This window comes from Ovis canadensis, chromosome 16, assembly GCF_042477335.2.
Source record: "Ovis canadensis isolate MfBH-ARS-UI-01 breed Bighorn chromosome 16, ARS-UI_OviCan_v2, whole genome shotgun sequence".
Taxonomy (NCBI): Eukaryota; Metazoa; Chordata; class Mammalia; order Artiodactyla; family Bovidae; genus Ovis; species Ovis canadensis.
The window spans coordinates 16,312,870-16,457,048 of record NC_091260.1 but is presented as its reverse complement, the minus strand read 5'-3'; the positions used below and the strand labels follow the sequence as shown (position 1 = coordinate 16,457,048).

The following is a 144,179-nucleotide window of genomic DNA, read 5'->3' as shown; positions in this document are numbered from 1 at the left end:
TTGGCCATCTGTTCTCCCAGCTATGATCTGGCAAAGCCAGAAACCTCTGCTTTCTGAGTTACCACTTTCCATCAGTTGCAAACAAAAGCCGAGGGGTGGGGAGAGGGTGGAGGCTACCCCCCACCCCCCTGGCCCCAGTCCCTGCGGCCCGGCTGACCCCCTGCCGGCCGGGCCCCTGCCCCTGCCCACCGTGTGCCCTGGGCCTCAGACAGCGAGACCCGAGCGTGAGCTGGGAGGACGCCCTGTGCCCTCAGCTGACCCAGCCAGCCTCCCTGAGCCTCGGTGCTCCCGAACATCAGGCGAGGGTGGAAAGGGCCCGCAGAGCTCCCCACATCCTCTGGCTCTGATGTGGGAAGCAGAGATGTCCCTGAAGTGTGGGGAGGGGAGGCCTTCAGACAGGAGGGCAGCTGCTGGGCGGGATGACTGTGGGTCGGCCCTTCCTGGGCATTGCCCATCAGAACTCCTGACCCCTCCTTGTTGGAGTCTCTCCTGAGAAAGGGCTCAGAGCAGGGATTCTCAAACCGAGGGCTGACTTTCTGGGGGGAATGGGGTTCATTCCCCAAGCAGGAATCTCCCTGCTCTGAGGAGGCACTGAGGCTCTGAGGGCACTAGGGAGCCCCTGATGGGGTGGGAAGAGCTTTGTGGGAGTATCTTTCCCAGCAGCAGGGAGCAGAGTTCTCATCTGATTCTCAGGGATCCTGTGATCTTAAACAGGTTCAGAATGAGTGGCCTGGAACCTGGGAGGCAAATTGGCCCCATCTGTAGCGATATCCCCAGGTTGAGGGGACAGGAAGGACATTGTGCTTCTCACACCCTAAATGGAGGTGTCCCTGAGATGGGAGCCAGCAAGCAGCTCAGCTGTGTCCCGTCAGACGCTGGGTGTCGGGGGCGGCAGCTGCCCACAGTCAGGGCAGGACAGGCCTGGGTGGGCGTGTGGCCACATGGGGCGGAAAGCAGCTCTGGGTGGAGTAGGGGTGAGGGGCTGCACCTGAGGACTCACATGCCCCCTGCTCTCTCAGTGCTACCTGCAGACGCAGGGGACAGCCGGGAATTGCAGACAGCGTGCCCTCCTGTTCAGGCCTGAGTGATACTGAGCTGATGGCCTCGCAGTCTCCACACTGGGGACCCTGTTTCCTGTCCCTTCCCCACTCCCGCAAAGGGCAAGGGAACTCGTGCCAGCAGACCGGCTGTCTGTGCTTTGCCCTCTGTCAGCTTGTTTTATTTACGCTTCACAGTCAGAATATGCATCGAGGCCCCATTTATTAGATGAGTCCACTGAGGCCCAGAGAGGTCAAAAAATACAGCTAAGTTCGCTCAACCAGCTAGGACCAGAGCCAGGATGTGAGTCCAGGTTGCAGCTGGAGCTCCAGAGCTAACATCCCAGTGCCCCTGCCCCTCAGAGGGTCTGCAGACAGCGGGAGGTAACAAAACCCCCGAGTGAGTCCCACCCCCACTGCGCCCCACCCCCAGCCCACGTGCGTCTGCTGTGCCCCATCCAAACAGATTATAGCCCAGAACACGGAGGCTGGGGGAGGGATGGAAGCAAGCAGGCCCTGAGAAGACATGAAAGAAAATTTGAAACACACGTGTGTTGCCTCGGCTCTGGTAACCCCGAGCCCTCAGCCCGTGTGGCCCAGCGGTGCCCCTCCCCCCTCCCCACCCAACCTGGGTTTCTCAGACGGGCCTGCTTTGCACGCTCAGCCCCTGCCCACCGGCTGGCAGAAGCCGCCTGAACCTCCAGGACCTGAAGAGCTGAGGGCTGGGAGACACCCCCACCTGCAGAGGAGGGGCTGAGGGTCGCGGACTGAGCCTCACTGGCTGGGGCTGACCGGCCAAGTGGGAGCTTGACCCTAGACTCTGCAGGCCGTGGGAGGGGGTCAAGGCCAGCTGCAGAACAGCCTTCCCCCCGCTGGCTCTCCTCCCAGCCACCCACCGCAAGGCCTAGGAGAACCTGTCTTTTCTCAGCCCTTGCACCTGCCGCCTTCTGCTGAACCCCTTCCCAGCCAGCCAGAGCTTAGTGACCCTCAGCTCTTGGGGTGGGGGAAGCTTGGAGAGGGGTTGGCAGTCGCAGGCTCTGGAGGGCTGGAGCATGGGTCAGAGATAAAAGGTGAGGCCAAGTGACAGGTCCTTCTTTGCTGTTTATTTGGGACATCCGTCTAGCAATCAGCTTACGGCCTCCAAACATGTGGCTTCAATTTCTCTTGAAGTATGGTGGCCGGGGGGAAAAGGGGGCTGCTGCCAACACCCACTGGATGCCTCTTGGTGAGCTCAGCTGAGCTCCGAGGCCTGTGCCTCCTGCCAATGGCTGAACACTTGCTTTGCAAATTAGTTTCATATTTGGGAGGGTGGGGTCTGGGAACTGGGCTGAAGGGCTGGAGAGGTGAACGGGCAAGATGGAGAAGGTGTGGGGCTTGAAAGGCAAGCAGAAGGGGGTTCACGTCCCAACTCAGTCACTTTCGAGCTTGTAGAGCCCGGGCAAGTGACCGTCTCCCTCTTCTCCCCTCTGAGGCTTTGTCTGCGCGTCTGTGAAATGGACGCACCTGGCGGGGCAGGTGTGCCGCATGCTCAGAGCACGTGGACACCCCTCCAGGCCCTCACCTTGTCTGCTCACCCCTCCTGAGGCCCCTCGTCTGCTCCTTGTTGGGCTGACTTCTGCCTGTGGAGGCTTCCTGTTCTGGGAGTTGGTAGGGGGGCTGGATTTAAAGCAAGTTTTGTCAGGGATGGCCATGTGTTGTGGGGTAAGAACCCTCACTCTTAGGGCCCCGGTGGGGAAAGATGGGGATGGGGGCTGAATGAGATGCCTCCTGAACAACTTCTGGATCTAGAATTCAGGGCCATCAGAAGGCCCCAGAAGGCAGAAGGCTGGGGGCCTGGAGTGCTGAGGTGGGATCAGGGTAGAGCTGAGATGAGCGGGATCCTGTGAGACGGGAGACAGCAGGCCTGCGTGTCCCTGGCCACCCCCCACTGCCACCCCAACCTACCTTCCCACCCCATCCATGTCTCTCCCTCCTTGTGACCAAACGACCCAACTCACAGACCCCTGAGGAGGAACGTGGTGAGAAGTGACATTTCCCTAATATGGCTGCTTGAGAAGTCCCACGAAAGTGAAAGTGTTAGTCGCTCAGTCATGTCTGACTCTTCGCGACCCCATGGACTGCAGCCTGCCAGGCTCCTCTGTCCATGAGATTCTCCAGGCAAGAAGACTGGAGTGGATGGCCACTCACTTCTCCAGGGGATTTTCTGAACCCAGGGATCGAACAAGGTTGACATTGAAAGGCAGATTCTTTACTGTCTGAGCCACTAGAGAAGACCATGGATGCTATTAAATGCAGCACATGGGGCCCCAGCCCAGACCAACCACACTGCAATCTTCAGAGTGAGGTCCTGGAACCAATATTTCAGTCAGCTTCCCTGGCAACTCTGGTGCACATCTGGGTTCACAGATCTGTGAGTGGTGGGGAGCAGGAGGTAGAGGCCACTCTGATCTAGTGTGACCTCATCTTAACTTGATTATGTCTGCAGACTATTTCCAAATAAAATCACCCTCACAGGCACCAGGGTTTAGGACTCTTTTGGCGGGGGGACATAACCCAGTACATCATCCATAAAGTGCCTGGCCATGGAAAGCACTCCATGCTAATGGGTGGGTAGAGAGATAGTGGGTGAGACAAGGGAGGAAGACGGTTGTGTGCCTTCAGAGAGATGCATGCCTGCTCTGTGCATTAGCCATCTCACTTCCCTGGGGTGTTCTGAGGATTATCTGAGCTGATGTCTGCAAAGGATCTGGTTTGCAGAGATACTCAACAAGTGTCAGTCCCCTCACCATGAAGAAACAGTGATGTTCTGGGAAATCCTTGATGGCTAATGTCCATGGCGGTTTTCTCCTGTGACCGGGAGGGAGGAGGAATGGTGAACGCTGATGGTCAGGAGAGGGTGTTGTGCATAGGCTGGTGTGTTTTAAACCCCCCAAGGCCACTGAGGGAGAGGGGGTGGTGAGCAATTGCCCTTGGGGTTCACATGCAGCCATCCCCGCAGGTCTGAGCTCAGGCCAGGCGCTGGTATTCAAGGGCAGGGAGAGGCCGCTGAGATGGATCTGGCGGAATGCTTTGTATTGGAGTGATTGGAGGTGACGGGTGGGGCTGGGCCGGGAATGAGCAGGGCAGAGGAGCCAGGAGGCTCAGGCGGTCTGCAAGCTAAAGCTGCAACGTATTAGTCCCCAGTCGGCTGGGGGCGGGGGCCGGGGGCGGGTCAGGCTTCCAAAGGGAACCAAGACAGTGGGGATTCTGGTGTAGCACCCTGGAAGGCAGTAGGTGGGCAGACAGAGAGGTAAGGGGAGAACGTGGCTGAGCACCCAGATGGCACAACTCTATAGGGTCCTCCCAACCCCTGGGAGTACAGGCTGTGGTTATCCCCATCTCACAGAGCAGCAAACCAGGGCCCCGAGAGGGAAAGAATCGGCTTGAGATCCTCCTCCAGCCCCTCTCCTCTCCTTTCATCTCCACCATCACATCGTCCTATAACTTCTATCCACCCCCATCTTCCTCTTCTTCCTTCAGTCACACTGTAAGCCCCAGAATCGGTGAAGATTTCTTTATATGGCAGATAGGATTAAGTGCACCTCCTAGAGATGGGTTGATTATCCCGTGTTATCTGGGTGGGCCTGATATGAGCACAAGGTTCCTTGTAAGAGGGCAGCAGAAGGCTGGAGAGTTGGAGTCAGGGAAGGTCACATGAGGCTGGAAACAGACCAGAGCTTTGAAAATGGGGGTAGGGGGCTACAAGCCAAGAATACTGGCACCCCTAGAGGCTGGGAAAATCAGGGAAGCAGAGCTCCCCAGGGAGCCCCCAGAAGGGACCAGCTCTGCGGCCACCTTCACTCTTACGTCAGACTTCTGACTCCACCACTGTAAGAGAATGCATTTGTCTTGGTTTAATCACTGAGTTTGTGGTGGCTTGTTGCAGCAGCAAGACGGATGCACACCCGTCCCTGGCTCTGCTCCCCTTTTCTTCCATCTCAGCTGCTCTCTCTCCTGCCTTCTCTTCCTGCTCCAGCATCCCCTCCTCCCATAGTGTCCTCTCCTCTCCTCCAGCCCCACCTCAGCGTCCTCTTCCTTTTGCTCTCACTTGCCCTCTTCCTGTTTCTCCACCTTCCGTCCCTCTTCCTTCTCCACTCCCGTCTGCAAAACAGCACAGGTCTTTAGCGTCTCCAAGTTGGGTTCAAATCCTAGCTTCACCACTTGCTGGCTATGTGTCTCCAAACAAGCCTCTTTGCTTCTCTGAATCACAATTTTCTCATCTGGAGGCAAGGCCAGCTTCTTGGCTTGATGTGAGGAGTTAGATGAAATAATGTCGAAATGGACACGGTGTATGGTGGCCACTTAACAGATGTGTGTTTCTCTGCCTGTCCCTTTACTGCCCTGTAATCCAAGGCTTTGCCTGGGCTGGGGCCATGGAAACGATCCCCACCTGGTGGGATGCTGACCTGCCCTGAACACTAGACACAGACCTTCAAGCAACCAGAAATTGGGACATTGGCAAATAGACAAGATGATGTCCCTGCTCCAATTCTGTCTCTTCCTCCGGGATCCTGTGTGGGGCCAGGCCAAGTGTGAGTGACAGTTTTCCAGGAGTGCTTGCTAAAGATACCCTCTCACTTGGGAAAATGACAGTTGGTCTTGGAGTTGCCAGGGCTCTCAGACCCCAGGTGGGCAGGCCCACAGCAGCAATCCGCTCTAAAAGAAGATGAAACATAATTACCCTCTCTTCTCCATGTCCAAGGGAGACCTCCCTCACCATCCCGCCCTGGGAAATCAAGCCTTGTCTTCCTGCAGCTGCTATTCCCCAACAGCATTCCAGGAAATTAGCCAACAGGAGGCAAGTCTCCCGCGGATTCATCAAAAGTTTGCCCATCTCCTGGACAAAATTCAGGAAGAATATGTCTCCACTGCTCTTCTTCCGATCACAGTCTAACAGCTGAATTAGAAAACCGATAGGCTTGTTCTTTTGCTCTCCAGTGACGTGCTAACACTGTTCAGAATGAACATCATGTCTCCCACATTTCAGCTGAGAAAGCCGAGGCTCAGAAAGGGGAAGAGGAGCACAGGGTTTCAAAGCTCGTGCCATTAAAATGGAATCAACCGCCGTTGTTTCACTGCAGGAACGCACTTGAATGTCGCGCCTCGTGTCCAGGCTTTGTAAGAAATGATCTAATGGAATCAATCAGTCATTGAGTAGACAGAAGGGATGTGGTCTAAAGGTATGCATGTGAGCTAAGTCACCTCAGTTGTGTCCAACTCTTTGCGACCCTGTAGTCTATAGCCCGCCAGGCTCCTCTGTCCATGGGGTTCTCGAGGCAAGAATACTGGAGTGGGTTGCCATGCCCTCCTCCAGGGGATCTTTCCGATGCAGGGACTGAACCCAGGTCTCTTTATGTCTCCTGCACTGGCAGGCGGGTTCTTTACCAGTAGCGCCACCTGGGAAGCCCTGGTTTGAAGGTATCGTCCACTTTTATTCCTCAGTGGTTTTGTCACCTGCTCCAGGTGACAAATTTTCATAAGAATTCTGCACCAGGAAAAGTTTTGATTCTCTTGACAGAAAAGGGATGCTTTTTCTTCATTGGTCATGGAGAATTACATAAATATTTGAGTTTCCCTTTTTGCTCTAGCTGCTAGGAAGTTCAAGAACACATTTACAGTTACATTGCTGTAGGTGGCTTTTCAGAATTCATGTCCCAAATATGAATACCTTTCACTTTCTCCCACATTAGCCTCCTGTTTCAATGGAGCTTTTTCTAATCCTGAGAGTTAGCTCATGATTTTTCTACTGTGAGTACTGGTCTATCACAACTACTTTCCAGAATAAGAGGAAATAAAAACAAACAATTGTTCACTGGCCATTGCTATTATCATTGTTTAATTTCCATACCTTCAATGAGCTTGGAGTACTCTGATCAGAATTAGTCTGGTGGTCAAGTTCCTCAGGGAAAAATTCACCCAAGGCTGTTAAAGCATCCAAAAGCAACAGTTGTCAACAAATATCTCCTGAGCATCAGCTGTATGTTAGACATTGCTATAGGTGCTAGAGACACAGGTGAGTAAGACGCAAAATGTATCTTTGCTCACTGAAAGACAGTAAACAAATGCTCACATAATAGTATTATTTTAGATGGTGATGAATGCAAAAAGTAATAAAAAGAGGGTCTGAAATGGATGTACTTAGGGCAAGCTGGAGTTTCCCTTGAAGAGTTGACACGGAAGGTAAGACAGCAATGACAGGAATAAAACACAAAGACAAGCGCACAGGCCCTGAGGCCAGGGGGAATCCAACTGATATGTTAGCGGTAAGCACATCCCTTCTGCACAGAAGGCATGTTAGGAGATTAATCGGAGAAGAGGGCAGGGGCATCATCAGTAGGTTCTGAAGGGCCGTAATGGAGAGCTAGGCTTTCTCTTAATGCAATGGGGCAACATTAGACAGTTTAAGGCATGGGCCATGATATGAACTTTTCACTTAACCACGCACTTCCACTAAGAGCTTAGTTCAGATTTAAGAAGCCAGCTGTCTCTCAGAAATGATGAAAGTTCTTGAGTTCTTCAATTTCCACAACTGCTTTGTGACACTAACCAAGACCACTCTCAATAAGGCTTTTTCTGAATGAGCTTTTTAGTATCTCTTCACAGTGGGGTGTCTAGAACATTACTAGAGTGTTTATTTTCTCCAAAATAGTGAATTGTCCACTGACCAAAGCTTGTGAACCTGTAACCCTAGATATTTATTAGTGATCATATTTTCAAAGACACTTAATTTTATGCTTATTGTCTTTTATTACTTACTTTCTCAAGTTACGTTTCAGAGACAGCTTTGCAGCAGAATGAAGCTTATTGGGAATTCCTGAGTAATAACAATCATCATCACCATTTATTAAGCACTTACACAACACTGGCCACACTGGCAAGCATTTTACAAATATGATCTATGTGATTCTCACCATTCTGTAGGTATAGAAACTAAGGCTTAAAGAATCACTTTGATAAGCATTGCATCATTATGTGCATTAATGACATGGATTTATCTTTTCAAAACAGACGTATTCAACCTTCTCATGTGTCAAACACTAGGCTAGGATCTAGAGGCCCAGAAGTGAACAAGAAAGACATGGTCTCTGCCGCAAGAAATTTTCCAGCCTAGTGTGGGAATAGACTGGAAAATAGGCAGCGACTCTACAGGAGAAGGGAAACAAAAAGCACAAGCGGAGCCCTTAGACTGGGACTCGGGCGTTAGGGAAGGCTTCTTGATTGACAAGACATGCAAGATGAAAAATCCTGGAAAATGAGAAGGAGCCCTTTTGGGAAAGAGAATGAGGAGCATAGTCTCTCTCCAACAGTCCTGGAGCAGGACCTCAAATTCTGTCCCTATTACAGATAAATGACAGCTGAGCAGGTTCTTGACATGAGTTGGAATTTTCTAGTTAAGGCAGCAGTTAGGAAAGTGTTGAGGCAGGAAAATTTGAGGAAGCCTGATGGGATTGAAGACCTTCCAGCCAAGTGTGACTGGAGTGTGACAGGCTGGGCTTGGGGAGGAGGGTTGACTGAAGGTGTGGCTTCGTGCTAATTATCCCCACTTCCCAGGAGACTGCTAGGAGACTCACAGTATGATCACCCTGTCTAGATTGAGCTGTTTCGTAGTGAAGTGATTATATCACACATGATACTTTATTACCAGTCAAACACATCAACTGGAACATGATAACTTGTTAAAATCTGCTCATACAAGAGCTGAGCATTCCTTTCATTTTGTTATGTGAGTGATTGATACCTTTCAAGTGTACAAAATCAGAGAATTTATAAATAAATTATAAAACTGAATTTAAGAAAAAAATAACTTGGAGGCATTATGTAATCTACAGTCAAGGAATGTTCATGCCAAATAGTTAATTGAGTTGCCTGATAACACGGAAGAGAAATGATAAAGGCAAGTGCAGATAGAGAAAGGGAGCATATTCTGTCATTGCCGTTCACTTGCTCCGTCTGCGACCCCATGAACTGCAGCACACCAGGCTTTCCTGTCCTTCACTATCACCCTGAGTTTACTCAAACTCACGTTCGTTGAATTAGTGATGCCATCCAACCATTTCGTCCTCTGTTGTCCCCTCCTCCTCCTGCCCTCAATCTTTCCCAGCATCAGGGTCTTTTCCAATGAGTTGGCTCTTTGCATCAGGTGGCCAAAGTATTGGAGCTTCAGCTTTAGCAACCATCTTGACTGGTTTGATCTCCTTGCAGTCTGAGGGACTCTCAAGAGTCTTCTCCAGCACCATTTTTGGCTCTCAAACTTCTTTATGGTCCAGCTCTCATATCGGTAGATGACTGCCGAGAAAAATCATATCTTTGACTATATGGGCCTTTGTCAGCAAAGTGATGTCTCTACTTTTTCATATGCTGTCTAGGTTTGTCATAGCTTTTCTTCCAAGGAGCAAGCATATTTTTTGTTGTTTTTTTTTAACTTTTAAAGAAAATTTTAATTGAAGGATAATTAATTTACAATATTGTGGTGCTTTTTGTCATACATCAGCCTGAATCAGCCATGGGTATACATGTGTCCCACTCACCCTGAACCCCCTGCCACCTCCCTCCCCCACCCCACCCCCCTCCCCCACCCCACCCCTCTAGGTTGTCGCAGAGCATGGGCCCTGGGTACCCTCCTCCACGCATCAGGCTCACACTGGTCATCCATTCTACACATGGTAAGGCACATGTTTCACCCCTATTCTCTCAGATCATCCCTTTCCTTCTCCCACTGCAGCCATGAAATGAAAAGACTCTTTATGCACAGCAAAGGAGATACAGATGTAAAGTGTCTTTTAATTTCATGGCTGCAAGTCACCAGCCTCAATGATTTTTTGCCCAAGAAAATGAAATCTGTCATTGCTTCCTCTTTTTCCCCTTCTACTTGCCATGAAGGGGTAGGACTGGATGCCATGATCTTAGCTTTTTGAATGTTGAGTTTCAAGCCAGCTTTTCAGTCTCTTCTTTGACCCTCATCTAGAGGCTCATTAGTTCCTGTTCACTTTCCGCTATTAGAGTGATGTGTGTGTGTGTGTGTGTGTGTGTGTGTGTGTGTGTTAGTCGCTCAGTCATGTCTGACTTTGCAACCCCATGGAATGCAGCATGCCAGGCTTCCCTGTCCATCACCAGCTCCCAGAGCTTCCTCAAACTCATGTCCATCAAGTCAGTGATGCCATCCAACCATGTCATCCTCTGATGTTCCCTTCTCCTCCTTCCTTCAGTCTTTTCCAGCATCAGGATCTTTTCCAGTGAGTCATTTCTTTGCATCAGGTGGCCAAATTATTGGAATTTTAGCTTCAGCACCAGTCCATCTAATGAATATTCAGAACTGATTTCCTTTAGGATGGACTGGTTAGATCTCCTTGCAGTCCAAGGGACTCTCAAGAGTCTTCTCCAACACCACAGTTCAAAAGCATCAATTCTTCTGCGCTCAACTTTCTTTATGATCTAACTCTCACATCCATACATGACCACAGGAAAAACCATAGCCTTGACTAGACAGACCTTTGTCAGCAAAGTTATGTCTCTGCTTTTCAATATGCTGTCTAGGTTGGTCATAACTTTTCTTCCAAGGAACAAGTGTCTTTTAATTTCAGGGTTGCAGTCACAATCTGCAGGGATTTTGGAGGCCAAAAAAGTTAAGTCTGTCACTGTTTCCATTGTTTCCCCATCTATTTGCATGAAGTGATAGGACTGGATGCCATGATCTTTGTTTTTTAATTGTTGAGTTTTAAGCCAGCTTTTTCACTCTCCTCTTTCACTGTCATCAAGAGGCTCTTTAGTTCCTCTTCACTTTCTGCCATAAGGGTGATGTCATCTGCATATCTGAGGTTATTGATATTTCTCCCGACAATCTTGATTCCAGCTTGTACTTCATCCAGTCTGGCATTCCGCATGACGTACTCTGCATATAAGTTAAATAAGCAGGGTGACAATATACAGCCTTGACGTACTCCTTTCTCAATTTGGAACCAGTCCATTGTTCCATTTCAGGTTCTAACTGTTGGTTCTTGACCTGAATACAGATTTCTCAGGAGGCAGGTTAGGCAGTCTGGTATTTCCATCTCTTGAAGAATTTTCCACAGTTTGTTGTGATCCACACAGTCAAAGGCTTTAGCATAGTCATTAAGCAGAAGTAGATAAATTGCTGCAATTCTCTGGCTTTTCCATGATCCAGCAGATGTTGGCAATTTGACCTCTGGTTCCTCTGCCTTTTCTAAACCCAGCTTGAACACTGGAAATTTCTTGGTTCACATACTGTTGAAGCCTCACTTAGAGAATTTTGAGCATTACTTTGCTAGCATGTGAGATGAGTGCAATTGTGTGGTAGTTGGAACATTCTTTGGCATTGCCTTTCTTTGGGATTGGAATGAAAACTGACCTTTTCCAGTCCTGTGGTCACTGTGGGTTTTCCAAATTAATTAGCAATTTCAAATAAATTTGAAAAAGAATAGATACCTGTATGTGTATTGCTGAATTACTTTTTTGTACCCCTGAAACTAACACAACATTGTTAATCAATTGCACTCCATTATAAAATAAGAACCAGGGGGGAAAAGAAAATGAAGAAAAGAGAGAATGAGACCAGCATCACCAGTAATAAGATGACTCCAAAATCATCCCTGGGCGTTCTTGCCAAAAATGCAAGCCTAAGTACAATCTTGAGAAAATATCAAACAAACCCAAACTGAGGGACATTTGACCCAGAGAATCTGGTCAGTTCTCTTGGGAAGTGTAAAGGTCGTGGTACAAGGCCCCTAGTGCTGGGACTGTGTGGAAACTCAGAGTTTTGGCTGAGGCAGCAGCAGACCAAAAATGATTCAGGGACATCTAGTAGGATGCAGAAAATAAGGGGGTCCATTTTCTCTAGGGAATTGAAAAGCAGTAATAAAATTGACAAGTCAATCTGCTTTTTATTATCACCACACGTGGGCAATTCTCAACAGTGTCCCTGATAAAACACTGCTCCCTCAAAAACAGAAAATTTTGTTTGTGTTAGTTCAAAACAATTGTTTCAGTCACTGTGGAGTTTTAACAATAAGTAAACATGAGGTAAGCATCATACTAGCACATTTTTAACCCTGATCCTTTCATTTGCACTCTGTTCTCCATGGGCTTCTCAGGTGGTAAAGAAACTGCCTGCCAATGCAGGTAGAAGACATGGGTTCTATCCTTGGGTCGGGAAGATCCCCTGGAGGAGGGCATGGCAACCCACTCCAGTATTCTTGCCTGGAGAATCCCTTGGACAGAGGAGCCTGGTGGGCTGCAGTCCACGGGGTCTCAGAGAGTCAGACACGACTGAAGTGACTTAACGTGTACTAAAGGGACGTTGGTTTGGAAAACACCCCTGATGTAGCTGTTAATATACATGGGTTCATTTTGAAACTAAGACCTAAATTTTCAGAATCATTCAGACTCCTTTCAGGAACAGCCCATGTCTCCATCCCCCATGACACTGTATATTCCTGTGTTTAAATAGTGAGAGCAGAGATGAATTATAAAGGGGAAAAAACAGAATATGAGCTGCTCCAACTCTATCATCCTGCGTGACCGGTTAGCACCCGAAATTAATACATGAGTCATCTATTCTATATACAGTATCAATAGTGTAAATGTGTGTACACGGTGCATATGTAGAGCTCAGTCTCCCAATTCCTTTCACCCCCACTTTCCCCTTGGTATCCATACATTTGCCCTTTACACCATAAAACAGATAACTAATGGGAATCTACTGTGTAGCCCAGGGAACTCTAGATGATGCTCCGAAGTGACCTAGATGGGAAGGAATCCCAAAAAACAGGCATGCGTGCACGATTAGTCATGTCAGTCTTGTCCAATTCCATGTGACCCCGTGGACTACAGCCTGCCAGGCTCCTCTGTCCATGGGTTCCTCCAGGACTGGAGAGGGTTGCCATGCCCTTCTCTGGGGATCTTCCCAACCCAGGGATCGAACCTGCATCTCTGAGGTCTTTTGCATTGGCAGGCAGTTCTTTACTAATAGTGCCACCAATATTTGTAAACATGGGCTTTGCTGGCAGCTCAGTCAGTAAAGAATATGTCCTCAAAGCAAGAGACCGCCTGCCACGCTGCAGACTGCGGTTTGTTGTTCCCTGGGTGGGGAAGATCCCCTGGAGAAGAAAACAGCGACTCACTCCAGTATTCTTGCCTGGGAAGTCCCATGGACAGAGGGGACTAGCGGGCTACAGTTCATGGTGTTGCAAGAGTTGGACATGACTTACTGACTAAATCACCAGCATGTGCAAATATATAGCTGATTCACTTTGCTGTACAGCAGAAATGAACACAACATTATAAAGCAGCTGTATTCCAATAAAAATTAATTTAACAGTGAAAACATGAAACTGAGGGAAAATGGTGAGATGTAAATTTTTTTTATCTAAGTGGAAATTTTAATTCACACAAGAATTTGTTACTGAATTCATATACTGCTTTTAAAAGCAAAATTTATTTTTGCTAGTGATCAAAACAGAACTAAAACAACAGCTTGGAAAGAAAGTTATGACCAACCTAGATAGCATATTGAAAAGCAGAGACATTACTTTGCCGACTAAGATCCGTCTAGTCAAGGCTATGGTTTTTCCTGTGGTCATGTATGGATGGCAGAGTTGGACTGTGAAGACGGCTGAGTGCTGAAGAATTGATGCTTTTGAACTGTGGTGTTGGAGAAGACTCTTGAGAGTCCCTTGGACTGCAAGGAGATCCAACCAGTCCATCCTAAAGGAGATCAGCCCTGGGATTTCTTTGGAAGGACTGATGCTAAAGCTGAAACTCCAGTACTTTGGCCACCTCATGCGAAGAGTTGACTCATTGGAAAAGACTCTGATGCTGGGAGGGATTGGGGGCAGGAGGAGAAGGGGACGACAGAGGATGAGATGGCTGGATGGCATCACGGATTCCTTGGACGTGAGTCTGAGTGAACTCCGGGAGTTGGTGATGGACAGGGAGGCCTGGTGTGCTGCGATTCATGGGGTCACAAAGTCGGACATGACTGAGCGACTGAACTGAACTGAACTGATTATTATATAATCATTACTGAAGATAATTTTGAAGTGCAGAGGAAAGGAGTATTTAAAATTGATTCTCATGGAGTGCTACTGATGGACCAGACACCAGGACTCAGTGGGGAGGTGGAAGAGTGAGGGTGGGCCCTGATCAAAGTCCTCAGAGGGAGGCACAACTGCTGAGTCCCTTACCTTGCTCCCTCTCTTCAACCTCAACTACGTCTTGCTCTCTTCAACTTGAAGGTAAGCCATTCTTAGCTCCCTCCTCCCGCATCCTTGAGATCTAGCCCACCCCATTCCATAGGATGGATTCTCTTGGAAAACACTACATCCCCTAGCACCGGTGCTATCCCCTGCTGGCTCCAGCAGGAAGACAGGTCACCAGGAAATGGTAGACCCAGTGGAGATGGGGTGGAGGTCAGCACAGAGCCTCTGCAAGAACGGGGAAGAGGGGCCTCGAAGCCACTCAACAAGGCCTGGGTGGCTCCCTGGAGGAGGCCTAGAAATGGACTTGACAAGCAGGTCAGAGATGGGTGGTCATGGGGTGATGTTCTCCAGCCCCCTCCACATGGCATGGCATGGCTGTGCGTCGGGCACCACATTCGGCCCCTATGTCTTGTCAGTGTGTGATCTCGAGTAAGTCACCTTGTGTGCTGAGTTCCACAGCTGAAGAGAGGGAGTAGCAACGTTTCCTATAACGAATGCAGTGCTGTTGAGAGGACAAACAGAGCTCTGCCGATGGCTGGCATAAAAAAATCTACCAATAATTAGTAACTACAGCAAGTGTTTTTCAAAAACACAAAAATAGAGACTCAGAGAGGGAAGAAGACCTCTTCTAGGTCACACAGCAAGTTGATGGCAACACTGGGACCAGAATCCAGGTCTCTGGACATGCCGTTTATACTGCAGCCTCTGAGGAAAGACGTGTTTAGAGTCTCCCAGCCTCAGAAGCCGATGGAGCAAGTCCTCCGAGCCACCCTCATCCCACTTCTCCAGTGCCTGATTTCCATACTATCCCCTCCCCTCTTCAGACAATGTTCTGCCCTCAAGTCAAGAGGGAACTTTTTGTGGAAAGGGAGAGAGGTGGGTAGATGGAGGGGTCAGGTGTGTGTATGGGAGGGGTGGTGACTATTGTATGTCTGACTTTAGAAGTTCAGGAGCACCCCAAAGCTGCATTCATGGAGAGCCCGTCCATTGATCTACAGAGTGATGTAGGCCAGTTGACTAGGGGCCCAAGTGTGGGGCATTCACCCAGGGGGCAGTCTGGACTCAGACAATGGGCCAGCCTATAAGTTGAAGCTGAACATTATAGCTAAGCTGGATTTCTGGCCTGGAGCAGGCAGTCAGAGCCAGAAAGTCCAATCAACAGAAGGAACCAGTGTTCAAGCCCTGACATCCCATCTTCTGTCCATAAGCTGCAACAAGCTTTCAGGTCCTGAGCCGACAGGAGACCACTGAGCATCTGCCAACCCCCATTCAAGGCAGCAAGGGACTTCTCCAGTGAGAAATGTGAGCACCTGCTGTGTGCTGAGCATGGGTGATAAAGCAAGATTCCTGCCCCCGTAGAGTCGGCACGTGGTAATACAGGCATCTGCAAGAGCCTGGCCTGGCCTGTGTGGAACAGTCAGCCTGGGGTGGGCTCAGCGCTTAGTCCCTCAGTCGTGTCCGACTCTTTGCAATCCCATGGACTGTAGCCCGCCAGGCTCCTCTGTCCGTGGGATTCTCCAGACAAGGATACTGGAGTGGGTTGCCATGCCCTCCTCCAGGGGATCTTGCCAACTCAGGGATCAAACCCAGGTCTTCCGCATTGCAGGCGGATTCTTTACTGTCTGAGCCACCAGGGAAGCCCAGGGGTGGGTGAGCTCAGGGGCACAGAAACATAGAAAATGACTCCAGAGGGTGATGCTCCCAGCCAAGCATGAGACGTTCCCCTGGGGGCCTGGGAAAGAGCCCCATGGCTGTGCCCAGGAGTCAGGCTTTAGAAGGGAGGTCTTATGTTTGAGACTGTGGGACAGTGTGCACAAGGAGGAGGAAAGAAACAGGCTGCCCGGGAGCTCCCTGTGGTGGGGCAGGAAGAGCGAGGCCGCGAGGGGGCCTTTCATCCAGGGGGCTGGCAAGGCCCCCAGAGGAATCCACCAAGAGGCCGGGGCAGTGCTCCGGGAGAGACAGGCGGCTGATGGCTGCCCCGGAGCTGATGCTGCCGGAGCCCGTGGGTGTCTCCCACCCACCCTGGAGCCTCCGAGAGCCCGCATTGGGCCCCCTGCCCTGTCCCCGCCCCCTCGGGCTGTCCCCAGCCCGGGGCCTCTCCCTGCTGCACCAACATTTTCCTCTTGTGATGGATGGAAATTTCCCTGCTTGGGTCAAGTCAAATTTCTCCTGATTTGTTGTTTCACACACACTGAGGCCGGAGGCGGATCCTGCATGATTCATAAAGAAAAACGCGCTGTCTGTGAAGGAGAATAATTTATAGGCAGCGCTGCCCCGGCCTCCAGAGATGAAACTCTCTGGGGAGGCAGAGGAAGAGGACGAGTGAGCTTTGCCCACCATGAGCCGCCGGGCGGCTGCGGACGCCCTTGTCGGCCCCTCCAGCCGTGGCGCGGGTCTGTAGGCGGGTTTTGCCGGTCCTGTGGTTCTCTCTGGTCACTGGGCCCAGAGCCAGACCGGAGCCAGGAGAGGGGCCCGGGGCTCCCAATACCCCCCTCTGCTCTCCCAGCACCCCCACCCTCTCCTCTCTCTCTCTTTGTCTCCTATGTATGAAAATAAATGAAGTCAGTTTTCCCAGCCCTTCTCATCCGGAAGGGAATGGGGCAGGCCGCCAACTTGACACCCACCTGACCCAAACCATACATCACGAGGGTCACAAGGCTGCTATGGACACACTCGCTGGGGACAGGCCTGCTTCATGGCCACCGAGACGCCAGGGTTGGACAGACTTTTGCCGGGGATGGGGATGGGCTCGCGGGGGAGGGGACGGACTTCACAGACAGAGGAGGAAAAGACCAGACAGAGTCTATAGAAGGAAGGTTTCTTAACCGAACGTGTCCTCTGCCTGGCGCCCTGCCAAGTGCTCCCTATGAAACCTCATTTTTGACCCAGTTGAGGCAGAGATAGCAATCTTCCCTTCAGAGATGAGACGACTGAGGCTCGGCGGGGAAGAGGCAACGGCACCCAGAGCTGTGGGCTTGACCACACGCCCAGAAAGTGCTAGCAAGCAGAACACTGATCTCCTGGTGGGTGGGGAGGAGGGGTAGCGGACACTGGGAGGCAGAGGCAGGAGCCCTGAGTGGGTTGCAGTACATCTGAGAATGGGGCACGAGGTAAGAATGAGCGTAACAAGGCAGCCGCTGCTGGGTCTCATGTCCATGCCTGGATTTGAAATTAAGTAGCCTCAGGGGGGTGACTTTCAGTGGTCCCCACCCCATCTCAGCCATGCCTTTTTTCCCACCATAAAACGTACCTCCTGAACCTGGTCCCCAAAGTTACACGAGCCTCATCCCCAGCTCTGAGACACTGCTTGCTGCTCAGTCCGCCTTCCTGCAGGGCCCCCCTCTGTAGCCCCATTGTTCGCCACCCAGCTTGCTCTCTCACTCATCACTCACTAAGTGCTGTGCCCTGGGTCAGGCTTTCAGAGATATATTACCATGGTCTTTGCCTGTGAAGGGTCTCTGGCTAAACTAGGGCATACCAGGTGGCCTGTCCCAAGATGAATGGACACAGGGGCTCAGTGAGTTCCAAGAAGGTAGGGCCATCTCTGCCTAGACCCTTCAGGGAAGATTGGAGCTGGGCTTTGGAGAGTGAATAGGAGTTTGCTGGACTGGACAATAGAAGGGTACTCCAGGCAGCAGAGCAGCATGTGCAAAGCAGGAAGTGCAAGTGGCCACCTCCCCTCGCTGCTCTTTATGTGCCCCCAAGCCTTGACCCCGCTGTCTGTGAGCCTGAGCTCTTCTCGCTGTTTCAGTCTGGCTTTCGGTGCTGTAGGACCTGGCGCCTCTGCCAGGATACAGCCAGGGCCCCTCCAGGATTCCCCACGATGTCCCCTGGTAAATATGCTCAGGGACACATGGGTGAACCGTAAATTAAGCCTTCTGGGGATGGATTCTGCTGAATAAAAAGCACATTCAGTAGCAGGAATATTTGTTTTTGTTTTCCTTCTCCGAGTAGATGGAAACGCGCACTGACCTCACTTTTCTCACAAGTACAGTAGCTTTCCTGAGCGGCCGTCAGGCCTGGGGTGCCAGGAAAAAGTGGTGGAACATTCAGCTCAGGAACAAGGGCCTCAGTGGCAGCTGTGGCCGGCCAGTGGAACACAGCTGTCAGGCCGCTGACATGAGTTTCCGAGGGGTGGGGAGGATCCGGCCCGGGCCTCCCAGGGGGCCCTGAGCATCGCCAGGATGGGCCTCGGAGACCGCTCTCCTCCCAGCTCACTTTCTGACACTGCAGACACAGGGTCCCTGGCCGCAGGCTTGGAGGAGAGCCCACAGGGAAGCTCTGGCCTCGGCTGGAGCTGGGTCTCCACCCCGGCTGCCCCTTCCTGGCCACGTGATCTCAGCTAAACACTATAGCTTCCCGAGACTCGGTTTCTCCATCTTCAAAGTGGAGATGATTCTGCCAACCTCATGGAGCTATGTAAGCTTTAAATATGTGAAAGTGTCAAGAAAGACTAGTTCTTGGTTTTTCCCTGTGTACCCGATCCAACCCCCACCTTGTCTGTGGAGCGCTCCAGTGGTCTCTCCCACCCTCCTGGGCTCTGAAATTCTTTCTGCTTCCACGGCCTCGTAATGATGCGCATTCTCTACGAGAGAAATAGACCCATCTGTCCTCTCATCTGCCTATTCACCCATTTTCCCACCCACCCACCCGTCTATCCACTCACCCACCCATCCACCCACCCACCACCCAGCCAGCCATCCACCCATTCACACATTCCCCCATCTGTCCACCCCCTCATCCATCCATCCATCCATTTGTTTATTTACTCAGTGAATATTTTGAACAACTTAGTGCTCTCCCACTGTTGGGAAGGTGTGTTGTTTTCTGTCTGTGATCTGATCTTCTTCACATGTGGACACAGTGCTTACTGCCCCCTAGAGACTGGGCAGGACTCCATCCCTTTATCGCCAGCACAGGACTTGGCACAGACCTTCATTTAGTTGCAAGAAAACCCAGACGAACTAGCTTAAGGAAATGGGAATCGAATGACTCACGTAGCTGAAAGTTGGGTAGAGTTCTGGCTTCAAGTATAGCCTGATCTAGGCCAAGACCTAGTCTCTCCGCATCTATCAGTTCTCCCTTCCTCCACACTGCAGCGTTGCTGGCAGCAGCTAGAGCCCCAAGCCCACATTCAATCAGGTTCAAGTACAACAGGAACAATTTAAAGTCCTCATTAGAAACTCCACCCAGACCACGTGGGTTGAGAACTGGGGAAAGGTGGAACATCAAGTTAAATGAGAAAGGGGATTGAATACTAGGAAGGCAAACACCAAATGCCTACTTCAGCTCCTGCCTTCAGGAAATGAGGAGCCTGGTTGAAGAGGAAAAATGGAGGAGTTTAAACCCAAGTGGAGGCAGACTGACAAAGCACAAATAAATACATGAATGAGACCACACAGGATGATGATAACTGCTAGGGTAACAGTTGTAAAAGACGATGTCATGAGTCATTAGGGGTGAACAATTTTAAAGAAGTGGTCAGGGATGGCCTCTCTGGGACAGTGACATTAAGCTGAGAGGCTGGAGATGCAGCAGGTAGTTGGTGTTAAGGTTTTAATCACAGAAGGAGGTGATCTGATTTGCTTTCATTCTTTTTAGGATCCTTTAAAACAAACAAACAACCTTTTCGTTGAGGGATTACCTATACAAGGTAAAGTAGAAAAGCATAATCATCCCAGGAATACAGCTTAGGATCTTTTCCTAAAGAAGACACCAACTGATCTCCACCCAGATCAAGAGACAGGAACTTGCCAGCACCCAGCCACTCCCTCATGCCCCTGCTAAGTCAATGCCCCCGCCAAGAGGTAGCCATGATTCTGACTTTGATCACCATAGACGACTTCTATTTTTGAATTTTATGCCAGTGGAATCATGTGGTATATGTTCTTTTGTGTCTGGTTTCCTTCGATCAACATTATGTGTGGATGATTCACCCGTGTGGCCGTAATGCATCCCTTCTTATTGTGTATAGTCATTGCTTCCATTCTCCCTAGGCTGGAAGGTGACCATTTTCTTCTTGGGATCTGATCTTCATCAGACGTGGGTACAGAACGCACTGCGACTAGATGAGGCGGGATGGTTCTCGGTTCCCTCTTCAGCCAGCCCTGGGCTTGTGCCTGGATGGAACAAGTCAAGGCCTGCCCGTGTTTCAGGCCAAGTGGGGCTGAGCTGAGAATTCCCTGGGGACAGTTCAGGTGGTCTAGGTCTGAAGCTGCTAAACCCCTCTGCTCCAGACCTGACACCTCCCCCGGGCTCCAGCCACCCCTCCACCCACCTCCCTGCTAACCAAGTTCAGGTGCTTCCATTTGCCGAGCCCAGAGTCCCTGGTGGCCAGTGTGAGGGACGTCGCGGGAAATGCGAGGAGCAGCGGCGGGCCGCCAGGCAGTGACTCTACGAGCGAAAAATGTGCTCTTGGCCGGGCTCTCCTTCCTCTCTCCTCTCGGCCCTTCCAGGCGGCGAGGAGCTGGCAGGCCCGGGTGCAGATAACGGTGAGAGCCCCAGGCTCTCTTCTGTCATCGCCTCCCCAACGTGAAACCCAAGATCTTGTTTATTTATGAGGAAATTCTGTTCTGCTGCTCGACAAATGGTGTATGGGGGCCAGGGCACAAGGAGCGCGGAGCCAGCACCGCCAGGCCTCAGCACGCTGCCCCCTCTGCTGATGCAAGCTCAGAAGGATCACTGGCCGCCGCCGGGAGGCTGGCAGGACGCTCCCCAGATGGATGCTGGCAGGGCAGGGAGAGGGTCCTTCCTCCGTCCACTTCTTCCCCGCTGCCTCACAGCTGAATCCCCCTGCCTTCTCTGATGAAGCTGTTGATGGAATGATCAGGAAACCACAGACAATAACAGCCTGGAGGCCAGTCTGATGAACCTGTCTCAAGGCCAGCGTCAGCCCTTCTGGGGGACTCACTTCTTGCCTACCTTCCTGGGAGGGTGAAATGAGATCGTGTCAGCTCCCCAGAGATGGGAAAGAGAAAATACAATAAAAAATAAAGTCCACCACAGGCCCTCCACATGTCCGGGATGTAGATAAGCTACTTTTTTCAATTTGCCAACAGCTCTGGCAGGTAGATATGAGTGTCTCAGTTCTCTGAGGAGGGGCTGAAGTCCAGAGGGGTGAACTAACCCATCCAATGCTCGTAAGTATGAGAGAGGTGACTCAGACCCAGGATGAGCAGCTCTCAGTGTGCCATCTGGGTAGGGTTGAGTTGAGCACCCACTCAGCAGGAATGAGTGTCCAGCTATAGCAAACTATATATGGAATTGTTTTGTGTCTGTCTGGGAATCTGTGTTCTTTCCATCATGCCCCCTGCATCTTCCAGTGAAATGTCCTTTAGCAACATGTTTGATGATGAGATGATAAGCAGCGAGAAAGCATCCACTTGACAGTGAAGATTGTTCATTTTAAATGCCATTTAAATTTCATTTTAGATTGATCTGGTTGAAAAGCTTGGCATGCGCACAGCCTCCATCATCCAAACAAGGGTCACTTGCTGACCCCAAATCTGTTGACACTTCACGTGCATGGGTTTAGTTTGTGACTATGAAGTTGCGGAACAAATGTGTGTGAAATTGACCCATCCCTCATCTAACTGCCTCCGACAAGGGGGAACTTTTTTGATTACAGAAGCAAGACCAAGTACATCAGCTCTGAATGAAGAAAGTATAAATGGGTTAAATGCCTCTATCCAAAGACAAGACTTGATGGGACTTCCCCGGGGGTCCAGCGGTTAAGACTTTGCCTTTCAGTGCAGCAAGTCCAGGTTTGATCCCTGGTTAGGGAGCCCAAATCCCACATGTCTTGTGGCCAAAAAAAAAAAACCCAAAAACATAAAATAGAAGCAGTGTTGTGACAAATTCCATAAATATTCTTTAAAATCACCTTATATTGTCTTTTTTAAAAAAAGACAAAGATTTGAGCCTCAGAAACACAAACAAGGTCATTCTTTTTTCCTTACAACTTTTGAAAATGTACCTCCCACTGAACCCCAAATCTCTCAGGACTCATTCCCATCTTTCCCAATCTATGTGGACCACTGCATCTTTGATTTCTCTGAAATATCAGCTTGCTTTATTTTTATTATAGAATATTTCAGACATACTTAAAATTATCAAAAAAGATAATAGGATACCCAGTGACCTACCACTGAGATTTAATAGATGTTGACATTTGCCCTTGTTGTTTCCAGTCTTTTTCCAGGGCTTTGTCCCTTCCCTCCCAGAAGTAATGTGAAAATGGCATGTATAATAAGTTCCACGCAAGTTTAATACCTTTTTTACATGTGGATATGCACACAAATTATATTTGAAGTTGTTTTGTGTTTTTAGAGCTTATCCAAATAATAGCACGTAATGGATATCTTTCTGCAACTTGGTGTTTTTGAGACATGGAGAAGTCTCAAACTAATTTTAACTGTCATGTAGTCCTCACTGGATAAATAGCAGGTTGCTTATCTGTTTACCCATTGATGGACAACTGTTTCCACTTTTTTTAAAAATCACAAACAGCGCTTTTCCTGGTGCACTCAAGCTAGTATTTCTCTGGGAATAGAATTTCTTAGTTGGGCTGGTCTTAACACTTACCTGATGTTTGTTATCTGCCCTCTACTTTCCTCTCTAAGGATGCAGTTAAACAGGGCTTCGTGAATAGGATTCGAGCTGGGGCCTGAAAAAAGAAAAGTTGTGGTGCTGGCAAGGACTCAAGGCCACCGATCCTGGTCACGCGGCGGTGTGCCTTGCCACACTGTTCACCATTGATTAATCCCAAGGGCAGACGCATGCATCTGTTACTATATTAATAGCTGAGAATTTGAGGGAGCCATTCTTTTTTTTCTAATCACATCCTCAGGTATGTTCTGTTGGCAGTATTAATTCTTGTTCCAACTCCCATTTTAGAGCTGAAAACCAGTGGTTTCTAAGCATGCCTGTGCATTGTAAGCCCTCCAGGGAGACATTTAAAATACACATTTTATTGAGAAAGTGTATACCTGGAGATCCAGGTTCAGTGGGTCAGGAACAGGGCCTGGGAATCTGTGCTTTTTAAAAACCTCCCCAGGTGTATACCCTGAGGAAACCAAAATTGAAAAAGACACATGTACCCCAATGTTCACTGCAGCACTATTTCCAGAAGCTAGAACATGGGAACACCCTAGATGTCCATCAGCAGATGAATGGATAAAGAGGCTGTGGTACGTATATACAATGGAATATTACTCAGCCGTAAAAAGGGATTCATTTGACTCAGTTCTAATGAAGTGGATGAACCTAGAGCCTACTATACAGAGTGAAGTACATCAGGAAGAGAAAAACAAGTACGATATATTAATGCATACACATGGAATCTAGCATGATGGTACTGATGAGCCTGTTTGCAAGGCAGCAGTAGAGACAGAGACGTAGAGAGCAGACTTGTGGATGCAGTGGGGAAAGGAGAGGGTGGCGCGAGTGGAGAGAGTAGCTTTGAAACATACACACTGCCATGTACAAAGCAGACACCAGTGGGAATTTGCTGTGTGACTCAGGGAGCTCCAACCAGGGCTCTGTGACAACCTAGAGGGGTGGGAAGGGGTGGGAGGTGGGAGGGAGGTTCAAGAGGGAGGGGACATATGTGTACCTATGATTGATTCATGTTGGTGTATGGCAGAAACCAATCCAGTGTTGTAAAGCATTTATCCTTCAATTAAAAAATCGAAAACAGAAACAGCCTCCCTGGGTGATTCTGATGCAGCCAGCCTGTGGCAACTGGGGAAGCACTGATCTAAACCTTCAGTGATGCCGACAGATGAGGTGGTCATTGCCAAGGGGATGCGGCCTCCAGATGTGAGCTTGCGGCTCACCTTGTCCGCTCACCCCCGTCTGTCACGAGCACCTGAGAACACAGCGGGCACGGCTGCTCCGAGAAGCCAGCAACCCCTCACTGCGCCTTAAATGGACCTCCTCCCTGTATTGAAGAGCCTGGCAGAACCAGCAAGGGACCCAATCGATCTCTTTGACCAAATGTAGTGGACCCAAGTCTCCTTGTCCTTCCGACTGTCTCCACTGCACTGACTAGAGAACAGGGCTTGTTTGGACCACGCGAGAGCCAGTCTTTACATACTTCTGCCCACTGCTCTTGTTCAATCGCCAAGTCTTGTTCAGCTCTTCACGATCCCATCGACTGCAGTGTGCCAGGCTCCCCTGTCCCTCACCATCTCCTGGAGTTTGCCCAAGTTCATGTCCAGTGAGTCAGTGATGACATCCAACCTCTGTCACCCTCTTCTCCCCTGCCTTCAGTCTTTCCCAGCATCAGGGTCTTTTCCAACGAATTAGCTGTTCACCTCAGGTGGGCAAAGCACTGAAGCTTCAGCCTCAGCATCAGTCCTTCCAAAGAGTATTCAGGGTTGATTTCCTTTAAGATTGACTGGTCTGATCTCCTTGCTTTCCAAGAAACTCTCACGAGCCTTCCAGGGACTTCCCTGGTGGTCCAGTGGCTAATATTCCACTCTCCCAATGCAGGGGGCCCAAGTTTGATCCCTGGTCAGGGGACTAGATCCCACATGCCGCAACTAAGCCCTGGCACAGCCAAATAAATAAATAAATACTTTAAAGAAGGAAAAAAAAAAAAAAGGAGTCTTCCAGGACCACAGTTTGAAAGCATCAATTCTTTGGTGCTCTGCCTTCTTAACTGTCCAGCTCTCACGTCCGTACATGACTACTGACGAGACCACAGCCTTGACTATATGGACCTTTGTCAGCAAAGTGATGTCTGCTTTTTAACACACTGTCTAGGTTTGTCATAGCTTTCCTGCCAAGAAACAACTGTCTTCTGATTTCATGGCTGCAGTCGTCTGCATAAATCATCTGCAGTGACTTTAGAACCCAAGAAGAGGAAACCTGCCAGTGCTTCCACCTCTCCCCCTTTCATTTGCCGTGAAGTGACGGGACCGGATACCATGATCTTAGGTTTTTTTAATATCGAGTTTTAAGCTGGCTTTTTTGCTCTTCTCCTTCACCCTCATCAAGAAGCCCTTCAGTCCCCCTCCACTTTCTGTCATTAGAGTGGTGTCATCCTCGTATCTGAGGTTGTTGATATTTCTCCTGGCGATCTTGATTCCAGTTTGTAACGCATCCAGCCCAGTGTTTCACGTGATGTGCTCATAGAAGTTAAATAAACAGGGTGACAGCATGCCTTGTCATATGCCTTTCTCAATCCTGTACCAGTCAGTTCCCAATCAGTTCAGGATTGAGAAAGGAGGCTGTTAAAACAAGGCTGTTTAACTCTTTAACAAAGCTGTTAAGGAGCGATAAAGATGCTACCAAAACAAACAGCACTCTCAACAGGACGAAATGACTATGATCCCCGCTTAACGGATGCGAACTGAGACACAGACACTGAGGCACAGCTAGTGGAGCCCAGATGTAATCGAGCAAACTGACCTCAGCATCCAAGGTCAGACCAGTTCTGTTAGGCCTTGCCATCTGCTCACTCTGGTGGGGTAAGTCTTCCAGGGGTGCTCTCGCAAAAGGCGTCCTTCCCATTCTGGGGTGAAGTGGGCGGTCTCCAGCCTGTTTCACCTTTTCTAACCTCACTTCTGGCACTGAAAATAAATTGTAGCTTTGTGTACGGGAATAATAATAGAGCAACACCTACCATTGCTTACACCCTTACTGTGACTACGTGCTAGACCCCTGAAGACTCGGCTTACAAGTACGTGGGTTATCGCGTCACCACCACCCGCCCCGCCCCCACACACACACAACCCACCAGACACGCACACAGAGCACTACATGAGCATCTTATTTTTTTAGTACAGTTGCTTTATGATGCTGTGTTCCCTCTGCTGTACACCGAAGTCAACCAGCTATGTTTATGCATATATCCCCTCACTCCCGAGCTTCTCTCCTGCATGGGCATCTTAACAGTCCTCCTGTGAGAAAACTCAGCCTCAGAAAGGCGGGGTCGCTTGAACTAGGGTCACATGACCACTCAGCTGAGCTTGGAGAACTTCTTCCCCCAGGGCTCGGTCCCTTCCGCAGCTTCACGTGTATTCTAGCTCCTTCTTCGGAGTGAGGTCAATGCATGTAATAGCAATAAACAGCAATAAAAGCCAGCAACAATACAGCCCCTCCCCGGAGGGAGGGAAGCCCTGCCCCAGGGCTGGAACCACCACCCAGTTTCTTGAGACCTTCCTCCCAGGAGCGGAAGGAGCCAGAGCGTCTCGACTGTGCCTGTAACCAACTCGTCTGGCTCTAAGTTAGCGGCCCCATGCTGCCTCCCTGCCCAGTCCTGGCCTGTGTCCTCTGCGCTGCTCTCTGGCCAATGCCAGAGCCGGCTGCCATGTGCTAACCTGGTGCTGTCCCTCCCCTTCTTAGAAAACTGCAAGGACTCCCTATCACCGTCTCCCTTTCTAGGTAAGAAAACTCAAAGAGTGTGCCAGCCCTCAGCACATCCCAAATCACTGAGATAACCATGGGGCCATTCTCTCACAACAGGAGCTGGGGGTAAAGAGATAAATAAGCCAGGAAGGACAAATATCAGGCGCAGTGGTCTCCGCTCCCCAGTTACGCCTCCACAGTAAGTGTTGCCAGCTGATCGCAGCCGTCCACAGCTTCAGATTCCCTTTGGATCTGCTGAGACTGTAGTCACTTACTGTCCACACGTGGCTACTGAGCATCTGAACGCAGCTGTTGTTCAGTCGCTAAGCTGTGTCCGACTCTCTGCGGCCTCGTGTGCTGCATCATGCCAGGCTTCTCTGACCCTCATCCTCTTCCGGAGTTTGCCCAGGTTCATGTCCATTGAATCAGTGATGCCATCCAACCATCTCATCCTCTGCGGATGCAGCTGCTGCCACGAGAAAACAGAATTTTTAATTAATTTGTTTTTAACAATGCATCACCCAGTTGTTGGAAAATTTTACGTATGTCTGGAACAACTCGGAAATGCAAATCTACTTCAGCTATAACTTTCATGAACTCTAAATAAACAGCAAGTATTTCTCATGAAAACAGCCTCTGGTGTGAGAATAATCTCCACGGGGAATTTTGAAGTCTCAGTCTGGCAAATACAATACAAAACATCTCATTAATAATTTTTAGGCTGATTGTATGTTGAAGAGATAAAATTTGGATACATTGGGTTAAATGAGGCTTCCCAGGTGGCACTCGTGGTAAAGAACCCGCCTGACCATGCAGAGAAGATAAGAGACCTGGGTTCGATCCCTGAGTTGGGAAGATCCCCTGGAGAAGGAAGTACGACCCACTCCACTATTCTTTGCTGGAGAATCCCATAGACAGGGGCCTGGCAGGCTGCAGTCCATGGGGTCACACACAGCTGAAGCAACTTAGCACACATGGCTTAAATGAGATACTTTTTGGGGGGTCATACCACATAGCTTGCAGGATCTTAATCCCCCAACCAGGGATTTGAACCTAGGCCACAGCCGTGAAAGTGTCAAGTCCTAGCCATTGAGCCACCAGGGAATTCACTGAAACACGCTTCTGAAATTATTTCACCTATTCATTTTTGAATGTACTTGCTAAAAAATTTTAAATTAGTGTGTTTCCCCTAACAATTGTATTGGTCTGATCTACTCTAAACAGAACACTCTAGGCAGCCACGACTAATTGATCAGAGCTGGCACACTGACATACAATCTGTTTGCCGTCTCTATATAAGGCATAGCCCCTGCTTAGTGGAACTGTCAGGATAATGTGGGGAGAGCTGCGGTAGAGGTGTGCAAGGCTCCTGGGGGCAGGATGCTGGATCGATTGATTCTGCCTTGCAGGAAGTTCATGGGACCCTTTTAGACAGTGGCTTTTGAATGCTTGCCTGAGCAGGGGAAGGGATTTACAAGCAGAGGGAGCAGCCCAAGGAGAGGCACAGAGGTGTGAGAGTGCCCAGCAGGTGACTACATGGGGTGTGGTTGAGTACGGCAGCTTTGGGCTCAGTGGGAGCATCAACTGAAGATGCATGAGCTCTGTTCCTACATGTTCAGAGGCAGAAAGGAAGAGCGCAGCTCTGGCCCACAGCCCATGGCTGACACTTCATGTATCCCTCTTGGTGCTCCCCTTCCTAACTCCCAGGTTGTTGATGAAGCTGGAGACGTGGATGTGCAGAAAGCGGAGCAAACCCCAAAGCTTTGAAAATCTCCCAAATCCTCGGACTTTGAGAGGAGGCTACCAGAGCTCGGGCTAGATCAGAGGTAGAAATCAGTTCATGTGTAGGAATCAAGCTGGAGTTCCCTAGAGGCTCATGCTTTGACTCCACAGGTGGCTCATTAGTTTTATCCATCGATCCATTCATCTTCCAATGTCTACTAAGTGGCTACTTGAGGGGAATGAATTATAGCAGCTACAAAGGCGAAAAAAAAGCATAGTTTACCAAGCCTGGGAACTCAAGACACACTCATTAAAAATGTAACCAATATTGGGCTTCCTTGGTGGCTCACTGGTAAGGAATCTGCCTGCCAATGCAGGGGACACAGATTCAATCCCTGGGCTGGGAAGACCCCACATGCCCTGGAGAAACTGAGCCCACGCACCCCAGCTACTGAAGCCACGCGCCCCAGAGCCTGTGCTTCACAAGAGAAACCTCCATGGTGAGCAGCCCAAGCAGCACAGCTGGAGAAGGGCCCCTGCTCCCCGCAGCTGGAGGAAAGCTGGAGCAGCAGTGCAGACCCAGACAGACGGAAATACAGAAAATTGCTTTAAAAATTTAACAGGCATTGCCAAAGAACCTAGTATAAATCCGGTATAAAGGGACCATAAATACTTTCCAAGGCATGCACAAAGATGTTCATTACATTATTGTTTATAACAGTAAAAACTAGAAACACAGCTTAAGCTTCTGCTGATGGGCAGCAGCTAATCATCTAGGGTATGTCACCACTAAATGTTTGCTTTTTGCTGAGAAAACAGATGGATGAATGGATGGATAAATACAAGTTCAGAGTAGAGTGTAAAAGAAGTTGAAACAGGAAGATGAGAAAAAGAATCATGGAGGAGATACTGGGAGAAAATGCCTGGCACATGGTACAAACTCAGTAAATGTTATTCATAAAAACTAAGTTCTCCCAAAGCACCTAGTGAAATAACCCTTCCAACTCAAGGACCTCCAGGAATGTCCAAAGGACCCCATGTGCGCCATGGACACATCCCCTAGCTGTTCACTATCTCTTGTGACTGTTGCTTGTAAATCCTTTGGATGCAAAAGTTGCACGGGGGATCGTGGTGATAATGGGAGAGCAATCCACTCTTTGAGTCCTACAGGAGGACTTCTCAGACCCCCATGAATTATAGACCTTTTGCTTCTATGGACAGCCTGCTTCTAGTGTTTTGCTGAACTCAGAGATAAGTCCAGGGACTTGGATTAAAGACAGACAGTGCCCTGGTGCCTTTCTGAAGAGTCCCCAGGTGAACCCTCTGTGTCCTCTCTCCTAGGCAACTTCTCATTCCTCCAGTCTGCTAAGTGAAAGCCCTTGTTACCTTTGAAATGAGTCCCACCTTGGTCAGGGATTTTCAGTCTCTCAGTTCAGGGGATCCACGATAATGAAGAGCTTTGACTCTGAAAGACTTTCAACGAGCATAGACTTGCTTTACTTTCAACTCAATGGTGGAAAGTACCAAAGGAAGGATTTATATGCTCATTCCAGAAATGAAGACCCTTCAGGCCTTGGCTGGGAAGCTGTGTGCACAGTCAAGAGCCAAATTTGGAAAGAAGAACATGGGAGTATGTGCCTGGGATTACCCACACCATTGCCAGGAAAGCTACAGAAGTTCTAGCCTGACCTCTAGGATCTGAAGCTTGTAATGAGTGGTAGATAACTAGCGGTTACTCACTATTTATTTACCCTCTGTGTGTGTGTGCGCTAAGCCACTTTAGTCGTGTCCAACTCTTTGCAGTGGTATGGACTGTAGCCACCAGGCTTCTCTGTCCATAGGATTCTCCAGGCAAGAATACTGCAGTGTGTTGTTATGCCCTCCACCAGGGGATCTTCCCGACACAGAGATCGAACTCGCACCTCTTGCCTCTCCTGCACTGACAGACAGGTTCTTTACCACTATCACCAGCCGGGAAACTCTGTGTGCTGTGGGAAGCCCTACTAACACAGCAAACCTTCCCCAGAAAATAACCACTCCCCCTTTGCATGGATTCTTGGTGGAGAAACAAATTCAGGGGCTGACCTACCAGTGAGAAAGCCAAAGGGCTATGTCCTTTCTCTCATAAACCTGCTATGGTAGTGGGCAAGTGTATGACAGCCAGCCTGAACGCCCTCTCAGGGCTTTGGATCTTGGTGCGACAAGGAAAGGACGACGGCAGTAGAGCAGCGGCTGAGTTCACAGGGCCTGCTACAGGAAGGTCCCCGTGGTTAGAGATGCCGCCAACGGATGGCAGTCTTCCCTCCTACGCCTGCTCCTCCCACAACCCATCAAGGCTGTGGTTCTGCAGCGTTCTTCTAAGGGCTGCCCGGCCAACACTGTGAGCCAGCCCTGGTCTCTGTTGCTTGCAACCAGTGAATGCTGAAGAGACAAACGTGGAGCGAGCACTCAACGAGTATTTGTTGAATGCATGCGTGAAAAAACGAGGAAACAAATATAGGCATGAAGGAATGCGATAGTGAATGAATAATAACGAACGCCTCTCTATGCCCTGATCTCACCGCTCTTACGAGGAGCTTTGTTTCAGTAACGTGATGTCTCAGGCTCCCTCCGTCCACGTGCTGTTCTACATGTCACAGGCTGTTCCCTCTCCAGAGAGGAAGGAGATGATTCTTCCTCTCCTCCTCTTGTAGCTCTCTTTTTAAACTTCTTTTTCTGATGTGGACCATTTTTAGTCGTTATTGAGACTGTTACAATATTGTTTCTATTGATTTTGTCCTGGTGTGGGGCCTTACTGGAAGGCGAAGTCTTGACTGCTGGACTGTCAGGGAAGTTCCATTTTTGGTGGGGAGGAGGGGAAGGGAATGTGGACCATTTTTAAAGTTTTCCCTTTGGTATCTCTTAACCTTCATTCTCAGTCCTTTACCTAGGGAAGCTGCCTGGCTTCCCCAAACCACGATTGCATTAGGCCTTCTTATAGTCTCTCTCTCATATACATGGGTGTTTTCCATCAAAGCACTTGTCTCAGTAGATTAAACACTTCCGTGTCATTGGATTAATGTGAATCTGTCTAGACTCTAATCTCCATGAAGGCAGCAATGATGCCTTTTTGGTTAAACTCTAGCTCTACACCTAGGCCAGTGCTTGGGAGGCAGCGAGTAAGCAAATAAATGCAAATATCTGTTTCAGAAGTAAATAAACAGGCATGCCCTTTGGAAGGAAAGAACAGGAGATGCTGACCTCAGTAAGCACTCAATAAATGCCTGTGGTTGAACTTGAACTTGACGACTCAAGCCCAGGCACAGGGTCGGTTTTTAGAGATTAGCGGATGAACATTAGGATGGCCTGAGGTGGAGGTGAGGGAGGGAAGTGGAAAGCTGGAAAGACAGTGGCTCAGTGAGGAGCCAGGAGCGAGCCAATCTCTTCCTCTGTTCTCAGCTGTGGGCCAGCCCACACCCAGGTGTCCCGGCACCCAGTGCACGGCCTGTTCTCTCAGGCATTGGCAAACCTACCCTGGATATTCAACAGCCTATGCTCCCCCTCCCCTCTGCCTGAAAGAAGGAGTGCCCACAGGCTCCCCCTTTGCTGGAGCCCATCCCGGTGAATCATCTTTCCAGACACATCAGGCCTCCAAGTGGAAAATGGCCCCACAGGTTGGCCCACTGCCTTCCACTTGGGGTCAGGAGCCCCCGAGCAGGATCTGAAGGCCCAGGCCCCGGGGTCTGGGACCTGCCTGGCTTCCCACACTCCTCCTTTCCAGGAGGGTGACTCATCTCTGCAGGGCCCAGGACAACTCTGGTTGGCATCGTGAGCGGCTGATGAAGTCACATGCTCCTGGGAACCAATCCCCCAGTCGGAGGAGGAGGAGGCAGGCGTGGGGTTGGGAGGGGGGCAAGAAAAGAAACCTAGTTCTGAATTTTAACAATTTATGAAAGAAAATGAGTTGCGCTCACGCTAGCTATTACTAACTTAGAATGGTGGGGCTGTTTTCACTCCAGTACCTAATAAATAACTTTTGATTTAGTTTCCAGGCATTGACTGCACACTTCAAAGGACCTCCGCAGGGAGGAAATGAGCTTCTCCCTCCGTGCCCTCCACACTCAGGTGAGGACTGAGGTCACCAGCTGGAGGGGTTCACCACGGGTGGGGCCCAGCCGACTCACTGGCCCACTGACAGGCTTCCTGACTTACTGACTGGCTGAAGAGCTGGTCAACCGGCAAGCTAATGGAGAGCCTGACCCCCAGGCTGACAGACAGTGATGGCAGAGCCAGTGAAGTGGCTGATACATCAGCAGACAGTCGGCCCAACTGATAGTCAAGGGGACTACTGACCAGTCAACAGACCAACAGTCCACTCAGTGACTGCAGGTGGGCTGTAGGTTAACCTGCCTGCCTCCCCAAAAGCCGAGATGACCAGCTGACCGAGTGACCGGCAGGCTGATGAATCAACCCACTCGCATACTGGCAGAAGAGCGTGGAAAGGAAAAGAGATCTGGTGAGGGACCAGCTAAGCAACCGCTGACCAGCACAGTAGAAAGGGCCTGACCCAGGGCTCCACATGGTGAGGACTGCTCTCCAAAGGAAGGCCAGAGACAGTAAGAGGGGAGTGTGTGTGCGCACACACGTGCGGTCAGGCACTCATTCATGCCTGACTCTTTACAACCCCATGGACTATAGCCCGCCAGGCTCCTCTGTCCATGGGACTGTCCAGGCAAGAATACTGGGTTGGGTTGCCATCTTCTTCTCCAGGGGATCTTCCCGACCCAGGGATCGAACCCACATCCCTGTGTCTCCTGTATTGGCAGGTGGATTCTTACCAATGCGCCACCTGGGAAGCCCAGGGAGATGCGAAAAAAAGACAGAAAACTGAAATGCCCACTACTCAGTGAGGACTCTGAGTAGTGATTAGGTTGGAGGTAGCCCAACGTGGTTGACGTCTAGAGTTGCGTAAAGAGACTTGGAGACTTCAACCCAAGATCAAGCTGTGGTTTTGCTGTTTAGGTATCTCTTGTGATGACTGAGTCAGAGAAGCAAATGAGTAAGTAAGTTCAGTCCTGGCCTCTCTGAAACATCATTCTGACCCTCCTTGTATATTCCCATCAGGAACTCAGCAGACCCACGCGTTCTCCTATAGGTGTAGACGTGAGGACATAAAATGCAGTCACGACGCTGTTCTGGTCATAGGATTACGAATGATTATTTTTCCTTTCATTTTCTAATTGTATCCTGTAGTGGGGCTGTATTATTTTGCAATGGAAAAATCACATTTATAGTTTTAAAAGAAAAAATAAAACAAATTTAGTCCCTTCCTCTCTCTTGCTCCATACCCAATAAATATTTCTTGATTTATGGATCTAAGGAGTCTTCAAGACTTGCCTTTTTTTTTTTAACTTTTTAATGTCAACATGGTTTACTGAATGCCCCCTAGTCATTTCTCTCTTTTTCCTAGATTACTAGAACCATCTTCACAGCCTTTCTTGTTTAAGTCTGTTCTTTATACAGATACCAAAAGAATTTCCATCACATTCCTCCTTCTCAAGAACTTCCAGGGGTTTCCAAGAATTCCTTTGATTATAAACTTCTATTTCTTAACATAGAATCAAAGGACTTTGAATAATTAGTCCTCTCTCTTGCATGCATCTATCCATATCCATCCTAAAACGATTACACACACACGTGCATGCAGACACAAACACTAGCTCTCGCCCTGTTCTAACTTCTCATCACAGCCTCTCTGAATTCTCAACTCAGTTACACACCTCATAGTTTGCTCTCAGCAGTAATGGAACTCCCACACCCAAGTGGTGCCCATCACTCTGATAAATTCATTCATCGATCAATCAAATGGGCTTTCCTGGTGGATCAGACAATAAAGCGTCTGCCTGCAATGAGGGAGACCTAGGTTCGATCCCTGGGTCAGGAAGATCCCCTGGAGAAGGATATGGCAACCCACTCCAGTAATCTTGCCTGGAAAATTCCATGGATGGAGGAGCCTGATAGGCTACAGTCCACAGGATCACAAAGAGCTGGACACTAAGCAACTTCACTCAAACATCCAACATTTGTCCACTCTTGCAAGTACTGTAGAATCTCGAAAGAGAGGAAGGAAGAAGGGTCCTGCCATTCATTGAGTGCTTATATGTATATATTAGATAATTGCACATATAATTATATATCAATTACACATAAATAAACATGTTTATATACAAATACACTACATTAAGTATACACATATATACAAATATATGTATACTAAAAATAGAATCCTTAATAATGCCAAGGTCAAATTATTTTTAACTTGAGATAATCAAAGTAAAATGATAAACTGCTTACAATTTTCTCAAATGCATTATGCTTTGGGACTCTTGAAAAGATGAAGAAAGCAGGCATCTGCTTGTCTCAAGACATTCTGCTTGGCACAAACAAGAATAAGAACTATAAGCAGCCCAACCTAGAAACTTCCCTTGGCTGAAGCTGGGATCCTGGGGCCACCTGCACATTTCACACCGTTTCCAAATGCTAGTTCTAGATCCTCGGCAAAGCTCATTTCCTCCTATAAAGTCCCAGCAAGAACACAGGTTTGATGATACTGGCACATGATGTGGCCTTGGGCAACGGCCCCAGACTCGCTGTTCTTCATTTTTCTGTAAAATGCGAGAAAAGCATAACTACTGGGTTGGCCAGAAAGCTCATTCAGATCTTTTCATAAGATGGTGTGGAAAAAACCCAAACAAACTTTTTGGCCAACCCAATACCTTTCCGTGGTACCATTCTAGTGGAAGAGCTGAGCCTCAACTTGCCAGGAGATTCTACGAGTCCCATTTCACAGATTATCATGGGCATAAAGATTATGTTAGGTTATCTCCCTCTCTATGGAAGATACCAGCTGAGTTTGCCTGCTCAGATCCCTCTCCTCTTCTCCTGGCAGGAACATCCACCTGACCCTTGGAGAACTGCACCTTGGCCACTCTGAGGCCATACTGACTTAGGGAGAGTTGACTCTACTTCCATTCTAGAATGGATGCCTGATTAGCCTTGGCTTCTGACCCAAGTGTATCTGATGAAATTCAGTTCTAGGATTTGTATTTGAGCTTCAGGGGAAAGAGTTCTCTTTTTGCAAAGATGCTGAGCTGTTGAGAAATCATTCTGGAACTGAGCAGCTATCCTGCCATCACAAGGGCAGTGCCTGCCTGAAGATGAAGCACACTGGAAGAGAGTGAATTTTAAAAATGGGTGAAGATTGGCTAGACGTCTGACTCCAACCATACCTGCAGCTGCCTACTCCTGCGTTAGACGGTTGTAACTAGGTTTGTCTCCTTACACTCTGAAGAGTCCTGACTAACATCTTTTCCTAGGAAGAGCTCTCCATGGACAGAGATATTTGTTATTGTGGTGGGTTGTTTTTATTCTCCAAGAATCCAGTCTATTATGCGTTGGAAGAATCTAGGGAGGAGGCTCAGAGACTCAGGATCTTCCTTGAAATTCTGCTCAGGAAGGGAAGTTAAGAACATTAAGGAAGGGCCCTAAAAGTCTAAGAAATATCAGATTAAAATAATTTCTACCACTTAATCAAGTACTTGTTACATGGCAGACATATTTCAAACGTATTCATTTACTCATTATCTATTTAGCAATGCTTACTGAGTGGCAGGCACATACTAGGGAGCCTATATTCTGCTGGGAGACCTGAGTCTCACCCTGCCAGGTGGGTGCTATGAGCGGCATTCTACAGATTAGGAGAATCAGAGCTCAGAGAGGAGGAGGGAGTCACCCATAGTCACACCTCTGGACCAGAGTGCATGCCCTTGTCACCACTCCAGGCCGCCCTCTTTGTGAACTCTGCCCTCCAGGAGCGTCACTCAGTCCCTGCCTTTGCTGAGAGGGAGGGGAGGCAGAGGCCTGTACATAGCTCTGTCTCAGAGTCAGGACCCACAGCGTCTCAGAGCTCGGCCATGTTTATGTTGCTGCTCAGACAGGCCTGAGTGTGTCTGCCCAAATGGACTGCGAGTTGCGTGAGAGAGGCTGGAGGTTTTGTCTGAGGATCCTCCGACAGCCAGAGGAACTGGCAGAGGGCTGAATTTGGCCACCCTGCCCAGCCTGCGCCTTTTCAGTTCAACCAAAATTCTAAGGGCCAAATCCACCCCACTCCACCCCCATTTGGGGGTGCCACTAATGACAAGATGAAAGAGTCGAGAAAGCTGGGTTAGAATGCCATGGCTGTTCCTGCAGCGTCTTACCTGACTCCTCTGTGTCTCATCTTCTCCACCTAAAAGAGTGGGAATAACAGGACCCACCCTCCAGGGCTATTACAGAGATGGACAAGTCCCTGGAACCGCCAGCAGCACACAGTAGGTCCCGGGTGAGCCCGCGCTGTTTTCCTCTCGCCTGCAGCTGCCTGGCCCGCCTGGGCGCCCTCCTCCACCCGCCAGCCCAGCCCCCGCCCTCCAAGTCAGCCCTAACGACTTTTGCAGCCCATCCCTGGTGGCAGTAGCTGAGAGGCCTCAGCCTCCCAGGGCCCCTAGGCTCTTTAATCAGCCTCTGCAAGGGCTGCGAGTGATTCAGCCTACAAGCCATTCTGTACCGGGCGCAACAACAAACAGGCCTGCAGGGAATCGCTTCAGCAGAAAGATGTTGGCATGTCTCTATAGCAACTCGGGGAAAATATTTCACGCAAAAGTCCATCTGCTGTAACATAAAGGGAGTCCCAGCCAATAATTGAGTTATAACGAGTTATAAATTATTCCTAATTTGTGAGCTTTATTTTACCAAACCACAAAATACATATATATATACACACACACACAGTTGTACAGGCACATACATACACTATATATATTCTTACTCATGCACACAAGCTCACGTGTGTGGTCACGAGACAACAGCGACACAATTGGGACTGAGCCGTCTCATCTCATGGTGCGGACCCATCAGCAGGCAGGACGTTCACCCAGGAGCTGATGGTGTGATCCAAGCCAGTGGGCCTCTGTTGCCTCCGTGGCCTCTATTAAAGGAGAGACTCAACCAACCATGTTACCTAGGGCTATTATGTGAGCCAGAGCTCGAATCATTGTTCTGGTTTCTCTCAAGGAAAAAAAAAAATTCTTTTTTGGTTCCTGATGTCCTCATAAAGAGACATTTGTATTGATTCATCAGTGTAAAATGCTTTGTAGAGGCTATCAAAGTGGAAAAAACAACGTGATAATTCACATTGTGATGCTTTTAACTTCATGTGTTGTCAACACTTCCAAGTAGACTGGAGCTCTGCTTGGGAAATCTGGGACACGCCTCATGGCACGCTGCACCTGGGCTGCGACTGGCTGCAGGGCCACAGCCTCTTACACGACGCCCACTCTGGCTTTCTTTTTTCTTTAAGCTCTGCTTTCTGTGTTTGCTCTGCAAAACTCCTGTGGCCTGGAAAACGAAAAATGGTGCTGGTGAGTAGGAGGGAATGGAGTTGAGTGAGCATGAGATATTCGGCAGTCTTCTTCCTGTTAGAGAAACTACTGGTTTCCCAGCCAAGAACCATTTCCGCATCCCTCCCCGCCGCCACCCCAGGCCACTTTCAGGACACCACATCACCACCCTGATCCCAAGGAAGAATCACCGCAATGGCAGCACCCCTCCAGCTGCACGGCATTGTGCCAAACGCTTTCACGGTGTCACTTAACCCTGCCTTCCACCCCTTAAGGATGGTGGCATTTTTATATGCATCTTATATGATATTTCCTTTATGACGGGTTGTGAGAGATGAAGGGAGTTGAATCTGAATTCAAACCCAGTTATGTGTGACTCCACTGCCTCAGCTTCCTCCCGCCTGCCTAGAAAGATGCAGAAGAGGCGGACCCCACCCCCTCAAGAGTGAAAATTCAAGGAGTGGACTTCTGCCTCAGAAACATAGAGCAGCCTCAGATACTGTATCAACCCAGATCAGCACCCACACGGTGAACGCCTTCCTTGCGTTGTTTCAACCTCCTGACATCCCAAGGCACACAACAGGATAACGCCCATTTTACAGACAAGTATGTTGAGACTCAGAGAGCTCAAGACACTTTCCCAGGATAACACTGCTGGTTAGAGACTGTTAGAGCTGGCCTCGGTAGGCAGGGTGTCAGAACTCACAGTTGGTGTGAGCCCCCTGGTCCCTGATCCCCTCCATCCGGTCTCCCTCCGCGTTGAGGGTAAGCTGCCGCTGGCCAATCAGTGCCCATCGCCTGCATCTGCGCCTCCCGCGGGGCTGAGAGCAGAGTTGGCCTGGTTTCTTGAGAGCATGTCGATTTGATGCAGCGCAGCAGAGGCAGGGCCCCAGCAGAAAGGTCAGCAAGGGGAAGAGGGCAGGAACACCCTGTGAGCAGATCTGGAGAAGAAATGGAAAGTGAAATACTTGGAAAGTAACTTCGGCTGGCCTGCAGGAAAGTGTGTCGGGATGTTTCCGAAGGCCTGGATGAGCAAGCCTTTCCCCCACCCACCCCCACGCCTCGCCAGAGGGGCAGGGGTGTGTGCAGAAATCTCGGTGGAGCTGCATCTGGCTTGATTCTCTGGGGTTCAGGTCACTTCCAGGGAGTGTCCCTGAGGAGCCAGGAGATGGTCTTCCTGAAGCCCCTGCAGCTCCTACCCTCTCAACCGTCACCTCTACAAACCCTCCCACCCAGCCCCCGCCCTCCAGGAAGGGCTACAACTTCAGCTGCAGAATCGTAGGTCCCCACCAACCAAATCTTTCCCTGGGAGCCCAGAAAGGCTCTCCCTGCCAGGGTGACTGATTTGGGATCAGCATCCAAGACCTTCCATCAGTCCTGTTGAGTTGGGGCCTTGGAATGCGGAGTCTGCAGCTGCAGAGAAAGCCACAATTGTCCACTGAGTACGTTTGCAAGAACAGCCCCATGACAGCCTCAGCCTCAGGCATGATGAGGATGCGTGGGTCAGGAAATTTCGCTCAACAGACCAGACCCCTCATCTGGCTCATTTTTCTCTTCTTTATGTCTCACTTTCTTGCTTGCTTTTTTTCTCCCTTAAGCTTTAGAAGAATGAGCACACCTTTCAAAAGCCAAATCGTAGCAGCCCTCTGTGTGGTTGGATCTCCAGGGCTGAGCTTGTCCATAAGCTGCTCTGTTGCGCGTGAGGGTAGGAGCTGGGCCCAGGAAGACCCAGGTGTCCCGGTTCTCCCGCCTGAGTGCAAGAGGCCATTTCAGGATCTCTGGGGCTGGCTGAGAATCCACTCCCTGAGGGTGAGCCAAAGGCAGGGCCTCCACTGACCTCTGCCCTCCCTCAACCCAGCCAGAAAAGAACAATCCAGAGCACCGCGGGAAGTCCTTAGGTTAAGCAAAGCCAAAACTCCAAAAACTCCCATGCAAACGGAGGGCCCAGGCCAGATCTTTTGCGTGGGGGATTTGCCTCCAGTTAGCAGGGACTTGGAGAGGCAGTGAGGCTGAACACCCTCTCCTCGCTCGCCCTTGCTCCCCCACCCCAGCCTGGGTCTCCATTACCTCTGAATTTTCAGCCAGGTTCTGTCATCAGAAGCTGCCCTCAAGTGGCAGAAAGACACTCACTCAGGAGCCACAGAGCAGACTTCTTGTGGGAGGTGGTGGCATGGAGTGGCTGAGAACCTGGAGTCATACAGTTCTTGCTTTAAATCCATTTATTCCCCCTTAGGAGCCTCAGTTTCCTTATCTGTAAAATGGGGGAACGAGGAACTTCCCTGGTGGCCCTAGTGGAAAAGAACCTGTCTGCCAACGCAGGAGATGTAAGAGACACGGGTTCGATCCCTGGGTTGGGAAGATCCCCTGGAGGAGGGCATAACAACTCACTCCAGTATTCTTGCCTGGAGAATCCCATGGACAGAGGAGCCTGGCAGCCTGCGTCCATAGGGTCGGAAAGAATCGGACATGACTGAAGCAACTTGGCATGCACACACCAGCGGTTAAGACTTCAATACAGGGGGCACAGGTTTGACTCTTGTTCAGAGAACTAAGATCCCACATGCTGAGTGGTGCAGCCAAAAAAAAAAAAAAAAAGTGGAGACAAGAACCTCACTCATCTCATGGAGTGTGTATAAGGGCAAAATGAGATGATGTGGGTGAAGCACTGAGAGCTTAGCGTTCTGTTCCGAAAATGCTAGGTATCCTATTTTGTTGCTGTTATTGTTACCATTTCAGCTCTGGCTCTGAGGTACAGTGCGTGTGTGTCCACGCAGAGGGGTGCACACACACACAAACACACATACACACAGAGCAGCCAGTCAAGGAGCATCCTGAGGGCATAGCCTACATCTCTTTATTGTCATAGGACCGAAAGTTGGATAAGATGTCGGAAAATATCTGAGGCCAGAGGGGAGACATGTCTGGCCATCGTCACTGACCGCCATGTGGCGGAGCAGGACTGGAATGCAGTCCTTATTTCTTTAGATTCCCTCTCCTCATTTATCACATACTCAGCAAATATTTATGCTGACCGCCCCCTTGGTGGCAAAGCCTGGCTGGGCCTAGGGCTAGGGGAGTGAGGAAGATGCCTCCTGCACACACAGAGCTCGCACCCACGCTCCCGACGCCACTGTGCCTCTCCCTGGCTCTCTAGACTAAACTCCCATCCCGTGCAGCCTGGGAATCCCAGTGAACTCACTGCACAGGCTGCTTTAGCCCAGCCTCAGGTCTCAACCTCATTTCCCTCCATGGTTCGTGGGCTCCCTGAGGGCAGACCCCTGGCTCCACTTGTTCTGGACAGGAGACTTGCATGTTGCAGCCCAGACCACCCTGAGTCATGTTCCTCTGCACAGGAGTCTGTATTTCCCTATTAGACCCTGCAGGCAGAGGTCTCTTCTGAGCCATGGCAGTGCACAGCAGAGACCAGACTCAGTAAACGGTGGCTGGATGAATGATGAATGAGACAAGGTCAGTAATTCATTTGTTCATTTATTCATTCACCATACATGTACCCTGAATCTACTCTGTGCCCGGCTCTGGGATACAGAAATGAGGGGGACGGAGTCCCTGAGCTCAAAGAGGCACAGTAAACAGATATGAACAATGGTAGATGTGTGCAGGGCCAGTGTGGTCCAGAGGAGGGTGGGGTCAGTTCTCCTGGTGGGTGAGGACAGGCAATAAACTGAGTGACCCCAGGCGAGGTCTGGATGGGCAAGCTCGCCAGGTAGAAGGAAAGAGCAGGCTCTCTAGGCAGAGGGACCCACATGTGGAAAGGCCTGGAAGTGTGACGTACTTTAGGAAACCTTAGCATTATTACCATTTTGCTTTGGTATATTATTAGCATCACTTTTTTCTTTTAGGTCCTCTTCACTTCATGGGGTTGCAAAGAGTCAGACACGACTGAGCGACTGAACTGAACTGAACTGAGCCTCACTTTTCAGAAGAGAAAACCGAGGCACAGAGAAGGAAAGTAATTTGTCCCCATGGTCTGATAGCGATTTAGTAACCAACTTTATTGACAGAGAGAAGATAACTAACCAGGTCACAGGGATCAAGGCATTGAACCCCACCCTGAAGTCATGGGAGCCCCTGAAAGATTTTGAGCAGGGAATGTCCTGATCTGTTTTGGTGCTTTTGACAGTCTCTTCTGGGACAATGAGGAGAATGTACTCAAGGTGCCCAGTAGCTGTGAGAATAGACAGGAGATTCATGTCTTGCACATAAACAAAGACAAATTAATAGAGGCACTTCACCATGGCAGAAACGCAAATTCCTATCAGCAAGAGAGCGGGTAAGCACACAGTGCTGTATACACACAGTGGAATATTATTCAGCAGTGAAAATGGATGGACCACAGAAGCAGGCAATAATATGGCTGAGTCTTGACATGTTAGTTGGTGGTTGCTGTGTTAACTAACCACAACAAACTTAGTGGCTTAAATACCTATTATTTATTTAATGCACAATTAAATAAATGGTAGGCATTTTAGGCTGGGCTCAGCTGGGCAGAACTTCTGGTCTTAGCTGGGCTTCCTCATGAGGAGGAAGAGAGTCAGCAGAGAGTCAGCTAGGAGGTTTGGCTTTTGAGGGTTGATAAGCTCTCAGCTAGGGGGCTGGTGGCAAATGGGCCACATGTCTCTTAATATCCAATAAGCTAGCTCAGACTTGCTCTCGGGGCTACAGAAATTTCCATGAGAATGAAGGATAGCATAAATCCTCTTAATGCCTAAACTCAGACGTGGCACTATGCCACATTATATTAGCCAAAATAATATATAAGGCCCACCTAGACTTAAAAGGTGGGGCAATTTACTCCACCTCTTGATGCTTCCTTTGCATCGAGTCACATTGCAAAGGGGATGCGGCAGCGCAGAGAGGAGCAAGTGCGGCCATATTTGCAAACAGTGTACCCTGCTTGGCAGGATGACACTGAGTGAAAAAAGTGACTCCTAAAGATTGCATACAGAATGATATCCTTTTAATAGCATCTGAAATTAGACTCCAGGAGCACACAGAGATGAAGAAAGATTGTATTAAAAGGAAGTAATAAACCAACAGACATAGGATGCAGGATGATGGCCCCTCAGAAGGCAGAAGGCCAGGAGGTGGGATAGAAAGAAAGAAAGATGGTGCTAAGCCGTTTCTGACTCTCGCGTCCCGTGAACTGTACAGCCTGTCAGGCTCCTCTACTCACAGGATTCTCCAGGCAAGAATACTGAAGTAGGTTGCCATTTCCTTCTCCAGGGGAACTTCCCGACCCGGGAATTGAACCCAAGTCTCCCGCCTTGCAGGCAGATGCTTTACCGACTGAGCTACATGGGAAGGGATAGAGGAATAATGCATTTGGCTTTTTTTTTTTTTTAGCCAAGCTGTGTAGCATGCAGCATCTTAGTTCCCCATCCAGGGATCAAACCCATGCCCCCTGCATTGGGAGCGCAGAGTCTTAATCACTGGACGGCCAGGGAAGTCCTGGAATAATGCACTTGGAATGCACATTATTGTCAAGATTGTAGCCATCATTTTCATTATTAAAAATGACACTTTCGAAAAAGTGAGCCATATGAAAATCAGATTACGATCAGTCAAGTTGCGCATACTTGAGATCAAGAAAGAGAGGAAGTGAGGTGGAGAGAGGGGGCTGGGCCAGGACAGGCGGCTCAGAGGACCCCAAGCCTGTGGGGAGTCTCTCAGACAAGGGTGAAGAGAAAGACAGAGGATCAGGAATTACTTCTGGAACCCTGGCCTGAGTGCCTCGGTGATGGGGCCATCTCTGAGGGCATAGAAGAGGACAGCTTGGAGAGAGCCAAGAGTTGTGCTTGGGGAACGTTGAGTTCGAATGCACGAAGGTGCAGGAAGCCAGGTCCCCCAGGCTGCTGGTTTTCTGGAACTTGGGAGAACAGTCAGCAGCCTGCACACATCTAAGATGGAGACTGTCCGGAAAGCACTGGGTTACATCAGGGTGGAAGGCCTCCTTTCAGCTGAGAGCCACCCCCAGCTGCCTGGCCTTGGCGAAGCCCTCGCCTCACCCAGCCCTTCCTGACAGCTCCTCGGGGCACGTCCACAGCCAGGTTCCCTTCTCAGCAGTTAGGCCTCCACCCTGAAACCTCGGGCCAAGCGAGCAAGCTTGGGGTTGTGGCTGAGGGGGCCCCGGCAGCAGTCTACCCCGGCCAACCCCGGCAGGGCCAATGGGACCCTAGAGGGGGCTGGATGTTTGTGCAGATGACATGTTTATGACCCAGCCTCTCCTTACTCATGCTTTTGGCTTCCCCTTGCTGATTTTGGTTGGGTGGATCCCAGTTCTGCTGCTGGATTTGGGAGCCTTGGGGCTGGGGCTGAACAGAGCTTCCTTTAACGATTCCAACCCAGGATGGTTCCAGCCCCTTCCCCCCCATCCCCCTAGACTTCATATTTTCCCACACCCAACTTTATTACAGAATGTTAGCATCTCAGAGCTTGAAAGGGCCTTGAGCATCATTGATCCAGTGCCTCCTTTTCTGGATGGAGAAACTGAGGCCCAGAGGGAGGAAGGGACTTGCCCAAGGTCACGCAAGCAGGTAGGGACAGAAGATTCAGACATCCAGCCATGTAGCTCATGGCTCTGAAACCACCCTCCAAACATCAGCTTCCTTGGTTGCTGTTTTGTTTGGGACAGGACAGTTCAGCTTTTTCGAGCTTGCCACAGTAACTTTCTCCTCTCCCAGGGAGGCAGCAGACAGTGACGGACTCTCTGCTTTTACAGTTTAATTCCATAGGAAATTGGAAATAGCCTGTCAGAGGTGTCCGGGTGGCCCAGCTGCCCCGCCCCACCTGGCCGCCAGAGTGCCCGCTTCTCCCTGCTCCCTGGCTTGGGGGCCGTTGTTGGAAGCTCTTCCGAGGGCTCCTGTGGAGTCTTTCCCGGCTTCTCCTCCCAGGGCACGGTGCTAGCACAGAGCAGCCAGGTCTGGCTGGGGCTCTCCACTCCCGCAGTCTCTGATGCTGCGTTCCAGCCTGGCTTCAGTGTCATCTATCCTGAGGTCCCAGGGAAATTGGAGGAAGGGGCTCTCGGCCCGTCTTAGGGAAACCGGGGCCACCAGGATCCCTTGAGGGTTCCCGCATTATGCTCCCAGGACTCATCACTTTCCCTGGATTCCTAAGACTGCAGTGGGTGACACTTACATCCTCCCTTCTCTGGGTGTCCCCTGCACTTGGGACATCGTGCCAGCATCTCCATCCTCCTCAAGATCCGGCCCGGAAGCCTCAGTATTGCCGTCGCACAGTCATTAGAGAAGCAAGTCTCCAGCATCGCATGCCTGGATGGAACCCCAGAACCACTGCTCTTGAACTCTGTGATTTTGGACAAATTGCTTCATTTTGCTATACCTTGGTTTTCTCATCTATAAAGTAGGGGTGATGACTACAGCACCAAATATATAGGGTTGTTGTGAGGATTACATGGCAGAGCATATACAGAGCATTCAATAAACCTTCAAATGTTAATACTCTGTTTCAGCATCCTTCTCATCCAGCCCCTTGGGGCTGTGAGAGACAGTAGGTACTTGTGAACTGGCCCTCTAAACAAGTGGTGGAAAATATGGCAAAACAGGCCGTCTGTAGCCTCCTGGGTGCTATTCCGTGAAATGACTCTCCACTGAGGTTTGTCACGTACAGACACTGTGCTTGGGGCTGGCGACACAGTGGCAAGCAAGATGGACACGGTCCCTGTCCTCCTCGCGTTTGCATTCTGTGAGGAGGAGGTGAGTAACGGAGGGCCGCCAGTATGGGGAGCAGGGGCCATGGCGTAGGTGAGCTCAGGCCCCGGGGAGGCACGCCTCACCCAGACGCAGTGTCAGCGAGAGGAGGCGATTCCGCAGAGGTGACCTGACAGATGAGCAGGGACGAGCGTGTGTGTGTGCACATGCATTTCAGGGACGGGATGAAGCGTCCCAGAAGAAAAGGTGCGTTGTGCACATATGCCCGAGGGAGCAAGACCCAGCGAAGGAGCTGCAGAATCCTTACTGTGGCTGGAGTGAGGGACAGGAGGAGAAAGATGAAGCTGGAGGAGTGGGAAAGAGCCAGGTCGCACAGGCGTTCTGGATTTGTCCCGAAGGCACTGGGGAGCCTTTGAAGGGGACAGAGTAGGAGGGTGGCAAACGGAGAGTTGCCTTTTAGGGTGCCTAATCGGGGAGGCTGATGGACTGAAGGAGTCGGTCCTGAAGGCAGGGAGACACGCACTGAGGCCACTGCAGTGATGAGGCGTTGGCAGACGTGAGATGCAGCTGTCTTCAGGATGACATTTTAAGGCCACTCCAAAACTGGCCCACTGCACAGTCCCCATTGTCCCTCTTGCTAAAACTGAGAATCAGAGGAGAGCCGTGGGCCTGGACTTGTCAAGTATAAGGTACAGTGTGTGTGTAGGGGGGGAGTTGTTATGATAGGGATTGTTAGTGATTCATTTTCTGGACACATCACAGGAACTTCCTGGTGGACTCATGAGCAGCACCTTCTCCTTGAGAGAGGCCCGGGGATTTGTTTCAGTTGCCACAAAAGGATCTTGACCCCTGCAGTGGGGGCACACAGATGAACCCCATGCCACACCTCCAGCCATCCGTCTTCACTGCCTTGCCCCAGGGGGCTTCTGGTGGAAGCACACACCCACACCCATCTCAGCTTGTTTCTTTCTCATCGTATTCCAGACGTTACATATAAAGAGCAGACTGCACTTCTCTTTGTTTATTTCAAAAGAAGTCAGTCTTCACTGCTTCTAATACACAATGTCTGGAATACAATAAGAAATACAACTAAAAAATTGTAATACCTGAAACGTATAATGTTGTATTAACCTCAATCAAAAAAATTATAAGACATCTAAAAAAGCAGGGTGACTGAAAAACTATAACAAAGAGAAAACATAATCAATAGAAACAGACCCACAAAGGGTAGTTATTGAAAGTGCAGATAAAGACTTCAGAACAACTACTTCAAGTACATTTAAAATTTTAGAGGTCAAAAGGTGATGAGATTAGGATCTCTGCAGACAATTATAAACTCTCAAAAATAGCAAAGTATAAATTCTGGAACTAAAATATGTGAAATTAAAAATAGATTAGATAAAATTAACAGTAGATTAGTCAGAACAAAAGACCACAAAACTTAAACACAGGTAAATTGAAGTTATTCAAAGTGAGGTACAAAGAGAAAAAGAACTGATAAAAATAAAACATCAGTAATAATGATGTTTAATAAAGTGAAATAATATGAAGCAGTCTAAAATATGTATAATTCAAGTCCCAGAAGGAGAGGAAAGAGAAAATGTGGCCTAAGAAATATTTGAAGAATTAGTGGTCAGAATTTTTCAAATTTGATTTTTTAAAAATCGACCCACAGACCCAAGAAGCCCAATAAGTATAAGAAAGATTTTTTAAATGTCATAGTAAAATTCCTAAAAAATGAAAGATAAAATCTTAGAAAGAGTTAGAGGAAGAGAAGTGTACAATAGCAATGAGGATAAGAATAATAATTGATTTGCCACCAGAAATAATGCAAGTAACAAGCAATTTTTGAAATATTTTCAAAGTACTGAGGTTAAAAAAAAAATCAACCTATAATTCTATATCCAGAGAACATATCCTTCAAAACTAAAGGCAAAATAATAACATGTTCAGATAACAGAAAGTGAGAGAGTGTGTAACTCACAGATAGAACTAAAAAAATTCATTGCTAAAGAAAGTCTCTGGGCTGAAGAGAAATGGTATTAGATTGAAAGTTGGATGGAAATGGAAATGTAGCAATGGAAAGTATCAGGAAAAATAAGTATATAAGTTTATTTTTGGTTTTTCTTACAACTGACAGTGTATGTAAAATAATGCATGGTCGGGTTTCCAATATATAATAGAAATAAAATATATGAAAATAATAGTAAACAGGAGTAATGGAAGCCTATTTTTGTAAGGTTTTTCATTTTAAACATGGAGTTTTATATTGTTAATTGAAGAACTGTGATGTACTAAAATTCACCTTTCACTCTCTAGAGCAAGCTAACAAAAAAGTAAAACTGCATAGATAAAAATCTAATAGAGGATATTCACAGGAATAATTAAAATTTCTTGATTGAATTTTTAAAAGGCAGAAAATGAAAACCAAAGGAACAAAAACCTGATGAGATAAATAGAAAACAAATAGCAGGATGTTGTTTAAGCCCAATTACACAATGGCCACATCAAATGTAAATGAGATAAGCACTCCCATTAAAAGGCTGACTTTGATCTAGATGGAGTAACAGGAACGGTCTTTACTTTCCCACAGAAATAAACAGCATACGAAAACTATTTTCAAGACAGCGAACAGCAGAAACAGAGAACAGCGATTCCCGAGAGTGGGAAAAATATACCAAATACGAATATACCAAATCCAAATATACAAAATACAAATATACCAAATACGAATATTACCAAATAGAATATGCCAAATACAAATATACAAAATACAAATATACCAAATACAAATATACAAAATACTACAGCTGCCCTGCTTGTGCTCTGAGAGTTTCTAGACTGCAGTGGAGGAAGGAGGAGCCGGAAGTTTCCCTGAGCTGGAGACGCAGCTAAGAGCAAAGGTTCCTAGAATCTGATAAAACTAAGTATTAAGAGGTATCACAGAAAGAGAATTCTGGAGACCCATAGAGGGGTCTCATGTCTTTAACAGAAAACTGATAAGCCTATGTGTATAAGGAAGCTACTTAAGGCCAGAGAAAGAACCTCTCAAAGGGATCAGAGGGAATACTACACAGAGCTCAAGAGAGCTGCTAATAGTGACCGTTCTCACCCGTAAGATTGAAAACCCTCATGATTCAAGGTGTAGAGTACTCTAAAGGTTATTACTTCTGTGGGAGGTAGGGGATAATTAGCCCTAAAAGAAATATTCCTCTCATCCCATCTCATAAATCATTAAAACAAGACTTAAAATTGTCAAACTGTTTCTAAGTAACTAAACTGTATCTCAGGAAAAAAAAAAGAAAAGAAAAGAATACTCACAGAAATATAAAAACATAAAACCATCAACAAGGTCAAATTCACAGTGTTTGGTATCCAATAAAAAAAAATTACCAGGCATTCAAAGAAGAAGAAATAGAATTCATAAAACATAATGAAGAAAAAAACTTGATCAAAACTGGACCCTGAACTGACACAAATGTCAGAATAAGCAGTCAAGGACATTAAATTGGTTATTATAAATGTATTCCAAATACTCAAAATTTTACATAAATGCATTCAAGACATAAAAATCAGGAAAAACTTACAGAGATAAAACCTGCAGTGTTTGAGATTAGAAAATACACTGAATGGGGTTAAAGGCATATTAGATATTACAGAAGAAAATATCACTGTATTTGAAGACAGTGATAGAAACTATGCAAAATGAGACAAGGAGAGGAAAAAAAAAGTTAAAAGATTAAAGGAGCATCAGGGAGCTGTGAGACAGTTTCAGGGGGCATGATATACATGTAATTGGAGTCCCTGAAGGAGGAACAGGGACAGAAAAAATATATGAAGATGTAATGGCCTCAAACTTTCAGATTTAATGAGAACATTAAAACTAAAGATTCAAGAAACACAACAAACCTCCAGTTCAATCACCAAGTCATATCAGAATCAAACTTACTCCAATCAAAGTTGGAGTAAGGAGAATATCTTCAGTAACGCTGGCAGAGGGGTGGGGTGGGAGACAACCTACACACAGAGGCTCAAAGGTAAAAATGACAGATTTGTTTTTGAAAACAATACAAGCAAAAGACAATGGAGCGATATCTTAACATGCCCAAAAGAAAAATACCTAGTAATCCAGTGCTCTTATCTGGAGAGTCCCGTGGACAGAGGAGCCTGGTGGGCTGCTGTCCATGGGGTCGCATAGAGTCGGACACGACTGAAGCAACTTAGCAAGCACGCATGCATTGGAGAAGGAAGTGGCACCCCACTCCAGTATTCTTGCCTGGAGAATCCCAGGGATGGGGGAGCCTGGTGGGCTGCCATCTCTGTGGTCACACACAGTCGGACACGACTGAAGTGACGCAGCAGCAGCAGTAGCAATCTACAATCGTAAATCATATTCCCAGCACACATCTTCAAAAATAAAAGTAAAATAAAGACTTTTTCAGACATGCCAAAGCTGAAATAATTCATAACCAGTAAACTACAGAGCACAAAGAATTACTCCTTCAAGCAGAAAGGAAATGATACTAATTGCAATCTGGATCTACACAAAGGAATGAGAAACATTATAGAATTATAAAAGATTTCTTTATGTGATCATTTAGTCTTTAAACAAGCATAATGACACTCAGTGTGATTTATAACTTAATATAGGTGAAACCTGTAACAACAGTATAAAGACTGTAAAGGAATAAATGAAAGTATCTCTTTTTAAGTTTCTCATACTCTGTAATGTGGCGAGATATCACTTAAGGGTAGATTGTGACAAGTTAAAGATGCATCCTATAAACTCTAAAACAACCACTAAAATTACAAAAGAGCATAGCTAATAATATAGTGAAAAGATTAAATAGAATCATAAAAATACTCAATCCAAAAGAAGGCAGAAAAATCAGGGGAAAAAACAAAGAAGAGATGAAGAAAAGATGAATAAATATCAAGATGATAGATTTAAACCTAATCATATAATTACATTAAATGTAAATGTTCTAAACACTACTGACTAATGGGCAGAGATTTTCAGATTGGATTAAAAAAGAAAAAGAAAGAAACAAAACTCAACTCTATCTTGCCAACTCTCTTGTGCTGTGCTTAATCAGTCAGTCATGTCTGACTCTTTTCAACCCCATGGACTGTAGCCCACCAGGCTCCTCTGTCCATAGGGATTCTCCAGGCAAGAATACTGGAGTGGGTTGCCATGCCCTCCTCCAGGGGATCTTCCCAATCCAGGGATCTAACCCAGGTCTCCTGCATTGCAGGAAGATTCTTTACCATCTGAGCCACCAGGGAAGTCCATCTTGCCTACAGGAAATGAATTTTATCTATAAAGATAAAAATAAATTGAAAGTAAAATGATGAAGAAAGAGATACCATGAAAAAAGAGATGACAAAAGAGTTATGTCTAAACAAATTTAAAAGAAGGTTGGAATGGCTATATAAATATCAGACAAAGATTTCAGAGCAAAGAATATTACAAGGGAGAAAGAAACACACTTTATCATGATTAAGAGGTCCTTTCATCAAGACATAACTGTAAATGTTTATGTAACTAACAACAGAGGTTCAATACACATGAAGAAAAACTGATAGAATTGAACTACAAGGAGAAACAGACAAATCCACCCCTATAATAAAATATTTCAATATCCTTCTCTCAAGAATTGATAGAATCAGTAGACAGAAAATCAGTAGGAATACAGATGATTTGAATAACAGTATTAACCAACTCGACCTAATTGGCATTTATACAGCACTCCACCCAACAATGCAGAATACACATTCTTTTCAAGTGCACAAAGAACATTTACCAAGAAAGACCATACTTTGGGCCATAAAACAAGTCTAAATAAACTTTAAAGGATTCTAGTTATACAAAGTATGTTCTTCAACCACAATGAAATCAAATTATAAATTAATAACAGAAAGATCTCTGGAAAATCCACAAATAATTAAAACTAAATAACACACTTCTAAATAACTGAGGGGTCAAAGAAAAAATCAAAAGGGGAATTGAAAGGCATTTCATACTGTATAAAACTGAAAAGACAACATATGAAAATGTGTGAGCTGCTACTTTGGCCACCTGATTTGAAGAACTGACTCACTGGAAAAAACCCAGATGTTGGGAAAGATTGAAGGGGATGACAGAGGATAAGATGGTTGAGTGGCATCACCAACTCAATGGACATGAGTTTGAGCAAGCTCTGGGAGTTGGTGATGGACAAGGAAGCCTGGCGTGCTACAGTCCATGGGGTTACAAAGAGTCAGACACGACTGAGCGACTGAACTGAACTAAGTCAGTACTTACAAGGAAATTTATATCACTAATTGCATCTACTGGAAAAGAGAGAAATTTTCAAATTAATGATGTCAACTTCTACCATAATAAACTAGAGAAAAGGCAAATTAAGCCCAAATAAAGCAAAGGAAAGGAAATAATAAAAATTAATATAGAAGTTAATGGAATGAAAACAAAAACAATAGAAAAATCAATGAGTCAAAAACCTGGCTCCTTGAAAATATCAATAAAATTTTTAAATTTCTAGATAAACTGATCAGAAGAAAGGGAAAAATCACATAATTACCAATATCAGAAAAAAGAGAAATGACATCACTACAGATATTTCTAAAACAATTAAAGAAAATGAATTTCAGTTAAAGATCATCCCAAAAGCAAAACCACAGGCTCCAGATGGCCTCATTGGTAAGTATTACCAAACATTTGAGGAAAAAATGTCAGTTCTACACAAACACTTCCACATGATAGAAGAGAATACTTTCCAATTTACTCTACGAGGCCAACAGCGCCAATACCCCTAATACTAAAATCAGACTAAGAAAAAACAATATGAAAAACCAGCCCAATGTCTGTCATGAACATACATGCAAAAATTCTAAATAAAATTTTAGCATATCAAATCCAACCATATATTTAATGATAATACATCATGATGAAATGGGGTTAAAAAAATCAATCAATGTCACGTACCATAATACCAACCAAAAAGAAAAACCATATGATCCTCTCAGTAAATGCAGAAAAAATATTTGACAAAAATCCAATATTTACTTCCTGATTTAGTAAAAATATTCTCAGCAAACTAGAACTAGAAGGGAATTCTTCAATCCTGTGAAAAATGTTTACCCTCAAAACCTTCAGCTAACTCTATACTTAATTGGAAAGAACTGAATGTTCCCTCTCTAAGATCAGGAACAGAAGTGAACATGAATGTTTCTCAGTCGTGTCCAACTCTTTGTGACCCCATGGAATTCTCCAGGCCAGAATACTGGAGTGAGTAGCCTTTCCCTTCTCCAGGGGATCTTCCCAACCAGGGATCAAACCCAGGTCTCCCGCATTGCAGGCAGATTCTTTATCAGCTGAGCTGTCAGGGAAGCCCCAGGAACACAACATGCTGCTTTTTCCCACCTCTACTTAGCACTGTACGTGATTAAATTTGTGTACTTTATTAAATGTTAATTGTGGCCCAATAAGATCATCTTCAAAGGCATAGATTATTGATTAGATGTTTAAGTGATATTATGCTATGCATACTAATCAAGCTAGTCTTTCTCAATATGAACACACAGAACAAAATATATTTCAGACGTAGGAACTGGGAGAGTTTACCATCCAGAGAGTTCCAAAGGATGAGTTTCTGAAAAAATTATAATCTCAGAAGAAAAATTTTTAATGTGAGCAAGTGTGGAAAACAACGGTAAAGTAAATGTAGGCTAAATCTAAACATAGATTTTTGTGAAACAATATAGATCGTGTGTGTGTGTGTGTGTGTGTGTGTCTGTGTGTGCAAGCACAGCCACGTCTGGCTGCTTGCAGCCCCATGGTGGGCCATTAGGCTCCTCTGTCCATAGCATTTTTCAGGTAAGAACACTGGAGTGGTTGCCACTTCACACTCCAGGGCATCTTCCAGACTCAGGGATCGAACTCATATCTCTCGGGTCTCCTACACTGGCAGGTGGATTCTCACCACTAGTGCCACCTGGGAAACCCCTGGATCTAGCTTCGTTGTTCAGTTATTCAGTCTTGTAAGACTCTTTGTGACCCCATGGACTGAAGCACACCAGGCTTCCCTGTCCACTGTCTCCCAGAGTTTGCTCATGGGGATAAGATAGAACAAAGAGAATGATTTTAGGAGATGATTGGAATCACAGCATTTGAAGATTATTTTATTGTTCAGAAGATAATTTTATTGCTTAGTAAGAAAGCAAAGCTATTAACTTTCTCTCTTATTTGGTTCAATATAATGTGTTAAACTTCTAGAGTAACCAATAGGAAAGTTAAAAACAAATTTCTAAATAACTCATTGATTCAACAAGCAGTGGTACATTAAAACATTTAAATTGAACAATACAGCTACCACTGAGTTTTTCAGGAAATATATAGCGTCAATGATTACATTTTAAAAAGAATAGAAGCTCAACATTAGTAACGTAAGTATTCAATGACACAATCCCCCACACAATCCCCACAGAAGGGATAGAATAATAAGTAAAGAAATTATTTAAAAACAAAAAATCAGCAAGGTCAAAAGTTTTCGTTTTGAAAAAATAATAATATAGGCAAATTTCTAGTTACGTTAATCAATAAAAAAGAAAGAAAAGAATGGCTGATATTAAATAGATAAGCTGTGAGAATCTTTGCCAATTTATCTGAAAACCTAGATTAAGGGGCAAATTCCTCAGATACATAACTCATTAAAAGTGACTCAAGAAAAAACAGAAATTTTAAGTAATCTAATGACCATACAAGAAATTAAATCAGTAGTTTAAAATCTTCCTACAATGAAATCGCAGGACCAAAATCCTTTACATCTTCATAAGTATGCTATCATCAGATAATTCAATCTTAAACTTTTTTCGTAGACTTTTTTATGAGCTTAACCTTTTCTTGATTAGAAAGTCAGGAAACGATGGCACAATGAAGAAACTCATCTCATTCTTGGAGATAAATGCAAAATCCTAAACAAAATTGTATCAAACAGATGCCAGCAAGATGCAATAAAAAATTAAAAAAAAAAAAATTCAACTTCACCAGATTGGTTCTGTGCTAAACACGTAAGTGTAGTTCAATATTAGCATGCTGTCAATCATATAAACATAATTTTAAAAGAAAAAACATATGATCAATTCAACATTTATTCATAATAAAAACTCTTGGCAGACTAGGACTAGATAGAGCTTTTCTTAACCTGATAAGGAATACCTTAAAAAAATGTCACAGCAAGTCATATTTAATGCTGAAAACATGCCCTTTATCTGAATAAGGCCAGGAGGGAATTGCCTGGTACTCCAGTGGTTAGGATTCTGTGCATCCACTCCAAGGGGCATGGATTCAATCCCTGGTTAGGGAACTAAGATCTTGCATGGTGTGGCAAAAAAAAAAAAGGGGGGGCTTCCCTGGTGGCTCATTGGTAGAGAATCTGCTTGCCAGTGCAGGAGACACGGGTTCAATTCTTGGTCTAGGAAGATCCCACATGCCTCAGAGCAACTAAACCCAGGCACAGCTATTGAGCCTGTGCCCTAGAGTCCAGGAACCTCAGCTACTGAAACTCACACACCATAGTGCTTGTGCTCTGCAACAAGAGAAGCCACTGCAAAGAAGCCCGCCCACGGCAGCTAGAGCGGCCCCCGCCCCCGGCAGCTAGAGTGGCCCCCGCCCACGGCAACCAGAGAAAGCCCGTGTATCAGCAAAGAACGAGCACAGCCAAAACTAAGTAAATAAATAAAATTATTCTTTAAAAATGGCAAGGATGCTATGATCACTACTAATCAACATTATACTGGATGTCCCAAACCAGTGAGTTAAGACAAAAATAAAGAAAAATTAAAGGTTTTGAAAGAAATACAGTACCATTGTTCACAGGTGCTAGGATTATCTACCCAAATAATATATAAGTGATAAAACAATATGAGAGTTTAGAAAGACTGCTGGACACAAAGTCAGTATTCAGTTAATAATTGCATTTTGCAAAACGTTATTCTTTAAAAAGCCAACTGCAATAATCCCCAAAGAGAAAAATTTTAAAGGAAATTTAACAAGATGTGCAATCCTTTAAGAAAAATTATAAATCCATACTGAAAGACACTTTAAAAGACCTAAGTAAATGTAGGGACGTGCCATTTTCTGGGACAGGAAGTTTCAATATCATAAATACATCATTTCTCTTAACACTGATCTTCAGACTCAATGCAGTTCCAAACAAGATCTCAACAGAGCATTTCTTGGAGCTTGAAGGCAGATTCTAATATTTATATGAAAGAGTAAAGATCCATGGATGGTCAAAAGACCCCTGAAGAAGGAGGAGGAGCTGGGGGGAGGCTGCCTTAACAGGTATCAAGATTTATTATAAAACTATGACAAGGAAGAAAGTGAGATAAGTGCAGGAATAGACCAAAAATAAAGATAAAAGAACAGAGCCCAGGAACAGACCCATGCAAATAAACAGACTGGGTTTACACCAGAGTGGCGTTGAAGACAGATGAGGAAAGACGGACATTAGTCCTGGGACTGTCTTTCTATATGGCAAAAGAACGAAACTGGATTCTTGTGTCAGCAAAACAAAAATCCATTTCCAATGGATTAAATTCGTAAGTGCTAAAGCCAATGTAGGTGAATACTATTGTGACTTCAGATAAAGCAAAGATTCCTCAAACAAGATGCAAAAAGCAAAAATATAAAGATTAGCATATTTGACTATGTTTAAATTAAGAACGTCTCTTCACAAAATGATATCATAAAGTGAAAAGACAAACCACAAATTGAATATCTTTGCAACACATCTAACTCACTAAGGGTTAATATATAGAATATATAAAGAACACCAAAGAATCAATAAGAAGATAAGCTATACAATAGGAAATGGATAAAAGTCATAATCTCTTCAGAGAAGAGGAAATATCAGTGGCTTATAAAATACAAAAATATGCCCAACCTCACTAATCATGGAAATGTCAAATACAGTCACAATGAGATAACAGTATACACCCATCACAGCCTAAGAAAACCAAGTATTAGAAATAATTTAGAGTCATGAAAATTCCCATAAATTGCAGTGGATTGTATTTTTCACACATAAATGGCATAATCATAAAACACTCAATAGCATTAATAATTAATGAGCCACAGCTTCTGCACATGAACATGGACATCTCTCAAAATCATGAGAAGGAAAGAAGGAAGTCACGGAAAAATACACACAATTTATATGAAATTTAAAATCAGACAAAACTAACAGTATACTGTTTAGGAATATATGCATAGTGGTAAAGCAACAAAAAAAAAGAATGATCAGCGCAAAATTTAGGGTAATAGTTTCCTGGAGGGTTGGACATGCGGGTCGGTGGGTGAAGGCAATGAGAGACGAAACCACAGGGAGCTTTGGAGCTACTGGACATGTTCCATTTTTACGCTGCTATTACTCTTTGTATTTGGGTGTGTGTGTGTTTGCGCGTGTGCGTGTGCACTAAGTTGCTTCAGTCATGTCGGACTCTTTTGCGACCCCGTGGACTGTAGCCCACCAGGATCCTCTTTCCATGGGATTCTCCAGTCAAGAACACTGGAGTGGGTTGCCATTTCCTTCTCCATTTGGATGTATATATCATCCTTAATCATCTCTGTGTGTATTTTACAATACATTTTTAAATAAACTAGTTTTTCAAAAAGAACGTAGATTATTATTAATATACAGAGTTCTTATAAAGTGATTCAAAAAAGATCAACGGCAAAGGATTCATGAAAAAATAAATAGAATGACTTTAAACATATAAAAAAGTGTGCAATTTTACTCATAATAATAGGAATGCAAATTAAGTCACAACAAGATATGTTTTTTCCTACTCTTTTCGCTATTTCCCTATATAAATATAGATATGAAATATATGAAGGAAATAGGAACTTTTATACAAGGTCAATGAGAATATAAACTGGAATTAATGTCTTAGAAGGACAACTTGGTAAAATACATCAAAATTTATAATAGATTTTTAGCATTTTATTTTACAGATATAATCATTCATGTGTGCAAAGAAGCAGGCAAGGTAATCTCTCTGTGCTTTGATTTCCTTAGCCATAAAATGACAATAATAACACCTGCCATTTAGATTTATTTTGAAGACTGAATGACTTAATGGAGGAAAATGCATTATATGAAAGTGTCCAGCACTTGTTAAGAGTCCAACAAATGTCAACTGCTTTCATAATTGTTGTTGTCGTGATACTTGTTGGTAGACGTCAAGAGTAGAAACTTCCTAAGTGTGCATCAGCTGTGGACTGATTAGGTAAATTATAGTGTGTCCACACAATGGAACATTATGCACCTATTAAAATGAATGAGGTACCTAAAACCAGCTTAAAGATATAGTGTTAGGTGAAAAAGGCATAGAACCAAAGCATCTATATGGCATGCTCATATTTGTGTAAAATACATAGCCACCAACTTACACACTTAAATGCATATGCTTAAGCAGTGGCTTCTAGGCAGGTAAACTGAGGACTGGGGATCAGAGATGAGAGTGAGATTCCTTTGAAGAGTATGCCTTTTTGTGCTGTCTGAACTTGTCACCACATGTATTGGATGTGTATATAACAGAGAAGGGGCTTCCCAGGTAACTCAGTGGTAAAGAATCCACCTTCCAATGCTGGAGACGTGGGTTCCATCCCCGGGCCAGGGTGACCCCCTGGAGGAAGAAATGACAACCCACTCCAGTATTTTTGCCTGGAGAATTCGATGGACAGAGAAATCTGGCAGACTTCAGTCCATGGAGTCACAAAAAGTCAGACACAAGTGAGCGACTCAGCACACACACACATAATAGAAAAGGGAAAAAAGAGGCGTGCTAAGGGCAAATTTGGCCTTGGAATACGGAGTGAAGCAGGGCAAAGGCTAATAGAGTTTTGCAAAGAGAATGCACTGGTCATAGCAAACACCTTCTTCCAATAACACAAGGGAAGTCTCTACAAATGGACATCACCAGATGGTCAACACCAAAATCAGATTGATTATATTCTTTGCAGCCAAAGATGAAGAAGCTCTATACAGTGAGCAAAAACAAGACCAGAAGCTGACTGTGGCTCAGATCATGAACTCCTTATTGCCAAATTCAGACTTAAATTGAAGAAAGTAAGGAAAACCACTAGACCATTCAGGTATGACCTAAATCAAATCCCTTATGATTATACAGTGGAAGTGAGAAATAGATTTAAGGGACTAGATCTGATAGAGTGCTTGATGAACTATGGACGGAGGTTCGTGACATTGTTCAGAAGACAGGGATCAAGACCATCCCCATGGAAAAGAAATGTGAAAAAGCAAAATGGCTGTCTGGGAAGGCCTTACAAATACTGTGAAAAGAAGAGAAGCAAAAAGCAAAGGAGAAAAGGAAAGATATAAGCATCTGAATGCAGAGTTCCAAAGAATAGCAAGGAGAGATAAGAAAGCCTTCCTCAGCAATCAATGCAAAGAAATAGAGGAAAACAACAGAATGGGAAAGACTAGAGATCTCTTCAAGAAAATTAGAGATATCATGGGAACATTTCATGCAAAGATGGGCTCCATAAAGGACAGAAATTGTATGGACCTAACAGAAGCAGAAGGTATTAAGAAGAGGTGGCAAGAATACACGGAAGAACTGTACAAAAAAGATCTTCATGACCAAGATAATCATGATGGTGTGATCACTCACCTAGAGCCAGACATCCTGGAATGTGAAGTCAAGTGGGCCTTAGATAGCATCACTATGAACAAAGCTAGTGGAGGTGATAGAATTCCAGTGGAGTTATTTCAAATCCTGAAAGATGATGCTGTGAAAGTGCTGCACTCAATATGCCAACAAATTTGGAAAACTCAGCAGTGGCCACAGGACTGGAAAAGGTCAGTTTTCATTCCAATCCCAAAGAAAGACAATGCCAAAGAATGATCAAACTACCGCACAATTGCACTCATCTCACATGCTAGTAAAGTAATGCTCAAAATTCTCCAAGCCAGGCTTCAGCAATACGTGAACCGTGAACTTCCAGATGTTCAAGCTGGTTTTAGAAAAGGCAGGGGAATCAGAGATCAAATTGCCAACATCCGCTGGATCAAGGAAAAAGCAAGAGAGTTCCAGGAAAACATCTATTTCTGCTTTATTGACTATGACTAAGACTTTGACTGTGTGGATCATAATAAACTGTGGAAAATTCTTCAAGAGATGGGAATACCAGACCAGCTGACCTGCTTCTTGAGAAATCTGTATGCAGGTCAGGAAGCAACAGTTAGAACTGGACATGGAACAACAGACTGGTTCCAAATAGAAAAAGGAGTACGTCAAGGTTGTATATTGTCAGCCTGCTTATTTAACTTCTATGCAGAGTACATCATGAGAAACGCTGGGCGGGAAGAAGCACAAGCTGGAATCAAGACTGCCGGGAGAAATATCAATAACCTCAGATATGCAGATGATACCACCATTATGGCAGAAAGTGAGGAGGAGCTAAAATGCCTCTTGATGAAAGTGGAGAGTGAAAAAGTTGGCTTAAAGCTCAACATTCAGAAAACGAAGATCATGGCATCTGGTCCCATCAGTTCATGGGAAATAGATGGGGAAACAGTGGAAACAGTGGAAACTTTATTTTTGGGGGCTCCAAAATCACTGCAGATGGTGACTGCAGCCAAGAAATTAAAAGACTCTTACTCCTTGGAAGAAAAGTTATGACCAACCTAGACAGCATATTCAAAAGCAGAGACATTACTTTGCCAACAGAGGTCCGGCTAGTCAAGGCTATGGTTTTTCCTGTGGTCATGTATGGATGTGAGAGTTGGACTGTGAAGAAGGCTGAGCACTGAAGAATTGATGCGTTTGAACTGTGGTGTTGGAGAAGACTCTTGAGAGTCCCTTGGACTGTGAGGAGATCCAACCAGTCCATTCTGAAGGAGATCAGCCCTGGGATTTCTTTGGAGGGAATGATGCTGAAGCTGAAACTCGAGTACTTTGGCCACCTCATGCAGAGAGTTGACTCATTGGAAAAGACTCTGATGCTGGGAGGGATTGGGGGCAGGAGGAGAAGGGGACGACAGAGGATGAGATTGGTGGATGGCAGCACTGATTCAATGGACGTGAGTCTGAGTGAACTCTGGGAGTTGGTGATGGACAGGGAGGCCTGACGTGCTGTGGTTCCTGGGGTCGCGAAGAGTCGGACACGACTGAACGACTGAACTGAACTGAACTGAACTGAACTGAACTGAACGGCAATCAGGGTAAGTGGGAGGATGGAAGCGGGAGAAGGGGGAGAAAGAGGAGCTGCAGGCAGTGAGAAGCTCCTCTGACCCTGGTTTCTGAGTCCATGTTGTAGTTTAAGCCACCTTCTGGTCATGATGTGACCTCCTAACCCTCTACCTGCCCTGGGGGTGGGGGTGGCATTCTTGCCAGGCCACCAGGAGCATCCTACCTGAGCGACAGTGATGGTTCTCACCTTCCCGTTCACCTCAGCTTCAGGGGCTCTGCCAGTGTGTGTCCGTCCTGTGGCACAGATCCGTCCTCAGTGTAGAGGCAAAATCAGGATTCTGCAAAGCTGCCCAGCGCTCCCCAGGCAGGGAGATAACCCTGGGCGGTAGCAGTGAAACGAGTATTCCACAGTGGGGGTGGGAGGGGGGGGCGAGTGGTCACCTGGAAACCCTGTTTCTACCCGCAGAGCCTGGGACGCTCCTCCACACCTTGCACGAACCTACACACATCTTCACTGAGCTCCTGCTGGGCTCCCTGGTGACAGGGCCCTGGAGGTGTCACCTGTCCCTGCTTCCTTCTTCCCAGCCTTCGTCTCTCCCTGATTCCCCCAGCTCTCAGTCTCTCATCCCACAGCCCTGCAGACCCTTTTTCTACAACAATCACAGAGACCAAACTTCTCTATACAGAGCAGCAAAGTGATGATGGTATTCACGACTTATGAAGTGCTTCCTACGTGTCAAACCCTGGCCTAGGCCACCTCCATATGGTTCATCTTCACAGCAACCTCAAGGGACATCTGAGACCCAGCAGGGTCGAATGACGAGGCTGAGATCACAGCTAGGAAGCAGTGGATTCCAGATTTAAACACAGATCTGAGCATTTCCAGAGTTCATGCTCTTAAATCCTGGGGCGGAGTGCTTCCCAGGGGCTCCCGCCAAGGGGTTGGTGGTGGGAAAGGCCAAGACCATCACCATTTGTGATGAGAGAGGATAGGAGACAGTGGCTTTTTAGTGCTGGCTTCTCTTGTCAGAAATATATTTCCTGGAGAGAAAAAAAATAAAAGGCTCAGTCCAATGATGTGCCTTTGGCTTTCTTCTCTCTCACCAGGGCTAAAGTACAGCATATTCTTCCCCGGGTGGCCTGGGATGGGTGGGACTTGGATGGAAGCAACATCCTGTCATTGTGAAGCCAAGCCTCATCACTGATGCCTCCCCTCCCACCCCTGCAGCACCCTTCAGAGCAGAGTCTGGAACTAGAATTCACCAGCCCTGTGTGATTTCTCCTGGGCGAGTGCGCTGGGCCACGTTAGAAGTACACACGATCCTCAGTATACAGAACTTGCCCACTTCCTCCCTGCGGGCAGTGTGGTCAAGGGCAAGTGTGTCTCTGCAAGCAAGGATGGTTCTGAATGCCTCCTCTGTTGTCTGCATCCCCTTCTCCTGGGCCCTGGAGTGTGGAAAGTTCCCTTGGAAGCACCTGGTTTGCTTAAAAACCATAGGTGGTTTTTAAGTTCTGGGTCCTCTTCTTTGGGAGGTGGGATTAGCAGGTGGGAGTGGTGGTTAACCACAGTTCTTAAATTTTTTTTTTCAACAAAAATGATCAAGAAGGTAGTAAAGCACTTGATCTGTGAGCCGAGGTGGATAGGAACTGCCTGGGTGAAGGTGACAAGAAGGAAATATGAGAATCATCCAAAGACTGAGCTAAAAGAATGAGAAGTAAAAAGGTTTGGGTAGGGGAATGAGTTCAGCATACCCTGGAAGGAGCCCTCCTGGGAAGAGAGGCAGGGGAGAGAGGGCCTGGGAGTGACCACAGGGCTATGTCAAGACCTCACCTGCCACCGCTGCCCACTGCCATGCCCACCTCTGGGCAGACGTCTCAGGTCAACAGATGCCACCTTTGAACTGAGTCCCCTCACTTTTCAGCCTGGCAGAGAGATAAGGGGCACCGTGTTGGGATCCTCAGCCATGTGCTTTACCTCCTCACCTACTTCTGAAACAAGAAGCGAAGATACTTCCCAGAGACCTGTGGCTAGGGGCTGAGCAGGGTTGGGCCTGGCTGCAGCAAACACCCACCCGATAAACAGCTCTTGCTATTGCTTATTATTACTATTCTTTTTCCTATCCTTTCTGCCTCACACTTTCTGGAGAAGTAGTTCCTAGAAAGGAAATTTCAGTTTCTACCCACATGACAGAGTCTTCAAAAAGATCAAAAAAGTTTAGATAGGGACGTGTCCCCTAGTCTCTACCCTTGAAGCTGTACCCCCTCCAGAAATAAGAATTGGAAATGCTTTGAATCTGAGAGGTCGTTTCTCCTGCTTTCCCGTTACTCCCATGATCTTCATCTTGCCTTCATTTTCCTTTATTCTTTACATTTTTTATTGCCAGCTCTATCATACTGAAAAGCATAGCAAACATTATGTACCCTATGAATCAAGGTTGGCAAACCTTGCCATTTGCCAAATGCCCTAACATTTCTATGACTTCACTCAAAAGAACTTTGTTTTTTTGTTGTTATTTAGTCACTAAGTTGTGTCCGACACTTTTTGTGACCCTATGGAGCTGTAGCCCAGGCTCCTTTGTCCATGGAGTTTTCTAGGCAAGATTACTGGGGTGGGTTGCCATTTCCTTCTCCGGGGGGTCTTCTCATCCCCTGGATCAAACCCGTGTCTCCTGCAGTGGCGGGAGGATTCCTTACCACTAAGACACAAGGGAAGCCCTGAAAGAATTCACCTTCACTGTAAAGTCAAAACTGATAATCCTGTCCACATCGGTGTATTTAAAACAGATAGCCAACAAGGCCCTGCTGTATAGCACAGGGAACCCTGCTCAGTGCTGCGTGGCAGCCTGGATGGGAGGGGAGTGGGGGAGAATGGATGTACGTACGTGTATGACTGAGTCCCTGTGCTGGGCACCTGAAGCTGTCACGATACTGCTCATCAGCTATACTCAAATATAAAGCTTAAAAGTTTAAAAAAAAAAAATTATAAAAGGTAATCCTGAACAGCAATGGAGTGTGGGGAGGTGAGCCCTCTGCTCCAGCATGTATCAGGGATTCGGAATGACGGCCTCTCCACCATCTTCATCACCAGGCTTCCATGGTTACCTTGGAGATCAACATCCAGGCAGCAGATATAAGAAGGCAGAGTTGTTTGACGGGTCAGGGCTGGAAGTGGTACACACCACTTCAACCCATGTTTCACGGGCCAGAACTCAGTTTCATGGCCCAGTTCACTGCAACAGAGGCTGAGAAATGTGGACGTCTGTGTGCTCTCCGGAGAAAGAGGAAAAAGCTAGACAACCTCAGCACATTTATGTTTTAAAGTATGCATCCATGGAGTCACCTGCCAGATAAAGCATCAAGAAAACTTGTGTTCCTTCCCTATCACATGCCCTCCCTCTCCCTCCAAAGTAACCAGTCTTCTGATTCTCCAGATAATCCTGTTTTTCCTTTGTAGTTTTCTACCAATTTACTCATTCCTGGGTCTTTCATTTGGAAAAGAAAAAAATCAAACTACTTCGATTTTTTAGGTTTCTCATTAAAACACACAAAAAACTTTCCATTGATGACAAGATTCTACCTAGATGCAAAGTAATGCATAATAGCTATAGCTGTTACTAATATCATTTAAAGGGCACTATGCTGAATATTCTCGGGGAAGGCATGGCACCCCACTCCAGTGCTCTTGCCTGGAAAATCCCATGGACGGAGGAGCCTGGTGGGCTGCAGTCCACGGGTCGCTAAGAGTTGGGCACAACTGAGCGACTTTACTTTCGCTTTTCACTTTCATGCATTGGAGAAGGAAATGGCAACCCACTCCAGTGTTCTTGCCTGGAGAAACTCAGAGACAGAGGAGTCTAGCGGGCTGCCGTCTATGGGGTCGACATGACTGAAGCGACGCAGCAGCAGCAGCAGCAGCATGCTAAATATTCTACTTGGATTCTCAATTAATCCTCACCACCCTAGGACAGAGGTACTACTCTTACCTTTGGTTTCCAAATGAAACTCCCAAGCTTGGAAAAGTCACATGGCTAACAATGTCAGGGTATGGATTTTATCCCAGACAGCAATCCAAATTTTCACTCTACATCTTGTTTTTCTTGTCACCCAACACCTGTTCTCCCCTCTCCTAGTAAATATACAACAATTTTTCTCTAAAGAATTACTCCATTGCCCCTGCGCATCCACATGGTTAATATGGGGTATCACTTACTCCAAAAATGGACACATAATGCAGGCCTAGCCAATTTTAACACTGCATTTGCCTGGACATGGTAATTGATTCAGGAGTGAGTATATGATCCAGCCAGGATCAATGAGTTGCCACAAGACTCTTTGCAGAGCCAAGAAATGGAGAAAAAAATAAACTGGAGCCTGGTGATCTTTCTTGATACTCTGGATCAAGAACTTGAAGTCTGAACTGCTTTAGTTTACATGAACCAGTAAACTCCTTATAAGTGCATTTGAGTTGGGCTTCAGACATTTAACTAGAGATAGCCCAAACATATACACGGATGCCTGTTCAGAATGTTTCAGGAAATATTATTGAGGAGAAAGCATTCTCAAAATGCCTTAATAGTTTATCGTGCTTATAATTTGAAGACTTAGATAATTCCTTGAGGGATCTTTCCATATTCTTCTCTCCTAATGAGAAAACACAAGAAAGAACCCTGTCCAGCTGTAAAATAAGACTTTTCACTGTTCCGCTTCTAAAGAAGGGGTAAGGGAGAAGAGCCTCCCTGGGCGAGAGTGGGCCAGTGTGGATCCAGGAGATTCAAGGCTTTCAGCTTAAAGAGAAAATTATTCTGAACTAATATATTTCTTAAGATCAAATATAGAACAAGAAGGACCCCAGTTATAAAAAGAGTAGCTTCCATTCTGTCACTTCAAACCATTTCGATGATCTTTCTCAGCTGCTAAATTCAGAATACGGGAATTGTTTCCTTCTCCGGTTGAGGCCACACCACCCCTTGTCTCTCCTGGAGTTAAGAAAGAAAACATTTCCACTTCCAGTCCCTGGTTACCCACGCGGGCGTCTCTGCCTGTTGGCCCCACCGCATACTCATTGTTACCCTGGGAGCCTCCACGCCATAAATCTACCCTTCAGCATGAGTGGCCTCAGGCTTAGGGGGGCTCCCTGTGCTCCCTGAGCCAGCCCTGGCCAACTCCTCTGTGCAGTGAGCCTCTGGCCCAGGGTCCAGATGCAGGGAGGAACAGTTTAGCAGCTAGAGATTCCAAGTCCCTGGGCCGGCAAAGCCCAGCTGGCAGAGGGCAGAGGCAAATAATTTAACTCAGTTTTTTTTTTTAATTTTTAATCGAAATGTACTCCCCATACGATAAAATGCACCCGGTTAGAAGAGTCGGACATGACTGAGCGACTTCACTTTCACTTTTCACTCTCATGCATTAGAGAAGGAAATGGCAACCCACTCCAGCGTTCTTGCCTGGAGAATCCCAGGGACAGAGGAGCCTGGTGGGCTGCCGTCTATGGGGCCGCACAGAGTCGGACACGACTGAAGCGACTCAGCAGCAGCAGCAGCAGCGGCAGAAGCATGCAGTGGTTTTGAGTATACCCACAGGGCTGTGCAGCTATCGCCATTGTCTGATTTCTGGATATTTTCATCACCCCAAAAGAGACCTTGTATCCATTAGCAAGTCAGCCCTGAAGGGGAACATGCCACTCACACGTGTCTAGCTTCGGGGTTTTTCCCCTTCCGCTACACAGAAGCGGATATTGGAGAGGATTAGACAAGACACAGAAACTGACGGCTAAGTATCCCCTTCCCCTTGCACCTTGGCTTTCAAGCACAAGAAAAATAGTCCCAGAGGGCCAAGGCTTTCTCGGGACCAAGGAGACATCTAGGACAGCCCGCAGGCACGGGGAGAGAAATGTCATCCTTAGATAAACTGGGATGGTGCCTGGGAATGCCTGTTTGCCTTTTGAGTGTGCGGACTAATGGGAGGCAAGCAAGGTGCAGGGTGAAAGTTAAGGAGGTCCTTGCTCTCAGAGTTGTGCCTGGGCAAGATTTATTACAAGCTGGCTTGACTTTTATTTCTGACTGTATAAAAACCCCTGGAGACCGTGGGCAATTCAAGTGGAGGGAGGTTTCCCCAGAGAAAGATCTTGGGCTTGCTGCACATTTATCTTTGAGGACTCAAATTGGTTTTAATTTGAGTTAAAAAATAAAGGTCAAAGCCCAGGTTTGAGAATTCAATCATAATCACTACTCCAGGGAAATGTGAATTGTCTTCTGTGTTCCAAGATATAAATTCCAGGTGTCTGGATGGGGAACTGGGCAGAGCCTAGGGTAGAGGGGATGGAGTGTGACATTAGCAGAAAAATGGGGTCTACATCTTCCTGATTAAACGTGCTTTCATTGCCATGACTCAACTTTATAAATTCATTGACCTTTTCCTCTGATACATCGTAAAGCTGACTTTCCTTTTCTGACCTCATTTCCTCATTCATCCAACATTCACTGAATGCCTTCCATGATCCAGGCAGAGGGTCAGGCAATGGGCGTACAAAGGAAAATAAGATTTTTTTGTTTTGTCTTCTTGAAGAAGACAATCTTAGAAACTGACCTTTACAGCCCCAGGTCTATGACAGATGTGTGCACAAAGATGGATGAGTGTAAAGAACCAACTTTTAAAAAGTTCATCTCAAAACCAGGGTAATGAAAACCTCTTACTTCTTACAGATTTCATGTAGAAGTCTTAGACTAGCAGTCCATGGATCAGTGCCCACAGAATCCATACACTGGATTTACCACCATTTTTGAAAGAGTTCATATTTTTTAAAACATAAGATGATTTTCTGGCATCTTTTAAGGCACAAAAAGATGTGACAATGGGCCCCCATCCACACAGCAGTGCTTGGCCAGATCTGTGTTGAGGGTTGCCCTCGGGTGGGCCCTGTGCTGGCCATCCTGCCCTGTCCCCACCCGCCCGCATCTCCCAACAGAGAAATTGTGGACCTACCATCCTATGACCACTGCACTGGGCTCACTGAGGCCATTTCACGACTGCTGAGTGCATTTTAAATTTGACCTCTTTGAAGAAGATAGACTCGTCTCTGAGAAAGAATGTTTGGCACAGGTACACAGTGTGTGTGTTTGTGTGTGTGTGTGTGTGAGGGAGAGAGGGCAGGGGGCCGGGGTAGAAGAGAGAGAGAAGAGAGGAAGACACACACACAGAGGCTCAGCGGTTGGCCTATGAATGAGCAGTTAGAAGTAGGTGGGAGGGGAACATGGACACTGGGGTCGTGTCCAGCTGCTTCTCTCTTGGGAAACAGACTCCTGGGTTGAGGATCACTTTTATAATAACAAAATAGTGGGCAAGAGAGACACTGAAATCCATAGACAGGTAGAGACATTGAGAAAGAGAGGCTCACAGTGAAGGACCCTTGGGAAAAGCCTGTCAAAGATGTTCATGACGGTGAGTGGGTCTCATGATCACTGAGCCCAGCCAGGATCTGCCTGAGAGGCCAAAGGCATGCCTGTCCCCACACAGGAAGATGGTCAGGGAGGGTGGAGAAGGCCGGCCGGTGGGGTGCCACATGAGTGGTCCTGAGACTCCGGATATGGCCTGTTGACGATGATGGCGTGTTAACAATGATGATGCAACCCAAATTCCTAGTCATCCCTAGAGCTGAAAGTCGTGGAAGCTGGAGCAGTGGGTGGGGCCTGAGTACACTCCCGAGCCCTGTGAGCGCGTGTGAGTGTGTGTGCATGCGTGCGTGCCTCATCCAGGGTCGCCTGGTTACGGCAGACCAAACTCCAAGCCTTGTGCTCAAGCTCTGCAGACGCCTGTTGACTAGAGGCCCCAGTTATGTGCCGGACGCCTTTGGGACACTAGGAATAAAGCAGCGAGGAGGTCAGACACGTACCTGCCCTCACGGAGCTCACGTTCTAGTGGGGGAGAGACAATAACCAAGTAAATCATCCAGTGTATGAGGAAATACATCAGGTGGTAACAAAACAGAATCAGAGGGCGTGACAGCTAGCCATAGGGCTGGGAGATATTCACAGCTGCAGGGCCAGGGCGGGCTGGCCGGATGACGGGTGTGAAGAGCTTCAAGCAGAGACGCCTGCTGCCACGGAGGACCTGGGGTGTCTGGGTGGCCAGGGGTCCTGAGTTGGGGAGCAGTGTGTGAGGTGGAGGGCCCAGGTGAGACTGGAGGAGGAGGCAGGCACCAGGCCAGCAAGGCCCTGTGGAAAGTTCCGAGTTCACTCTCAGGGCTGTGGGAAGCCGTTGGAAGGTTGTAAACAGGGGAGGGACATGATCAGAATTATTTTCCTTAAGCTCCCCTGGAGGCTGTGTGGCTAGTGGGTCGCAGAGGGCAGGCATGGAAAGCTGAGGGCTGGGGTGGGGCCAGCCCAGCCGCCCAGGCAGCGAAGGTGGAGGGCAGAGGTCAGCCTCATTCCCAGCCCTGCCCCAGGCTCCCCGGGTGCCCATGGCTTACCCCGCTTTGCACCTCTGGTAAGGCATGGCACAGCCTGGGCACACACGCAGTCATCCTGTGAGTTAGAACACTGGGCCTTGGTGACAGACACTGGCTAGCTCTGGGGCCTTGGGCGAGTGATACATGTTCTCTGAGCCTCTGTTTTCTCACCTGTAAAATGGGGAAAACAAACTTTCCTCAGAGTAGGCTGTAGTTACATGTTCTCCCTTGCAAGTCCAGGGCCCCACCTGATGCTTCAAGGCTTTGGTGAGCCCCAGAGAAAACCAGAGGCTGTGTCCCTGCCTAAGGAGGGGCTAGCTGCAGGGCCCATTGGATTACCCAGGCTGAACCTCAAGGTCCCCTGGGCCGCCTGGAGGTCTCACCAGACCTCTTTCTCTGAGCAGGAAAACAGGAGAAAGCGGGCAGGACCCGGGTGAGGACCAGCCCCTCTCTGAGCGACTAGGAGAGGGCCAGGTTAGGGGGAGGCGGAGGACATGACTCACTGGGTCAGACACAGAAGATCCCAGGAGGAGACATTCAGGAAGTGGACCCACCCTCCCCCACCCGCCTGCTGTTTCAGGGAGCACATCTCACTCACATCCCCAAGCTCCTGGATAGGAGGCAGGAGGGAGGGGAGTGGAGCAAAGGGAACAGGGGTCACTGGAAGGTTAGATGGGGACATAAAGGATCCTGGGGCGTGGGGGAGGGGAGGGTGGACAAGCGTTCCAGGGTTGATGGCCCAGCGAACAGCCATCGCCAGGGAGGCACGAGGGGTCCTTGGGGCGAGGGGGGTGGTGGGCAATCAGTGGGAGCTCTAGGGGTGGCAGGAGAGACCACCAAGGGGGCTGGGGTGGTGGGTGGAGTAGCAGACGCCCTGCCAACAAGCCCTCAGCACCGACCATTCCCCTGCTCACTGGCCCAAAGAGGGCAAACCAGAAGCTCCTACAAGGCAGGCTGAGGGCTCCCTACAGGCAGGCCAGGACAGAGGGCTGGGGAGTTCACACTCATTGCAGGACCCCTCAGCCAACGGTTTCCGCCCCTCTGGTGTGCTCAATACCACCTCGCAGGGCCGGAGCCAGAGAGACCCTTCACTATTAACGCACCCACTCTGGGCCCCCTGCCCCCACCTGTCTCACGGCCCCATTCCCCTTGCCAGCACTTTCGGGAATCACTTTCCAAATAAACCACTTGTATTCACATCCTCATTTCAAGGTCTTCAGTGAGGGAGCCAGGCTGAGACAAGAAGGGAGTCAGAGGAGGGTTTCTAGGAAGTTTCAGGAGGTCAGTGAGGGAGGAGAACGGCCAAGGATGGGGAAGGAAATGATGGGAAGTAGGGTCAGCCTTTGTGCAAGGGCAGGGCAGATACCAAGACACGCCCCAGGGCTGCTGCGAGGACCCCTGGGCCAGGCCCTACCCTTATTGGCCCTCTCCATTTCTCTGTCGGGGCTCATCACCCCTAGAACGAGGACGATGGGGAGGGTGAGGCGAAGCCTTTGGTCAGGCCCTGAGGAGACATCTCTCCCAGGGCAAGTACCAAGAAGTCTGGGGACAGAGCTAGACCTCTAAATCCAAGCCCGCTCCCCCTTCCAACTTAGTAGACCTGGTTGGAAGAGTCTCAGATGATAGGATGGCTGAGGTCCCACCCGAGTTTTGCAGGTACTGTAGGTCTGAGTTGTGGCCGGGTCACCATAGCCTTTGAACTGGGCTGTGGGAGGGGTTCTCATCAGGGGGCTCAGGACTCAGGCAGCTGCCAAGTGACAGTGCTGAGGGAGCCCTCAACCTCAGCAAATTGTCTGAGAACAATTCATTCTGAGGTCTGTCAGAGAGCAAACCTCAGACACTGTCCGAGAAGTCCACCCCTCTGGTGTGAGACTGCCACGACTTCCCTTCTGCACCTCTGTATCCTCTCATTCCCTGATGCAACAGATACTGGTCATTGCCTACTGGGTACCAGGCACCCTGCATATCAGGAGGATACACCAGAGAACAAAACAGGCACATTCCTTGCCTTCATGGCCCTTTCAGCCATGGGCAAAACCATGGGTAAATGAGAAAACAAGAGGAGAGACGTTGTTTACAAACTTTCAAAGAGTCCTAAGTAAGTCCTAGAGAGCTCAGGAATGGTAGAGTGAATATAGACGGCAACATTGTATTGGAAACTTGCTAAGAGACTAGATCTTAATTACTACAACCCCTAAAAAAAAAAGATTATGGGGCATGATCCAGGTCTTAACCAACACTACAGTGTCGATCCTGTTGCAATATAGGAATGTATCAAATTAAAATGTTGTACACCTTAAATGTACACAATGTTATAAGTCAAGTATATTTCAATAAGAAAGACAAAGGAAGTAACTTCAAATTGAGAAAAGTTCTGTGAGGGAAATAAGATGATATATTAGCAGTCAAAGGCAAACCCAGGGCTACCCTGATAGCTCAGCTGGTCAAGAATCCACCTGCTATGCAGGAGACCCTGGTTAGATTCCTGGGTCGGGAAGATCCACTGGAGAAAGGATAGGCTCCAGTCCTCTTGGAGTTCACTTGTGGCTCAGCTGGTGAAGAATCCACCTTCAATGCAGAAGACCTGGGTTTGATCCCTGGGTTGGGAAGATCCCCTGGAGAAGGGAAAGGCTACCCACTCCAGTATTCTGGCCTGGAGAATTCCAGAGTCGGACATGACTGAGAGACTTTCACTTTCACTTTCAAAGGCAAGCCCACTTTGAAGAATGATCAAGGAGGGCTTCTTGAATGAGAAGAGTCAACTGACACACACTGAGCAACGCTCATGCCTGGCATTACTTAAGACATGGCCTCACTCCATCCTCATAATCTTCTCGGGTTCCCATCTACAGACGAGGAAGCTGAGGCTCAGAAAGCGACACGACGTGCCCAAGTCCAGCAGAGCTGGGAATGGCACTTCCAGGTCCCTACCCCAGCAGACCTGGGTCTTGCCTTGAAGACTTTGCCTGCTCCATTCTCTTAACAACCCTCTCCATTCTTCCTCCTCACACCCTGGTTAAATCTCCTTCACCCAGCATGGAGGTCACCTCTTCCAGGAAGCCTTCCCTGACTTGCAGTGCCTGGGTCAAGGTCTTTTCTTTGTTTCCACAGACTGCTAGCAGAGCCACAGTCGCAAAGTGTTAAAACTCTACCTTGACCTCTGGGGACATCTCTTCCTCCTGCTGTTCACATTGTTGCAGCAGAGTTCACCGTGCTCGTAAATGGCCCTTCCCTGGATGCCATTGACTGGTTGAAGGGTGGGCACCTGGTGCAAGCTAAGACAATCAGAAGCCTTCCCTGGGACTTGGGATTTGGAGCCCAGAAAGAGGAGTCTCTGTGCACATGGCTGGAACCGTATGCAACAGTAGCCATGTTCTGCCACATGGCCCGAGCAGCAGAAAGGCCAGCAGGCAGTGAGCGCAGAGTGGACACTGTTGCTGGGATAGAAGTAGAGGCAAGAGGCTAAGAGAAAGCCCTTCCTGGGCTCCCCACCAACACGCTCACTCTGCGTGTCCAGCCCGTCCCTGGTGCATATCCAGCTCTCAGAGGCCAAGCCCGTAGTGTCCTTCTCCTTATGGTTACTCACAACCAAAAGGCTCCAAATACAAACTGCTTAGCAAACATTTATTCAGTGAATGAATTGATCCAAACGTGGTGCTGATTTCACCAAGTCTTTCCTTGGTGGTATATTAACATGTGTGTGTCAGTTGCTCAGTCCTGTCTGACTCTTTGTGACCCCATGGACTGTAGCCCGCCAGGATCCTCTGTCCATGGGATTTCCCAGGTAAGAATATCGGAGCCAGTTGCCAATCCCTACTCCAGGGGGTCTTCCTAACTCAGGGATTGAAATCACATCTCTTGCTGCTTCTGCATCGGCAGGCAGTCTCTCCACCACTGTGCCACCTGGGAAGCCCCAGACTAAGGTGGAGAATAATAATAACAACAAAACTACTCTTGTCCAAGATGGAAAGTCCTGAACGGCCGGTTCCTTGAGTCCAGAAAAGAAACAGTAGGACACATCCCAGCAAGAAGTCCCATCACAGGGCTGGGGTGACAGGCTCCTCTTCCCAGGCCACCTCTCCTCTCTGGGGTGTCACCCTCAGACAGAAGGTTTCAGGTCTGAAATGGGTCCCTCCCAGTGACCTGACCAGCTCTTGGATGTGAGCTGGAGGAGGAGGCATGGGTTTGCCTGGGAAGCAGAGGTCACCAGTCAGAGCGGATGCTTTGAATTTAGACCCGGGTTTATGAGCCGCAGCAGCCGCCAGCCGAGGACAGGGCCCAGCCCTTCCCAGGCCAGGGGCCGCTGGGAGGAAGGCTCACTTTTAATGGTGTGCCTGTCTCTCCCAAATATTACGCTAGGCAGGGAGTTTGGACCAGAATGAAAGCAGAGGGTCTAATTTTAGACAGTACCTATGAATGAAACCTGACCCAAGCTGGGGAGGAAATACCTTCCACCAGCCCATGCCAGGACCAGTGTGTGTGATTTTCTGCTAAATTAGGCAGCTCCGGCAAACAGGTTACTGCAGGGCTTGGGACTTTTTTTCTCTTTTCTCTCCACTAAGTTGGTCAGACTCTTTGTTTCTAAATATACATCCCTCCTCCCCTCAGCCCCCTTCTTTTACGAAAGCTCCTGGTCACCACGTCCCAGCATGTTCTGGCTGGTTAACTATCTGTTCTTTCTCTCTCTCTCTTTTTTTTTTTTTTTCCTGCCCTGCCCTTCCTGGTGTGGCCCTGCTTAAGACCAACAATTCATGACATTAGGTCAAGTGCATGGGACTCCAGAGTCCTGAATATCACACTACCAGAGGCAAGCATCAGCTTGATTTGGGGTCAGACAGAAGCCAGGCCTAGACCATGGGGTGGATGAAGGCAGGTATCTGGTCTGTCCCAAGTGCCCTGTGGGAATCTAGGCTCAGTCAACACCCAGCAACTCTCTGCCCTCTTGGTGGCTACATTCGAGCCCACTTTGCATAGAGCAGAATTCATTTTTTTTTTTTTCCTTCTCAAAAATGGTTTGGCAGTGTCACTCAGGAACAAAAGGAGAATATGACCTGCCATCACCGTGGACATTACAGTGGCAGGGAGGGAAAAGGCAGCACTTAGGAGCCAATGGTAAGGACACCCACTCAGCCCCATCTCTTCCTGCCCGTGTGATCTTCGGGGAGCCTCTTGTGCTTGATAAACCTCCGTTTCCTTATCTGTGAAATGGAGGTGGCCATCCCTACTTTAAGAGTGGCCCGTGCCAGTGACTCTCTGCTCGGGACGTTCCCAGCTCCAGCTCCACCCGGGGCCTGGCCAGACTTGGGGGCGAAGGCGGAACCGAGTCAGCCAAGCAGGACAGAGGCTGGAGCAGGACAGCGGCTGGAACGCAGCTCCGTTCCCAGTCTGGGGCGCGGCCCTGGCCCCGCTCAGGATCCGGTTCATCTGTCGCTGGGCTCTGTGGCTTTGGAGCAAAGCTCTGCGGAGCGTCCCAGGAAGCCTGGCCAACTGAGCAGGTCTGGGGGGTGGGAGAGTATGCAAGTTTCTTGGTGGAGACCACGGTCCTTGCCGAGATAAGCTGGGACCTGTGGGCTCCCTCCCCAGCAGGCCCTGACCATTTGCTTGGCATATGTCAAATGACTCAGCCATTTGGGACCCATTTTTCCTTCTCTAGAATTCTTCCCACAATGTTCCTGGGAAGAGGAAAAGAAACTTCCCTAGGAGATGTGTTTATCCCTGAGCATTTATTTTCTTTGGGGGTTTGGGTTGGGTGCTTAGTGGGGAAAAGGGAGCCATTAGTGGAATCTTGGTCTCTCGGCCACTCTTCTCACAGCACCTACCCCAATAAACCATTTCTCGCTAAACAGAGATTCTTGATATTTTTTTTCATTTTCTTCCTTCTTTCTCCCTTCCCCCTTCCCTTTCTCTCCTTCCTTCCTTAAATGTTTCTTTCAAGAGCAATCCAGCAGATCCGGTTTGCTGTTAACTGTGGGTGGAGATGGAGTGGAGTGCTTAGACCTGGGTGGAGTGGTCTTGGCGGGCACTCACTGCTAGTACAAATCCGTTTAACCACTGTCAGTGGGTTCACGGAGCACCCGCAGTGTATCCTAAGGACTATTCTAGGTGCACGTACATGGGAGAGGGGAGAAGCAGCATGGAAGCAAAGGAGGACAGAGGAGGTTGAGATTTGCTCTGCTGACATGGTCAAGAAAGGGGTCCTCAGGGAGATGACGTCTGGGCAAGTCTTTGCAGGTTGAAGAGGAGTTCGCCAGGTGGACAGGAGGGGTCTAAGCACCCCAAGCAGGGCACAGAGCACACAGTGGTAGGGAGTGTGACCAAGTCTGGCATGCAGCAAGTCACGTAAGAGAATCAAGGTGGACACTGGGTTTTATAGCCTCTGAGGATACAAGACACAGGAGAGTCCAATACAAAGTAGAGGAAATTGAGGCCTCTAAGAGCAGTTCAGGGAGTCACAGGGGGTTAGAGGTGGCGTTGAGGGGCTCTCAGCAAAGACAGTCTAAAGGAAGGGCTTCTGAGGGGTCCATCAGTAACGACAGTATTTCCCCAGTAAGGGAAGAAGACACTATGGAGCAGAGCTCACTGCGGTCACCCCAGGACACTTCTAAAATGCAGACTCAGCGCCTCACTCCAAGAGAGTCTGATTCAATTGATTGGGGTATGGCCTGAGGAATCTGTAGTTTTTTAAGCTCCCTGGGAATTTGATTGCACTCAGCGTTGAGATCCACTGCTCCCAAGGAAGGAGACAATACCAACAGAGGGGGCAGAATGAGGCAGGGAAATAGGGAGGCATTTTAGAGGAAGGGCAGCCAGACCTGCATGTGGAAAGAAGCAGGACGGCACACTGGCTCTTATTCACGAAGGGCCACAAATTTCGGGTTCAGAGGCCTGATCTCCATTCTGTTTGTAGACGGAAGACACTGAAAGTTTTAAACAGGGGTGTAATCAGACCAAAGTCTGCTGGAAGTAGGGGAAGGCTGGAGTAGGGGCAGCTGTTATGGACTGTTGGTCAGGGAGAGCTACTCAGCCATGAGACCAAGTGCATTTTTGAGCATCTGTCTGCTGAGTGCCTATCAAGTTCATTATTGTTATTATAGTAGATGTGATGGTTAATTTCATGTGTCAACTTGGTTTTGTCCCAGTACCAAGACAGGTAGTCAAACATTTCTCTGGATACACCTATGAGGGTGCTTTTGCGCTTGTCTTTTTAAATATTTCTTTGTGTACCTGGCTCCAACAGATCTCAGCTGTGGCATGTGAGCTCTTGGGCATGGTGCCCAGGCTTCTCCAGCTGTGGCACCCGGCCTCTCTAGTTGTGCCGCACAAGCTTAGTTGCCATGTGGCATGCAGGATCCTGGTTCCCCACCAGGGGCTGAACCCACATCACCTGCATTGGAAGGTGGATTCTTAATCACTGAACCACCAGGGAAGTCCCATGGGATGTCTTTGAATGAATTTAACAGTTTAAGTCAGTGAACTCTGAGCAAAGCAGATTGACCTCTGCAATGTGGGTGGGCCTTATCCAATCCGTTGAAGACCTGAATAAAACCAAAAGACGACTGACTTCCTCTGAGCTACAGCAAATGGCCTTCATATCTGAACTGAAACACTGGCTGTCTTCTGGGACTTAAGACTAACTGATAGCCTTTTGGAGTTGAACTATAATGTCAGCTTGTCCCTTGGTGTGCAGTTTGCCAGACCACTGCAAATTTTCAACTTGCCAATCTCTACAATTGTGTGAGCCAGTTCCATAAAATGCATCTCTCTCTTTCTCTACCTCTTGTTTTTCTGGAGAGCCCTGGCTAATACCTCAATTCCCTTACCAGTCTGCGGCTTCAGCAGAGCTGAACTCTCTTGCTAGCAGGGGCACAGGGATGCCTCTTGGCCAATCCATAACGATCAATGTAGCACAACCTTCCTCACTTCCTGCAAGAGCTCGGTTCTGTAAAATTGGGCGAACATATGGGTTTTCTTTGTGTAAACTAAAATCTCTTAAACTCAGAGTATCAGGCAAGATGCTTTCAGCAACAAAACCCCAAAACCTCAACTCATAAACCATAAGTAAATATTTAGCTCATGTTTAGCTCATGAAAAGTCCAGGTGCAGGGCAGTTTCCAGAACTGGCTAGCTTAGCAGTTCAGAGCTGTCATCAGAGTGGACTCCTTCCAGTCATCCTCTGGGTCTCCGTGTTGGTCTCATCCTCAGCTGGGTAGTAACACAGCCACAGTGGTTCCAGATGTCTCAACCCCACACCGCAGCATCAGGGAAAAGTAGGAGACCCTCACTTTCTGTGGCTTTCTCTTAAAAGAGAGGAAACTCTTCTGGAGAGCCTCCAGCAGCTTCCTCTCTCATCTAATAAGCCAGAATTGCTCTGCAGGGCCACTCCTGAACCTAGGTGGGTGACGTTGTATTAACTGACTCAGACTAACCCCCTTGGGAGTTTCCCAGGTGTGTGCGTGCATGCTAAGTCACTCCAGTCACGTCTGACTTTTTGCGACCCTATGGACCGTAGCCTTCCAGGTTTCTCTGTCCATGGGATTCTCCAAGGAAGAAGTCTGGAGTGGGTTTCCATGCCCTCCTCCAGAGGATCTTCCCCACCCAGGGATCCAAACCGTGTCTCTTACCCCCTCCTGCACTGGCGGGCAGGTTCTTTACCACTAGCAAGACCTGGGAAGCCCAGTGGTAAAGAATCCACCTGCCAATGCAGGAGGCGCAAGAGATGAGAGTTCAATCCCTGGATCAGGAAGATCCCCTGAAGTAGGAAATGGCAACACTCCAGTATTATTGCCTGGAAAACTTTACGGACAGAGGAGCCTGGTGGGGTCACAAAAGAGTCAGACATGACTGAGCACACACATACACACACACACACAACCCCCTTGGAGGGCTTCCCAGGTGGCTTAGTGGTAAAGAATCCGCTTGCCTAGCAGGAGGCACAGGTTTGATCCCTGGGTTGAGAAGACCCCCTGGAGAAGGAAATGGCAACCCACTCCAGTACTCTTCCTGGGAATGGACAGAGGAGCCTGTCATGGAGCAAGGAGCCTGATGGGCTACAGCCCATGGGGTCACCAAAGTCAGACATGACATAGTGAGTAACCCACCAAACCCCCTTGGATGCACTGGACGTTAGAATGAAGGATGACACCTACTCAAGTGTGCCCCACAGCTGCAGACGCCTCTATTAAAAGAGCCCCTCTGAATTACACATCTGTTTGATAAATGTGCCGTTAAAGAGGTGGGTTCTGACAGGTCTAAAGGCGACACACATTGACAGTTATTCTGAATTGTATTTTACTGTATTTTTCCCCTCTGAGTATTTCCAGAGGCCATCAATTGTCCACAAATGACACTACCAACAGGTCACGCTCTTCCAAGGTGGCTTTCTCAAGGCTTGTGTAAGAGACCACACTGTATATAATGAGGATCTGGGAGGAGAATGATGACAATATGCCAAGAGCAGTACATGCAATATGTCATTTAATTCCTGTAGGAACTCTGGAAAATAGCTCTCATTATCTCTTGTGTCCGTTAGGGATGCTTCAGGTGCGAGCAACAGGGTACCCGAAGATTAGCATTGACTTAATTACCTTCTGTAACAGTGAGTCCCAAATGTAATTGTTCAGTATCATCATCAAGGAACTTTCTGTCCTTCCCCTGATTATCCCCAGTGCACGGGCTTTCATTTATAGGCTCATCATATCATGGTTGTAAAATGGTTACTTCAGCTACAGTTAGCACACCTTTGCACAAAGGAATTCAAGGCAGGAAAGAAAGGGAAGGAAAATGTTTTGCATAAGCCTCCAATCAGATTTCCTATTGGTCAGACTTGGTCACATGCCCTCTCCCCAGCCAATCACTAGCTTAGATCAAATATGTTGCATCCACATGGTAAGCACATTGCCACATGGATGAATTCTCTGATAGCAAGGAAAATGGGTGAATAGCTATGTGGTGGGTTACTACTACTACTACTACCACCAAGTCGCTTCAGTCGTGTCTGACTCTGTGCAACCCCATAGACAGCAGCCCACCAGGCTCCCCTGTCCCTGGGATTCTCCAGGCAAGAACACTGGAGTGGGTTGCCATTTCCTTCTCCAGTTGGGTTATTAGCAGTGTTTTATTGTTCAGTCTCCAAGTCATGTCTGACTCTTCTCAACCCCACGAACTGCAGCACACCAGGCTTCCCTGTCCCTCACCATCTCCCAGAGTTTGCCCAAGTTCGTGTCCAATGGATTGGTGATAGCTATCCAACCATCTCATCCTCTGCCACCCTCTTACCCTTTGGCAGTCAATCTTTCCCAGCATCAGGGTCTTTTCCAATGAGTCAGCTATTTGCATCAGGTGGCCAAAGTATTGGAGCTTTTCGCCTATTTGCCACATGCCTATTTTACAAATGGGCTCCCCTGATAGCTCAGTTGGTAAAGAATCTGCCTGTAACGCAGTAGACCCTGGTTCAATTCCTGGGTCAAGAAGATCAGTAGCAGTACCCACTCCGATATTCTTGGGCTTTCCTTGTGGCTCAACTGGTAAAGAATCCGCCTGTAATACAGGAGACCTGGGTTCAATCCCTGGGTGAGGAAGATCCCCTGGAGAGGGGAACAGCTACCCACCCCAGTACTCTGGTCTGGAGGACTCCATGGACTGTGTAGTCCATGGGGTCACAAAGAATCAGACATGACTGAGTGACTTTCACTTTCACTTAATTTTACAAATGATGAAACAGCAGTTCCAAGAGGTTAAGCAAAATGCCCAAAGTCACCCAGGCTAGTGAAAGAAAGAAAGTGAAGTCGCTCAGTCGTGTCCGACTCTTTGCAACCCCATGGACTGCAGCCTACCAGGCTCCTCTGTCCATGGGATTTTCCAGGCAATAGTACTGGAGTGGATTGCCATTTCCTTCTCCAGGGGATCTTCCCTACCCGGGGATTGAACCCGGGTCTCCCACATTGTAGACAGACGCTTAACCGTCTGAGCCACCAGGGAAGTCCAACAAGAGGGAGAAGAATGATTTAAATTCGGGTCTTTCCATAGTCAGATGACAGCAGGTGAGGATATATGTCCTGAAGTTCTTGTTATTCACATTCCTGAACCTTCCGTTGGCCAATTGCACTTCATGCTGGCTGTCCCTGGTCACCCCAAGTGTGGATGGCACCTCATGCTCACTGACCGCCGGCCCTATCACACACGCAACCAATCCAACAAGGACTTCCAGTTTGTTATTTGGAGGGTATTAAGACACAGCTCTGCTGGCAAGTACAGTCATTAACATCAGGCTGTTAAAAGCAATGGTTCCGTTTGTGCTGAGACGTTTTTATGACATGCAGTGAACATGAGAGAATTGTGAGCAGAACCACTTACAGACTTAATCCTAAGGCCTGCAATGATATAAACGGAATGCTTTTTCCAGGTGTGGATTGGGGGAAGCTGCACGCATAAGCTTTGGGTTGACAAAGGACTTGTGTAGGAAAGTAGAGGGTCACAGGAAACACAGCGGACAAAACTCTGGTTAGAAATCAGGATGTCTCCTTCTCCTTCTAGTCCCATTGCTGACGTTTGCCAGATGTGGGACCCTGAGCTGGCTACCTCTTCTCTCTGGTTGAACCTTCTTCCCATCCTTGCTTTTGCCCTGCCCCCTGCCCCACATACACACACACAACCTAATTCCAGAGAAGAGCTAATTCTTACTCACCTTTGTTTTCTTTTTATTGTCTAAGGTCTAGCCCATGATAGGTACTCAGAAAGTGTTTGAATCAGTGAATGAATGAGTAAATAAATGAAGTGAATGGATGACTCTCTCCCTTGAGGGAGGAGTAACTGACTTCCACATTCTTACCTACAATAGAGGAGGTACTCAATCCAAGCTAAGTGAACATGCGACTGAATGAAATGTTTCCAGCCATCTGTTGTGTTTACCGACTCCACCTGGCCATTGCACTTGCGGGTTCTTCTGCCTAGAACTTTCCTCGCCTTATTCATTCTGATCACAGCTCAAATCTCTCCGTCTCAGAGATGCTGGACCTGCTCACCTTGTCCAAGATCCACACTCCCGCTTTTAGCACCTCTGCATGTTTCACCGCATTGCCTTATTCGTTTTCCTCCCTAGTACTTTTCTCAGTGTGAGAGGGTTTTATTTGTTTGTGATCTTCCCCCTCCCCTAGCCTACAATACAATGAGTTGCAGCTGGAGATTTGAGGTTCCTCTCGAGTTTCAGTGGAGGACTTGGGGTTCCTCTCAAGTTGTGTTGGGGCAACTCCTCTCCACCAGTGACGTGCAGGGTGGCTCCGCCTAGTTGCCATGAGTGGGTGGCTACTCGCTAGTTGCAGCATGGGGCTCCTCACTAACTCCTTGAAAGTCAGGCAGTTCAAGAGTCTATCTTGTTCACTGTGGTATCACCATCAGAATGCCTGCACAATTTAGAAGTTCAATAAACATTTACTGAATGAATGAGCAAATGACTATGACTTCCAATCTCTTATAAGCTTTCCAGTGGTTCCCTTTCCAGAGCCAGAGGTTCTTCCTCATCCATCCAAATCCCTCCAGGACCTCTCACAATATAAAGCATCTCAAAAGTTTTTCCAGCTGAAGCCCACAGGCCCTAGACGCTGTGCTCTGCACCAAGAGAAGCCACTGCAATGAGAGGCCCACATATCACAACTAGAGAGTAGCCCCTGCTTGCTGCAACTAGAGAAAGCCCATGCTCAGCAATGAAGACCCAGCACAACCAGACATTAAATAAATCATTTTTTTTAGAAGTCTTTCCAGCCTTGGTGTCAGTAGCTTCATACCACCTTGGACCTCCTACTTCAACCTTCTCCAGCCCTACCCTTCATCCTTGGCATTACTGGCTATGTTTAATTATGGTACAACCACGCAATGGAAAATGATAAAGCTACTAAAAATAATTTGCATGTCATCCTTGTGCAGGGGGCATGCTAATCTTCTCGGGATTGTTCCAATTTTAGTATATGTGCTGCTGAAGTCAGGGAAGCCTGCTATGCTGCAGTCCCTCGGGTTGCAAAGTCAGACATGACTGAGCAACTGAACATCAACAACTGAAAATAATAAAGAAGTGCTTTATCGACATGGGAAGTTGCTCACAATACATTGTTAATTAGATTGAAATGTTTCATATAGGTAGCCAGGTTCTATTTCTATAAATCTCTATGTGTAGGCAGACTTTTATGTGCATCTACAATGTGCAACAAAATATTACCAGTGATAGTATTTGTATATTTCCTTTACATTTTCCAATTTTCTTATGATGTTTCTATATCACTTATATACTTTCTGAAAATATTAAAATGAACCGTGTGACATTGCTATTTTGATCAATTAAAAACAGCCAATTGTCTTCTGTTTCATATGACTGGATGAAACAAACTATAAAAATCACCTAGCATTTAGGCTGAGTTGAATTTTAGAAAGCATTAGAAAGAATATAAAGACTAAGAAATCCCAACGGGATTAAGTGATACACACTGTCATGTATAAAACAGATAAGCAACAAGGATATATCATATAGCATGGGGAATTATAGCCATTATCTAGTAATAACTTTTAATGGAACTTAATCTGTGCAAATACTAAATCACAATGTTGTACACCTGAAACTAATATAATGTTATAAATCGACTCCAGTTTCATTAAAACTAAGACTAAGAGCCCCAAAATTGCATGCTGGGTGGAACTGCCATGTAAAGAACCACCCCATCAGGAGAACCAGGTTTAAGGAGCAGGTCTTTTAAGGCTAAAAGGCTGTGACCCACCTATGTCCCATAAGAGGGCACTAAAGTCCCGATCACTGCAGACCGACAGGTGACTCCTTGGAGAACTGATCAGGTGAGAACTGGGAGGTGATTTCTGTTGCAGTTCTGGATTTCAGGCTACCCTGCCTGGGGTCCATACATAAAGTGCCTGATTTGGGAATCATTTTGCCTGTTATTACTTGAGCAGAAGTCAGCTCTGCACCCTGGGAGGCTGTCGAGATTCACCAAAGGAAGGAGAGGAGGAGGGAGGAGAGGAGAAAGGGAAGGAAGAGAGGATATTTATGTTTCCCAAGCGCAAAAGTCAGCAGCTGGAGCTTTCCCTAATGTGCTAAGCATAGTTTCTGAAAGGGGAAGTGACGTCTATATCTATGACGATAATTTGTAAAAACTCAATGGTCAACACTGAAGGAAAATCCCTAATTTAGACACTCAAAAGAACCTTTTGTGAAGTAATGACTCTGATGGGCTGTGGCATTTGTCAAAAGGTTTTGTCATAGATAAGCACCTAGCTCAGAAGCAGGAAGTCAGAGTAAGGGAGATGGCAAGAGCTGTGGAAGGTTCTGGGAAAGGTCATAACCAGCCTTGGTCACTGTGCTCAAACCACAAATCAATAGGCTTTGAATATTTAGTGTAGACATTCACCCTTGGCAAGGAAGGGAGCCTCACCCAGTCTCTGGAAGGCAAGGGCAGTGTATGCTTAAATGCATCTGAGGAAATAACAGCAGGAAAAGCAAATGTAATATAACTACATGCAAAAAAAAAAAAAAAGGCAAGTCTCAGAATTTGAAAAAAAAATTCAACCCCAAATGACAAATAGCTAAAAAACTTGTATTTAATTTATTTAAAAATAAACAAGAGTGGATATCCCACTTCACTGGAAACCAAGCAAAGGCAAATTAAAGCAAGAAGATGTCTAGTCTCTGTTGTCAAACTAACAAGTTTTAAAGGTTAAAAGTATATAAGATCCCATACTGATGAGCGTGAGTAATATGCGTGTCCTCAATAATTAGATGTGGAACTGTGAATTTTTATATTTATATATGTACACATATATGTATGCACATATATATAATATATACATGAGATTTGGGCTTCCCTGGTGGCTGAGACAGTAAAGAATCTGCCTGCAGTACAGGAGACCTGGGTTCAATCCCTGGATAGGGAGATCCCCTGGAGAAAGGAATGGCAACCCACTCTAGTATTCTTGCCTGGAGAATCCCCTGGACAGAGCAGCCTGGCAGGCTACAGTCCATGGGATTGCAGAGTCAGACACCACTGAGCAACTAACACGTTCATTCATTCAACAATATATAACAGAAATTTCAAGAGCTTTGGCCTAGTAATTCTATTTCTGAGCATCTATCTTAGAAAAACAGTCCTTAAATTTTTAACTTTGACTTATTTATGATAGTTTAAAAGTTGAAACAACTTAAACCTTCAATAATATTGGGATTATTAGGTAGATGACAACATATTTACTTAAAATAGTACTATAACAATTTACAGTAGTATTTCAGTTCAGTTCAGTTCAGTCGCTCAGTCGTGTCCGACTCTTTGCGACCCCATGAATCGCAGCACGCCAGGCCTCCCTGTCCATCACCAACTCCCGGAGTTCACTCAGACTCAGGTCCATCGAGTCCGTGATGCCATCAAGCCATCTCATCCTCTGTCATTCCCTTCTCCTCCTGCCCCCAACCCCTCCCAGCATCAGAGTCTTTGCCAATGAGTCAACCCTTCACATGAGGTGGCCAAAGTACTAGAGCTTCAGCTTTAGCATCATTCCTTCCAAAGAAATCCCAGGGTTGATCTCCTTCAGAATGGACTGGTTGGATCTCCTTGCAGTCCAACGGACTCTCAAGAGTCTTCTCCAACACCACAGTTCAAAAGCATCAATTCTTCAGTGCTCAGCCTTCTTCACAGCCAAACTCTCACATCCATACATGACCACTGGAAAAACCATAGCCTTGACTAGACGGACCTTAGTCAACAAAGTAATGTCTCTGCTTTTGAATACATTATCTAGGTTGGTCATAACTTTTCTTCCAAGGAGTAAGCATCTTTTAATTTCATGGCTACAATTACCATCTGCAGTGATTTTGGAGCCCCCCCAAAAAAGTCTGACACTGTTTCTACTGTTTCCCCATCTATTTCCCATGAAGTGATGGGACCAGATGCCATGATCTTCGTTTTCTGAATGTTGAGCTTTAAGCCAACTTTTTCACTCTCCTCTTTCACTTTCATCAAGAGGCTTTTTATCTCCTCTTCACTTTCTGCCATAAGGGTGGTGTCATCTGCATATCTGAGGTTATTGATATTTCTCCCAGCAATCTTGATTCCACCTTGTGTTTCTTCCAGTCCAGCATTTCTCATGATGTACTCTGCATAGAAGTTAAATAAGCAGGGTGACAATATACAGCCTTGACGTACTCCTTTTTCTATTTGGAACCAGTCTGTTGTTCCATGTCCAGTTCTAACTGTTGCTTCCTGACCTGCATACAGATTTCTCAAGAGGCAGGTCAGGTGGTCTGGTATTCCCATCTCTTGAAGAATTTTCCACAGTTTATTGTGATCCACACAGTCAAAGGCTTTGGCATAGTCAATAAAGCAGAAATAATGTTTTTCTGGAACTCTCTTGCTTTTTCCTTGATCCAGTGGATGTTGGCAATTTGATCTCTGGTTCCTCTGCCTTTTCTAAAACCAGCTGGAACATCAGGGAGTTCACAGTTCATGTATTGCTGAAGCCTGGCTTGGAGAATTTTGAGCATTACTTTACTGGCATGTGAGATGAGTGCAATTGTGCAGTAGTTTGAGCATTCTTTTGCATTGCCTTTCTTTGGAATTGGAATGAAACCTGACCTTTTCCAGTCCTGTGGCCACTGCTGAGTTTTCCAAACTCAGCTGGCATATTGAGTGTAGCACTTTCACAGCATCATCTTTCAGGATTTGAAACAGCTCAACTGGAATTCTATCACCTCCACTAGCTTTGTTCGTAGTGATGCTTTCTAAGGCCCACTTGACTTCACATTCCAGGATGTCTGGCTCTAGGTGAGTGATCACATCATCATGATTATCTGGGTCGTGAAGATCTTTTTTGTACAGTTCTTCCGTCTATTCTTGCCACCTCTTCTTAATATCTTCTGCTTCTGTTAGGTCCATACCATTTCTGTCCTTTATCAAGCCCATCTTTGCATGAAATGTTCCCTTGGTATCTCTAATTTTCTTGAAGAGATCTCTAGTCTTTCCCATTCTGTTGTTTTTCTCTATTTCTTTGCATTGATTATAAAAACCTTATTAATAAGGACAATCAGTTCAGTTCAGTTCAGTCACTCAGTCATGTCCGACTCTTTGCGACCCCATGGACTGCAGCATGCCAGGCATCCCTGTCCATCACCAACTCCCAGAGTTTACTCAAACTCTTCTCCATTGAGTCGGTGATGCCATCCAACCATCTCATCCTCTGTCATCCCCTTCTCCTCCTGCCTCAATCCTTCCTAGCATCAGGGTCTTTTCCAATGAGCCAGCTCTTCGCATCAGGTGGCCAAAGTGTTGGAGTTTCAGCTTCAACATCAGTCCTTCCAATGAACACTTGGGACTAATCTCCTTTCCTTAAAAAACTGGAAATAGAACTGCCATACAACCCAGCAATCCCACTGCTGGGCATACACACTGAGGAAACTAGAATTGAAAGAGACACGTGTACCCCAGTGTTCATTGCAGCACTGTTTACAATAGCCAGGACATGGAAGCAACCTTGATGTCCATTGGCAGATGAACGGATAAGAAAGCTGTGGTACATGTACACAATGGAATATAACTCAGCCATTAAAAAGAATGCATCTGAATCAGTTCTAATGAGGTGGATGAAACTGGAGCCTATTATACAGAGTGAAGTAAATCAGAAAGAAAAACACCAATACAGTATACTAATGCATATCTATGGAATTTAGAAAGATGGTAACAATGACCCTATATGTGAGATAGCAAAAGAGACACAGATGTAAAGAACAGTCTTTTGGACTCTATGGGAGAAGGTGAGGGTGGGATGATTTGAGAGAACAGCATTGAAACATGTATATTACCATATGTGAAACAGATTGCCAGCCCAGGTTCAATGAGACACGGTGCTGAGGGCTGGTTCACTGGGATGACCCTGAGGAATAGGATGAGGGGGGCAGATGGAAGGGGTCCAGGATGGGGAACACATGTACACCCATGATGATTCATGTCAATATATGGCAAAAACCACTATAATATTGTAATGTAATTAGCCTCCAATTAAAATAATTAATTTTTTTTTTTAAAAAAAAGGACTTCTCTCCTTTAGGATGGACTGGTTGGATCTCCTTGCAGTCCAACGGACTCTCAAGAGTCTTCTCCAACACCACAGTTCAAAAGCATCAATTATTTGGTGCTCAGCTTTCTTTATGATCCAACTCTCACATCCATACATGACTACTGGGAAAACCATAGCCTTTACAAGATGGGCCTTTGATGGCAAGGTAATGTCTTTGGTTTTTAATATGCTGTCTAGGTTGGTCATAGCTTTTCTTCCAAGGAACAAGTGTCTTTCAATTTCATGGCTGCAGTCACCATCTGCAGTGATTTTGGAGCCCCCCAAAAAGTAAAGTCTCTCACTATTTCCATTGTTTCCCCATCTATTTCCCATGAAGTGAAGGGACCGGATGCCATGATCTTAGTTTTCTGAATGTTGAGTTTTAAGCCAGCTTTTTCACTCTCCTTATTCACTTTCATCAAGAGGCTCTTTAGTTCTTCACTTTCTGTCATAAAGGTAGTGTCATCTGCGTATCTGAGGTTATTGATATTTCTCCCGGCAATCTTGATTCCAGCTTGTGCTTCATCCAGCCCGGCATTTCACATGATGTAGTTGCGTATAAGTTAAATAAACAGGATGACAATATACAGCCTTAACATACTTCGTTCTCAATTTGGAACCAGTCTGCTATTCCACGTCCAGTTCTAACTGTTGCTATTAGTCTTAGTCTGTTTTAAGTGTTAGTATTGGCTTTGGTATTAGGATCAGAATTAGCTTTAGGATTAGGAATGAAAGTGAAAGTGTTAGTTGCTCAGTCCTGTTGGACTCTTCGAGATCCCATGGACTATAGCCTTCCTGGCTCCTTTGTCCATGGGATTCTCCAGGCAAGAATACTGGATTGGATTGCCATTTCCTTCTCCCAGGGGATCTTCCTGACCTAGGGATCCAACTCAGGTCTTCAACACTGTAAGCACATTCTTTATCATCTGAACCACACTGTAAACTAAACACTGGAGATACAGAATGAAGACGCCTAATCCAGCAGATGGGAGTGGGTGTGGAAGACTTCCTGGAGGAACTGGCATTTAAACTGAGCCCTGAGGAATAACGAGGAGTTCACTTGGTGACTGTGGCGGTGGAGACGTATTCTAGGAAGGGAGAACCAAAGGCCCAGAGCTGACAGAAAGCAGAGGGCACACAGTTAACTTAAAGACTTCCGGCAGAGAAGACACACTCAGGTGGACAGAAACTTATGAGATGAAGTTGTTGAGGACGGCAAGCGCAGATGCCAAAAGGCCTCTGAGCCAGCATGGGACATTTGGACGTCATCGTGAGGTCACGAGGGCTTTCGGCAGGGAAGCTGCAGGAGCAGATTTGTGTTTTAGGAAGCCCTTTCAGCAGGCCCTGTGCAGTAGAACTGAAGGAGGCTGGAGGCAGGGAGTCCAGGAGGAGACGGCGGCCATCACCCAGAGAAGGGAAAATGGCGACCCAAACTGGTGGGCAGGTGGAGAGGGGGGCGGGGCCAAGGAGGGGGCGGGGCGGCAGGCTCCGGGCTTGAGTGACAAGCACTTGGGCTGAAGGTCTGTTTTCAGCTTCTCCTGTTTCGAGTTTGGATCCATAATAAGATAATGAGATTCTTGGAGGGCAGGGACTGTTTTAAGCATCTGTGACTCCCTGGGGTCTGGTACACAGTGGGCACTCAATGAATGTCTCCTCCATTCGGGCCCCTCCCAGCCACCAGCCGTTCCACTGGGCTGAGCCCCTGCCAAGGCCTTTACCACAGCAAACCAAACCGCAGTGGGTTTCCAGAAATGTGGAAAACATCCCCTCAGGAATCCAGACGTCCCCACGGCTCTCCTGTGCAGCAGAGGGAGGGAGAAGCTGGGCTCGAGGGGAAGGCTGGGGGCTGAAGGCCACTGCTACCCAGGGCTGACATAAGCGGCCCATGGGGACTGCCTGCAAGAGGAGTCAGGAAGGGAAAGGCATCCTTCAGGGCAAGTGTGGGGCACACGGGCTCTCCAGCACTCAGGGGCTACTGAGTAAGGCCAAGACAGGCAATAAAATCTCACCCAACCCCCACCCTCAGCATACACAGATAGACCATCTCCTCACCACCTTTCATGGAGCGTCTGTGAGGGCCGGGACCCCCCACAACCCGACTCAGCGATGACTGATAGATGAGGGAACGAAGAGCCAGAGAGGTGGACTGTCTTGCTCAAGATCACACAGTCAGTAAGGGCGGGTTTGGAGATTTCAGCCCAGGCCCTGGTGGTCCCAAAGTCCTTATTTTTCAGCCACTCAGTCAGAAAGGCCAACGCTTGGAGCCAGTGGCCCATGAGGTCAACTCAGCATGCAGACATGTTTTGCTTGGATCCAAAGCTGCTTTAAAAAGTAGGAAATTTCACATAAAAGACGAGGTTTCCGGCTTCTGGTTAGAAATCAGATCTGGCAACCCTGGACCCACCTTTCCATGGGACCACAACTGGCTGAGCTAGGAGTGGCTGCCCCTCAGTCCAGGCTTGTGGTCACCACACCCTGCCCCAGCCCACACCCCTCATAGATGTCCCCTGCCTGGCCCCTGAGAGTACCTGCCTTTGCACCCTGGCAGGCCTGGGGGCGCCCTCTCAGGAGAGAGACCCAGACCATCGTGTGAAGGTTCTGAGCCCCTTCCTCAGCACCCACCTCTGGGTTAAGCGCATGATCTTTAAAGCCAGGCCTGGGGCCCATGGGCTTTCTCTTTCCAAGCTTTAGTTTTCTCATCTATAAACAAGGATGTTAGTCCTTATCTGCTGGACTGTGGAGAGAATGACTTGCATTTCCAGTCCCTGGGTTTGGGCCACCCACAACTCCTCCTTCCCCCTTTTGTGGAACAGAATAAGCTCAGGGGGTCTAGCAGTCACTCAGGCCCAGGCAACACCCATCAGAGTGGAATGAGAACAGGCCAGGTTTGCGGGTGTTCCATGGGCTGGATGAGGCACTGGCTCTAGGCTGTCACAAACCTCGGGCTGACCTTTCCTAAACCCAATTGAGTGGACCTGCTGGTTCCTTCTGTGTCTGTTGCCCTCTTTAGAATGCACACTCTGCGAGGCCTATAACCACGTTTTCTTTGCATCTGTATCCTGCAAGCTCACTATGTACTAATAAAATCTCAGTGATGGAGGCCCCAAGGCTCAGTCCTTGGTCCTTTTCTCTTCTCTGTCCCTTCTGTTTGCTTTGTGGTCTTTCCAATCTCAAGGCTTTAAACTTCATTCATATACCAATGACTCCCAGATCTATACCTCTACCCAGACCTGCTCCTGACCAGAGGCATACCTAACTGCCTATTCAACATCGACACTTAGATAACCAGTGCACATCTCAGGCTCAGCATGAACTCCTGATCTCCACCCAAGTGACTCCACCTGTCACCTCTCAGGTGATGGCAACTCCATCCTTCCAGCTGTTCAGCCATAAAGCCACAATGCCATCCATCCTCTCTTGCCTAGATTATTACAATAGCTTCCTAGCTTGTCATCACCCTGCTTGGACTCTTACCTCTTGCCAGGATATTCTGTACACAAGAGTCACAGCAGACCTTTTAAAACTGAAATTAATTGTGTCTCTACCTTGGTCAAAACCCTGCAGTGATGTCCTCTTCCTTGCAGTAGAGGCTAGAGTTCTTAACAATGGCCTACAAAACCTTGCATAACCTGGAGCCCTCTCGGACCTCACTTACTGCTCTCCTCTGCACTCAGAGTTTCAGTTACTTGCACAAAATCAAGTCCTAGCAGGGCAAAGAGGACTAGAACTCAAGTCTGTTTTGTCTTCAAGGTTCTCCAGCTTCTGCTGCAAAGCACAACTTCCTAGCAAGTCTCATTGTTTTCCCTGGACTGCGGTTTCCTCATCTATAAAGTAAAGATATTCCTTCCTATCTGAATTACAGAGAAGATGGGATTAGATACTTTCTAAAGTTATATTCCACCTCCAATATTTGATAAATCTGAACGGGACTTGAGCAGGAGCTCTGTTCTAATCATTCCTATATCTCCAGTGCCTGGCACTTCACAAACATGGGATGGATGGGTGGATAAATATATGGGTGGAAGGATGGATGGATGGAAAGTGGGTGGATGGATGGAAGAGTAGACTGTGTGTGGATGGATAGATAGATAAATGGATGACTAGATAAAGGAATCAATGCTTTGGCCACATGATGAGCTGACTCATCTGAAAAGACCCTGATGCTGAGAAAGATTGAGGGCAGGAGGAGAAGGGGACGACAGAGGATGAGATGGCTGGATGGCATCACCTACTCGGTGGACATGAGTTTGGGTGGACTCCGGGAGTTGGTGATGGACAGGGAGGCCTGGCATGCGGGGTCGCCCTGGCTCATGGGGTCGCAAAGAGTCAGACACAACTGAGCAACTCAACTGAACTGAAGGGAAATTCAGAGAGTTGAGAAGAGGAGAAAATATGGCTGACGGGCTGCTGCCTAGACTTCTGATTTGGAATTGGAAGACTGCGATAACACCAAACACAGGAGAGCCTCACTTCCTTACCAAATACTCAATGGAAGAACAAATCTGGGGATGCCAAGGGGACGGAAGCCAGTGAACCATCGAGAGACAGGCTGTGACAGAGGACAGAGCGCAGAGCATAGGGCTGGAAGGATCTGGCTTCCAGTTTCTTTACTGCAGCCTAATCAGCGTGGGACACCAAGCCCAGTGTTCTCAGGGGTGCTGGGGATAACATAATCCCCGGCCCTCTCATATTCATTGTGAGGACTAAAGGAGGTGCTGTATTGATACATATTTTACAGTGCCTGACACATAAGAGGTGTGCAGAAATGGTGCTGCCATCACGGTCAGGAAAGGCCTCAGCCAAGGACAGGGGCCAGGCCAGACCTGGCACCTCAGAGTGGACTCCCTGTCTTGACGCTGCCTGAGACGCTTAGCTGAGAGACGCCAGAGGCAGAGGCCAAGCGCTCTGTCTGTATCTGCCCATCTTAGCTCCGTAGTCCAACTGGCCAGGCTTGGTAGGCTACAGGTCTGCCTCGATGCAGGGCAGTCCTGGCTGCGTCCCTCCCTTACAGGTTCTTAAGGGGCCAGCCACCTGCCCTGTCCCACCTGACATAGAGGGAGAACCCAGCCTCAGGACCCAGAGTCCCAACTTCTCAGGGAGCACTCAGACGTGAGGAACTTTCCATCCACATTGCAGGAATTTTTTTTGCAGACAAAAAAAAAAAAACTAAAAACCTTCATCCTTTGGCCTCTGGGAGAATATTCCTTTTATGTGAAACTGGCTGGGAGGAAAATTCAAGATTCCTTCTCCTTCGCCTAATTGATATCAACATGAAATATTCTGGTGTTGTTTTAATAAGACTTTGGTTTTCCAGCAAGAGTAGGGGAAAAAAAGAAAAAAGATCTTCTCCTGGACCAGAATATTTTTAGCGAAAATATTTTGCTTGCATCCTCCGCGCCCCCTCCCCTCCCTGTTCCTGCTCTGGCTTCAAAGGCACAGCAGTGCCGTTCTGGGGTGCTGAGCGGCCCACACTCGGCAGCCCCTCCGCCCCTCGCATGGCAGGCAGGCCGGCCAGGGAGTGCCAAGCCAGGAAGATATTTTTTCCAGAAGCGGCATCTGGCTCCTTGGCAGGCGCACAAGCAGTTGTGCTGGCAGCCGGGGCCAGCCGGGGTCTGCCGAGTGTTTAGGCTGCTGCCTCTTCGGACTCTCTCCCGCAGACACGGCGTTCTCTCTGCCGGGCCGGCCCCTCCCTCCTCACCCCTCGAGAGGGCGAGGGCGCGGCTGGGGGGACCTCCGAGCTCCTGAGGGCTCTGCCCCCTGCCTCTCAATGGGGTCTGACGCTGCAGACCCACCTGGGCGCCGTCTCTTGCCAACTTGCATTTGGGCAGATGGGTTAACCTTTCTGAGTCCTCAGTTTCCTCAGTTGGGAAATATGAGTCATCACCATCTCCATAAACTTTTCTGCCGTCTGATCTGGCCTGGATCTGACTTTCCAGCTGAGTATCTTACCCTCTTCCCTTCATGCACGAACCCTCCACCCCTCTCCACGAGCGTGGCCTCCTTTGCATTCTCAAACCTCCAAAATCTTTGCAACCCCAGAGCTTTGGCACTTGCTCTAGCCTCTTTGTCCAACTTTCGAACAGCTGGTTCCTCCTTGCCCTTCTAGTTGCCACTCAAAGGCCTCCTCCTCTGAGAGGCTTTCCCTGACTTCTCCATCTCAAGCAGCCACTTGAACTGCCAGCACGTCTCCCCGGAGATTTCCCTCAGATCAGTTCCCACAGCTTGCTCCGTATATTTGGTATTGTTCACTCCTCTCTCGCCCCCAGCCAAGGGACTCCGTGAGAACCAGAATCTGGTCTGTTCTACCCATTCCTCCATCCTGACTGTGCCACTCAGGGATTTCCCAGGAGCTTTTCAGGGACTCCCAGCCCCACTGGAGATGCCTCCTGATTCTCTCTTCAACAGCCCTCAGGACTCATAACACCCCCAGCCCAGCCCATCAGAGATGAGAAACGGGAAGGATGCTAGCATTCATTATTTGCCCCCAGCTTAATGCATGAAGACTGCCCCTCATGTCCTCTTCCTCTTCATCCCAACCCTGCAAGGTAGGACTGATTACCACTGATTTACAAATGAGGATACTTATAAGCTGAGGGGCCGACCCGCTGTCACACAGCTGGGAGATGGCCAGCACAGCCTAACCCCATTGCCCCCTTTCTTGTCCCCACAGCTGGTCCTGCCACCATACTAGCTGGAGGCCCAGGCAGGAGGCCACAGTCATTCTAAGGAAAGTTTCCACGCAGAGTCCCTTGTGCCCTGCCAAGTGTTCTCCAGCCTTCACATTGTGAAACTCACAACGGCACTGTGGGTGGGGATCGTGAAACCCTGCCACGCAGAGGAGGAAACGGAGGCTCATGGGATTGAAGTGGCTCCCCTGAGTGCACACAGGAAGCAAGGAGTTCCCGAGGTGCTCAGTGGAATGGCCCCACTGCCAGAGTAAGAGCCTTCTAGCATTGGTGCCATGCTTTCCAAGCATCTTCAGTGACCATTGTTGATCACACAGTTGGAATGGGTCTGTGCTCAGTCACTAAATGCATGGATGGGTGGATGAATGGATCCCAGAGCGAAATATGAATTCCGTTCTCCCTGGATAACAGGAACCAAGGTCCACAGCCTGCGTCTATTCCCTATCCCAGGCCTAGTTGTTGTTTAGTCACTAAGTCGTGTCCAACGCTTTGTGACCCCATGGACTGCAGCATGCCAGGCTCCTCTGTCCTCCACTATCTCCCTCAGCTTTGTTAAATGCATGTCCATTGAGTCGATGATGCTATCTAATCATTTCATCCTCTGCCGCCCCCTTCTCCTTTGGCCTTCAGTCTTTCCCAGCATCAGGGTCTTTTCCAATGAGTTGACACTTCGCATGAAGAGGCCAAAGTATTGGAGCTTCAGCTTCAGCATTCGTCCTTCCAACGAATATTCAGGGTCTACACCTCATGGATGTCCAGGTGCCAGCTTCAAGCGGCATGGCTTTTCCCAGGGGCTGGCCCCACAGTGAAACCATTGCAACCAGCCCTCAGGGCTCTCAATCCCCCTCCCCTCCCCTCCCCCATAGGAGCCAGAGATCAGAAATGATAGCCACAATTAATTAAATTAGTTCTACAGCAACCTTCTATGTGGCCACCCAACTCGACCTGCTTTGGGACATCAGAATGACGATGTTGAAGGGCACTCCTGAGCCTGCAGAGAACCTGAGGCACAGACAGGGGAAGAAACGTGATGAGGTTACTCAGTGTTGGTCCTGGGGCTAACCTGTCTGGGTAGGGAGGGCTTCAGTGGCAGCTTTGTGCACAAGCAGGTGTGACCCAGCAGCCACCCGGACCCCCCTGCCACAGGCACGTTGTTATAGCTTCCTTTTTACAGGTGGTGGTGCTTGTGGCCTAGACCCAACCCTAGTGTCAGTGGAGGGGCAGGCGGGTCAGCTCCAAGACATCGTCTTCGTCATGGGCAGCCCCAGTCTGTTCACCAGACACAAAGAGACACATCTAGAGTGGTTGCTAGGTAGGGGACAAGGCTGGACTATTCCTCAAGTCAAGCAGAGTGTCCTTGCTGGCCCACACCCTCCTCCCCTCTGAGTTTAGGCCCACCTTCCAACCTCAGGTGCCCTGCCTGCATTCCAGTGGTGCTATAGCTCCCTGCCAGGCCTTCAAAGCTGCCATTTCTCTACCCAAAATGCCCTTCTCTGCTTTATCCCTTGAAAAATACTTGCTCCTCCTCCAATGCCCAGTTCCCACCCTCTGACCCTTTTCCTACCTGGCCCCTCCCTGCTCTTTGCTCCTTGACAGCCTGGCTGTGAGCTCTGTACTGCAGAAACCTTGTCCAACAACCTTGAAAGCTGCCCGCTCCCTGCACCAGTCCCAGGAACTGGCACATCTGAGAGCCCCGAAGTCCCCGTTCTCTGGAGGTTTATTTCTCCTGAAGTTGCAGGGGTCCATCTTGAGAAGTGATTCGTTTATAAACACTCTTGCTAATTTGGAGGAGTCTTCTGAACTACAGAGGAACGTAGTCTTGACCAGCCTTTTCAGATGAACCACTGGGGCCAGGGATGACTAAGGAGCATTGTTTCACATCAGATGATTCTTTTCCTCTCTGGTCCCGAAAACCTTCCCAGCCTGCTCACAGCCGAATCCTCGGCACCCAACACCAGCCTGGCGCATACATCTTTGCAGGATAAAGAAATGAACAAATGCAGCTCTCAGCTCAGCAGCCTCTGAGCTGTCCAAATTTGCAGTTCCTCCATCCCCTACGGCAACAGAGAGTAAATATCACAGGTTTGGAGCTGAAGACTACAGCAGTGGAATCTCAGTTCAGCCTCTTCCCAGAGTGGGAAAGCAGACTCGGGAGTTTGTTTGAGACTTCGAGGTGTGACTGGGGCCTCGGGAGGGTCTGTCCCGCCCCAGGTTGCCCTGCCTGCCGGGGCAGGTGGGTCTAGGAGAGCCTGGCAGGCCTTTCCTCCCTTCCCACCCCGCCCGCCCTCTGCAGCCAGCTATGTGGCAGACATGCCTGGGCCAGCTCATTGATATTCAGGAATGGAACTTGAGCTGCTCGGGAGAGAGCGGGCAGGCATTAGGCCCTCTGCCTGGGCCCTTCTGCCCTGTACTGGGAGGGTCTGAACACCCTCACCAGCCAGAGGGAACATCCCAAGGCCTGGACAGCCGAAGCTGGATGGCCAGGGAAACTGAGGCCTCCAGCGGGGACCGCTCACCCCAGGGTGCTCAGGGGCGGCGGGGTTCTGCGGCACCCCTCACAGAGCTCATTCTCAGGCCGCCCTCTGCTGAGAATCCCAAGCTGTCTGCTCCTCCAGGTGCTTCCGAGGCCCTCCCAGCTCCACGCTGCTCTCCAGAGGCCCTGAGAGGCCCCACGGAGGGAGGGGCGCCAGGCTGCAAGCTGGAGGCTGGCCGGCCTTCCCACACCGTCTCAGCGGGAGCGCTGTCGGGGAGCCTCCTCATTCACAGCCTGTTTGCCAAGCCCCCAGCTCACACCTCCGGGTTTTTGCAGATGGGCCTTGTTTTTCCTTGGGGTGTGAAAGAGCTGGTCATTGCAGGGGCCTCCTCCCCTTCAGGCAGCTGGCTCAGGCTGGCCACTAACTCCCAGCTCCCAAGGAGACGGGCCCCTGACCCAGGGGTCAGAGGCTGACAAGGGGGTGGCACCCTCTCAGAGACAGCTGGGACCGGTCCTAGCAGACCCAGCCCTGGGACACAAGCCCTCTGCCCAGGATGAGGCATAAAAGTCCCTCCTCCTCCTCCCTGGAGCACCACTTAGCTACCCACCACCACCGTCACCAGCACCTTGAAGCTTCTGGTCCCACCTCCGGGCCTCAGTCGAATCCCTCTGGGCCCAGGTGTCCATCCTTCTCCAAGACACCTGAGGGGCTCAGGGCAAAGCGCCACGTCCCTGAAGGATGGCCCGTCCCTCCGAATCCTCACCCCCGTAGGTTGCACAGTCTCTTCCCGGGGCCCAGCGTGCCGGCTGTCCTCCTTTCAGAGCCTTTTCGGGGTGCCCTCCAGATCAAACACTCCATTAACAGCACACCCCCTCACACCCGGAGAGCCCTGGGCCCCTCACTCCTGCAGAGCTGGCCCTTCCTTGAGGGTGTCCTCCCCCCACACCCCCCAGGGGAGGCTGGGTTTCCTCTCACACCTCAGAGAAAGGAAGTGGAGGTGGCGCTGCCTTGCTCCCCACGGCCCCCGCTCCTTTGGGGTTCAGGCCGATAGGTTACACCTCACCCCCATCACGATCGTCCACCAGCCTCTCCTTTGCTCTTCACTCACGGAGGGCTCCCTTCTCAACCTATGTCTTGCTGCCCTGGTCCCTTGGACACCCCTATGGACATCCCAACCAAGTCCTTGGCCTCACTGACCTTGGACGTCCTCGGCCTCCCTGACCTTGGACGTCCTCGTCACCCATGCCCCTCTGCTCCAAATCAGCTGTCATAACTTGTTACCAGAAATACAAGAATTCAAACCTTGCATTCTCCAACCACAGCCTTCTCTGTCTTTGAGGTTCATTTGCCCCGTCTGCTCCCTCTGAGCAGTTCTCAACTCATCCATTGATCCTAGCATCTCTGTCCCCCACTTAGCTGAGTTCCTGCGCCTCTTCTCCAGCCCAGATCCCACGGCACATCTGTGTCATCACAACATACTCTCCCCTTCCAGCCTCCTCTGCCTCCATCACCCTGAGCCATGAGCCTGGATTAGGTCCACCCACCCCACACACCCCGCCTCCTCTGCTCCTGCTTTGAACTCACATGAAGGAACCCACCCAGCCAGGCAGATGGTGTCTGGACCCACAGTCCCTCCCGTGCACCAGGTGACCCGCTGCCAGCAGGCTGGCCCTCCACTCCAGCCTGCTTGCCCTCCCTCCTTCCACAACGGCTATTTTATCGCTCCTTCCTGCTCCTCAACCCTCTGATCACCCTTCCTCCTTCAGCCTCACCCTTGCCCAAGCCCTATCCTGTTCTCCAAAATATATCAGAGTGTCTTGATCTTCATAAGGGAGACGAAGCCTACAGATGGGAGTCCCTGCCTCTCCCAGCCACGCCCCTGTATCCCCACTCTCCTCCTCTCCCCTCACCATGGAGATGATGGTCCAGCTGCTCCCAAAGGCTGGTCTCCCCAGCTGGGCTCTCCCATCCCGTTTCCCCTGGTCATCTGACACCCATCAATGCACTGTGTCTTGAATCTCTATTTTCTCCTTCTTTGCTGGGTTCTTTGTTGTCAGCGTTTTTAAATGTTTCTGTCTTGGATTTCATTCCCTTTCTCAACCAAATGTTTCAGAAATTTTCAGTTGTCTATCCTCTCACCTCCACACCACACTTTCACTCTCAAGTTGCTTCAACCAAACTTTCAGCCCTGGCTTCCCAGGGGCTGCTCTCATTTAGTCCCCTGGTGATGGCTGCGTCACCGAATCCAGGGGACTCGCAGCGTCAGTGCTGGTCACCCATCTCCCTCTCACTATCCTGGTTTTCTCCTGCCTCTGGCCGCGGCTTCGTCTCCTTTGGAGCTAGGGTGACCAGATGGACTGCAGGATGCTTGGTCGTTTTATCTGGGGTGCTGTCTTCTCTGCCTGGACTGAACTCCACGAGCTTGGTCATCCACAGCTTTTCTTCCTACACTGCTCTCTTGCTCCAAGTGTTCTCTCACATCCCGGTAAATTAAGTAAAACACACCTGCCAGGGCTTCTCAGTGGTAAAGAATCTGCCTGTCATTGCAGGAGACACGGGTTCAAACACTGATCTAGAAAGATCCCACATGTTGTGAAGCAACTGAGCCCGGGAGCCACAACCACTGAGCCACAACCACTGGGCCTCTGCTCTGGAGCCCAGGACCCACAACCACTGGGCCTCTGCTCTGGAGCCTGGGACCCACAACCACTGGGCCCGTGCTCTAGAGCCCGGGACCCACAACCACCGGGCTTCTGCTCTAGAGCCCGGGACCCACAACCACCGGGCTTCTGCTCTAGAGCCCGGGACCCACAACCACCGGGCTTCTGCTCTAGAGCCCGGGACCCACAACCACCGGGCTTCTGCTCTGGAGCCCGGGACCCACAACCACCGGGCTTCTGCTCTGGAGCCCGGGACCCACAACCACCGGGCGTCTGCTCTGGAGCCCGGGACCCACAACCACCGGGCGTCTGCTCTGGAGCCCGGGAGCCACGCAGGAGCCCCTCCGCTGAGCCCGCGTGTTGCCATTCCTGAAGCCTGTGCACCCTGCGCTGCAGCCCGAGAAGCCGCTCAGTGAGAAGCCTGCCGCGGCCCCTGGAGAGCAGCCCCAGGTCTCTGCAACTAGAGAAAAGCCCAAGCAGCAGTGAAGGCCGAGCACAACCAGAAACAAACACACACATAAAGATAATAAAGACTCTAAAGAAAAACGCACCTGCCATTGACTCCTAAAGGTGGGTCCTCCACTTCTCAGGGTCCTCCTGTCCCCTGATCTCCTCCAGAGCAGGGTCACGTGTTACTCCATCCTGTGTCCCCGCTGTCTGATGCCCACATGGAACCTGGGGCTCTGTAATGACAAGTGAAGTGAAAGTCGTTCAGCCGTGTCTGACTCTTGGCGACCCCATGGACTATACAGCCCAGGCCAGAAAACTGGAGTGGGTAGCCTTTCCCTTCTCCAGGAATCTTTCCTACTCAGGAATCGATCCCAGGTCTCCCGGATTGCAGGCGGATTCTTTACCAGCTGAGCCCCCAGGGAAGCCCATAATGATAAAGTTTGCTCTAAGAACAGCTAGCATGCACTGAGGGCTCGCCACGTGCCCTCACTGCTCCAAGAGCCTTATCTGAGCCAACTCAATCCCCCATTATGGAGGAAAGGAAACTAAGGCCACAGAGGGTCAATGGCAGGCCCAGGGCCACACTGCCAGGAAGCACGGAGCCAGGATGGGAACGCAAGCAGCCTGGCTCTACCGCTCACCTGGTCTCCCCAGGTCCGCCCCGGTGGAGCAGTGAGCGACTCTTGTTTACTGAGTTGAGCTGAGCAGAGGCAGCTCCCCACCAGAGTAAAGGCAGAGATCCCAGAGTTCAGCCAACCTCCTCCTGTTCTTAGAACTGGAGCCAGAGATGCCATTTGCCAAATGCTAAAGAAATATGTAAGGGAGCGGTTAAAGCTTAACCGGGGGGCAGGGGAGGGGGCAGACGCTCCTTGGTTTTAAATGCCCGCATTCCACCTACCAGCTCTTGGACCTTGTTCAAGCAATGTGTTTATTTCACACCTCAATTTCCTCATCTTTAAAATGGGAGATAGTCAAAGTAAAGATTTTTTAAGTGATGTTTTTGTTCATTTGAAATAGTTATTTTAAATAGCTTTAATTTATTTATTTGACTGTGCAGGGTCTTAGTTGCAGTGTGTGGGATCTTCCAGTTTGAGGCATGCAGGGTTTTTTTTAAGTTGCAGCAAAAGGGATCTTTAGTTGCAGCATGCAGAATCTTTAGTTGCAGCATGAAGGATCTTTCGTTGAGGCATATGAACTCTTAGTTGCAGAATGTGGGATTTAGTTTCCTGACAAGGGATCGAACTGGGGGTCCCTGCATTGGGAGTGCAGAATCTTAGCCACCGGACCACCAGGGACGTCCCCGAATACACACAGTGCCCTTAACACCGCAGCAGGTACAAAGCCGATGAGCAGTAAGTATTTGCTGCACACATCCTATATACGAGGTGCTTCGTTCCCTGCTGGGGCACCCATTGGAAAGGCTGGGCAGGGGGAGGCGCATCTGCAGTTGTGGACGGAGGAAAGTCTCCGAGGAAAACCGACCTCTGCGGGATTTGGTTGCTTTGGTAACAGAGTTGCTGAGCTGTGTCTAAACAGCTTGTGCCTGGGGTGAAACAGCTTGCTTGGCTGCTCTCACACCTCTGTGCCTTTGCAGGCTACTCTGCGGGCATTCTTTCCCTCACCCTTGTCTACCTGGAAAACTCCTGCCCTACCTGTCACACCCAGCCTGCACACCGCCTTCGCTGGGAGGCTGCCTCTGATTCCCGCTAAGTAGAATCAGTCTCCCTTTCACCGGGCTTCCCCAAATGTGCTGTGTACACTCTTGCATTCACTGACAAATCAGTGAGTAGAGGATCAATCCAGCCATAGACAGATAGACCAATCAAACCAACGTTTGCTGAGTACCTACTTGGGGCACTAATGTTACAAATTATTCCCAAATACTAGCATCTATTGAGTATTTATTATTAGCCGGGCAGTTTTTAGTGCTTTATGTATAATTTTCACAACACTGAGACAGGAACTGTGATTATCTCCATTGTACATATGGATGCACTGAGGAACTGCTAGCCAGGCCTCACAGCTGGGAATCGCTGACATCAGGACTGCGGCTGGGCCCTTAGTCACTTTTATACCGCCTCTTCTGGGCTGAGGAAGTCAGTCCCTGCCCTTGACTTTCAGCCGCATCCACTGTTTATTTCTACGGTGGTTTGCCTGGGACTGAAGGGTTTCACAGGATGTGAGACTCTCAGTGCTAAATGCGGGAAAATCCTGCCTAACCCCGGACAAGCCAGTCGCCTTGGTCTTCCCTCAGAAATCTCCTAGAATCAGGTTCACACCCCATCTGTAGACTCCACACCCACCTTCCCAAGCAGCCTCCGAAGGAAAGGAAAAAGCTGTGTCCAAGTGAGATCTTGTCCAAAGACAGGGAAGCCCCCCAACCCGCTGCTTGTCCAGACCCTCCCAGTCCCCAGGGCCTGCAGGCTGGCGGAAGCCGACATGAGGAGGGGCTGGCCCGAGGCCTGCGGGCGGGGCAGTGACCTCAGAGCAGGTGCCGGGCTCGCTTCATCTCCGGAACCAGGGCGAGAGACTGCCGAGGGGCTCGCTTCCTGCCTCAGCCCATTCCCGGGCCCAGGCCTCCCTCAGCAGGGCCAAGACGATGCTTTTCCCAGTTCAGCCAGGAGCTGGGGAGACTTAGCCTGCGTTCTCCTTGGTGCCAGCAGGCCCTTCCGAGGTGAAGGAGGGGAAAGCCATCCAAGCAAGCTGGGCTCTTTCCCCTCTGCTCATCTCCTCTTCTTCCCAGCCCAGGCTCTGGCCCTTGGGATCCACTCAGACACCCCTCTCCTCCATATAAAGTAGTTACTTAAAGCTGAAGGGAGGGACAACATTCTAGAAAAAATTGAGAAAAATAGGGTATGTAGCATCAGGCCTGAAAAGAAAAAGTCTTCAGTAAATACCAACTCCATCACATTAGTGTAAAACTATGTCCCATAGTCCCTAGCTTAAAAACAATAAACTCGTTGACTCCCACAGCCCCAGCAGCGATCACCCTACCTTTCTTCTCCCCTCCCGGTAGAATGCCTCAGGGGACTGCGCTTACTCTCTCCATCTCCTCGCGTCCCTTTCTCCCAGCCCCGCTTGCACCATCCCCACCTTCCATGACCACTGCATTTCCGTAACACAAAGGCCTCCGTGGGCAATGTGCAGCCCCCCTCTCCTCCGCCTCTTCCCCCTGCTTCTCCTCCCCCTCCTCCTCCACCTCAATCCCCCAGCTGCCCTGGGCCCAAGGGATGCTCTCTCTCCTCTTCACACCTCCTTTGCACTTAGCTTTTGGGCTCACTCTCCCTGGCTCCACTCCTGCCCCCTGGCCACTCTTTGTCTGCTGCCTCGGCTGATTACCCGCCATCCTGCTGCCCCTAAATATCAGAACGCCTCGAGTTTCTGTCCTCTCTCTACAAAACTTTCTTTAGGGTGGACCTCATCAGTGTCCCTCCTCTAAATATGCTCTCTGAATGTCAGCTACTTTCAACACTGGTCTTCGGTCCAGACAGTAAATTTGCTTCTCTTTCATATCCCAGATACGCACCTACACAAACACCTCTGCCCTTCTGACTCCCCTTCTACATATCCCCAAACCTACAGAGCTGCCTCCAAAGCAGCTGCTCCAACCACTTTACGAAAAGTAGCTCACACCTCCGTAAACACCTACCTCCAAAACTTGCTTTGTTTCTCTTCATATCATTTATCACAGCCTGTTGTTTTATATATTTATTTGCTTATATGAAAAAATATAATCTCCCTCTCTCAGTACAGGTCCTCTCTATTTACTTCAGCTTCAATTCCTCTAATAAATATATATTATATTTCTTAATAATATAAGTATATATAATATATACCTTGGACATAGACACATTCTATTAATATGCTCCAGTGCTATTCCAGAAGAACACCTGGCATGGAGTAGGCACACTGTACCTATTTGTGGAATGAATGAATGAATGGATAAAATAGTAGTAATAAACAAATAAGCATTTGAATGAGTGAGTAAATTAATAAAACATTATGTTAATGACAAATAAAAAGTGGCATACTATGGAAAATACGCCAACAGTTTAAAGGAATGGATTACTGATAAATGCAGCAACATGGATGCACCCCCAAATCATTAATCAAAGTGAAAGGAGTCAGACACACAGAGGGCACACTGTGCGGTTCCATTTATATAACATTCTAGAAAATGCAAGTTAATCCACAGAAGCAGGAAGCAGATCCACGGTTGCCTGGGAATGGAGTTGGGCGGAGGCGTGGACTGCAAGGGGGTTATGAAGGTGTTTCGTTTTGATCGTGGTGATGGTTTCACTTGTGCATAGATGTGTGCTAAGTCGCTTCAGTTGTGTCCGACTCTTTGTGACCTTGTGGACTGTAGCCCGCCAGGCTCCTCTGTCCATGGGATTCTCCAGCAAGAATACTGGAGTGGGCTGCCATGCCCTCCTCCAGGGGATCTTCCTGACCCAGGGACTGAACCCGTGTCTCTTAAGTCTCCTGCACTGGCAGGCAGGTTCTTCACCACTAGCACCTCCTGGGAAGCCCTCACTGGTGCATACATTTGTCAAAACTCAAATTATTCACTTTAAATGGTTGCAGTTTATGGTACATAAGTTATACCTCAGGGCTCTAAATACACAGATGTAACTCAGATTGGCACAACTTAGGTCTTTCTTTCCCAACCAGACTTTTCCCAATGAGGATGGAAATGGGAACTTGTATTTATGTAATGCTTGCTATATTGCAGACAACTTGTCATAATTATTTCACTGCTTTACACAAAGGACTTGAGCAATATTATTCCCATTTTATAGAGAAGGGCTCTGAGTCTCAATATAGGAAAGTGACATCTCCAAAATCATACAGCCCAAAAGATGGCAGAGCCAAGATTCAAACCTGGGTTTCTCAGACTCCCAAGCTGTATCATGAACTTCATCCCACCCCGAGAGAAACTTGGTGTGTTTGTGTGTGTGACTGTGTGTGTGGCCTTGGACATGCCTCTCATCTGTCCTGAAGAAAGCATTGATTGCCACTGCAAGGGGACCAAATGTGTTTCTCATCATTTTTAAGTATCATGAGAAGATTCAGGCAGAAGCAGTAGCCAGGCCCAGATGTTGTCTTTGGTCCATTGAGGACAAAGAAATCATTCCACTTGGAGCAAGAGACTCAGCCAGGGGTGTCCCTTTTGAGCCAAGAGAGGTCGAAGTCTATTCAGTGCCTCAGTGTGGGGCTCAGGGGGTCACATCAGCAGTGTCAGGGAAGTGTGCATATTGAAGCTGGGGTGGGAGGATTTGGAAGAGACCTCAGTACGAATCTGCCCTGTAAATCATAGCCTACCACCCATAAGGGAGAAAGAGGGGGAGACGCAGAGGAATGCATTAAACTGACATATTTGAAAGCGTAACAATATCCAGGGCACCGTGCCAGACCCTTGCACGCACACCTCACTTGAGCCTCACAGCACCTGCCAGGTAGGTAGAATTTTATTTCTCTTTTTTAAGATAAAGAAACAGAGGCTCAGAGGAATGAAGGAGCTTGTATAAATCACACACATGGTATGCAGTCTGTTGCTCTCCTTCTACCAAGTCTTTCTTCCATAATAAAGGTCTTGTCACCTCTAGATTTTCCCAGTTTAGCATTTGCCCAAAGAACCCTCCTGTCCAAAACATCTATTCACATATCCATCCACCCACTTATCCACCCTTCCACCCATTTATACTTATATCTAATCTATGTACTTTACCATTCAATTATCCGTTAATTCAATCATCTGTTCACGCATGCATTCACCCAGCCATCCATCAGTGCACGTAAATACACATTCAACAACATAGCCACTATATAACGTCCAGCTAGTCAATCAACCATTCAGCCACCTATGGCCCACACCCAGACTCAGTCAATCACACATCCGCCTGCCTGTCTGTCCCCTACCTATAAATCTAACCCATCATTCCATTCTTCATTCATTCACTCATCCTCCCATCCAAACACATAACAAACCACATACTATCCATCTTCTCATCCACTTGTCCAATCACCCACTCTCAGCCACCCAGCTACCCACTTTGCACATATGCAAAAATAGACACATGCTGCATTGGTTAATTTCATGTGTCAAGTTGGCTAGGCCATGGTACCCAGGTATTTTGTCAAACAGTAGTCAGGATGCAGTGTGAAGATGTTTTTAAATGAGATTAACATTTAGATTAATGGAAAATTTTCAGTAAAGCAGATTACCTTCCATAATATGGGTGGGCCTCATCCAATGAGTTGGAGGCCTTAAGAGGAAAAAATGTTGAGTTCCCTGAGGAAGAGGGGATTCTGAAGCTTACGGATTTGAGAGATATTTTAGCAGCATTGGCAGAATTTGGTGACTGAAAGATGATGGCATCAGAGAGAACCCCCCGTTTCTGGCTTGAGAGCAGAGATAAGCGGAGGTATCATGGCTGAGAACAAGGAGATGGGAGACGGGGAAGGGAAGTCGACAGTTCAAGCTTGGCTACCTTGGCTTGGTGGTTCTGGGGGCCTCTGTGGGGCACAGTGAGCAGAAGGGGAGATAAGATCAGCTGGAGATTAAGGAACCAAACACCGAGGGTAGACGATTGGGTCGGAAGGAATGAGCAGGTGACGATCAATTTGAACTGAGGGGTCTCAGGGCCATAAACAGACTTCTATCAGAGAACAGCAAGGGGATCCGAGAAGCCTCATTTCTCCCCTGGCTGGGGTCCTGACCTCCCCCTGCTCTGAGCTCCTGGGTGGAGTTTGGCTCTGACCAGGGGACCCTCCAAGCCGCTCCTTCTTTCCCTGGGGTTCATGGAGGGTTCACAGGAGCAGACAGACCCCGTAGGGCTCCTGCACAGATGGGAAATGGGGCCATCTCAGGCTCCAGCCCAGGGGTGGGCCCCAGAGCTCCAGCTGGAAACCCCATTTGGGGGCTGCAGGGATGTGTGTGAAACTGCTCCCTGGGTGGCTCAGGGTGTGCAGCTCGGAGAACAAACTGTTGTCTCTGCCATAAATCCCCTCAGCCATAAAGCCCCTTCCCCCCTGACCCCTTGGCTGGGGTGAGCAACTGAGGGCAGGGCAAGGCAGGGTGATGACCTCCTGACTCCAGGGCCACTGGCCTCCCGGCCCACCAGGCCGCTCCTTTCAAGGCCTCCTGAGCCCGCACAGGGCCCTAACTCTGTGGGACGCAGGCCTGGCCTGGGAGTCGGAAATGCTGGTTCAAGGCCCGGCTGTGCCCTGGCTCCCCTTCAGGTCATTCTCCCCATGTGTATCTCAGTCTCCTCTTGGCAAATCGTTTTTGAGAACCCCAGTCTTTCCTCTGGAGGGGAGAGTGGGGACAGATGAAGGGGTAGTTTCATTAGCAAGCTCCACCGTCACTGAACCTCTCTGGGACTCAGGTTCCCCACCTAGAAAATTGGGGTGATGTTAAGACCCACATCAAGGTGCTGTGTGGACAAAACGAGACACTAAACTAGGTCCTGCCAGCAAAGCCCAGAATCCAAGGCTTTTGAGCAAAGTCTTTTGAAAGAAAAGTGTATCCTTTGGTAAAAATATTAAAGGAGCTAGAATTGTTATTAAACACTTTGACGACCAGGAAAAATGTGATTCATGATGATTTTGTGAACTGCCTTGGAAATGACATGATATGTTTTGTAGTGCTTCGTTTTCCTAGGATTTTTATTAACTTATTTTATAAATGTGTATACTCTATAAAAACTAATGCACGTGGTGCAAAACTAAGAATGAGAAGTCAGCCATCTTCACACCCAAATTTCCCAGTGACCTAGATTCCAACCAGTATTAACAATTTTCTTTATTCTTCCAGAGAACTTCATCTATCTATCTATATATATATGGGGAAGGGGCTTCCCAGGTGGTACTAGTGGTAAAGAACCCACCTGACAATGCAGGAAACATAAAAAGACATGGGTTCAACCTCTGGGTCAGGAAGATCCCCCGGAGGAGGGCATGGCAACCCACTCCAGTATTCTTGCCTGGAGAATCCCATGCACAGAGGAGCTAGTGGGCTATGGTCCATGGGGTCACAGAGTCGGACATGACTGAAGTGACTTAGCATGCACATACATATATAGAAAGATACGGGAGGAAGCCAAACACACTGATGAATAATTGAGGTCACTGACGTGAACGGCAGGGACCTTGAGAAGCGTGGAAGGTTGAGGATGCTCAGAGGAATCCGTGATGCGTCGTGGAGATCTCCCCTTTCAGCCCCACGGCGCTCACTCCCCAGCTCCCACAGGGCCACCTGAGGAGGGCGCAGAACCAAGCCCCTCCCCAGGACCAGCCCTCAGCCTCGCCAAAGGCCACACCCCTCTCAGGGCAGCCCCCGTCCAAACACCGGCCTCCTTGGTTCAGTTCCAAGCGCCCCAGAGACGGCCGTGGGATTGGGAGGCCTTCGAGTCCAGCGCAAGGCCACCCGTTTCCCCTCTGCCCAGGCACGCTCTCACCCCCTGAGAGGACTCCCAGCCGTGCAGCAGTGGGGCGAGCCCAGAAACGCTCACTGGTGTTTTGAGAGGTTGGGAAAAGCAGTCACTACAACAATCCTGAAGCAGATGGCGTGGCCAAGCATCATGATATCAGAAAGTTACCAGCTGTTAATCAGACCAGGCAAACAAGAAGTGGCGAGTATACTGGAGACTTTGGTGAGAAGCCTGCTGAACAGAGAGTGGGAGAGAAACTATGAAGATTTGGGGACCCGCCACGTGAGCGCTAGTTTAAGGGCCCAGTCGTCTGGGAGCATGCTGAGTCAACGCCCTTGACACTAAAGAGCCACTTACTGCATCTCACAGCTCCCACCATGAAGAAGGGAGTTCAGCGCCTGGTGAGACCCTTTAGGTTCTAGAGGCAGCAGGTTTCACGCTGGGAAATACTGTTCTGCTTCATCTACCAAGTCAACATGAAGCTGGGCTGTGTGGGGGGGGCAAGGAAACAAATTAATTAATACAATTATTTTTAAGTGGGGGAAAGGACAATATAGGGGTAGGGGAGAAAGAGGTACAGACTACTAGGTATAAAATAAGCCATAAGTATGTATCGTGCAGCTCAGGGAATATAACCAATATTTTACAATAACCACAAATGGAGTATAACTTTAAAAAATAATGGCTCACTGTGTGGTACACCTGTACGTGTAACATTGTATGGCAACTATACTTCAGGAAAAACAATAAAATAAAAATAACAAATAAAAAGCCCCCAAATGGCCTATGGCTTAACCAAAGACAATCTTATTTCTCATGCATGTCAAGTCCCATGATGGTGCGGGGTTGGTGGCTCTGCTTCACGGAGTCACCCAGGGACCCAGGATTTTCCATCCTGTGGGTCTAGCATCTCCTAGGGCTTGAGTCTTTTGAATCGTCTGCAAATGGCCAGGAAATAAAAGAAGCCAGAGACACAAAGGCTCCTGCAGGGCTCTGCACTGCTGTGGACCCGTCTCTCCCACCCACACTCCAGGACCTGAACCTCTTCACGGCCTCACTTAGCTGCAAGGGAGTGTGGAAATGTAGTCCAGCTGTGAGTCCGGGGGATAAGAGGAAACAGATTTGGAGCACAGTTCACCAGTCTCTGCCCCAGGCTTTGAGCAGGGAGGCCACCACTATGCTTGGCACACAGCTAAGGGCTTGGAAGGCCTCACTGGTGCCTGCCTCCCTGTAGAGCTAACATTTAGCTAGGACTTCCAGTTCAGAGGACTGTTGGCAGCCAATGGCTGCTCTGCTGGGCCAGACTCTGTCCTGTCATTCACCGTACTGAACACCGCCTTCCGTCCCCTGGCTTAGAATGTTTCCCATAATCGCTCAGCATCTGATGCTGGAATTAGACCCTCAGAGGTGAACACAGGCTCTGCCCTTCGCTGGGTGACTTTGCTCAAGTCACTTAACCTTGACTTTGTCTTGCTTAGCCGGGCGCTGTGAGTCAATGGAATCAGAGGAGAGACCACGCATGTTGAGCCCAGTGCCTGGAGCACACCAAGGACTCAATTTGGTGTCGTTCTCCCTTTTTCCTACAAAACCAGTGTTTACTCTCGGAGTCTTCCTGAGTTAAGATGTATTTGGATATTAATTTAGCCCCAATGTAAGTACACTAGGTTGAATCTCAGAATCAGGAGACGAGTAAAAGTCTTCCGGGATATAGATTAGCTCAAAGCTGCTTCGTCCTAGCTGTGTGTAGAATCACCTGGGGGTCTTTTAATTTGGCATCACTCTGCTTCTAACTCTGGCCAACCAGTTCAGGTATCCTAACCCAGAAATATCAGCAAAGGAAAAATCTAGAAAGAATCTGAGTCAGAGCTGAGGGGCAGGCAGAGAAATGGGATCTGGAACCATTACCTATTCTATCAAAGGAGTGAGAGTGTGTTATTCAAGCCTCAGCAGAGAGAAGGGGGTCAGTGGGGCTTGAGGAAGCTCCCTCTTGACCTCCACTCAGCTCCTCCCAGGCATGGGGCGGCAGGCTTGCTCTGCCCTTTTCTCTGGAAGCCCCGCTCCCTAGTTGTCCTGCCTCCAGCCAGCCCCCTCTGATCCATGCTTCACAATTCCTGTCCAGGGGAAATCCTTCTAAAGCACAGCCTTGACTTTCAACCCTATCTGCAGTCCTGCCGTGGCCCTCACCATGTTCGGAGTGGACCTAAGCCCTTGCAGGTCTGCACAATTCACCTTGACCTTGAGCCCTGTCTGCCTTTGTGCCCCTCAGTACACTCCTCCCCTCCCACACACACACACCACTTGTTGCTTATGCTCCACTCTGAGCTTCTTTGGGTTTCCAGAAAACGCCAGGCACTCGCTTTCTCTCTCACTCTGAGGTTTAGCACGTCCTGGTCCTGTGGGCTGAAATGCTGTTCCCCACCCCCACCCAGTTAATTCCAACTCATTCTGCAGAGCCCGACCTTAAATTTCATCTCTGCCAGGAAGCATAACCATGCTTACCATAGATTTTGTGTTAAGTGACCCCCACTCATCCACTTCTACAGCCCTCTGCCCCTTCCCAATTCCAAACGCCAGTTTATTCTGAATGAACACAGTGGTGTTATAATAGTACTCTGCGTTATAATTTGAGATGCCTCAACATTCAACTTCAGCCTCAGAATTCAACCCAAATATACTATTTGGCTTCAGCCTTGGTCTCTGCTTTGTAAAGCCAGTAACCAAATGCCAACTTCACAGTCATTTTTGGCATCCCTAAATTGTGTGTGATAAATGGTCATGTAATCATGTAGGTTTCCCAATGTGTCCAATCATTGTAACGACATCAGTAATTCTTAGAAGACACACCATTGATAATATCTAAACCTTTGCTTCTGAACATAGGCAATGATTCCAAATATAACTCCGAGTGAAAATTGCCTTGGAGGATTTATGTCTTATTGGTCAAAGAATGATGTATTATTACTAGCTCAAAAGCCTGTAATAACTCATGGCAGTTGTGAGCACTGTTCATTTTATGTACAAAAACAAGCATTAGGAAAGCTCACATAGTTAGTTAAGTTCAGTTCAGTTCAGTTCAGTCGCTCAGTCATGTCCGACTCTTTGCTACCCCATGAATCGCAGCACGCCAGGCCTCCCTGTCCATCACCAACTCCCGGAGTTCACTCAGACTCGCGTCCATCAAGTCAGTGATGCCATCCAGCCATCTCATCCTCGGTCGTCCCCTTCTCCTCCTGCCCCCAACCCCTCCCAGCATCAGAGTCTTTTCCAATGAGTCAACTCTTCGCATGAGGTGGCCAAAGTACTGGAGTTTCAGCTTCAGCATCATTCCTTCCAAAGAAATCCCAGGGTTGATCTCCTTCAGAATGGACTGGTTGGATCTCCTTGCAGTCCAAGGGACTCTCAAGAGTCTTCTCCAACACCACAGTTCAAAAGCATCAATTCTTCAGCGCTCAGCCTTCTTCACAGTCCAACTCTCACATCCATATATGACTACTGGAAAAACCTAGACGGACCTTAGCCGGCAAAGAAATGTCTCTGCTTTTGAATATGCTATCTAGGTTGGTCATAACTTTTCTTCCAAGGAGTAAGCATCTTTTAATTTCATGGCTACAATTACCATCTGCAGTGATTTTGGAGCCCCCCAAAATAAAGTCTGACACTGTTTCCACTGTTTCTCCATCTATAGTTAAGGTTAACAAATTGACAGCAAATGGGAATCAACTCTCACTTTTCTGCGTATCTTGGGAGCCGAGGCTCTGGATTATGTTTTCAGTCCTGGAGGATGGATGGTGTCTCCCTCCACAGCAGTGGACACTTGTCTACTATCCAGTAGAACAAAGAAAGTGTCTTCCTCCAGGGCAACAGTCAGGCAAGGTTTCTGCCCACTAAAAGGATCTAATTCCCCCTACTTCAGGCTGCTCAGCTGTGGCACAAACCAACTGCCTGTACAGCATTCACCTGGCCTTTCCACATCTGCCCACATCAGTGACATTCATGCTGCCTGCTGAATCAATGTACTTGGATTGTTCTTTGACCCAGGAGGCCTGTGTCTTCTGCCAGCCTCCACGAAGCCCTGCAGGCCAGTCTGTTACCTTACAAGTAGATAACATCTCAGACCCTTTACAGTTCTTGACAACGGTTTATCTGAATTTTTTTATAATGTCAGATTTTTAAAAATTCTACTTATTGATTTATTTTTGGCGGTGCTGAGTCTTCATTGCTGCACGCAGGCTCTTCTCTCCTTGCAGCGAGCGGGGTCTCCTCCGCCGTGGTGTGTGCGCGTCTCACTGTGGTGCTTCTCTTGCCGCGCAGGCTCCGTAGCTGTGCTGCACAAGCGTAGCTGCTCTGAGGCATGTGCGAGCTTCCCAGACCAGAGAGGGGAGTCTGTGTCCCCTGCCTTGGCAAGATTCCTACCCGCTGTACTGCCAGGGAAGTCTTATTTGAATATGAAGACAGAGTTTGTCTGTGGTCAGTTTCCCTGGGAAACTGGCTCTGAGATGGATACATAGATGGAGAGACGGAGGAGAAAAGGAAGAATTCCTCTCAGGTGTTCAGACAGGAGAGGTGACTTATCATCCGTGCAGGTCTGGGGAAGAGAGGCCTGTATGAAGCAGTAGACAGTGGATAAATTCTCACATGCGGCTGCCGGACCCAGCACTTCTCCTGTTTCCAATCTGGCACTGGCCGTCTCCAAAGAGGGCTGCGATTAAATCCAGCTGAACCCTAAGCCCCGAGGATGGGAACTTGACAAATCCTGCACCCCAACTGACAGGCAGATGGGGTTGTCAACCATAGAGAAGGAGGGCTGCAAAAAATCAGGGTACAGACCACCCCCCTGGGCTCAACACTTGAATCAGGGGATTAAGCACATGACTATTTTTAGCCAGGTGAAATTTGTGAAAAGCAGACAGGGCTCAAAATGCAGAAGAAACCTGCTTTGAATTTGCAGAGCAGACCTCCATGAGAGCAGAGGGGGGCTTACTGGGGAGCTCCTTTTCTAAGAGAAGGAGATAGAGGAAATTTGAGAAAAAAGGTAGGGGAGGGCTCACCCCCACTGGACTCCCACCATGGGTCAGGCAAGATGTTGAGAGGCTTAGAAATGACATCTCCAAACTCCAGTCACCCCTCCACCACCTCCACATGCAAGGACCACCTATATGTCGCTCCTGCTGAGGATGCAAACTCTGATCAATAGGAATAATAACAGCAAAGGGACCAGCAAACTCTATAAAGGAGCAGATAATAAATATCTTGGGTTTGTGGCCATATGGTCTTGTCCCACAATTCTGCTCTGCCATTGTGGTGTGACAATAGACCATCTGTAAACAAACGCATGGGGTTGTGTGCCAATAAAACTTTATTTGTATAAATAAAATATATTTTATTTTGGACTGGTTTTGGCACACAGGCCATAGTTTGCCCACCCAAATATCAAATAAGTTTACAAAATATTGTGTAGCATGTTTTATTCTTTATGTGTTTTATTGAAGTATAATTGATTTAAATGCTGTGTTAATTTCTGTACAAGAAAGTGATTCGGATATACATATGTGCTTTTTCGTATTCTTTTGCATTATGGTTTATCACAGCATATTGAATATAGCCCCCTGTTATTCAGTAGTACCTTATGGTTAATCTGTAGCCTGCTTTAAATATAAGCATTGAAAAAACTGAAGATTTTTAAGCCCACAAAATGCAAGATAGCCCCAAGATAATTTTAGGGCTTTAAAAAATTATCAGTCCATATAGTATTATAGGCAAGGCAGTGTAATAAATGGTGAGATGAAATCTCTTTTTTTAAAATCCCATCAGGGTGGTTCTGGGGCAGTATATAGGGTGGCCAGATTGAATACAGGATACCCAGTAAAATTCAAGGTTCAGATAAACAGCAAACAATGTTTTAGTATAGCTATATCCATGCTTAATAGTTAGAAGAAACTAGAATATTTGGAACATATTTACAGGAAAAAAATATTTGTTGTGTTTCTAAAAACAACTTTATGCCTTAAATCTGGCAATTCCAACAGTATGTGTAATCATATTTGAAGAGACTGTTGAACCTCTGTCTATGTTTAAGGCCCTACACGATTGTGAGGCCAGGGCCAAACGGAGCTGATGTCCCCAGATTGCCAGCACCACCCTGCAGAAACTCTGAAGTCAGCACGGAGAAGCCACCTTTGGAGCGAGCGGATCTAGGTCTGTGCACAAGCTGCCTGGCCCCCAGAAGGGACCCCGTAAACTGTAGCTGCAGTTTTGCTCATTTGCAGTATCCTGCTGTTTTACTCTTCCTTCATAGACCCTATCACGGTTCTGTGATCTTGACCAAGTTCCCCAACTTTTCCTGAGCTTTTGTCTCCCCATCTGTAACATGGGGATAACAAAGGCACCTCTTGCAGGAGTTTGTGCTGTGGAATTAAATGAACTTGCCAAATAGTACAAGCTGCAAACTAATATGCTGTCAAGAGATTTTTAGTAAAACATGATAACAGCTCATTCATTCTCCCATCAAATCCTCAAAACAGAGAGGTGGCTATTAAGGTCCCCATTTCATCAATCAGGTAAACTGAGGCTCCATGAAGTGAGGTCACTCATACGAAATAAACACCAGAGATAGATTTGAACCAGTGGCCTGACTCCAGTCATCTCAACAATAGGCAGGACTAGGCCAGATCCACACAGCCAGCCCATAAGAGGCAAGCCCGGCTATACTTTGGCCTCCATAGCCCTCAGACACCAGTCCCCACCCCTGATCTGCTGAGCAGGCTCCCAGATGCAGGCAGCTGATGCTTGCCTGTAGAACTGGGACATTTCTAGCTGGGTCAGTTTGAACTAGAACCAGACCACCCAGGGCTTACCTGGATGCTGCAGAGAAGAGAGAGAAGAATCCCTCTGCCCCTCCAATATCCTCTTTGCTCAACCCTGAGGACTCCTTGTAGTGCCCTGGGGCGGAGAGACTTCCCGACCTTAGTCGCCCCTGGGCGTCATCCAGGCGTTATCTGATGCTTTTCTCTGGCAGCATGGGGCACACTTGAAATCATCTCATCAATTATGTGTCGTGATTTGCTTACTGTTTGTCTTCACCACAGACCTCGGAGCTCCAGAAAGCAGCAAGACTTCACCTGTGTGTTCCTGGCACAGGTAGGAACCCACTAAACACTTGTTGAAGGACAGACAAATTGAGGCAACTATCTTTTGGGCACCCTTATGTTTTAAATGGGCTTCCCAGGTGGTTCAGTGGTAAAGGATCTGCCTGCCAATGCAAGAGACACGGGTTCAATCCCTGGGTTGGAAAGATCCCCTGGAAAAGAAAATGGCAACCCACATCAGTATTCTTGCATGGGAAACCCCACGGACAGGGGAGCCTGACAGGTTACAGTCCGCAGGGTCGCAAAGAGTCGGACACGCTTAGCAACTGAACAACAAACAGCAAAATACATATCCTAAACATTTGCCTTCATTTGCTCATTGCATCGTCACACCAGTTCTTTAAGACTGGAATTGGCAGATCCATTTTACAAGTGAAGAAACTGAGGTTAAGAGCCAAAGTCCTAGAAAGCACTATGACAGGGCCATTAAGAATGGGGCCTCTGCCACTTGCTGGCTGTGTAATTTGTAATGACAAATTCCAAATCTCTATGATGGGAACAATAATCTTGGCTACTTCAAAGGACCATTTGAGAATTCTCAGAGAGTAGCAGAAAGTATTCAGCCATCTGTGAACACAATAAATACCCTGCAACTACTAGTTATGCTTTTTTCTGAGTTATTAGCACAATTTTGAGGTTTAGTGGCTTGGTCGTGTCCAACTCTTTGTGACCTCATGGACTGTAGCCCGCCAGGCTCCCCAGTCCATAGGATTTTCCCAGCAAGAATACTGTAGTGGGTTGCCATTTCCTTCCCCAGGGGGTCTTCCTGACCCAGGGATTGAACCAGAGTATCTTACATATCCTGCATTGGCAGGCAGGTTCTTTACCACGGAGCCATGAGGAAGCCCATTAGCACAATACCATGTACTTGTTAGAGTTATGATTGTGCAGCTAGTACGCACAGTGTTATGATCTGACTTCACTGTCCATCCTGCTACTTCAGAGAGAAGCAAGACAACAGGGGCAGAGGTGGGGGCCTGGAGATCAGAGTCCTTTCACGGCTTCAGCTAGGCATGGTTCCACACTGGACCTTTCCCTAAAAAGGGAGACCTGGCTTTGCAGTTCCTGACTCAGTAGGCCCTGAGGGGCTGGCAGGCAGCAGGCTGGCTGAAAGCGCCACCTTTAACTGCAAGGCTGAGTCATGCCACCACCCCAGGCTGAGGAGGGGTACAGACTGCTAAGGAGAGAATGGGAAAGGGGAGGAAAGGGACAGCTCAAGGTCTGGGCTTTCCTACCCTGAGAATAGTCATTCTTCTCTCTCCTCCCTTGAACCTGGAGTGAAAGCTTGCTCGGCCCCTGGAAAAGGTGAGTCCTCCAGAGCAAGCAGCATTTCTGGGTGCACGCATCCTGGGAAAGACACAGGCGCTGGGGCAGGACCCAGCTGAGGTGAAATCCAGGCTCACCCATCCTGGATGTGTGACCTTGGACAGGTAGCTTCAGACATTGGGCCTCAGTTTTATGCACAGAATGAGCACAGAAAACACACCATACTGGGAGGCTGCAGAAATCATGTAAAACTAATGTTTAAAATACTCTTGGTAAACAGTAGGAGCTCCCTAACTTTCAGGTGGCTTTCCCTGTCTCTGCGCCTACATCTGTCTCCCAGCCCCCCATCTCCCTCTAGGTCTCTTTCTCTCTCTTCCCTCCTCATTACAGGGCAGGAGTTGGAAGGAACTAGAAGACCATCTTGGAGTCAAGCCTTAGGCCCTGCAGAAGGGATCTAGGGCCAAGTATAACATCAGATTATTAAAAATGTGGATTGTAAACACCAGCATAACTGGCCAGAACACAGTGGCCACCAGACCACAGCCCAGCTGCTCCCCATGCCCAAGGCCACACCTCCTGCTGCCCCTGGATCTGGGGTGGATCCAGCTCCACAGGCACCGGGCACAGGCTGGTGTGTTTTCCCTGAGCTGAGCCCAGGGGCCCTGGCCAAACACTGTCCTCCTAGTCAGAAGGCCTGGGGAACAGCTGCAGGGTCTGTCCTCAGAGGGGTGAGGGCCTCCCACCCCGGCCTCTGAGCCTGGCCATCCATCAGGCCTGGAGGAGGTAGCCAGAGACCAGGCCCGTGGGGACTCTGCCTAACAGTGTGGTGCTTGGTGCAACCCACAGACCAGGATGGAACCCCACGCCCCCACAGAGCAGCTATGTGAGACTGAGTAAGTCATTTCACGTACTTCTCTGAGCCCCAGGCCCCTCATCTAAAAAACTGAGGATGTTCTGGGTCACCCCATCTCCAAATTGTGGAGTGAAGATTAAATGAGACCACGCATCTTAAACACAGGATCTGGGGACTTCCCTAGTGGTCTAGTGGTTAAGGCTCTGCGCTCAATGCAGGTGGTGCAGGTCCGATTCCTGATCAGGGGGACTGAGATTCCATATGCCATGTGGCCTGGCCAACACAATAAATAAATAAAGCACAGTGTCTGACAGAATTAAAGCATACCCTTTGTTAAGCCCCAGGCTCAACAAGATTGAGGCTGGAGATTAAGATGCCATCATAACTGGGTGCCCTGTGGTTACTAGAGCGGTCACTTTCGTTAGCATCCAAAGGTGAGCAGCCTGTGTGGGAATGAGTGAATGGGCTATGGAGCCAAACAGCTGGACTGGACCCCCAGCCCCGTGATGTTACCGTCGTCACTGTCCCAGCCGCGCTCCAGGAGCCCCGCCTGTAAATGGCGATACGACCTAGCTTCATGGCCTCACTTGCTCATTTGGGAAATTACTGAAATGTTTACTGAGCACCTGCTGTGTGTGTGCAGTTCTCGAGCCCATGGGCGCACCAGGCTGGGTTCTCGTCCTCCAGGTTACTGTAAAGACTCAGGGAGAAAGCGTATGGACATCGCCTGGCCTCTAGCAAGTGCCCAGTGAAGTGATCTGTCCTACACTGATGCCTGCCTGCCTCTTCCCTCCTTTGCTCCCTCCCTCCCTCCCTGCCTCCTTCCTTCTGTCCTTCCTTCTACCCCCCCCCCCCCTTCCTACCAGTAAGGCGTGAGTCAGACCCTGGCCCTCTGGGAATAATTACACCCAGTATAGGGGTAGAGGGTCCAACCCTCCCTTCCCCAAACAGGTGCCAAGACCTCCCTGGCAGGCGCAGACCATGGGGGCTGGAAGGAAACGACAGAGTCGGTGGCTGCACCAGGAGAGAAGGTTTAGGAAAACAACCCACTCGAGTTACCTTCTAAATGACTAAAGCTTTGGCCCGGAGCTTCCTCGCAGCGCCGGAGCTCTCTGCCCCTCTGGTCCGGGAGGGAAGGAGAGCGGCACCGGATGCTTCAGCGGCCCTCTCAGCGCTCCGTTCCAGCCCAGGCGCCCGGGGAAGCCCCTTTCGGGGAGGAGACGACGTGGCTCGTGCACAGGGACTGGCCCGAGGACTCCCACAGTCACGCCAGGGTCGTGACCCCGCGGAGAACCGGGCTGCGGGGTCTTCCACGGCCAAGGCCGCGCGGGCCTGCGGGCCCGTCTCGTCACCGCCCAGGCTGGCTGAAACCCGAGCCCGAGAGATAGAGCCCCGGCGGAGCCAGCCAGCTCTGTCCTAACGTAATTTAGCTGTAATCGCAGCGTGTTTTCCTTCGCTATAATTAGTAAAATGTGGTTGTTTTCTGTGTTCCTGGAAGATGTCTGAACTGGAGCCAGCTCCCCGTAGTTTTTCTGACAAGCTCTCCCCAACGGGCCCATCAGCACCACCATGGATTTCCTGACACTTTAACCCCTTCACCTGAGTCCTCCTGATTCCTCAGTGGGGGCCTCTCCCTCCTGGGGCCCCCAAGGACAAGCCCCTGGCTCAGCACAGTGCAGGGCACGCTGTAGGTACCCAGGAAATGCGGGTGGGCAGCCAGGCCATCACACCATCAACAACAACGAAAGGCATGTAGGAATGAATTCCTTGTTTAGGAATTCTACAGGATCCTCAAAGAAGTGTGTGTCGTGTGTGTGTGCAGCTGTCCACGTGTGGGTATATCCATGACAACCAGCAGAGCCGGCTCTGTGTGGGACACCAGCTATGATTCTAGGTCCCTGTGCCCACCTGATCGAGCTGGAGCCCCTGCATGTAAGTGTGAGCCCTCCTCTGTCTTGGGGCCACCCAGAGGGTACCAGAACCGATCCTGAACGTTTTGAAGACCATTTGGGAGGTGGGGACAGGGCAAAGGAAGGGCAGTGCCCACGTCCTACAGTCCCCCAATCCGTTTATCACATCTTCTGCCTTGGATTATAATTAGGCACAGTTCTCAGTCTGTCCTTTCCTTCAGGCATCCAGCCAACGTTTATCTGATCCTACTGTGCTTTGCCATCTATCATTCTTGGTGGCTCTCCATTGGGTCTTCTGTAATTGGGTCTCAGGCCCCCACTTACTCATTCCGTCAATGAACATTTGTTAAATAATTACATGGACTAGACTTTGGGTTTGGGCTTTGGGTTCTTTGCTATAATTTTTACACAAAGGATTCAGGTTCATATTTTCCACCTTTGTCAAAGTCTCTCCCAACAGGAGATGTATTTAGGATAGGTCTGAGATCTTTTTATTATTATTTGATCAGTCATACAGAAAATGAAGCGGTAAGGGTACCTATCTCATAGAGTTCTTGTGTGCATTTCACGTCTACAGGCTCAACAGGTGGCACACAGGAAGTAATCATTAAATATCAGCGATGATTATTATTATTTCACAGAGTGGTGGAGCAGTGAGGGACACAGACTTAACACTGCTTCGTGACCTTAGGCAGGCTGCTTAACCTCCCTGAGGGCATTTTGAACCTGACTGATGTGTAAGGGCTCAGTAAATGTTAATTATTATGTGAGTAATTACGTGGACTTTACTTTTTCAATTGACTTGTAACTCTCGAAAATTTCCCCCCACCCCATCAACCACTTCTGCAGTCGGACCGCTAAATTTCTGTCACTGACAGAAATCAATTATCTGGGCCCCAGGACAGTGCATCAGAGAATGCTGCTCTCTGGTTGGCTGAATTAGCCTGGACCCTGAACATTCTGATTGGCTAGAACACTAGTGGGTGTGGCCTATTCTCCATACCGCACCCAGCAGCAATTGTTGGAGAGCAATATCCAAAGGTGGATTTACTTGGGTTATTTTTTTTTCAAGTTTTATTGAAATATATTACATTTACAATGTGCTGTTAGTTTCTAGTGCACATCAAGTGATACGTATATATATCTTTTTAAACATTCTCTTCCATTACAATTTGTTATAAGAAATTGTACAATTGAGTGTGTGTGCGTGTGTGTGTGCACGCACGCACGTGCCCACTCAGAGTGTCGGACTCTTTGTGACTCATGGACTGTAGCCTGCCGGGTCCTCTGTCCATGGAATTTTCCATGAAGTAGTTTGCCATCTCCTACTCCAGGGGATCTTCCCCACCCAGAGATTGAACCTACCGGCTCTTATGCCTCCTGCATTGGTAGGCAGATTCTTTACCCCGAGAAGATATTAGGTATAGTTCCCTATATTAGGAGTTTGGGATTAAAATATACACGCTGTGAAAGTCGCTCAGCCATGTCCTACTCTATACAGTCCATAGAATTCTCCAGGCCAGAATACTGGAATGGGTAGCCTTTCCCTTCTCCAGGGGATCTTCCCAACCCAGGGATTGAACCCAGATCTCCCACACTGCAAGCGAATTCTTTACCACCTGAGCCACAAGGAAAACCCAAAATATACACACTCAGTTCAGTTCAGTCACTCAGTCGTGTCCGACTCTTCCTGACCCCATGAATCGCAGCACGCCAGGCCTCCCTGTCCATCACCAACTCCTGGAGTTCACTCAGACTCGCGTCCATCAAGTCAGTGATGCCATCCAGCCATCTCATCCTCTGTCATCCCCTTCTCCTCCTGCCCCCAATCCCTCCCAGCATCAAAGTCTTTTCCAATGAGTCAACTCTTCGCATGAGGTGGCCAAAGTACTAGAGCTTCAGCTTTAGCATCATTCCTTCCAAAGAAATCCCAGGGCTGATCTCCTTCAGAATGGACTGGTTGGATCTCCTTGCAGTCCAAGGGACTCTCAAGAGTCTTCTCCAACACCTCAGTTCAAAAGCATCAATTCTTCGGCGCTCAGCCTTCTTCACAGTCCAACTCTCACACCCACACATACACACTGCTACTGCTGCTGCTACTGCTAAGTCACTTCAGTCGTGTCCGACTCTGTGTGATCCCATAGGTGGCAGCCCACCAGGCTCCCTCGTCCCTAGGATTCTCCAGGCAAGAACACTGGAGTGGGTTGCCATTTCCTATATATAAAATAGAGCTTCCCAGGTGGCGCTAGTGGTAAAGAATCCACCTGCGAATGCAGGAGATGCAAGAGACGTGAATTCAATCCCTGGGTCTGAAAGATCCCCTGCAACCCACTTCACTATTCTTGCCTGGAAAATTCCATGGACCAAGGAGCCTGGTGAGCTACAGTCCTTGGGGCCGCAAAGATCACAGCTGGGACACAGCTGAGCAACGCACATGGCACATACGTAAAGTAACCAACAGGAATCTACCCCATAGCACAGGGAGCTATACCTAGGTTATTGTTCTTTATCTTTTTCCATTAAATTTTACCAGTGTCCAGCTCTACAATTTTTGCAGATAAATTCCTCCAAAACACATCTCCCTTATTAAGTGCATAAATGTGGTGTTATTTGCCCCAACGGGCACTTGAATGACTGAAATGGGAGCTTTCTTGCATGAGAAGCTAAGTTCCACATTCTCGCCTTAGGCGGGAGGGTGTTCTTGGTCCCAACACCTGGCCCTTGCTCACCTGAGAAAACTCGAGTTCTCCTCTCAATAGGGCATATCCCTCTGCCAAGACCTCCTCTGGCCAGATGCACAGAGAGATTCATTTCTGGATCATGGAACCAAATGGAGAATTTCTCCATACCATGTACTACCTCTGAGATATGAAGTGGTGGTCTTGCTTTCTCATTCATTCTTTTACTCACTTACTTACTATGCCTTTATTGCTGTCCTGAGCTCTAGGGAGACATTTAGAAGAGATACATCATGAAAAAATGATACTGAGAAAACATATAATGTGAAATGGAATTTAAAGGAAATACAGAGAACCAAAATTGAATATAAGAAAAGATTCTTCTGGACTTAGCTGGTGGTCCAGCGGTTAAGACTCAATGTTCCCACTGGAGGGGGCGCTGGTTTGATTCCTGGTTGGGAAAAGAAGTTCCCACATGCTGTGTGATGCAGGAAAAAAAATAAAATTTTTTTTTTAAAAAGAAAGAATAAAGAAAAACTTTTCACCTCAGCAGTAATCATGAAACAAAGAAAAATTTTAAATTTGCCTCATCTTTTGATAAAGATTAACAAGGTTGGTATTAGTACTGAGAGTATGAGAAAACAGGCCTTGTCATTTAGTGTTAGTGGGATTGTAAACTGAACTAACATTTTTGGAAGACAATTGAACAAGTTAACATATGGAATTTATCTTAAAGTAAAACTTGGTTACAAAAAAATCCACAAGTTTGATTGAATACATCAAGGTCAATTAAAGTTATATTGTCCCTCTTTTTTTATTTGCAAATGCCTACTTTTAAAAACATAAATAAATAAAAAGACAAATCAATGTATGTCTATATGTCACGTCATTCCTTAGTCTCATACTATAGGTATGTTATAAGAATGGATATTTTACTTGGCTTCAAAATGTTTTACAGGAAAAACAATTCTTAACTGATCAAGTCCTTGCTACTAAAATGTTTGTGTTTTCATCATGACATCATATGCTTCTAAATTAATAATTTTCATTGTAGAAAAATAGAGTGAATTTATATTAGTCTTGCAAACTGATAATAGCATTGTAAATTTATGAGATGAGCTTAACAGAAAAAATATAGAAGAATATAGTTATTTTAACTATAATATTACTAACTGTAGGGTGAAAAGGGGGGGGTCCCGTTGGAGTGAACTATGTTATTATAGATTGTTACTCATAATTTCTTTTTGATCATTTCTTTAGTCTGAGGTGAAACAAGTTATTAATTAAAATTTGAAAACTCAAAAAAAAAAGTAAAACTTGGGCAAAAACATAAAGAGAGAAATTTTGTTATGGCATTTATAGTAAGAAATGTAAAATAATACAAATAAATATCAAACAACATTCATTGAAGACAAAGACAGATGTTTGTGTCAATGAAAGATATCTAAAACAAAAAACGTATAAAGCAAAGTTGTAGACATAATAAATGTATATATAATATAGACAGATATTTTATAAAACACTCCAAAAGGATATGTTGCTCTTGATAGTTGTTCTTTTCATGGGATGATTTTTTTTTTAAATCAACAAACTTTATTTTAACAGCAATTTTAGGTTTACAGCAAAATCGAGTGGAAAATACAGAGTTCTTATATGTCCCTGTGCCCACACAGGCACAAGCTCTCCCACTATTAATATCCTACTCTAGAGCCACCAATTTGTTAAAATAACGGACCTATATTGACAAATCATCGCCACCCAAAGTCTATAATTTACATTAGGTTTACTTTTGGTGTTGTATACTCTGTGGGTTTGGATGTAAAATGACATGTCCTGGAAGAGGGCATGGCAACCCACTCCAGTATTCTTGCCTGGAGAATCCCCACGGACAGAGGAGCCTGGGGGGACTGCAGCCCACGGGGTCCCAAAGAGTCAGACACAACCGAGTGACTAAGCACAGCACAGCACCTAATGACATGCAGTGGCTCAGCTGGTAAAGAACCCGCCTGCCACTGCAGGAGGTGCAAGGGTTCAATCCCTGGGTTGGGAAGATCTGAGGAAGGAAATGGCAACTCGCGCCAGTAGTCTTGCGTGGAAAATTCCATGGACAGAATTCCATGTAGCCTGGCGGGCTACAGTCCATGGGGTTGCAAAGAGTTGGACACAACTGATCTCACACACACACACACACACACGCAGTGACACGTATCCACCACTATAGTATCGTAAAAAATAGTTTCACTGCCCTAAAAAGCCTCTGTGCCCCACCTGTGTATCCCTTTCATCCTCCCAACTCATGGAAATCACTAAGTGTTTTATTGTTTTATTAGTTTTGCCTTTCCAGTATGCCATATAGTTGGGATAACACAGTGTATAGCCTTTTCAGATTAACTTCTTTCATCTAGTAATATACATGTAAGGTTCCTCCCTGTCTTTTCATGGTCCATCTCTTTTTAGAAAGTGTCTGGATGTAGCACAGTTTATTCATTCATCCACTCACCTACTGAAGGACATCCCGGTCACCTTCAAGCCTCAGCCACCACGAATCAGGCTTCTGTAAACATCCATCCACGTGCAGGTTTACACGTGAGCGTAGTTTTCCATTCGTTTGGGTAAATATTAAGGAGCACGACTGCTGGATCACATGGTAAGAGTAAGCTTAGTTTTATAAGAAACTGCCGACTGTGCTCCACCGTGGCTGTACCAGTGTGCATTCTTACCGGCAGTGAAATAGGTTTCCTGTTGCACGACATCCTCACCGGTATTTGGTACTGTCAGCGTTTTGGACTCTGCCATTCTCATAGGTGTGTAGTGTTATCTCACTGTCATCTTAATTTACAGTATGTGATGTGGAATATGTATGTGATGTTAATCACCTTTTTATCTGCTTTCATATGTCTACTTGCCATCTGTATATCCTCCTTGGTGAGATGTCTGTTCAGTAGGTCTTTTGCTCATCTTTTAATTAGGCTGTTCATTTTCTTGTCATTGACGTTTAAGAGTCCTTCATTCACTGGGTTGCCCAAAGAGTTCATTTGATTTTTCCAGATGGCTCAAATAGCGCTTAGTTGTCTTTAACTTCATTCAGAACAATTTTGTTAGATTGTATTGTGGCAGCTGTCATAGCAGCATGAATTTTTTTAAAAACTTGCCAAAACTGGTAAATTTTTGTATATTGAAGATGGAAGAAAATAGCAACATTTTTAACATATTATTCTTTGTTATTTCAAGAAAGGTAAAAATGCAACTGAAATGCAAAACAAAAAAAAAAAAGATTTGTGTGTTGTGTGGAGAAAGTGCTGTGACTGATTGAACATGTCAAAAGTTTGTAAAGTTCCCTGCTGGGGATTTCTCGCTGGACGATGCTCCACAGTTGGGTAGACCAGCTGAAGTTGATAGCCATCAAATTGAGACATTAATTGAGAACAAACAACATTATACCACATGGGAAATAGCCAATATACCCAAAATATCCAAAGGAAGCATTGAAAGTCATTTGCACCAGCTGGATATGTTAATGGCTTGATGTTTGGGTTTCACATAAGTGAAAAAAAACCTTCTTGACCATATTTCTGTATGTGATTCTCTACTGAAACAAAATTAAAATGTTCTATTTTAAAAACAAATTGTGACAGGCAGTGAAAAGTGGATACTGCACAATAATGTGGAACAGAAGAATTTGCGGGGCAAGTGAAAGGAACCACCAGCAACCACACCAAAGGCCAGCTTTCATCCAAAGAAGGTGATGTTGTGTATACGGTGGGACTGGAAGGGAATCCTCTATTATGAGCTCCTTCTGGAAAACAAGTGATCAATTCCAGCAAGTACTGCTCCCCGTTAGACCAATTAAAGGTAGCACTCAACGAAAAGCATCCAGAATTAGTCAACAGAAAATGTATAATCTTCCATTAGGATAGCGCAAGACTACATGTTTCTTTGATGACCAGGCAAAAACTGTTACAGCTTGGCTGGGAAGTTCTGATTCATCCACCATATTCACCAGACATTGCACCTTCAGATTTCTGTTTATTTTGGTCTTTATAAAATTCTCTTAATGGAAAAAATTTCCATTCTCTAGAAGACTGTAAAAAGCACCTGGAATAGTTCTTTGCTCAAAAAGATAAAACGTTTTGGAAAGAATTATGAAGTTGCCTGAAAAATGGCAGAAGGTAGTGGAACAAAACGATGAATATGTTGTTCAATAAAGTGCTTGGTGAAAATGAAAAATGTGTTTTTGTTTTTACTTAAAAACCAAAGGAACTTTTTGACCAACCCAGTATTTTGGCTAACAGTCCTTTATCAGATGTGTTTCTACAAAGATTTTCTCCCAGACTGTGACTTGTCTTCTCATTCTGTTGACATTGTCCCATAGCAGAAGTTCTTAATTTTAATGAAGTTGAACTTAACAATTATTTCTATTTTGGTGTTGTACCTAAAAAGCCATCACCCTGTCCAATCCAAGGTCATCTATGTATCCTCAAAATGTGCAGGATGGAACAGCAGGCTGGAGGCCCAGATAAGAGCAAATGTCACAGTTCAAGCCCAAAGGCCATTTACTGCCGAATTCCCTCTTGCTCTGGAGAGGTCAGTCTTTTCAGACCTATTCAGCCCTTCAAGTGATTGGGTGAGGCTCACCTGCATTATGGAGGGCAATCTGCTTTACTCAAAGTCCATCAATTTAAAAGGATAAAGAGGGAAGGACATTCATTACACAATGAAAAAGGGGTCAATACTCCAAAAATAAATAACAATTCTTAATGTGTATGTGCCTCAGAATATAACATCAAAGTACGTGAGACAAAAACGGGTAGGATGGCAAGACAACTAGATGAATCCACCACTGTGATTGGAAGCTTAGCAATCCTCTCTCAGCACCACACAGATCCTGCGGGCAGAAAGTCAGAAAGGACAGAGTGGAACTCAACACCATCATCAATCACCTGGATATAATTTAAATGCTAACCTCCAAAACACCCTCAAAGAAACATCCAAAATAATATTTGGCACTGTGGCCAAACCAAGTTGACAAAATTAACCATCACATCATCTTTTACAAGTCTGCATTTTCTCAGAATATTTGCAGTGTGTCTGTTGTGTTTATAATCAGAAAAAATAACAACACGAAAAAATAAGTGAAGAGCAGTAAAATGTGGTAAATGGTATATTAAAAGTCTAGGAGGCACTTGTAATGTGTTGCTTCAAAATGTGATATTAGGAAACTCGGTAAGAAATAATGTTCGAATCGTGTGAAGGAAGAGTTCAGCGCTCAGTGAGAATCCCGAGTGGGCAGAATCACCAGCATGTAGGGACGATGCCCTTGACGACTCCTATTTTGGCTGCTCAGATGCCTTTTATTTTTGCCTCCATCCAAGTTGTCCTCATGTGTCCAGATACATGAGGTGCCATTTTTAAGGGGAAATGAAGCTGGAAAATGTTGTTGGTGAAGCTTTGTCAGGACCAGGCAATAGGACCAGAAAGGGGGGAGGCTGGTGTAAACGGGAGGCGGAGAGCAAAAGGAGGCGCAGAGGAGGGAGGAGGGGCCGAGGGGAGGAGGAGGCGGAGCAGATGAGCGGCCGCAGCGCAGACCCCAGGGCTGGTGCGGAAGCGGCCGCGGTCAGGTCAGCACGCGCGGAAAGGGCCTTCCGAGGGAGTTTCCGCAAGGGCCTCCCTAAAGGACTCGTTTCCCCACCATAGCTCTCCCCAGGTGTCAGCCTCCCTCTGTGCCTTTTAAGACTTTTTTACTGACTCCCCATTACCCTCAGAATAAGTCCTCGATCACCTAGCCTGATGCTCTAAGTGTACATGTGTACAGGGGTCCCCAAACTTGTCTTCCGAAGCAGCTGCTCTGGCCACGCCCACCTTCTGGAACGCTCTCCGCTTTCTCATCACCCCCCTCTGCCTGGAAGCCTTCCCCGCTCTCTGGCCACCCTGCAGGGTGTCATCTCTCTGTCTGAACAGAGGGAACCTGCTACCAGTCTGTACAGTGACTGGGGCGTTGCGTCTGCCTCCTCCTTACGCTGTGGCCTCGGAAATCAGAGACCGTATGTCATTTATTCTGATGTCCTAGATGGCAGCCTGTGCCACAGACCTGTGCTGCGTAGCCTGGAGTCACTCACCAGCTCCTGGCTTCTCCACGTACCACCTTCACACAAGCCCCACCCACGGCCATCATCACCGCACGTGGACCGCAACAGGCTTGGGCAGGTGGCAGAGGGAAAGGGCGCAGCAAAAGGCATGAACACTAGCTCTGGGTTGCTTCATGCTTGCCATGCGCCGGGCAGCACTGCCCATGAACTGTTTACTCATCATTAAAAACTGATGAAGTTGGTACCACCGCGAGCCCCATTCACAAATGATGACATGGAGGCTAGAAAGGAGAAGTCTTTGCCCCAAATCAGCAAGCATGAGGCCAGGATTTGTACCCCAACTGTTTGCTTTCACAGCCCACACTCTTAAGCATCGGACTCCATAAAAATTATAGAAAAACCAAAGACAATCTTACTTTTTACCACAACTTTATGAAACGATCCTAGAGTTTGTTTGGAAGGATAATTGTGAGAGAAAAGCCATGAAATATTTGGCAAAAAAAAAAATAATAATCGGGGGAACTTTCAGGCAGTACAGTGGTTAAGACTCCACACTTCAATACAGGAGGTGCAGGTCCAATCCCTGGTTGGGGAACTAAGAGCTCACATGTGGCATAGCATGAAAAAAATTAAAAAGAAATGATTGGGATGAGGGAGGTCCTACTCTACCAGATATTAAAATGCATTATAAAGTCACAATACTTGAAACTGGGGAATTGAGTCTAACCTCGTAGACAAGCATTTATGAGAATGAAATCATATAACGAAGAGGCTGTTTCACTTTTACAGCATCTTGCAAGATCCGTAGGGTGGGCACTGTTACCACTATCCGCATTGCATTGCCCTCTTACAGACGTGGAAGCCAGGTCCCAGAGGGGAGGAATTCACAGGAGACTATCTGAGCAGAAGTGCCTCAAGCCATGAAGGGGAATGGAGTCAAGAAAACGAAGATAAGAACTTTTTTTTCCTTTGGAGGTGCATGAGCAACAAGCCAGGAATAGAAACTGTTCCCTTTTCTGTACCCTGGACAGGCATCATTAATCTATCTTCGTATTCTTCCTGGTGGAACCAACACAGCCTGAAATTCTTATTAATGCAAAGCCACAGCCAATCAGTGAGGACTGACTCATGAGATGAAAATATTTGCCATCTTGATCTGGGTCAAACCACTTCCTTGCAGATGTTGGTCTGGGGCATAGAGTGGCGCTCTGTTGCAGCACACTGTTTGGAGCCCTTCCAACAGCTTCAACCAAATACCACTCTCACCGTGTGTGACCTGGGCCAGGGGCACCCCTCCCCACGGTCTCAGATGCCTCGCTCCAGCCCCACCCCAGGCACAGCTGCAGGACGCACGGTGCCCTCCTGATGGCTTCAGAGGAGACCCCGCCTCAGTGTTCTCTGTCTCCTCCAAAAGCCTGCCGCCAGCTGTCCTGTGGCCCCTCTCCCTCCCTAGTCGCCTCGGCCCCTCTCCACCCTGTTTTCCCCAAGTGAGGACCCAGTCCCCTCTCCTTGGTTCCCCAAAGCGCCTCGAATATAGGCTTCGACCCATGCCTGAAGGATATCCCAGCAAAGAACAAAACTCAGTTTAAATCTAAGGACAGGGACTTCCCTGGTGGCCCAGGGGTTAAGACTTCAGGCTCCCAATGCAGGGGACCTGGGTTGGATCCCTGGTTGGGGAATAAGGTCCCTTATGCCACACAGCATGGCCCCCCAAAATAAATAGGATGACAGGAAATATTGTATCTTTAGGGTTTGTTGACCCTGTGCCCCAACAAAAGGAATCTCTTGCATGCTTCTCCTTCTGCTTTTGGGAGCCGCCGAGATGGCAGCTCCCCTTGGAAGATGTGTGGAGTGGCTCAGCACATGTTGGCAAAGCCACTCTCGGCATCTGCCTCCTCCACCCTTTCTCGGGCCATCGTGCTGCCCAAGTCACCCTTCCTCCTTGACTGTTACCCTTCCCTGGTCTCTCCTCACCCTCAGCTCAGGTTTTCTTTCTGTAGGGGACATCCTGGGCCGACTTAGGGGTCCTGCCTCAAGGATCCCACAGACCCCCCCTAACATTTTACCAGGTTGGATTTGGTCTCCAAATTTGTTTGGCCTGCCCAGGTTTAAAAAAAAAAACCACACACACACACACAAACTTTTAGCAATCTGATTCATGCTTTCCCCCTGCCCCAGATGTGTAAAAATTAGTTTTAAAACATTTTTCCACGTTTGAGAAAATGGAAGAGTTGACACAAATATCAAAATATCTGCTTTGGTTTTAAAAACTAGGGACTGTGAGCACATCGGGTCCACACGGCAACAAGTGACTCGAGCTGAGAGCAGCCGCCGCCACCCCACTCGGGTGTGTCTCTGAAGTTCACCACAGTCCCCACCATTCCCTATTGCCTCACGCTTGGCCCCACCACGTCTTTACCCTGTCCCTCTGGCCCGCGTGATGTGGACTGGTGGCCCCCGCGCTGCTCTGCATCGCTCTCCCCTGATTGTGGACTGGTGGCCCCCGCGCTGCTCTGCATCGCTCTCCCCTGATTGTGGACTGGTGGCCCCTGCGCTGCTCTGCATCGCTCTCCCCTGATTGTGGACTGGTGGCCCCTGCGCTGCTCTGCATCGCTCTCCCCTGATTGTGGACTGGTGGCCCCCGCGCTGCTCTGCATTGCTCTCCCCTGATTCGCCTTTGCGCCTCTAACTAGCCTGTGAGCTCTACATCCTCATCTGCATAAACGGAATGAAAGCACGAGTGCTCCTCCCTCCCAGGGCTGCTGTAAGGGTTCACTGTGATCGTGCTTAGCACCAGCCTGGTCCCCAGTAGCGCACACATGATTGGTTCTGATGCCCACAGCCCCAGCCTGACCCCCCAAACAAGTCCCCCCAGTTGCAGGGAGGTGAGGCCCACACTGCAGCCGAACTTGGTTACTCCAGCATCACGGCAGAAGCCAGAAAGTTCCAAAGGTCCAATTCGTACATGTAATAAGGTGGACCCAAGGTGGGGCCTGGCATTGGGAAGGTATCCCATTATGCAGAAAGAAAGCCTCACACACAGCAGGGACCATATCCCACCCTGGTGCATTTGTGCTGGACAAACTGCTGTGAGACCATTAAGTCAATGCGCGTGACCACAAGTTGCTCCAGCATCTTACCCAGGAGAACTTCCAGGTTGCACTCGGGTTAAAGGTGGGATGGGGGCTGCTTGTTTGGGATGGCTTAGGGGAAAACTGCTAGAGCTTATAGGGGCCCAGTAACTACCCTGCAAGCCACCTCTTGGCTGCCATGACCTATGACAGCCTATATGACCCAGAGGTCTCTACCAGAGCCGGGGGCTCCTCACCAGGAGGAAGACCCATTGATTGCCCGGTCACTGGAGTCGAGGTCTGAAGCACCACCCCCAGTCATCCCAGGCCTGGACCTACGCAGATTCTTCTACTCGTCTTAATGTCAGGGCAGCGCATAGAATGAACACTGGACTGGGGGCCAGGAGGCCTGAACTCTTCTCCTCATCTGCCCTTAACCAGCTCTCTGCCCTCAGCCACCCCTGCTCCTCTTCGGGACCAGAGAGGGATCCATCTGACCAGGATCTTCCAGCTGTGACCTGGGGAGCCTCAGGCTTCTGGGTCCTTGCTTCCCCTGTTTCTGCTCACGTCTCTTAAATATTGAGATTCTGGGTAAAATTCATTTTAGACAAATTTCTAAACTACACTTCTACAGCACTGTGTGGAAGCTGAGTCACAAACTCGGCCAAGAGATCTGGGTTCAAATGAGTAAGCTTGGGCAAGACAGTTGCTTTCATCAAGCCTCAGTTTCCCCATCCATAAAATGGAAATCACACTAGAACACGTCCCATGGGATAGTTTCAAGTATAGGGCAAGCTCATGTATGTAGGACACTTGACACTCATGTCTGGCACATGGCAGGTGCTTCAAAGATGTTGTCTCTGCTGCTGCTGCTGCTTGAGTCGTGTCCGACTCTGTGTGACCCCATAGACGGCAGCCCACCAGGCTCCCCCGTCCCTGGGATTCTTCAGGCAAGGACACTGGAGTGGGTTGCCATTTCCTTCTCCAATGCATGAAAGTGAAAAGTGAAGTCGCTCAGTTGTGTCCAACCCTCAGCAACCCCATGGACTGCAGCCTACCAGGCTTCTCCGTCCATGGGACTTTCCAGGCAAGAGTACTGGAGTGGGGTGCCATCGCCTTCTCCGTGTTATCTCTAATACACTTATTAAAAGATCTGCTGGATGTCTTTTTTGCTTCAAGTTTCTTCAAACCATTCCCTTTGGTGGTCTCTGAGCACCTCATTCTAGCTCCCATCTTAGTTCCCATCCCAGCCATCATCCTCCACCCTGGACTGACTCTAGGGGTTGCTGAGCCTTCAGCTCTGGGCCTGAGATTGATGCCAGTTGGACGTGGATACAGGTCCCAGTTTCACTGGAGCTTCCAAGGTGGTGCAGGGGCAAAGACTCTGCTTGCCAGTTCAGGAAATGCAAGAGATGTAGGTTTAATCTCTGGGTCCAAAAGATTACTGGGAGTAGAAAATGGCAACCCACTCCAGTATTCTTGCCTGGAAAATTCCATGGGCAGAGGAGCCTGGCGGGCTACAGTCCATGGGGTCTCAAAGAGTTGGACACAGCTGAGCTGGGTGACCTTGGGTCAGTCACTCTACTTGTCCAGAGCACAGTTTATCATCTGTTAAGTGGGAATGATGGCACTGTCCCCTTCCTAGGGGTCTGTGTCCACCTCCTAGGGGTCTGCGCGACACCTGCCTCGTGTAAATCCTCAGTGAACATTGGCTGTTGTTAAGTTCTGTTGGGGTAAGGATTTTGGTTTGGTTTTAATCAGTTTGGGGAGTGGTGGGCGCCCTCTAGCGGTGGAGCCCCACATGGAGGGGTGCCTTAGCCTCTAGCCTGGGGGTTGGAGGGTAAGGAAGGCAGAACAGTTGGGACCTAGATCTTAGATGTGTACCTTCTTGGGACTGCAGATGAGTCTCAACCCAACGCTACCACAGCTGGGCCTGGGACCTGTAAGCTACTTTGGTGGGAAGGGCAGAGTAGAGAAGTCCAACTTGGACCCCTGGGTAAACCTCTCTACAAAGAAAGACCAATGCCCACCAGGGTGCCAGGAGACAGGCAGGGGAGGGCACAAAGGCAGTCTTCTGTTGCTAGATGCACACTTACCACCATCCTCCAGGCCCATTTTACAGATGGAAACACTGAGTTCGCAGAAGGGAAGGGACTCTCCCAAGGTCACACAGGGCACCCAAGGCAGACACAGGCCAGAGCTCAGACTCAAAATCCAGGGCTCTCTACCCTACGAGGTCAACTTGGCCAAGCCAGGCAGTGGGGAGCAGAGGACATTTTCACTGAATCAGAGAGGGAAGTTTCGAAGGAGAAGGAAGAAAAAAAGAAGCAGGCGAAGTTTCCAGGGCTGGAGCCCTGCCCAGCCAGTCCCAGGGCTCAGGGAGGGTGGGAATGACGCAGCCTGGGCCCGTGGCAGTCTCAGGAGCACCATTCACCGGGAATCTGCCTGCGGGGGCAGCCAGGACTGCAGAGGCTCCGGGAAGGAAGGCTGAGCTGATGGCCCAGGCTGACTCCGCGGGAGCTGTGTGCGTGGGGCCAAGCATGAGCTCGGGAGCGGGTTCATCTCAGCACCTGCGAGAACCCGGCCACATTCACACACGCACAGGTACCCAAGCATGGCAGTTCCTGGGTGGGCAGCAGAGGCATTCTCAGCCGCGAAGGGGTCAGCCTGGAGCAGGGAAATCCCTCAAGGCCAGTGAGAGGGGGTGGCCACGAGCAGGCGTCCAAGCCCAGCTGTCGGCCGAGGCCAAGGCCCGAGGCTGTGGACCCAGCCAGCTAACTTTCCTGGCTCCGAAGGCCTCCTTCTTGTCCTCCAACCTGGGGAGGCCTCGCCCACTCTGTGTCATAAAGCCTTTCTCATACATTATAGCTCAACTGAGACTCACGCTATCTTCTCCCCTGCAGAGAGGGATGCTGAGCCCCGGGGAGGGGAAGGGGCCATGGGGTTTCAGGGCCATTCTACCCCACACGGCTGTCCATCATTCTTGGAATCCATGAAGTCAGACTAGAAGGATGGAGGAGGAGACCAGCCCCAAGCCCAGCTCTCCCCAGCCACAGGCTCCCAGGGAGCGTGGAACCCCGAGGCACACGGTGACAGAGAGAAAGCAGGCTTTGACACCTGCTGAACCCAAGTTCAGTCCTGGCTACTACCTGTTGTACCTGTTCTCATCCCTTCAGCTGCGGTGACTGAGCGAATCCCTTCCACAGGCCTCTGACACAATGTTACTGATGGTTCCACTTATGGATGAGGAACCTGAGAGCTGGGAACGGACAGAGTGCCGGTTCGCACTCAGCCTGTCTGGCCCCTTAAACACTAAGCTACAATGTCCACTTAGGAAGCATGGAAAGCACATCATGGACGTTAGATGTGCTGTGGGGCTGGGAGCTTAGGAGTTGAGTGGAGGTGACGTCACCAGAGGGGAAGGAGCTCTCGGGGTGGGGGGCCGGGGGGAGATGCTGGAATCTATTTGGACCATGTGGATAAAGTGGGCCTGGGGGACCCGGAAGAAACTGAGTCAGGGACGGGCCCTAGTGGGCCTCTGGGGTCCCAGCTCGCAGCTCCCTTCACTGAGTCATCTGCTTCTTACTAATTGCTGAGGTGTTTCTCTGGACCTGGCCCAGGACTGGTTTCAAAGGGCAAAGTAAATGAGGACCCCAGGCCCCGGCCCCTCAAATGGGAACAGGCCCAGCTGGATGCCATTACAGTGAGGAAGCAGGAAGCCAAGACATCCCTAAGAGGACGTCACTGCCCGAGGGAGGGCACTGCGCTCTGACCCCAGGGCTGAGGCCTCTCGTTGACCCTGCCCAGCCCAGCTTGCCCCTTTAAGAGATGTGGCCCCCTTAAGAAGAGAGCCGGGGGGGCAAGGCAATTTCCCACTGTGTGCCCCTCCGGCTCCAAGACTCCTGAGTCTCATGCCAAGGCTGAGCTGGAGATAGGGAGCCCTCCTGCTCCCCCTTTGACCTCCAGGCCGCCCCCCCTACCCCCAGCTGCAGCCCCAGGCCCCCTGTGCCTTGGTCTTGGCCTGTCGGCAGCCCCAGCCATCCCCTCCGCTCTTGACCCTGTTCCCTGGCTGGGACTCCTGGCCGGGCTGCCGCAGCTCGGCCCTTCCCATTCCGTGTTTGGCAGAGGGGTGTCTGTTCTCAAGCCGGGGCCCAGGGGGCCAGCCGGGGCCAGTGATGGAGGGGGAGGCGGAGGGCAGGGTTGTCTAGAGGGAAGCCCCTTTCCGGAGGAGCTGGCTCCACACACCGCAGGGCTGGAGAGCTAAAGCAGGCAGAGAGAGACTGGCCCACACGCGTGGGCTGGAGAGCATCTATCTCCATGGAAGACCAGAGAGAGTACTTAAGCTTCTGGAAGAACAGATCGAGCAAGGAGAGTCCAAACCCGTGCAAGAAGAGAAAGAATCCATCTGCCTGGGCAAGCTTGGCCTTCAGTCACAGGAAAGCATGAAGCCAGGAGCTGGGTAAGCCCTGCTCTGGGCCTGGCACTCTGTGTCCACACCTGTACCTGTCCCCCTTCCCACCTCGAGCTCTCATCCAACTAGGAGCACACGTTAGACCCTTGCTTTGGGGTCTGACACACGCTGGGTTCAAATCCTGTCTCCAGCACTTCCCCCTGCATGATCTGGGACAAGGCATGTCACTTCTATGGCCTTGGTTTCCTCATCTGCAGAATGGTGATAATCACACCCAGGCTGTGTGTGCTAAGTTGCTTCAGTCGTATCTTGACTCTTTGCTACCCTATGGACCATAGCCCACTAGGATCTTCTGTCCATGGGATTCTCCAGGCAAGAATACTGGAGCAGGTTGCCATTTCCTTTTCCAGGGGATCTTCCCGACCCAGGGTTTCAAACCTGTGTCTCTTACATCTCCAGTACTGGCAGGTGGATTCTTTACCACCAGCGCCACCTGGGAAGGCCCACCCAGCATACGGCCTACTATAATAAACGCCTGGCATAGAGAGTGTGCTAAGTCAATTTGCATTCCTTCCCATGGGTCTGCCTGCCCCACGCACCCACCCAGGTCTCATCCATCCCTGTGGAGCCCCAGGCGGGATTCCCAGCCCACGCCTCAGTCAGCCCTGCCACCCTCCTGCCTATGTGGGGCAGACGTTCAGCAGGGATGCCCAGAGCTACGTAGCAGCCTCTTGCAGAGAGAACTGCAGACCCTCAGTGCAGAAGATGAGCACCCAGCCAGCTGACATCACCGGAATCAAAGTGAGACGGAGATGGCCCCCTGAGAGGGGGATGACTCTCCCCTGAGCAGAGTCACAAGGTCCCAGGTCAAGTCTCCGCAAGCTGCTCTCGATCCTTCTGAGCCTTGCTTTCCCATCTGGGAAGTGGAGTACATGGGAGGGTCCCCAGAGACTCCAGCGTGGAGGTGGTTTGCGAGCCCGGGCCGAGCGAAGCCAAGGGTTGCAGATTCAGGGCTCAAGGCTGCTCTCGCCTTTGTTTGTTTTATTGAGTAAAAGAAAATACTTTGAACATTTTATGGGGACTTGGGGAGGGGAGGAGGGGCCAGAGAGAGGCTTCATCCAAAAGAAACAGCCTCCAAGGAGGATCTTGCCAAGAAAACCCAAGGGCGGGGACCAGGAGGGTTCTCCTCTGAGCCTGGCCAGGGATGGGAGCCTAAGGGGGCATCACAGCCCAGAGAGAAGACAGAGGGCTGTGCGAGGGGAAGGGACTCCTTGGCCAGCTGGGTCCTCCCTGGATACTGAACAGTGGCAGCCCCCTTCCCTGGCCATCAAGGCTTCCTTTCCTATAACTGCTGCCGTTTCCCCTGGGGGTCATGCCAGAAGCCCCTAGCTGCCCATTCACTCCCACCGGGGCAACTTCACTCAGCCCCTCCTGATCTCACTGACTCATTCATTCAGTAGCACAGGCAGCCATTTTCCGTTCATTCATTCATTCCTTTTTTCTCACTCATTCATTCATCCACTGACTCATTCATTCACCGATACACTCGCTTGAAGGTGAAGAGTCACAGACGCTGCCTCGAGGCATTCTGGGGTTAGGACAGGACGCGCTCCCGCAGGCAGTCGCTGAGAGAGAGCCCACATAAGGCTGTCGGAGGCCGATGGGTCAGCTGCGAGAACCTCACAGACAAGAGGGGGATCTGCAAAGGCGAGTAGAGGGCACCAGGTGGTAAAAGGGAAGGCAAATGGCAGAGGTGACCAAGAGCATGGTGCATCAGACAGGGGAGGGGGACCAGGAAAGGGACTGAGCTCAGCACACACAGCACAGGCCGCCTCTGGCCCCGCAGCCGCCAGGACAGCCGGGGCCCTCACCCCTGGGAGCCAGGCTCCCCTGGAACTCCTCAGCCTTCCACGTGGGCCTTCTCTCTCCAGCTGGTCCAGGCCGGGCCTCCAGCGGGGGCCCCTCCCATTCAGCCCGGGGAAACCCTGGCGTGCCCCTCCCCCGCCCCGCCCTCAGGAAACCCCCGCGCTTCCTGCCGTCTGGGTCTCAGAGAGCTAAAAACCTTCCTCTGGGCTCCCATCCTCGGAGGCCGCAGGTCTTGAAATTCAAGCTCAGAGACTGCCAAGGCAGCTCGAAAACTGCTGAGTATTTTTCTGAAGGAGGAGGAGAGAGAAGTTAAAAGGAGAAGGGCGAAGGGCCTGGAAAATGGAGGAAGCTGGCGGCGGGTCTCCACGGCTCCTCCGGAGTAAACCCATGCCTGTCTCTCACAACAAGGGATGCCCCAGGTGCAACCCCGCTCCTCCAGGGGGGACCCTGGTCCCAGGCCACATCCACCCTGAGGGGTCCTTCATCCAAGGGCATGATTCTCTCCAGGGAAGTCACTTAGGCCCTTTGCCTGCAGAAGTTAAAACCCCCCAGGTCACCACTCCTGCTGGGGACACTGGCTGCCACCCAAGACTTCAGGAGAAAAGCCCAAGATGACAAGCAGGCTGCCCACTTACTCCTCAAAGCATAGTAGAAAGAGGAATCTCTGAATGCAAGGACCATTTCTGCCCCTCACTTGGGTCGGTCAAGCCACCTTTCGGAATTTCAGTGTCACTGTGGGTAATAGCTATGATAATATTTATGGCCTGCTTACTACTTGCCAGGCTCTGGCTGAACACATGCCCACATTTAATCCTCATGACAATTCTGTGAAGTAAGCACTAATATTATCACCACTTTACAGATTAGGAAGCTAAGAGACGGTACGTATCGCCCAAGGTGATCCAAGCAACAAAAAAGGATTCCAACCCAGCCGCTGTGACTCTGGATTCTACAGACTAGACTTAAGCTTCATGCAGTCACCAGACAAACAAATCTGGAAACTCTTCTTGTTCTGGGCACTGTGGATGGAGAGGTAAGTCTTGTATCTGCTCTCAAGGAGCTTCCAACCCATTCAGTGAGACAGATAAGCAATCAGTTAAAAGGTAGCATGACTGTTGTCACAACAGATGAGTTACAGCATGCGGGGTGAATTAGTCAGGACATTCAATGCAAGCTGCTTTAACAAACAACCCCCGCATCTCAGTGACTTAAAAAGACATCACATGCTGCAATGCACTGGCAGGGGCTTCTGCTCCGTGTAATCATTAGGAGAGCCAGGCCTCCTTGGAGCCTTCTACTGGAATCCTCTACTGGATGTCAGCCAATAAGCAGGAGAGAGGCGTTGTGGAGGACTGCATGGAACATTTTATGACCTGGCCCAGAATTCATGTACCTGGCTTGTCCTTGTTCCATCGGCTAGAGCTAGTCACACTGCCCCACTTAACTGCACGAGAGGCTGGGAAGTGAGGAGCCAGGATCGATGCGTACCTAGCAGGTCTCTACCACCGGGCAGACAAAGGAGAACATCAGCCCACGCAGCGGAGCAGAGAAGCTTCCTAGAGAAAATGAGGACCAAACTGGTCCAGCAATGCAGTGGGCAGTGGGAGGGCATTCCAGGCAGAGAGAACTATGTAAGATCATCTCTCAAAAATGCTTTGCAATGAATTCTATAAATCTCAGTTATGATGATTGAGTAATTTCCTAAGAAATGGAGGGAAGGAAGGTATCTGAGGTCAAGTTGCCCAGAGCAGACTTTGAGCTGAGTATTTGAAGGCAAGTGATTTATTAAAGCACTACTTTCAGTCAGAGAGTTGGAGAAGAACAAGAGGGAAGGGAAGGAAGCCAAGCAAGGGTGCAAGCTGGTGCAACGGCGAGGCTGAGGCTGCAGCTTGATCCCGCAGTGAGACTCTGGGTGGACATTACCCCTCCGAGTTTGCACAGATTCTGGACATGGGCACTGGGCTTTCAGACTGCAATATCAGCCAGTCACTGGGCAAAAGGCAGAGTGGAAGGAGAATGGAAGTCCTCAGGCATGGCCCTCCCTTGGCACCTCTGTGGAGCTTCTCCAGTCCTGGGCAGCTCTCCAGAGAGGGTGCAGACATAGGCCAATAGGCCCAAGGACCACGACGCCAGGAGAGATGGGGGAGCCGGGCAGAGCGCCAGCACTGGGTGCACAGACAGAGTGCCCCCCAGGGGGAGCCAGACCAGGAGGGGTGCTGGGCCTGGCAAAGCCCCCAGAGGACTGCAAATCACACCCTTAGGGCCTCTCCAGCTGGAAGAAGGTAGAATTGGTGAAAGAGCAATGGACACAGAACCTGAGCTCTAATCCTGACTCTGCCACTGGGGGCGTGTGTGGTAACTCTCAGAGGTCAGCACTCTTGACTGCAAGATAAGAATGACGATATATATATATATATATAAAAATCCAATCAAAAAGTGGGCAGAAGACATTTCTCCATAAAAGACATAGATAATGGCCAATCAGCACATGAAAAAATTCTCAACATGGCTAATTATTAAAGAAATGCAAATCAAAACCACAATAAGGTATCACGTCACACAATGGTCAGAATGGCCCATCATCACAAAGTCTACAAACAAAGAAAGGATGTGGATTCCCACCTACATTGTTGGCGATTGGTGTAGCCACTATGGAGAATAGCATGAAGGGCCCTTAAAAAACTAAAAACAGATCTCTCATGTGATCCTACAATCCAAATTCTGGGCATTTATCTGGAGAAAAGCTGTAATTTGAAAATAGACACACACCTTAATGTTCATAGCAACACTCTTTACAGTGGCTAAGACATGGAAACAACCCAATCGCCCATCAACAAAAGGGTGACCTGAGAAGGTGCGGGACGCGATATTACTCAGTTCAAAAGGGAATAGATCAGTGCCACTTGCAGCAACAGAGAAGGACCTAGAGAGTATTATACTCAGTGAAGTAAGGCAGACAAGTGTTACATGGCATATAAACCGATCAAACAATGCAAATCACACTACTTATAAAACAAAGGGCTCACCACCACAGATGCAAACTACTATATGTAAAATAGATAAGCACGAGGATTTTCTGTATAATACAGGGAACAATATTCAGTATCTTGTAATAACCTATAGTGGAAATAATCTAAAAAAAAACTGAATTGCTTTGCTGTACACCTGAAACAAACACAACATTGTAGATCAACTATACGCTAGTAAAAAACAAAATAAAAAAGAACGATAGCATTAACCTGGAAGGCTGTGCTGGAAGTTAGAGGTGGGGCCAGGAGTACACAGTAGGTGCTTAATAAATGGTGACCATCCTTGCCGATTTGCTCCTTGACTCCACGTCCCTGAGTCTCAGGTGTTCTCTAGCAGCATCGCATGCAGCGACTGTGAGTGAAATAGTTAGTCTGTGTCCCGGCACATGATATGATTCTCACCCGCTGCTCAGACCTGAAGGTGCCAGGAGGATAAGGAAAGAGAGGGGCGAACTTCACCTGGAGCCTGGAGGCCTGCTCTACAGAAATGACTCCTCACCTGGAAGAACTCCCATCCCTCGCTGTCAGAACTGGGAGGCACCTGACAGGCCACTGAACCAGATGGGGAAACTGAGGCACAGGGAAAGGGATTTTCCCGAGATCCCACCGTCTCCGAAACAGGACTGGCAGATAGGTCACCGCATGACTCTGGTCAGTTGGTTGTGGGTACAATAAGATTCCTGGGGTTTATCTAGCTAGGCTCCGTGAGAAAGAATGCCAGGCTCAATTAGTCCTGCCTGCCTTGGGTTGAGAAAGTACATAGGAGGTATTTATATTACTGCAGAAGAAGATTAAAAAAATGCATTGGCCCTGCTCACCAACCTCTACCTTCTCCCTGCAGGGCTTAACAACACTTTCATTCATAGAAGATGGTTCCAAAATAAGTCAAAAGGCCTTAAGGGGAAAAAACCCTAGTGTCCCGAATTGGGAACTCACTTACTAAAAGCCAGGACATGGCGATGGTAACTCTCGCCCGTCACTCAGGCACAGTGACCTTGGAATCCAGTGAGTCAAGTGTCCTGAATTTTAGTGGACATTTCCTGCTCCTCTTTCCCTTTCCTTACAGCGTCTCAGTTTTCTCTTGCAGAATCGCCTTTTCCCCACTGTACACAGTCTATTGTATCTCTTCTACCCCACTCCATCTAAGCCAGGAGTTTGAATTTTACACAGGGGAACAAAGAGATTGGATATGATAGAGGCTTGTCCCCTCCAGTGGTGGCTTGTTGATCAGCTCTTCAGGCTGAGAATAGAGAGGCGCCACATCACAGATCACTGCTATAGTCTGTGTCTCTTGCTAGTCAGTAAGTTTCTCAAGGACAAGGACCCTGTCTTGTTCACTGGTGTATTTCCAAAGTCTAGCACAACCTCTGACATAGTCATTTTTGATCTGATCTCTGGCATTCAGTGATTTTTGTTGTTCTTGAATGAATGAATAAATGTACAGGTATAAGAAAACATGCAAGTTCTGAATCAGTGGACAAGATTTTAAAGCTAGCCCTGCTTCTCACTAACCATGTGAGTTTGGGTGAGCCTATTACTTCTCTCAACCTCAGTTCACTCATCTATAAACTGGATACATATGGTAAACAATTTGCCTGCAATGCAGGAGACCCAGGTTCAGTCCCCATGTTGAGAAGATCCCCTGGAGAAGGGAATGGCTACCCACTCCAGTATTCTTGCCTGTAAAATCTCATGGACAGAGGAGCCTGGCAGGCTACAGTTCAAGGGGTCGCAAAGAGTCGGACATGACTGAGTGATTAACACTTTCTTTCACTTTCACACACATACCTCCCAGGATTGTGGGCATGTTTAAATGAGACAATGGATGTGAAAATGCTTTACAACCTGTAAGTGATGTGCAGAGGGCAATTACACCAAGGAAGAGAAGAGACTGATAATAGGCCTGGCTAATACAAAGTCCACCTAGCAAATAATTAGAGTCAGGATGAAGCAGGCATTGTCCTGTCCCAAAATAGCTTGTAATTCAATGTCTGTGTCAAGTTGAAAGCTATGGAAATTTTGATTCAAATATTAGGAGAATCTGTTGACAAAGACACTAAGAGCGGAATTCCCCGGTGGTCCAGCGGTTGGGAATCAGCACTTTCGCTGTCTGGCCTGAGCTTAGTCCCTGGTGTGGGGACTAAGATCCTGCAAGTTGCCCGGCGTGGCCTAAACAAAACAAAACCAAAACTGGGAAATGTTTGGCACTGGCTTCAGGTAAGGTTCAATCCAAGGGTTAAATGATGTCATGAAAGATTTAGTTGCTAAATACCAATCAGAGGCCCAGTTACTGAGCACGTGGTAAGAACATGTGCTCGGAATATTTTTTGTCAAAAAAATATTAACAAATTTGCCCTTAATCTGACATACAGAACAAATATAAACTTTGATGATTCAGAAGTCTTGGTCTGTGGTTGCATACAGAAGAAATTAACTTAGACCAAAAAAAGCTTACTGGAAGAACTTTAGGGAGGCTGGAGAATAAGGCTTGAAAATAGTCAGGAGTCAGTGATTGGCAGGGCCAGGTCAGGGAAGGCCTTGTAAGCCATCACAAAGCATCCCAAGGTCAATGAGAAGCGTGGAGGAATGGGAACAGAGGAGTGATGTGCTATGTACACCCTAGGAACTCCCTCCGGCTGCAGCCTGCCGGAAATTCGATGGAAGCAAGAGACAGGGAAAAAAGGAAGCAGAGACAGGGCTGTTGCTGTGGTCCAAACGAGAGGCAATGGAGGCCCAGATGGAGCAGTGGCGAGACAGCTGAAGCCCAGGGGCCTGAGAAGGGGTGACAAAGGGGAGTGAACGGGATGTGGGGGCAGACTGGAAATGGCAGAAGAGTTGGGAATTATCCGCAAGTCCTGAGCCTGGCAGCTGGCACTCGCTGAAATGGGCGACATAGAGAAAGGACACCTTTCCCCACCGTGCCTTGAGTGGGGGTTGTATGCCCGGCGCCCTTTGTCCTGCAGAAGGCTTAGCGCAGGCAGCCTGCCCAGAGAACTGGCCAGAGAGGGGTGGGCTAGCAGAGGGTGCCCAATGTGGTATCGGACATCAGGGTAATTCCAGACTCCTTTTGGGTACGGAGATGGGCCTCCAGAGCCAAGTTCTGGGATGCTCTCTGCCTCTGGCTTTCCGCCACGGGCATCATCTGCAGAGAATATTCAAAGATGTAAACATGATGATTTCATCAAGGTCCGCGTGTCAGGGGACACATGTGCAAGCGATGGCAGCCCATCAAACCGTGGAAATTCTGACCCGGGAGGTTCAGACACAACAATGTGGAGGCTTCCCTCCCCCGCATCCCCTCTGGCCTGTGCCCAGTTCTCAAACGTGGTTAATTAATGTAATGAATTATGACAAACGTGTATGGCGCCTCTGATTTGCTGACAGCTGATACAAACAGAGGCTGTGGCCAAGAATCCCAGTGCGTACATTATACACACACACACACACACACACACACACACACACACACACACCACAACTCCACCAAAAATAGCTTGTAACTGGGTTTGTAATTCGGTGACTTTTCCATCTGTACTGGAACATGGCAAGAAGTGACTGCTGCTGCTAGGGATAAAGGGAAGAGTTGGAAATATGTTGCTCCCAATTTTTTGTTTTTATTATAAAGCCTTTTTTTTTTTTTCTTAACCACTGTTGCTCCCTAGGACATACGCTCATTGGTTACCTTTAGTCAACCCTGTATTCCATGAGGGAAGGACTCACATTCACTGAGGACCTACTATGTGCCAGGAGCTTTATATACGAACTCTGAACTTTTGGTTGGAAGCAACAGAACTCCAACTGAATCAACTTAAAACAAGAAGGGGGAAGGATATAGAAGGGATCTCAAAATATCTCATTGTTATTACTGTTGCTGTTTAGTCACTAAGTCATGCCTGACTCTTTTGTGACCCCACGGACTGTAACCCGCCAAGCTCCTCTGTCTATG

General features: G+C 48.3%; 1 long non-coding RNA gene and 1 other non-coding gene across 2 annotated transcripts; both read right to left on the bottom strand.

The window, feature by feature from the left end:
• Positions 1 to 37,099: 37,099 nt before the first annotated feature.
• LOC138421535 (uncharacterized) lies at positions 37,100 to 118,645 on the bottom strand. The gene is made up of 5 exons (XR_011249528.1): positions 118,242 to 118,645; positions 99,588 to 99,719; positions 69,145 to 69,294; positions 38,486 to 38,720; positions 37,100 to 37,777 (listed from the first exon to the last, which is right to left on the bottom strand). It is a non-coding gene; the product is annotated as an uncharacterized lncRNA (long non-coding RNA).
• Positions 81,995 to 82,100, bottom strand: LOC138422066 (U6 spliceosomal RNA). Its single transcript, XR_011249738.1, has one exon. It is a non-coding gene; the product is annotated as a U6 spliceosomal RNA (small nuclear RNA).
• Positions 118,646 to 144,179: the final 25,534 nt, after the last annotated feature.